Below are 144179 nucleotides of genomic sequence, written 5' to 3'. Positions count from 1 at the left end.
TTTATTATATATACATACACACACCTTATGGGTTCTAAGAAATTTTCTAGCGAAAAATACTGATTTTGATGAATTTTTTTGTACATGTAAAAAAAGGCTGAAGTTGTTAAAAAAAATAAAAAAGTATTTTTTTCCACAAATAATTGTTTGAAAAACCGCTACGCAAATACCGTGCGCAAAAAAAATAAAAAAATAAAAATAATAATAATAATAATAATAATAATAATAATAATAATAATAATAATAATAATAATAATATATATATATATATATATTTATTTATTATTATTATTTTTTTTTTTTCTTCTAGAAAATTTCTGAGAACCCCCAATAAAAAATAAATAATTTATTTATATATATATATATATATATATATATATATATATATATATATATATATATATATATATATATATATATATATATATATATATATATATATATATATATATATATAAATTATTTATTTTTTATTGGGGGTTCTCAGAAATTTTCTAGAAGAAAAAAAAAAAAAAAAAAAAAAAAAAAAAAAAAAAGCAGATTTTTACATGTAATCAAAAAGTAGCAAAAAAGGCCTGGGGGGGGGGGTCTTCAAGTGGTTAAAGCTGTACTAGAGAAAGGGCCTCACCTCTGGCTGTACCGGCTCAATTTCGGGCATGCTCGGTCCAATCACAGATTCCTCGTAGCTCATGTCCTTGTCTTCCACGACTGCCGGGACTTCTGGCACTTCCTCCTAAAGGAAGACACGGCACAGTGAGGCTCCGACAACAAAAAAAAGGGGGGGGGGGGGGTGAGCCCTCCAAACTTCAATGTAGCATTGCTTACCTCTACTTTCCGTGGTGGTGGAGGAACCGTATAGACGGTGGGGGCCGCTTGGATGACTGTGGGGTTAATTTTAGGAGATGAATGAACCACAGGACGAGCAGGAGGGGGCAGAGGGCCCATCGGTGCCGGCTGTCAATAGAAGCAAAAGAAAAGAAAACATTAAACCTGACCACCTCCAGCCTTTCCTTCGGTCTTGCAGTTGTACTGGCTCCTCTCCTGCACTGAAATGGCTTTCTCTATATAGACCGCACACTGTGAGCTTCTCCCCATGTGCATTAGAAGTCAGACAGAGCCTCATTCCCCCCCCCCCCCCCCAGCCCAACTGTCCCCAGTTTGCTCTTTTCATTCATTAGATTTCAGTTTTTAGAATCATGGAGGTTCCGCATCACATGTGGGCGTTCATCAAGGCATCTGAGAATTTGCATAACTCCTCCCTATAAGTCATCCCAATAGCCAGTCCACTGCTTCCATCAGGGCACAGGGCTATTGAGAGGAGTACTAAGGCAGGGTGTTGTGATGTACTCATGTAGCTGTGTACTGCCCCCTACTGGCCCCTCCCACCAGCCCTGATCTGCCTGAATTATATAGCACATGTCATCACTGGGTCTAAAATAAGTCATTACATTTTAAAGCTTTTAAATAACTGCCTTCCGCCCACGTCATTGTAAAAGAACGGACCCCCATATGACATCTTCCCGTGAATTCTACAGATGAAACATCAATTAATACCTGATGTTCCACCTGTAGAACTCACACAACGCCATATTGTGCTATCTTCAAGGCCCTGGCGAAGAGGCACTGTCCGCGAAACGCGTAGGCCACATTTCTATATTAATTGTTGGGGATCTGCACACCACAAATTCAAACCTAATCGTATAAACCGGAATGTACTTTTTTTCAACTGTTTTTATAGTAAATAAAATTGTCTATTTTTTCATAAGTTTATTATTGTATTTCATCTGTTCACACTCCTCCGAGGCACAATTAGATACTCTACATAATTTGTAATAAAACATATTTGCCACTCTGAAGCTTCCCTCCAACCACTTTGCATATTATTTTATATGTACACACTGTGATTCTGTACTCGCCAGATAGGCTGCAGAAATCTCCCGCCACTCAGTCTGGCTGCAGCCATTTTAACTGAATTGCTGAATGTTCACTTCCTGGATTTACACAGACACACTTCCAGCTCTGCAGCTCTCATTGCCCTCTTATGACTCATCCACCCTTCCTGGAGGAAGGAAGGAAAGAGAGAGGCAGAGGGCGAGAGAGGCAGAGGGCGAGAGAGGCAGAGGGCGAGAGAGGCAGAGGGCGAGAGCAAGAAAGAAAAAAAGAAAGAAAGAAAAAGAAAAAAAGAAAGAAAGAAAAAAGGAAAGAAAGAAAAAAAAAAGAAAAAAAAAAAAAAGAAAGAAAAAAAGAAAGAAAGAGCGTGCGCTGTGCATGATGTCATAAGCCTAGGCCAATGACCAGATAAGAAACAGGAAGTGGGCTGTATAAGGTATTTACTAGCAGAATAAAAAAAAGTTTTTTCTAAGTTAAAAACAACAAGGGCAGAAGATTTAATAGATTTAAAAAAAAAAAAAAAAAACAGAATTTCTGCTTTAAATGCAGAGCAAATTTTCGATGTAGTTTTAGTCTTGGGACTAAAATGGCATTTTTGTTTTAGTCCCATTTTAGTCTTTTGCAATTGTTTTAGTCATATTTAGTTGACTAAAATCTCCAGGCCATTTTAGTGGACTAAAATCATTTTAGTCATCCAAAATTAAATAGGTGTTGTTAAATTGTAACGCATTATTTAAGCATTTCTCTACAAATTCCCATACCCATACACTGCTGGAGTGAAAAATGGAATATGTTATTATTTATGGTATTGAGGTATGAACATGCACTACAGACGTGTTAATTTTTAAGTCAAATTTCAATTTTAGTCTTAATCCTGACTAAAATTTCATTTTAGTTTTAGTCGTATTTTAGTCATCTCAATTGTTTTAGTTGACTAAAATGTTATTAAGTTATTCATTTTTATATGGATTTGTCGGATGTGTGACTTTTACTGGGAAGGGCACAAACTTTTAAAAGATTTTTGATCAGTGTTAAATTTTGTCGACTATTAACACTGATCAAAAAATGTTTTTAAAAGTTTGTGCCCTTCCCAGTAAAAGTAACACATCGCACATCCATAGAAAAATGATTGTGAAAATTCACAGCAAATAGCAGTGAGAACATGAGGGGCAGATAAAGAGGACTCAGAACTGACCGGTGGTCCGGGACGCATTGCCATCGGGGGAGGCGGGATCATCGGAGGAGGGCCGTGCATCGGGTGAGACATCAGGGGCTGAGGAGGAAGCATGCCTGGATGCCGAGGACCCACTGTCATGGAAAGATGATAATCATGGGAGTATTAAATAGAAAAGAAAAAAAAAAAAAAAGAAGGAGTACCAAATTTGGTTGTAGGACTCCACTAATAATAAATGGCTTTTCTTTTTTTTCTTACTTCCTTTTAGAGGGTGGCTACCATCCATGTTCCCACTGTAGGCATCAACATAGCCGCCCTGCTCACTTCTGGACTCTGTAGTGTGCAGGGCACATGACTGCAACTAACATGCCTTGCTCACACCAAATAGAAGTGAGAAGGAAAAGGAGGGCTTTGGGAGCTCATGATGGATGTTATAAAGGAGGCAGAAAAAAAAAAAACACAAGAAAATGTAATACAATACAGATTACAGGGCCATTAAAGCTGAATTCCACAAATTCAGTAACTTTGTAAAAAGTGCAGGCACACCAAGTCCTAATAGCCTGCTACATGTGGACTTACCTCTCATATTTATATAATGACAGGTTTATAGCTTTGTTACTGTCTGCGAGAGCAATGCCTGCCCCTCCCCTCTGCTGTCCGTTCACCGAAGCCTTCTGCGATTGGTCTGGAGGGGAGAGGTGGGGCATAGAAGCTGCACTGAATCTACATTTGAAGGGACTGAGATCAGCGTATGAGCTACTGAAGCACAATAAACCTGTCAGATAGAACTAATACAGATAAGCCCAGGAGGTGGCAGGCACCTTGTTGGAATTTGTTAATATCTTGACTCATTTGGTCTCAGCCCCTTCAAGTGTACAGCGAGTGAAGCTATTAATGCCAGCCTCTCCTCCTTCCCAATCACAGAAGCTTTTGTATTATTTTAGGTCATTAACAAAATACAAAGGCTTCTGTGAATGGGCAGCAGAGGGGTAAGGCGGGCATCACGACTTAAGGCGCTTCTTTCCTCTTTCACAAGATTGGTGTGTGGAGTAAACCCCTCCAGAAGAGCCATAAAAAGCAGACAAAAATAAGAGAGGTAAGCTCGGTATGTGGCAGGCACATCGTTTGACTTTAGGAGTTAATATCTGGACTCATCTGGTCTGATCCCTTCAAGGGTGTATTCTGTGCAGCTACTATGCCCGCTTCACCCCTCCTACTTCCCAATCACGGAAGCCTTTGTATTATTGTAGGTCATTACAGGATGGATATAAATCAAAGATTAGAAAATAAATAATAATTTCTCTCTCTCTCTCTCTATATATATATACATCTCTCTCTCTCTCTCTCTCTCTCTCGATTTTTTTTTAATAAAATGCTTTTGGAGTAAAAATCTATCTAACCATAGTTTTCTATTTAAGATACATTAATGTTTTAGTGTATTCAGCATGAAATGGAGCTTAGTTTTGTAGCATGAGGCTGATCTTAGCCCCTTCAGGTGTACAGTCAAAGCAGCTACTATGTCCCCCTCCTCCTGCCCAATCACAGAAGCCTTTGTATTATTTTGTGTCATTCACAAAATGCAAAGGCTTCTGTGAATGGGCAGCAGCAGGACGGGAATCGCTGCTTTCTGTGCTTCTTTCCTCTTTCAGACTCAAATGTAGAGTGTATCCTCCAGCAGAGCCATAAACCTGTCAGATATAAAATAACAGAGATAAGCCCAGGAGGTGGCAGGCAGCAATTAAGACTTAACACATGGTGTGCCTGCGCTTTTTTTTTTTTACAAAGTTGCTGAATCAAGTAGTGGATGTGTATGGATTATTTTTGGAGAATAAAGATTTCAAGTAACTTTTTGTACAACTTTTTTTTTTTTTTTTTTGAGTTCTAAGGCAAAGCATATGCTGCAAAAAACAGTCAAACGCAGGTGAGTGGTATCCAACTAACGAATGAGGTTACTGCACTCAGTCATGCGATGAAGATAGGCAGGATGAATACCTACATGCCCGTTGCTGCTGCAGGACGTGCGGGATGAAGGACGGTCGGGGGTCCATCGGCCGCTGTAACGCATGTGGGATAAAGCTGGGCCTCATCACCGGGGGCCTCATAACCGGAGGCCTCGGCGGCGGGATCGCTGCAGGTGGGTGAAGAAAGAAAGACTGAGCCTGGAATAACAATTTTACCTTGAAGCAGTATTAAACTCTCACTGTATAAACGCATTTTCCCCTTTAGCTCTATTTTACTATAAACTCTCAGGCTATTTAGCAGTATTTTGCCCCAAAACTTACATTTGCCCGAATCAAAAAATTTGTACAGCCTGTTCTATTTTTGTGCCATTTTCTGAACTTCCAGATCAAGGAGCACAAGTGGTTGAATCACTCCTACTATGGGAATACACATTCCACGATTTCTCAGGCCTAGCCGATAATGCGCCCACTCTAATAGTATCAGATGGCCTTCAACAATGGGACTACATTTCCCATGATTCCTCAGACCTATCCCATAATGCGCATGCATGCCCACTCTAATAGTATCAGACAGCCTTCTACAATGGGACCACTTTTCACACAATTCCTCGTGCCTAGCCCATAATGCCAGTAAGTGCCCATTCCAACAGCATCAGGTAGGCTTCTGTATCAGGACTAAGTGTCCCATGATTCCTTGTTCCCAGCTCATAACATTTAGGAGTGCCCACTCCTCTGCATTAGGACTACATATCCCAAGGTTCCTCACTCTAAGCCTATAATTCACATGGTGCCCACTCCAATTATTTGAGCTGGCCTTCCACAACGCGACATTTCCTACATGCCTTGCCCATAATGCCCATTAGCGCCCACTCTAATAGCATTAGGTAGCCTTTCTGCCTCAGGACTACATGCCCCACGATTCCTTGTGCCCAGCTGATAACGTGCATGTGTGCCCACTCTTCTGTATTAGGACTACATTTCCCATGATTCTTCATTCTAAGCCCATAATGTGCATGGGTGCCCACTCCAATTGTGTCAGCTGCCTTCTAAAATGGGACCACATTTCCCATGATTCCTCATGCCTAGCCCATAATGCCTTCTAATAGCATTATGTAGCCTTCATGTGACCTTCTAATAGCATTAGGCAACGTGCATGTGTGCCCACCCTCCTGCATTAGGACTACATTTCCCATGATTCTTCACTCTAAGCCCATAATGTGCATGGGTGCCCACTCAAATTGTGTCAGCTGCCTTCTAAAATGGGACCACATTTCCTCAAGCCTAGCCCATAACGCCCATGAGTGCCCACTCTAATAACATTATGTAGCCTTCTGCATCAGGATTACGCGTCCCACGATTCCTTGTGCCCAGCTGATAATGTGCACATGTGCCCATGTTCCGTCAGATTAGGCGACCCGTCGCTTTTTGTAACAGAAGCGACGTTCCCAGCACGGCCATCTTGGTACACCCGCACTTGGCCACAGTGAGGATACGAAGTCAGCAAGCGGACATCTTTTTGCAACCACCGGAGTTAAGCATTTTTACCAGTAAACTGAGCTTATATAGTGAAATGTAGTACTTAGAAATCCGTTGATGTTGCATGTTAAAAGCAGCAGCAAGGCAGTTGATCTCACAGGTTTGCTGATATGAAAGAACCCCCGCTGCTTTTAAAAATTCTAGATCAAAAACAGTGTCACGGATTTCTAAATACTGTATTACGCTATATAAGCTCAGTTTAGTGGTAAAAACAAGAGTGAAATGCAAAACTCCGGTGGGTGTACAAAGATGTCTGCTTGCCGCCTTCTTACTATCCTTACTGCGGCCAAGTGCGGGTGTACCAAGATGGCCGTGCCAGGACATCACTTCTGTTACAAAAAGTTACGGGTCGCCTAATCATTGTTTTTCTTTTTTATCTCATGCTTCCCAGAGGAGAGCACTGGGGTCGAGGTCTCCATAAAGAGGGACCCGTCAGTCCTAATTTCTATAACAAAAGGATGTTTACATTTCTTGCGATAGGAATAAAAGTGATAAAAATAAATAAATAAATTAAAGAGACAGTGTGATTATTACTTTTTTAAAGTGCCCCCGTTTCCCTCGTTCTCGCATGCAAAAGTAAAACACATACGTAGGTCGTGCCTGCATATGTAAACATTGTTTGCGCCACACACATGAGGCATCGCCGCAAACGTTATAGCGAGAGCACTAATGCTAGACCTCCTCTGTAACTCTAAACTGTTAACCTGTATAAAAAATAAAAAAAATGTAAAAAATAAAATAAAAATAAAAATGTAAACAACGCCTATGGAGATTTTTAAAGTACCGTTGTTTGGCGCCATTCCACGAGTGAGCGCAATTTTAAAGCATGGCAGGTTTGGTATCCATTTATTCGCCGTAACATCATCTTTTAGATCTAACAGAAAAATTGGGTTATATAGTTACATAGTTATATAGTTACATAGTAGGTGAGGTTGAAAAAAAAAAAAAAGACACAAGTCCAACCTATGTGTGTGATTATATGTCAGTATTACATTGTATATACCTGTATGTTGCAGTCCTTCAGGTGCTTATCTAATAGGCCACCGCCTGTGGAAGGGAATTCCACATCCTTGCCGCTCTTACAGTAAAGAACCCTCTCCATAATTAAAGCTTAAATCTCTTTTCTAATTTTAATGGAGTGGCCACGAGTCTTGTTAAACTCCCTTCCGTGAAAACGTTTTCTCCCTATTGTGGGGTCACCAGTCCGGTATTTGTATATTAAAATCATATCCCCTCTCAAGTGTCTTCTCCAGAGAGAATAAGTTCAGAGCTCACAACCTTTCCTCATAACTAATATCCTCCAGACCCTTTATCAGCTTTGTTGCCCTTCTTTGTAGTCGCTCCATTTCCAGTACATCCTTCCTGAGGACTGGTGCCCAGAACTGGATAGTATACTCCAGGTGCGGCCGGACCAGAGTCTTGTAGAGCGGGAGAATTATCTTTTTATCTCTGGAGTTGATCCCCTTTTTAATGCCAATATTCTGTTTGCTTTGTTGGCAGCAGCTTGGCATTGCTGAGCCCATCATCTACTAGGACCCCCAGGTCCTTTTCCATCCTAGATCCCCCCAGAGGTTCTCCCCCCAGTGTATAGATTGCATTCAGATTTTTGCCACCCAAATGCATTATTTTACATTTTTCTACATTGAACCTCATTGGCCATGTAGTTGCCCCTCCCCCCGTTCATTTGTTAAGCTCTTCTTGCAAGGTTTCCACATCCTGCGGAGAAGTCATTGCCCTGCTTAGCTTTGTATCGTCTGCAAATACAGAGATTGAGCTGTTTCCCCCATCCCCCTCCTCCAGGTCATTTATTAACAAAAGTAAACAGGATTGGTCCCAGAACAGAACCCTGGGGGGACCCCACTACCGACCATTCCGAGTACTCCCCATTTAGCACCACCCTCTGAACTCGCCCTTGTAGGCAGTTTTCAATCCATGTACTCACCCCTATGGTCCATGCCAATGCACCTTATTTTGTACAGTAAACGTTTATGGGGAATTGTGTCAAATGCTTTTGCTAAATCCAGATGCACCACGTCTACGGGCCTTCCTTTATCCAGATACACCACGTCTACGGGCCTTCCTTTATCCAGATACACCACGTCTACGGGCCCTCCTTTATCTAGATACACCACATCTACGGGCCTTCCTTTATCCAGATACACCACGCCTACGGGCCTTCCTTTATCCAGATACACCACGTCTACGGGCCTTCCTTTATCCAGATACACCACGTCTACGGGCCTTCCTTTATCCAGATACACCACGTCTACGGGCCTTCCTTTATCCAGATACACCACGTCTACGGGCCTTCCTTTATCTAAATACACCACGTCTACGGGCCTTCCTTTATCCAGATACACCACGTCTACGGGCCTTCCTTTATCCAGATACACCACGTCTACAGGCCTTCCTTTATTTAGATGGCAACTCACCTCCTCATAGAAGGTTAATAGATTGGTTTGGCAATATATTGTATTTTTTGCATTGCATTGAAAAATTGCTTTTGAAAAAACAAGTGTGCAAACAGTTAACTTGTTAAAAAAATAAAAAAAATATATAAACATCGCCTATGGAGATTATGAAAGTACCGTAGTTTGGCGCCATTCCACGAGTGAGCGCAATTTTAAAGCGTGGCATGTTTGGTATCCATTTACTCGCCTCAACATCATCTTTTAGATCTAACAAAAAAATTGGGTTATATATTGTATTTTTTGCATTGATATTCAGTGTATATTTATTCCCAAAAAAAAAAAAAATTGCATTAGAAAAAAATAAAATATCAGTGTACACATAACATGTGACACAAAAAATTGCAACAACTGCCTTTTTATTCTATAGGGCCTCTGCTAAAAAAAAAAAAAAAAAATTATTATAAAGAGAAGAGCATCTCCAAAAAAAAAAAAAAAAAAAAATGCAAAAATACAGTGTGAGATTAAAAAAAAAAAAAAAATTGCCAAACCCACCAATTCATTCTAGAGCCTATAATATATATATATGTTTTTTTTTTTTTTTAAGCTGCATAGAGATAGATATATATCTATCTCTATGCAGCTAAAAAAATAAATAAAAAAAAAATATTATATATATATATCTCTCTCCCTCTATATACATCTATCTATATCTATATCTATATCTAGCTCTCTCTCTATCTATCTATATATCTATATCTATATCTATATCTATATCTATATCTATATCTATATCTATATCTATATCTATATCTATATCTATCTATCTATCTATCTATCTATCTATCTATCTATCTATCTATCTCTATATATATATATATATATATATATATATATACATACACACACGTTTGGGGGTTCTGAGTAATTTACTAGCAATAAAAACAGATGTAGGAAAGAAACGTCAGAATTGGCCCCTGGGTGGCATTTGGATATCCTCTCAAACTGGAGTCAGCTTGATATCCTGAACCTGACAAAGACCCCCTTACCTGGTCCGACAAATGGTAAGGGAGGAACCATCAGGGGCCCCACAACGCTGGCTGCCGCAGCCGCTCTAGCATCCAGACTTTGCTGCACCTGCGTATGAGAAACAGATGCACTTAGTACAATAAAAAAGACTGAGGCTGGGGGCCGGCCTGACCCAGGTCACTCCAATCTCCCCCACCACATACACACACATACACACACACACACACACACACTCACCTGGCTATAAGTGTTTGTGGCTATCACAGGGCGTCCAACAGGAACAGGAACAGCCGGCACGGTGGGAACACCCGGTAGGGTGGGAACACCAGGCAAGGTGGGAACACCAGGCAAGGTGGGAACACCCGGTACAGCTGCTACTGCCGGCACAGCCGGTATGGCCAACGGAACGGGAAGCGGGACGGCGTCTCCTGGGGGCAAGGCGACTGGCGCTCCCAGGACTTCTTGCTCAAACCTAAAAAGGAAAAAAGACAAAAAAAAACAAATGAAAGCTCGAGTGACCCTTTATCAAAGCTCGACAAATCCCAGGCGCCAGGTTGCCATTGGCGACAAGAAGTTTTGTCCTGGCGCCTCCCCACCACTACATATCCTCGGGGCTCCCAGATGGGTTTGCCCATTTGCAGGCCCGTAACTGGCATAGCGGGTGCCACGGGGTAGAGGGAAGGGAGGAGAGCGCATAAAGGTCCACTCTCCCCTTCCAGTTGCTGACCCTGACATGGCATGCAACGCCACTTCCGGGTTCCATCGACAGTTTCCCCGGCCGGGAAAGAATGTAATTATTAATTAGAAGTACGATGCGCATTGCACTACATTCAGTGGAGCACAGAGGAGACATCACACCCAAGCATATAAAAATCCCCCCCCCCCCCCAAAATGGAACTCCCATGCAGCAGGGGGCACCTACGCCTGAAAATGTCAAATGTGAAACACGTTATATAATCGCCGCGCGTGCCAAGAATGAGAGCAAGAATTCTAGCACCAGACCTCCTTCATAACGCTAAACTGATGACCTAAAGGGGGCTTTTGAAGCAACACCTATGGAAAAATATACAGTAATGACATGTTTAAGGTTTGACATGTTGGGTATCTATTTACTCTGCGTTTTTTTTTTTTACCCCAAAAATTGGGTAATTTAATCTGGGGCTAAAAAAAAACTGCCATGTAAGCCACATAACTGTTACATATCTTTATAGATATATTGTACAAATACATTTTCCAACCCATATTTGTGTTAAGATTATTTTGCCTGTTACCAATCGGTCCTGAAGAAGCCGCTGTCTAGCGAAACACGTTGACCGTTTATCTGTGTTTTTTTTTTTCAGCGATTAAATCGTGCAGCTCTACTGGGTCAGGACCTAAAGTCTGTCCAGGAAGTAAGGCAGGAGTAAGGGAGCAGTGTGTTTAAAAAGCTATTAAGAGAGTGAGGTAAGCCTGTTGTAGAATAAATGGAAAGCTGTTTACAAAAGAAGTACATTAAAGAGGAAGTAAACCCGGATGGATTTTATTTCCTCTCTTTTACCCAGCAAAGAAAAAACATAATGTGCTAGTATGCATCACATAAATCCCCCCCCCCCCCCCCCCCACTACAGCTCCAAAACAGAACAGGAAGTCGGGTGTCCTTGGGCTAAATGCTTCCCCATGTAAAAGATTTGTTGATAAAGCCTGTGCACAGAATAATCTCTTCCTCCGCTGAGACAGCTTTGGGGGGGGGGGGGGGGGGGGCTGGGGGTGAAACTGAAAAAAAAAAAAATCTTTAAAAACTGCTACAGCTCCAAAAGTAAAACAGGAAATAAGGCGTCTTTGCGATAAATGCCCCCCCCCCCCCCAACTGCAAAAGATGTCTTGATAAACAGGAAGCGCGTCTGCACAGAAAGGGGTGGAAACAGAGTAATACCCCCCCCACTACTACAGCTCCACAAGAGATCAGGAAGTTGGGTGTCCTTGGGATAAATGCCCCCCCCCCCCCTCAAAAGATTTGTCAGAATAATCTCTTTCTCCGCTGTCACAGCTTTGGGGGGGTGATAACAGAATAAAATCATTCCCAACTGCTACAGCTCCAAAAGTAAAGCAGGAAATAAGGCGTCCTTGCGATAAATGCTTCCCCCTCCCCTGCAAAAGATGTCTTGATAAACAGGAAGCACGTCTGCACAGAATAAACTCTTGCACCCCCCTCCCGGCTACTTTGGAAGGGGTGGAAATAAAGTTCCACACACTACAACTACAGCTCCAAAAGAGATCAGGAAGTTAGGTGTCCTTGGGATAAATGCTTCCCCTCCCCCTGCACAAGATGTCCTGATAGACAACGCCTGTGCACAGAATTATTATTATTATTATTCAGGATTTATATAGCGCCACAGAATAAACTCTTCCCCCGCTCTGACGACTTTGGAAGGGGTGGAAACAGAGTAACACAACACCCCCCCCCCCCCCCTACTACTACAGCTCCATAAGAGAACAGGAAGTTGGGTGTCCTTGGGATAAATGCCCCCCCCGCCCTCAAAAGAGTTGTTGATAAACAGACAACGCCTGTGCACAGAATAAACTCTTCCCCCGCTCTGGCGACTTTGGAAGGGGTGGAAACAGAGTAACAACAACACCCCCCCCCCCCCCCTCCAACTACTACAGCTCCATAAGAGAACAGGAAGTTGGGTGTCCTTGGGATAAGTGGTTCCCCCACCCCCTCAAAAGATTTGTTGATAGACAACGCCTGTGCACAGAATAAACTCTTCCTCCGCTCTGGCGACTTTGGAGGGGGTGTAAGCAGAGTAAACTCCCCCCACTACTACTACTACAGCTCCAAAAGAGAACAGGAAGTTGGGTGTCCCTGGGATAAATGCTTCCCCCCCCCCACTATCACAGCTTTGTGGGTGAACAGGAAGCCAGGTGCGCCCAGTAAACCCTTCCTCCTCATCCTCCCTCAGCTAAACCTTTCCTCTGAACACTCACAGCGCCATCTCCGCCTCCATCTCCTTCAGCTTATCCTCTCCGCTCTTCCCCGCCATCTTCGCTTCTTTTCGGCTCTGGCTCTCTCTCTCTCTTTCTCCCAGTCCTGTAATCGTCTCTACACAGCCCGGGCGCACAGCGATACCGTCACTTCCTGCCTTCCGTGCGTCAGGGCGTCGGAGGAGGCGGAAGGGGGCGGGGCGAACGTGCTGCTGGGACGCAGCGTCACGCCGCCATCTTTGTGTGGGGCGAGAGTGAGGGAAAATCTGCCCAGGCTGGGATGTCATCATACAGAGGTGGGGGATGACATTGTTTAGTGATAATAATTGTGTGTGCAGATTTGTGCTGTCATTGTCATCATGATGTGAATGTTTATTGATTGGAGGCTATTACTGTTTTATGTGTGTGTGTGTGTATATGGATACAATGTATAGATAACTGCAACATGATACATTGTATTGTATCTGATCTGATTATCGATATGATAGAAATATACATTCCTCGTGAGGGCTGCGTTCGGCGCGCGTTGACAAGCGTTTTCTTTACGTGTTGCGTTGATTTGTATGTTTTCTTTTTTTCAATCGCTGAAACCAAAATACTTCTTTTTTTTTTTTTGGAGAGCTGAGAATGGAAAAGCAGCTGGTAAGGAGGGATCAATATCTTCCAGAGCGTGAATACATTGATCACCGGTCATAGGGGATGATTACTATAGGAATTTATATTTATTTTTTTCGGTCATTTTCTATTTCAAATCCCCTGAAAAAGGGGAGATTAGAGGAGCACCGAGCGGGAAATTTTGGTGCCGAAAAATGCAGAACCCGAAAATTACAGTTTTAAAAAAAATACATATTTTTAAAATAATTGTATTATATTCGACTTTTTATTTTTTTAGCATTAAAAAAATAAATAAAAAAAAATTCAAACATTATCTTAAGACATAAACAAGGGGAAGATTAGAGAAGCACCGAATGGGAAATTTTGGTACCGAAAAATGCAGAACCCAAAAATGACAGTTTCAATATATATATATATATATATATATATATATATATATCTTTTATTAATATAAGTATTTATTGATATCCAATCTTATTGTTATAAGATTATATATTTTATTTTTATATATTTTTTATTATTTTATTTTAATAATAGTAAAATCATTTCATAACATTTTTTTTTTTGTTAGAAATTACCGTTGTCTCAAAGCAGACAACTAAAAAAAAAACACAGAGGTGATCAAACACCACCAAAAATAATTGTATTATATTCGACTTTTTATTTTTTTAGCATTAAAAATTTTTTTTTTTTTAAATTCAAACATTATCTTAAGACATAAACAAGGGGAAGATTAGAGGAGCACCGAATGGGAAATTTTGGTACCAAAAAATGCAGAACCCAAAAATGACAGTTTCAATATATATATATATATATATATATATATATATATATATATATATATATCTTTTATTAATATAAGTATTTATTGATATCCAATCTTATTGTTATAAGATTATATATTTTATTTTTATATATTTTTTATTATTTTATTTTAATAATAGTAAAATCATTTCATAACATTTTTTTTTTGTTAGAAATTACCGTTGTCTCAAAGCAGACAACTAAAAAAAAAACACAGAGGTGATCAAACACCACCAAAAATAATTGTATTATATTCGACTTTTTATTTTTTTAGCATTAAAAATTATTTTTTTTTTAAATTCAAACATTATCTTAAGACATAAACAAGGGGAAGATTAGAGGAGCACCGAATGGGAAATTTTGGTACCGAAAAATGCAGAACCCAAAAATGGTAGTTTCAATATATATATATATATCTTTTATTAATATAAGTATTTATTGATATCCAATCTTATTATTATAAGATTATATATTTTATTTTTATATATTTTTTATTATTATTATTTTATTTTAATAATAGTAAAATCATTTCATAACATTTTTTTTTTGTTAGAAATTACCGTTGTCTCAAAGCAGACAACTAAAAAAAAAACACAGAGGTGATCAAACACCACCAAAAATAATTGTATTATATTCGACTTTTTATTTTTTTAGCATTAAAAATTTTTTTTAAAAAAAATTCAAACATTATCTTAAGACATAAACAAGGGGAAGATTAGAGGAGCAGCGAATGGGAAATTTTGGTACCGAAAAATGCAGAACCCAAAAATGACAGTTTCAATATATATATATATATATATATATATATATATATATATATATATATATATATATATATATTTTATTAATATAAGTATTTATTGATATCCAATCTTATTGTTATAAGATTATATATTTTATTTTTATATATTTTTTATTATTTTATTTTAATAATAGTAAAATCATTTCATAACATTTTTTTTTTGTTAGAAATTACCGTTGTCTCAAAGCAGACAACTAAAAAAAAACACAGAGGTGATCAAACACCACCAAAAATAATTGTATTATATTCGACTTTTTATTTTTTTTGCATTAAAAATTTTTTTTTTTTTTAATTCAAACATTATCTTAAGACATAAACAAGAGGAAGATTAGAGGAGCACCGAATGGGAAATTTTGGTACCGAAAAATGCAGAACCCAAAAATGACAGTTTAAAAAAAAAAAAAAAAATATATATATATATATATATCTTTTATTAATATAAGTATTTATTGATATCCAATCTTATTGCTATAAGATTATATATTTTATTTTTATATATTTTTTATTATTATTATTTTATTTTAATAATAGTAAAATCATTTCATAACATTTTTTTTTTGTTAGAAATTACAGTTGTCTCAAAGCAGACAACTAAAAAAAAAACACAGAGGTGATCAAACACCACCAAAAATAATTGTAATATATTCGACTTTTTATTTTTTTAGCATTAAAAAAAAAAAAAAAAAAAAATTCAAACATTATCTTAAGACATAAACAAGGGGAAGTTTAGAGGAGCACCGAATGGGAAATTTTGGTACCGAAAAATGCAGAACCCAAAAATGACAGTTTCAATATATATATATATATATATATATATATATATATATATATATATATATATATCTTTTATTAATATAAGTATTTATTGATATACAATCTTATTGCTATAAGATTATATATTTTATTTTTATATATTTTTTATTATTATTATTTTATTTTAATAATAGTAAAATCATTTCATAACATTTTTTTTTTTGTTAGAAATTACCGTTGTCTCAAAGCAGACAACAAAAAAAAAAAACCACAGAGGCGATCAAACACCACCAAAAGAAAGCTCTATTTGTGGGGAAAAAAAATTATATTTGTATTTTATGTATTTATTATTTATTGTATTAAATTGTTTTATTAATAATAATATATCTTTTATTGATATAAGTATTTATTGATATCCAATCTTATTGTTATAAGATTATATATTTTATTTTTATATATTTTTTATTATTTTATTTTAATAATAGTAAAATCATTTAATAACATTTTTTTTTTGTTAGAAATTCCTGTATCCCCCCCCCCCCCCCAAAAATTATTTATTTTCTCAAAGCAGACAAAAAAAATCACAGAGGTGATCAAAAACCACCAAAATAAAGCTCAATTTGTGGGTAAAAAATGATATATGTATTTTATGTATTTATTATTTATTTATTACATTGTTTTATTAATAATAAAATATATTTTATTGATATAAGTATTTATTGATATTCGATCTTATTGCTATAAGATTCTATATTTTATTTTTATATATTTTTATTATTATTATTTTATTTTAATAATAGTAAAATCATTTAATAACATATTTTTTTTGTTAGAGATTACCGTTGTCTCAAAGCAGACAAATAAAACCGCAGAGGTGATCAAATACCACCAAAAGAAATCTCTATTTGTGAGAGGAAAAAAAATGATATTTGTATTGTATGTATTTATTATTTATTGTATTAAATTGTTTTATTAATAATAATATATCTTTTATTGATATAAGTATTTATTGATATAAAATCTTATTGCTATAAGATTAAATATTTTTTTATTTTATTTTTTTGTTATTATTATTTTATTTTAATAATAGTAAAATCATTTAATAACCATTTTTTTTGTTAGAAATTATTGTATCTCCCCCCCCCCCCCCAAAGTATTTATATTCTTAAAGCAGACACAAAAAAAAAGCAGAGGTGATCAAATACCACCAGAAAGCTCTATTTGTGGGGACATTTTTGTTAGAAATTACTGTATTCCCCCCCCCCCCCAACTTTCCACAAAGTATTTATTTACTCAAATACTCAAAGCAGACAAAAACAGAAAACCCCCAGTGGTGATCAAATACCACCAAAAGATAGCTCTATTTGTGTGTGTGTGTGTGTGGGGGGGGGGGGGGGGGGAGGTGATATTTGTACTTGTATTTATTATTTATTGTATTAAATTGTTGTATTATTAATAATATATCTTTTATTGATATAAGTATTTGTTGATATCCAATCTTATTGCTATTGCCAAAATTATAGATTTTTATTTTTATATATTTGTAATTATTATTATTTTATTTTAATAATTGCAAAATCATTTAATGACCATTTTTTTTGTTAGAATTTACTGTATGCCCCCCCCCCTCCCCTTTCCTACAAAGTATTTATTTTCTCAAAGCAGACAACACAAAAAAAAAGGCAGAGGTGATTAAATACCACCAAAAGAAAGTTCTATTTGTGGGGAATAAAATTCTATTTGTATTTTATGTATTTATTATTTATTGTATTGTTTTATTAATAATAATAATAATATATATATATTATTGATATAAGTATTTATTGATATCCAATCTCAATGCTATAAGATTATATATTTTATTTTAATATATTTTTTTATTATTATTTTATTTTAATAATAGTAAAATCATTTAATAATTTTTAAATTTTTATAAATTACTGTATCTCCCCCCCCCCCCCCTCCTTTCCACTAAGTATTTCTTTTCTCAAAGCAGATAATAAAATGGTATATTGTGCAGTTATTTATCGAACGCATATTTTTAGGAAAAAAATACACTAAAATTAATATTAGTGCAAACAAGCAGACAAAAAAAAAAAAAGCAGAGGTGATCAAATACCACCTAAGGAAACCTCTATTTGTGGGGAAGGAGTATTTATTGATATCTAATCTTATTGCTATAAGATTATATATTTTATTAGTATATATTTTTTATTATAATTTATTTTATTTTAATAATTAGTAAAAGCATTTAATAAACATTTTTTTTGTTAGAAATTACTGTATCCCCCCAGTTCCACAAAGTATTTATTTTCTCAAATCTCAAAGCAGATAATAAAATGGTGGTAAAATTATTTTTAGTGCAAACAAACACAATATAATTTACAACATGAAACAACAAAAAAGAAAATGAATAAAGTGTGTTCAAATTTCAGTCTTAAACAAATCTCTAATAAAGTGCAGTGTAATCCCAACTCTAACCAGAATATAAGACGATATAAAGATACTAATACTGCACATAAACTATAACTACTAGTGCTGGGGATAAAATAGTACCAGAAAATAAAATATAAACAACTCAGTATCGATATCAGTATAATCAATGCATATGTGCAAAAAAATATATAAATTCACATAAAAATAAAGTCTTGACTGTCTTTTGGTGCTTCCTTCAAAATATCTTTGTTCCATGAAATCTTGCTTCCAAATCAACCCAATCCACCACGGTGAGCCACCCGGCCACCACCACATCACAATGTGGCCACCTACCTCAGCATTTGGCCCACACAAAGGTAAAGTCTAAAGCGCTTGTCCCAGCAACCTGAGTGATGTGCTCCACAGATACACTATATTACCAAAAGTATTGGGACACCTGCCTTTACACACACGCACACATGAACTTTGATGGCATCCCAGTCTTAGTCCGTAGGGTTCAATATTGAGTTGGCCCCCGCCCTTTGCAGCTATAACAGCTTCACCTCTTCTGGGAAAGCCCATTAGTGTCCATCAGTGCCCATCAGTGCCATTTACCAGTGCTCATCAGTGGCAGTTATCAGTGTTTATCAGAGCCAATTATCAGTGCCCATCAGTGCCATTTACCGGTGCTCATCAGTGCCAGTTATCAGTGCTCGTTAGTGTCCATCAGTGCCAGTTATCAGTGCCCTTCAATGTCCATCAGTGCCATTTACCAGTGCTCATCAGTGCCAGTTATCAGTGCCAGTTAGTAGTGCCCATCAGTGGCAGTTATCAGTGCTCAGTAGTGTCCATCAGTGCCAATTATGAATGTCCATCAGTGCCAGTTACCAGTGCCCATCAGTGCCAGTTACCAGTGTCCATCAGTGCCAGTTAACAGTGCCAATCAGTGTCAGTTATCAGTGCCCATCAGTGCCAATTATCAGTGCCCATTAGTGTTAGTTATCAGTCTCCATCAGTGCCAGTTACCAGTGCCCATCAGTGCCAGTTACTAGTGCCCATCAGTGCCAGTTATCAGTGCCCAATAGTGTCCATCAGTGCCAATTATGAGTGCCCATCAGTGCCAGTTACCAGTGCCCATCAGTGCCAGTTACCAGTGCCCATCAGTGTCCATCAGTGCCAGTTACTAGTGTCCATCAGTGCCAGTTACCAGTGCCCATCAGTCTCAGTTATCTGTGGCCATCAGTGCCAATTATCAGTGCCCATCAGTGTCAGTTATCAGTGCCAGTTACCATCAGTGCCACTTATCAGTGCCCATCAGTGGCAGTTACTAGTGCCCATCAGTGCCAGTTATCAGTGCCCATTAGTGTCCATCAGTGCCAATTATCAGTGCCAGTTATAAGTGCCCATCAGTGTCTACCACTACCACTGTCGAGAAGAATATACATCTTTATATCACTATGACACAAAGAACACACGAGATCTTGTTATGAGTGTAAATGATTTGAATGTGAAACTCTTGTAAATGATGATAAGCTGTGAACTTTTTATTTTTGAAGTCTATCGTCATTTATATTGAGCATAAAGAGGAACCAAAATTCCGGCCACCGAAAATAGGGTTATCTGCGTTTTGCCGATAAAGAACAAAAGGCGCTGATAATGGCACCAAAAATGCAATTTTTGCCATGATTTTACCTCCATTTTACGGTGCTTAGGGTGTGCTTTTCATAGATCATGTGACCCAAAAAAAACATCAAAAACATAACCCGGGTACGTTATTAATGCGTTCTTGCTGCGTTTTCATGGTATTTCAGCTTGGCTTTTCAGCTGACCAAAAGTGCAGCAAGAAGGATTCTTAACCACTTCAAGACCAAGACCTATTTCTGACATTTGTTGCTTACAAGTCAAAATTTGTATTTTTTGCTAGAAAATGACTTAGAACCCCCAAACATTATATATCTTTTTTTTTTTTTTTTTTTTTTAGCAGAGACTCTGGAGAATAAAATGGCGATCGTTGCAATATTTAATGTCACACTGTATTTGCGCAGCTGTCTTTCAAATGCAACTTTTTGTGAAAAAATACACTTCAATGAATTAGAAAAAAATCTAAACAAAGTTAGCCCAACAAAGTAAAGTAAAGTTTTTAGTTTTTTTTGTGTATCGTGAAAGATGATGTTACGCCAAGTAAATAGATACCTAAAAAGTCACACTTTAAAATTGCGCACACTTGTGGAATGGCGACAAACTATGGTAAAAAAAAATAAAAAATCTCCTTAGGTGACGCTTTAAAAAAAAATTGAATGGTTACCTCTTTAGAGTTACGGAGGAGGTCTGGTGCTAGAATTATTGCTCTCGCTCTAACGATCATTGTGATAACACAGATGTATGGTTGGAAGAGTGTTTACATTCGTGGGCGTGACTTATATATGCGTTTTCTTTGGTGCACGAGCTCGGAGGGATGGGGCGCTTTAAATATATATATATATATATATAATATATATATATATATATATATATATATATATATATATATATATATATATATATATATATATATATATATATATATATATATATATATATATATATATATATATATATAATGTATGTATACAATTAATTTTTTTATATTTATTTTTATTTAATTTTTTTACTATAAATTATTACATTTTTATTATTATTTTATTTTATTTTTATTTTATTTGTTTTACATTGTCCCGTTAAAAAAAAGGTTTCCTTGATCACTCTTATTGCTGTCACAAGGTGACAGCATAAGGAGTGATCAAGGAAAACTTTTTTTAATGGGACAGTGTAAAAAAAATAAAAATAAATAAAAAAAATGTAAAATAAATAAAAATTTAATAATTTATAACTAAAAAAGTAAATAAATAATAATAATTTTTTTTTAATTTTTTTTTTTTATGTGAAGCCTGCAGCTGCATATCATCCCAGTACAACCTCTTTAAAACCAACCAACAAAATTACGTACAGACACATGATTTTGCGGGAAGTGGTTAACAGCACAACAGAAGTGCGACGGACCAGTGTGAAGACATACATAAAATTTAAAGGGATGCATTTTTCTCGAGCTTTTCTTGAGTTGCAGATAATGGTCAACAAAAAAAATGAATATTCATTTAAATTCATGATATTAATTAAAAAGTTGCATAAAATACAATTATATATAAAAACAACGGAAAATTTATATCAAATACTTACCGTAATTTTCCTTTCCTGATGGACTCCATGGCAGAATTATTGCTCTCACTCTAACGATCGCTGCGATAACACAGATGTGTGGTTGGAACAATGTTTACATTCGTGGGCGTGACTTACATATGCGTTTTCTTTGGTGCACGAGCTCGGAGGGATGGGATGCTTTAAATATATATATATACAATTCATTTTTTATATATTTTTTTTATTTTTTACTATAAATTATTACATTTTTATTATTTATTTTATTTTATTTTTATTTTATTTGTTTTACATTGTCCCATTAAAAAAAGTTTTCCTTGATCAATCACTCTTATTGCTGTCACAAGGTGGCAGCATAAGGAGTGATCAAGGAAAACTTTTTTTAATGGGACAGTGTAAAAAAAATAAAAATAAAATTAAAAAAAATGTAAAATAAATAAAAATTAAATAATTCATAACTAAAAAAGTAAATAAATAATAATAATATATATATTTTTTTTAATGTGAAGCCTGCAGCTGCATATCACCACAGTACAACCACTTTAAAACCAACCAACAAAATTACGTACAGACAGATTTTGCGGGAAGTGGTTAACACCACAACAGAAGTGCGACGGACCAGTGTGAAGACATACATAAAATTTAAAGGGATGCATTTTTCTCGAGCTTTTCTTGAGTTGCAGATAATGGTCAACAAAAAAAAAAAGAATATTCATTTAAATTCATGATATTAATTAAAAAGTTGCATAAAATACAATTATATATAAAAATAACGGAAAATTTATATCAAATACTTACCGTAATTTTCCTTTCCTGATGGACTCCATGGCAGAATTATTGCTCTCACTCTAACGATCGCTGCAATAACACAGATGTGTGGTTGGAACAATGTTTACATTCGTGGGCGTGACTTACATATGCGTTTTCTTTGGTGCACGAGCTCGGAGGGATGGGATGCTTTAAATATATATATATACAATTCATTTTTTATATATTTTTTTTATTTTTTACTATAAATTATTACATTTTTATTATTTATTTTATTTTATTTTTATTTTATTTGTTTTACATTGTCCCATTAAAAAAAGTTTTCCTTGATCACTCTTATTGCTGTCACAAGGTGGCAGCATAAGGAGTGATCAAGGAAAACTTTTTTTAATGGGACAGTGTAAAAAAAAAAAAAATGTAAAATAAATAAAAATTAAATAATTCATAACTAAAAAAGTAAATAAATAATAATATATATATATATTTTTTTAATGTGAAGCCTGCAGCTGCATATCACCACAGTACAACCACTTTAAAACCAACCAACAAAATTACGTACAGACACATGATTTTGCGGGAAGTGGTTAACAGCACAACAGAAGTGCGACGGACCAGTGTGAAGACATACATAAAATTTAAAGGGATGCATTTTTCTCGAGCTTTTCTTGAGTTGCAGATAATGGTCAACAAAAAAAATGAATATTCATTTAAATTCATGATATTAATTAAAAAGTTGCATAAAATACAATTATATATAAAAATAACGGAAAATGTATATCAAATACTTACCGTAATTTTCCTTTCCTGATGGACTCCATGGCAGCCTACGTGTGGGTTAATCTCACCTCTCATACCTCATAGGACCCCACTCCCATAAATCTTTGCCTCTAGTCAGAGACCATGTTCCGTAACTTAGCCAACTCCAGCAAATGAGGAGGGAACTCCTGCTGCCATGGGGTCCATCAGGAAAGGAAAATTACGGTAAGTATTTGATATCAATTTTCAGTTTTCCTGACAGGCTCCATGGCAGCCTACGTGTGGGAAATAACTAGCCATACACTCCCTGGTGGGAAAATTGCTGGTTAAAGAAAAAAAGGTTTAACCACTTCCCGACCAGCGCACGGCAATGTACGTCGGCAGAATGGCACGGGCAGGCATATTGGCGTACAGGTACGTCCAATATTCGATGCCGCCCTGCCATCGGGAGTGCGCCGCCGGCGGCGCGCTCCCGCGCTGGTCGGGACCCCCGTGAGTCCGGTCGCGGGACCCGCGGACTCGATCGCCGCGGGCATCCCCGCGATCGTCTTACGGAGCGGCCGAATGGAGGAAATGCTGTGTAAACAACATTTTTCCATTCTGCCTAGCAACTAGTGACGCTGATCTCTGCTCCATGTGATTGGAGCAGAGATCAGTGTTCACTAAATGAAAGCCCAACCCCCCCACAGTTAGTAACACACCCCTAGGAACACTTAACCCCTACACTGCCACCCACTGGTTAACCCCTTCACTGCCAGTGTCATTTACACAGGAATCAGTGCATTTATATAGCAGTGATTACTGTATAAATGACAATGGTCCCAAAAATATGTCAAAAATGTCCGATGGGTCCCCCACAATGTCGCAGTTACAATAAAAATCGCTGATCGCCGCCATTACTAGTAAAAAAAAAAATAATAAAAAATTATTAATAAAAGTGCTATAAAACTATCCCTATTTTGTAAACGCTATAACTTTTGCGCAAACCAATCAATAATCGCTTATTGCGATTTTTTTTACCAAAAATATGTAGAAGAATACGTATCGGCCTAAACTGAGGGAAAAAAATGTTTTTTTTATATATTTTTGGGGGATATTTATTATAACAAAAAGTAAAAAATAATGCGTTTTTTTCAAAATTGTCGCTCTATTTTTGTTTATAGCGCAAAAAATAAAAACCGCAGGGGTGATCAAATACCACCAAAAGAAAGCTCTATTTGTGGGAAAAAAAGGACGTCAATGTTGTTTGGGAGCCACGTCGCACGACCGCGCAATTGTCAGTTAAAGCGACGCAGTGCCGAATCGCAAAAAGTGGTCTGGTCTTTGACCAGCAAATTGGTCCGGTCTGAAAGTGGTTAATTGGCACCGCCAACAGATAAGACATGCAAACCAAAATTAACTAAAGACAAAGAAGCTGGCTCAGGGGTCTCAAACTGGCGGCCCTCCAGCTGTTGTGAAACTACAAGTCCCATCATGCCTCTGCCTGTGGGAGTCATGCTTGTAACTGTCAGCCTTGCAATGCCTCATGGGACTTGTAGTTTTGCAACAGCTGCAGGGCCGCCAGTTTGAGACCCCCCTGCTCTACGCAATAGCGCGCCAAAAATATGTTAATCTACGACCATGAGGCCGCTTTACAAATCACTTCCGGGGATACATGACTTTGTTTTTGTCCATGGAAGTAAATGAACAAATGATCCGACTGCCGAAAAAGAAGCTGTGGCTTCCCAATATTGATTTAAAACTTCTCCAACATCTAAAGGATGAATATTCGAGGTTTCAGTCGTCCGGAAAGTTGGAAGAACAATCACTTGATTCTCGTGGAATACAGATGTTAATTTAGGATTTGATCCTAGCATGGGAATCAAGACTACTCGATCAGGGAAGAAAGTAAGGAATGGCTCCTTGAATCCTAGAGAGCTAATCTTCGGAGACCCTTTTAGCAGATGTTATGGCTACCAAGGTCTTTAATAGATAACTGCTCCACATGTTGAATTTTTTCCTCTTGAGAAGAAATCTAGGACAAGAGGAAGAACCCACTTGGAAAATCTTGGTTTTCTTTGCGGTCTGAGCCTCATTGCTCCTTTGAAAAACTGTCTAGTAAGAGGGTGTCTGGCCCAGGATACACCTGTGAAGGTAGAGATTGCGGAAACCTGAACCCGTAAAGAACTCACTGATAAGGACAAATCCAGGCCTGTTTGTAGAAAGCCCAAAATATCCTGTATCCAGGGCTGGACTGGGACAGAAATTTGGCCCTGGACTTCATCCAGACCGGCCCCACTTACATTTTGAGTGTCCCATCACCAGCCCCCTTACATCAGAGTGTCCCATCGCCAGCCCCCTTACATCAGAGTGTCCCATCGCCAGCCCCCTTACATCAGAGTGTCCCATCAGCAGCCCCCTTACATCAGAGTGTCCCATCAGCAGCCCCCTTACATCAGAGTGTCCCATCAGCACCCACTTACATCAGAGTGTCCCATCAGCACCCACTTACATCAGAGTGTCCCATCAGCACCCCTTACATCAGAGTGTCCCATCAGCACCCCCTTACATCAGAGTGTCCCATTACCAGCCCCCTTACATCAGAGTGTCCCATTACCAGCCCCCTTACATCAGAGTGTCCCATCACCAGCCCCCTTACATCAGAGTGTCCCATCACCAGCCCCCTTACATCAGAGTGTCCCATCACCAGCCCCCTTACATCAGAGTGTCCCATCACCAGCCCCCTTACATCAGAGTGGCCCATCACCAGCCCCCTTACATCAGAGTGGCCCATCACCAGCCCCCTTACATCAGAGTGGCCCACTGAGCCATCGGCCCACCGGGAAACTCCCGGTAGTCCCAATGGCCAGTACATGCCTGCCTGTATCTTTGGATCATTACAGGAACCATCAGTGGTGGAGACATAATCTGCAAACTTTGACCAAATTCTTTGATAAGCTCTGTTGGTGCCCGCTCTTCTGGCATTCAGTAGTGTAGCAATGGCTGAACATGGACATCCTAGCGCTTCCAGCCTTCCCCTCTCAACCACCAAACCATCAGGTGGAGATGGGATGGGCATGGGTGAAGAGACGTTCCCTGCAACAGGAGATCTGGTCTGGAAGGGAGAGGAACTGGATGCCGGTAACTGAGCTGCATCAGTAGTGGAAACCATGGTCTGTTGGGCCAATACAGAACAATTGCCACTACTTTGGCTTCTTCCCACCTGAGTCTCGATAGAAATCAGAGAGTGACCGGAACTGGGGGAAAGGTATAAGCCCTGTGGAATCACGGCTGGTCCATCAGGGCATCCACTCCGAAGGCCAGGGGACAACGACATCTCGTGTAATATTTCTTTGAAGTTGCAAGGGGATGCAAACAAGTCCACCTCCAGCATCATTCCCAGAGACAGAACCCAGTTGAAAACCTCGTTGTGGAGAGACCATTCGTTGTTGTCTAGATCCAGACCTTGACCTTTCTGTGCGGTGTCTGGAGGACGACCTAGGACGTCTAGAACTTGACGTTGAATGGTGACGTTGTGACCTAGACCGGTCATTATCTTCACTTGCCGACAATTGAAGTCCAGACCTTGAAGGGCTGAGGGGAAAGAAAAAAAAACGGCTCAAAATCCTAACCCAAGCAAACAGGCAGAAGGAAAAGAAATTCCATCCTACTTGCGGCGTAAGGGTTGAACACTGGGGGGCCAGTGATACATTCATAGCGGCAGAATCAAAAGACTGCAAACAATCAAAAGCAATGAGCAAGCAGATCTGAAGCAAAATAACCTAACCCAGTAAATGGGTAAGCAGCATAAACCTCTACCTTAAAGCGGAGGTCCACCCTAAAATGGACCTCCGCTCATCGGAATCCCCCCCCCCCCCCGGCGCCACAATTGGCACCTTTCAGGGGGGAGGGGGGTGCAGTTACCTGGATAATCCAGGTAACTGCACCCACTTCCGGGATAGCTGTCTGCGGAAAGGGGCGTAGATTACGCCCCTTTCCGCAACTGCCCGCCCCTTTGCGCAAGTTCCCCGCTGCCTGCTGGGAAACACACAGTTCCCAGAGGCAGCGGGGACCGTCCGGATTGCGCCGCGCGGCTCGCGCATGCGCAGTAGGGAACCGGGAAATGAAGCCGAAAGGCTCCATTTCCTGATTCCCTTACCCAAGATGGCGGCGGCAGGACCCGACAGACGACCTAGCGATCGGCTTCGGGTGCCGACATCGCGGGCGCGCTGGACAGGTAAGTGTCACTATTTTAAAAGTCAGCAGCTGCAGTATTTGTAGCTGCTGGCTTTTAAAAAAAAAAAAAAAAACGCGGAGTCCCGGTGGACTCCCGCTTTAAATGTCCAGAGATACAGAGATACAGAGATGAAAGAAACCCAAAGAATATCTGTTTCTGACAGCTATTTGAATCTGCCGCCTGTTGATGATGTCATCAAGCCTGCAGCGCTGTCTTACTAGATGCAAAGATTTATGGTAGTGGGGTCCAATGAGGTATAAGGATTCACCCATACGTAGGCTGCCATGGAGTCTGTCAGGAAATATATATTTTTTTTAAACCGTTGGCTTCGGATTGGGCCAAGTGCACCCCGGTATCCTCTTCTTCAGCGGGCGGTCCACTTCAAGATAAAAGTGGTCTCTGCAGCGGATTCGCCGTGAGCAGGTCTTTAAGGCAGGGCAAAAGGGGCATCTGCCCTGGGCCCTGTCATTGTTGTGGGGCCCAAAACAGCTTCCTCATACTTGCCAACTATCCAGGTTTAAATTCCCCTGTCCCTTGAAGTTTTATTCCTGTGCTGTGTCCCGATATCTCAGTGTGAAGTGCTGCTACTAATGCTGCCCAGCTCTGCCCTATTGTTGTGTGCAGGTGACTCACCGCAGACCCTGTGTTTACATATAAATAGCCAGCATTCATATGTAAATAGCGGTGACAATACTAAGTAAATAGCTGCGGCCAGCAGCATTGATATGTAAATAAAGGTGGCATTCCTATGTATATCATGCTCCCCTACTGTGAGGAGGTGATGTGCTGTAACCTCTAGCAACCAATCAGTGAGCAGTAATGTGTGCTGTAACCTCTAGCAACTAGTCAGTAAGCAGTAATGATATGCTGTAACTGCTGGCAACCAATCGCAATTGCTGCCTGATCTGATACAGAAAACTGATTTTAGGTCTAGCTGCTATTTATTGTATGTCTCAGAGTAGGTGGAGAGCGAAATTGCATGGTGGGGGGCCCAAGAAAATTTTTGCCCAGGGCCCAATCTATATTAAAGATGGCCCTGGCCGTGAGATCACTTTTATCGGTGCCCTCCACCTCTTACTGGAGCCGTTGGCAGCGGCGGAGGCGATCGGATCCTTCTCCTGGCCTGACATGGAGACGAGTGAGGGCAAGATGCAGGGCGGACGTGACTTCAAAACTTTACTTCCGTCCATAGCTCTTAAAGGGACAATTTTTTGGGGGGGGGATTTTTTTAAATCTTTTTATTGCATTTTAGTGTAAATATAAGATCGGAAGTCTTTTTGACCCCCCCCAGATCTTATATTTAAGAGGTCCTGTCATGCATTTTTTTCTATTACAAGGGACATTTACATTCCTTGTTAGTGATGGCCGAACGGTTCGCCCGGCGGTCGTTTCGCGGCGAATTTCCGACATTCGCGGTCCGCACGTTCGAACGCCTTTTTCCGTCGTTCGCCGCGGCGGACTTACGTGTTTAATGTATACAAGAACTTTAACCTTTGGTGACACGTTTATCATGTGATACAGGACAGCCAATTGAGACATGACAGCACATGGACACTTGTACATTCCCCCTAACCTATAAATACACCCGATCCGGTGGCCATTTTACATTCTTTCTTCTGTCACTGTAGGGAAAGGATCCTGTGTGGAGTAGGGACAGAGAAAACGCTAGCTATTTGGTACACAAAAGTTCTTTTCAGGACTGGTATAGGTGTTAGGTGTTGATAGGTTTGCTGTGCTGCTGATTCTTGCAGCAGCCTGAGTGTCTTTTGTTAGTTTAGAGAAAGGGAAAGGACGGTGTATGCTACAGGGACAGCCAGATTAGTCTTTCATCATCATCATCATCATCATCATCATTAGCTGTTACTATCAAGGTCCACAAAAGAGCTGTTCCAGTAACCACTAATCGTTCTCTTTTTTTGCCAATTTGTATAGGGACAGGAAGGAAGCAGTGTTGTCAGGCAGTGAGGGTAATTTTAAAGACTTGCTGTTATTATTAGTTCCACAAAGGTTCTTTTCAGGACTGGTATCAGTGGTACAGTAATAGGCTTGTACATGTATAATATTCTTTCTTCCAAATATAGAAAGGATATTATACTTGACTGCTGCCCTTCTGCTGCAGTCTGCTAAACATTCACAACTCACTTGTTCCACAAAAGTTCTTATAAGGACTGGTAACTTGGTATAGGGTGCTACGGTACATAGGCTTGAGTGCGGTACAGTCTGCTGTTCTGTAAGGACCGCTATCGGTCCACAATAGATAGGGTTGACGTGCACCACTGCTGACCGCTGCCCTATACTGCAGCAGTCCTTCAGCGGTATAGGGACTGACGTACAGTCTGCTAATCACTAACACACAACCTGCTTGTTCCACAAAAGTTCTTATAAGGACTGGTAACTTGGTATAGGGTGCTACGGTACATAGGCTTGAGTGCGGTACAGTCTGCTGTTCTGTAAGGACCGCTATCGGTCCACAATAGATAGGGTTGACGTGCACCACTGCTGACCGCTGCCCTATACTGCAGCAGTCCTTCAGCGGTATAGGGACTGACGTACAGTCTGCTAAACACTAATACACAACCTGCTTGGTCCACAAAAGTTCTTATAAGGACTGGTAACTTGGTATAGGGTGCTACGGTACATAGGCTTGAGTGCGGTACAGTCTGCTGTTCTGTAAGGACCGCTATCGGTCCACAATAGATAGGGTTGACGTGCACCACTGCTGACCGCTGCCCTATACTGCAGCAGTCCTTCAGCGGTATAGGGACTGACGTACAGTCTGCTAAACACTAATACACAACCTGCTTGGTCCACAAAAGTTCTTATAAGGACTGGTAACTTGGTATAGGGTGCTACGGTACATAGGCTTGAGTGCGGTACAGTCTGCTGTTCTGTAAGGACCGCTATCGGTCCACAATAGATAGGGTTGACGTGCACCACTGCTGACCGCTCACCTATACTGCAGCAGTCCTTCAGCGGTATAGGGACTGACATACAGTCTGCTAATCACTAACACACAACCTGCTTGTTCCACAAAAGTTCTTATAAGGACTGGTAACTTGGTATAGGGTGCTACGGTACATAGGCTTGAGTGCGGTACAGTCTGCTGTTCTGTAAGGACCGCTATCGGTCCACAATAGATAGGGTTGACGTGCACCACTGCTGACCGCTCACCTATACTGCAGCAGTCCTTCAGCGGTATAGGGACTGACGTACAGTCTGCTAAACACTAACACACAACCTGCTTGTTCCACAAAAGTTCTTATAAGGACTGGTAACTTGGTATAGGGTGCTACGGTACATAGGCTTGAGTGCGGTACAGTCTGCTGTTCTGTAAGGACCGCTATCGGTCCACAATAGATAGGGTTGACGTGCACCACTGCTGACCGCTGCCCTATACTGCAGCAGTCCTTCAGCGGTATAGGGACTGACGTACAGTCTGCTAATCACTAACACACAACCTGCTTGTTCCACAAAAGTTCTTATAAGGACTGGTAACTTGGTATAGGGTGCTACGGTACATAGGCTTGAGTGCGGTACAGTCTGCTGTTCTGTAAGGACCGCTATCGGTCCACAATAGATAGGGTTGACGTGCACCACTGCTGACCGCTGCCCTATACTGCAGCAGTCCTTCAGCGGTATAGGGACTGACGTACAGTCTGCTAAACACTAACACACAACCTGCTTGTTCCACAAAAGTTCTTATAAGGACTGGTAACTTGGTATAGGGTGCTACGGTACATAGGCTTGAGTGCGGTACAGTCTGCTGTTCTGTAAGGACCGCTATCGGTCCACAATAGATAGGGTTGACGTGCACCACTGCTGACCGCTGCCCTATACTGCAGCAGTCCTTCAGCGGTATAGGGACTGACGTACAGTCTGCTAAACACTAATACACAACCTGCTTGGTCCACAAAAGTTCTTATAAGGACTGGTAACTTGGTATAGGGTGCTACGGTACATAGGCTTGAGTGCGGTACAGTCTGCTGTTCTGTAAGGACCGCTATCGGTCCACAATAGATAGGGTTGACGTGCACCACTGCTGACCGCTGCCCTATACTGCAGCAGTCCTTCAGCGGTATAGGGACTGACGTACAGTCTGCTAAACACTAATACACAACCTGCTTGGTCCACAAAAGTTCTTATAAGGACTGGTAACTTGGTATAGGGTGCTACGGTACATAGGCTTGAGTGCGGTACAGTCTGCTGTTCTGTAAGGACCGCTATCGGTCCACAATAGATAGGGTTGACGTGCACCACTGCTGACCGCTGCCCTATACTGCAGCAGTCCTTCAGCGGTATAGGGACTGACGTACAGTCTGCTAAACACTAATACACAACCTGCTTGGTCCACAAAAGTTCTTATAAGGACTGGTAACTTGGTATAGGGTGCTACGGTACATAGGCTTGAGTGCGGTACAGTCTGCTGTTCTGTAAGGACCGCTATCGGTCCACAATAGATAGGGTTGACGTGCACCACTGCTGACCGCTGCCCTATACTGCAGCAGTCCTTCAGCGGTATAGGGACTGACGTACAGTCTGCTAAACACTAATACACAACCTGCTTGGTCCACAAAAGTTCTTATAAGGACTGGTAACTTGGTATAGGGTGCTACGGTACATAGGCTTGAGTGCGGTACAGTCTGCTGTTCTGTAAGGACCGCTATCGGTCCACAATAGATAGGGTTGACGTGCACCACTGCTGACCGCTCACCTATACTGCAGCAGTCCTTCAGCGGTATAGGGACTGACGTACAGTCTGCTAAACACTAACACACAACCTGCTTGTTCCACAAAAGTTCTTATAAGGACTGGTAACTTGGTATAGGGTGCTACGGTACATAGGCTTGAGTGCGGTACAGTCTGCTGTTCTGTAAGGACCGCTATCGGTCCACAATAGATAGGGTTGACGTGCACCACTGCTGACCGCTGCCCTATACTGCAGCAGTCCTTCAGCGGTATAGGGACTGACGTACAGTCTGCTAAACACTAATACACAACCTGCTTGGTCCACAAAAGTTCTTATAAGGACTGGTAACTTGGTATAGGGTGCTACGGTACATAGGCTTGAGTGCGGTACAGTCTGCTGTTCTGTAAGGACCGCTATCGGTCCACAATAGATAGGGTTGACGTGCACCACTGCTGACCGCTGCCCTATACTGCAGCAGTCCTTCAGCGGTATAGGGACTGACGTACAGTCTGCTAAACACTAATACACAACCTGCTTGGTCCACAAAAGTTCTTATAAGGACTGGTAACTTGGTATAGGGTGCTACGGTACATAGGCTTGAGTGCGGTACAGTCTGCTGTTCTGTAAGGACCGCTATCGGTCCACAATAGATAGGGTTGACGTGCACCACTGCTGACCGCTCACCTATACTGCAGCAGTCCTTCAGCGGTATAGGGACTGACGTACAGTCTGCTAATCACTAACACACAACCTGCTTGTTCCACAAAAGTTCTTATAAGGACTGGTAACTTGGTATAGGGTGCTACGGTACATAGGCTTGAGTGCGGTACAGTCTGCTGTTCTGTAAGGACCGCTATAGGTCCACAATAGATAGGGTTGACGTGCACCACTGCTGACCGCTCACCTATACTGCAGCAGTCCTTCAGCGGTATAGGGACTAAGAGTTTTGTCACAGGGTCATTTAAAAAATGACATGCAGAGGAAGAGGCAGGCCCTTCCGCAGGGGTGGTAGGGGTAGGGCAGGAGCAACAGGCTTGAGCCAAAGTGGGAAGTTGCAGAAGGTGCGTTCAATTACTTTAAAGGATGCACCAGACTTGGTTGAGTGGCTCGCTCAGCCTTACTCTTCTGCACCCTCCTCATCCTCTCGATCTGCACCCTCTTCTTCACTCTCTGCTATGTGCACCCCCAAAGACACTACCACCAACAACACGACCACCACCACCACCACCACATACCTTCCGCTTGAGTCACTGGAATTATTTTCCGATCCATATCAAGAGGACATTTCTGATGCGCAGCCACTCTTGGTATTGGATCAGGAAGAGGAGGTAGCAACAAGCGCTACTCAGCAGTCTGACGCCAGTACCCAGATCAGCCCAAGGAGGAGGTTGGTCCCCGGTGTTGCTGCCTACTCTACTTATAGCGGTGGGGAAGGTGACGTTGATGATGACGTGTCTAGTGATGTCACGTGGGTGCCCACAAGAGAGGAAGAGGAGGGGAGTTCAGAGGGAGATATGGACCAGCAGATAGGGAGGAGAAGCAGCAATGACTTACATTGCACAGCAGGGACAAAGCAGACTGCAAATGTATCAGGAGCGAGTCATCGACCATGTACGGTCACATCTGGCGCTCCCAGGACACCGGCACATGGCTCCGCAGTGTGGGCTTTTTTTAACGTGTCCGCTGCTGACAATAGCGTTGCCATCTGCAATCTTTGCAGTCAACGCGTTAGTCGCGGTAAGCCCAATACTCACCTAGGGACGACCGCCTTAAGAAGGCACATGAGCAGCCATCACCGAGCCCAGTGGGAGCAACGGAACACACAAAGCCACACTGCAGGCTCTCACCGTCCAGCCTCGTCTTCTACTTCTCCTTCTCCTCTCTCCTCACAATTGTCCTCCACTCCACCTTCCATCACGCCAAGCTCACATTTTTCTGCAAAAAGGCAGGCTTCCGTGGGCCTAATGTTTGAGCGTAAAAAAATGATGACGCCGGATAACCCTCTTGCCCAACGGTTGGCGGCTGGCTTGTCAGAACTCATAGCCCGCCAACTACTGCCATATAAACTGGTGGACTCGGAGGCCTTTCGCAAATTTGTGGCCATTGGAACACCACAATGGAAGGTCCCAGGAAGGAAGTATTTCTCAGAGAAGGGCATCCCAGAGCTATATGGCCATGTTCAGCGGCAAGTGAATGTATCTCTGGCACACAGTGTCGGTGCCAAGATACATCTGACCACAGACACGTGGTCTAGCAAACACGGGCAGGGAAGGTATATCAGTTTTACTGCCCACTGGGTGAACCTTCTGACGGCCGTCAAGCATGTAACCCGTGGCACCCGTGTAGATTTGGTTTTACCGCCACGGATTGCATGCAGGCCTGACTCTTCTTCTCCTCCTCCTACTCCATCCTCCTCCCTCTCCTCCTCAGCTGCCTCCTCCTTTTCCGCTGCTAGCGTCTCTTCCACTGCACCGCCCAAGCTCCCCAGAACCTATTCCACATGCCAGGTGAGACGTTGCCATGCCGTGCTGCGTCTGTTGTGCCTGGAAGCAAAGAGCCACACTGGCCCGGCACTCCTTTCAGCTTTGCGTTCACAGGCAGATGAGTGGCTAACACCGCTCAATTTGACAGTTGGTAAAGTGGTGTGTGACAACGGTGCCAATCTGCTTAGCGCATTGAAACAGGGCAAAATCACGCACGTGCCGTGCATGGCACACGTCTTAAACTTGGTCGTGCAGCGATTCCTTGTCAAATACCCTGGGGTCCAGGACATCTTGCGGCAGGCAAGGAAAATCTCGGCCCATTTCAGAAGATCTTACACGGCCATGGCTCGCCTTGCTGACATTCAGCGGCGACACCATCTGCCGGTCAGACGTCTTATTTGCGATTGCCCGACGCGATGGAACTCAACCTTCTATATGCTTGATAGGCTGCTCCAGCAGAAACGTGCAGTTAACGTCTACCTGTATGAACTCTGCGAAAGAAACGGTTCTGGGGAGCTGGGTTTTTTTTCACCGCGCCAGTGGCTGCTCATGCGCGACACATGCAGACTTCTGCGGCCATTTGAGGAGATCACCAAACTGGTCAGTCGCAGCCATGGCGCCATCAGTGACATGGTACCTTATGCCTTCTTTCTGGAGCGTGCATTGCGTCGTGTCATTGATCAGGCTGTGGAGGAGCAGGAGCGGGAAGATGAGGAAGTCGCAATGCTGGATGAATTCCCAGGGGGGGCTACTCTATCTGAGACAAGTCAACAACAGGAGTCTGATGAGGAGTCAGAGGAGGATGGTGCCGGGGCGGATGAGCAGGAGCAAGAAGAGCATGCTTTAAACCTTTCTGGGATCCCTGTTGTGCGAGGATGGGGAGAGGAGAATGAAGAGGACGACATTATCCTGGATGATGAGCAGGAGCCAGGCCACCACACCGCTTCCACTTTAGTGCAAATGGGGGCCTTCATGCTCCAGTGTTTTAATAGGGACCCCCGTATAAAAAGCATGAGGGTCAAGGACCAGTACTGGGTGGCAACGTACTTAGACCCCCGGTACAAACACAAAATGGCGGAAATGTTACCGCCGTCGCAGAGGGCTGTCAGAATGCAGCACTTCCAGGCCTTGCTTCGAGAAATGCTGCATTCTGCTTTTGCGTGCGCTGGCAGAGGAGCAATTCCCACTCCCAGAGAAGGATTTGCGGGTACCAATCCAACAGCGCCTGCAAGAAGAGGCCGGTTTGAAGATGTGTTGGTGACTTCGGATATGAGGTCATTCTTTCAGCCGACCCATCGACAGGTGTCATCCGGATCCAGCATCAGGGAACGCCTAGACCGTCAGGTGTCCGACTACATTGGGTTAACGGCCGATGTGGACGCTCTGAGGAGTGATGAACCCCTAGACTACTGGGTGGGCAGGCTTGACCTCTGGCCAGAGCTTGCCCAATTTGCAATCGAACTGTTGGCTTGCCCCTCATCCAGTGTCCTGTCCGAAAGGACGTTCAGCGCAGCAGGGGGGATTGTGACCGATAAGCGTACTCGCCTAGCTCACCACAGTGTTAACTACCTCACATTTCTAAAAATGAATGAGGCATGGATCTCGGAGGAATTCAACACATGTGATCAGTAGACCATGTATATGTCTATAAACAATTTTTGGAATCAAGCACACAGACCTTCTTAATTCATTTGGCTCACTTCCCTGACCCAAAAAAGCACACCGTACTATATGCCCCTACCCTCCTCTTTGAAGAGGTTGAGCGGTGTCATATTTCTACTGGGGCTGCTTATTATGAGGGGTTCCCACCATCCCTGTGCTGTGCTGACTTCCTCCTGGGTGTTCTTATTATGAGGGGCTCCCACCATCCCTGTGCTGTGCTGACTTCCTCCTGGGGGTTCTTATTATGAGGGGATCACACCATCCCTGTGCTGTGCTGACTTCCTCCTGGGGCTGCTTACGGTGCTGCTGTCAGCGCTGTATGTCACGGAGCTGCTGTCAGCGCTGTATGTCACGGAGCTGCTGTCAGCGCTGTATGTCACGGAGCTGCTGTCAGCGCTGTATGTCACGGAGCTGCTGTCAGCGCTGTATGTCACGGAGCTGCTGTCAGCGCTGTATGTCACGGAGCTGCTGTCAGCGCTGTATGTCACGGAGCTGCTGTCAGCGCTGTATGTCACGGAGCTGCTGTCAGCGCTGTATGTCACGGTGCTGCTGTCAGCGCTGTATGTCACGGAGCTGCTGTCAGCGCTGTATGTCACGGAGCTGCTGTCAGCGCTGTATGTCACGGAGCTGCTGTCAGCGCTGTATGTCACGGAGCTGCTGTCAGCGCTGTATGTCACGGTGCTGCTGTCAGCGCTGTATGTCACGGAGCTGCTGTCAGCGCTGTATGTCACGGAGCTGCTGTCAGCGCTGTATGTCACGGAGCTGCTGTCAGCGCTGTATGTCACGGAGCTGCTGTCAGCGCTGTATGTCACGGAGCTGCTGTCAGCGCTGTATGTCACGGTGCTGCTGTCAGCGCTGTATGTCACGGAGCTGCTGTCAGCGCTGTATGTCACGGAGCTGCTGTCAGCGCTGTATGTCACGGAGCTGCTGTCAGCGCTGTATGTCACGGAGCTGCTGTCAGCGCTGTATGTCACGGAGCTGCTGTCAGCGCTGTATGTCACGGTGCTGATGTCAGTGCTCTGTATTACGGTGCTGCTGTCAGTGCTCTGTATCTCCTGCACCCTCTTGTTTGCCTACCCTGGTCCCTGACCTTCCCTCTCCTCCATTGCCTTCATTAGCTCCATAGTCCTGAATTGTCAGAACAATTTCCCAAATAAAAAAAAAATGCTTGTAGTTATCGATCCCAAATTCACCTCATACATGTATTATGCTATTGTCCAGGTGGTGGGACTACGTGCTACCCCCTAATAATTACCCCGTGGCCGCAAATTCGACCTAAAGGTTTGCGAAATTCGCCTCCCATTGAAGTCAATGGAGCCCGCGGCGAACGGTCGTTTTCGCGAACGTTTGTGTCCGTTCGCGTTTCGCGTTCGCGAAACGTCCCGTCGGAAGTTCGTCCATCACTATTCCTTGTCATAGGAATAAAAGTGACACCATTTTTTTTAAAAAGAACAGTGTAAAAATAAAAAATAAAAGGTAAAATAAATAAGAAAAAAAATGTTTTAAACGTGCCCGATCCTGCCGAGCTTGCGCGCAGAAGCGAACGTATACGTGAGTAGCTCCCGCATATGAAAAACGGTGTTCAAACCACACATGTGAGGTATCGCCGCGATCGGTAGAGCGAGAGCAATAATTCTAGCCCTAGACCTCCTCTGCAACTCAAAACATGCAACCTGTAGAATTTTTTAAACATCGCCTATGGAGATTTTAAAGGGTAAAAGTTTGTCGCCATTCCACGAGCGGGTGAAATTTTGAAGCGTAACATGTTGAGTATCGATTTACTCGGCGTAACATTATCTTTCACAATATAAAAAAAAAAATGGGCTAACTTTACTGTTGTCTAATTTAAAAAAGTGTATTTTTTCCCAAAAATGTGCTTGTAAGACCGCTGCGCAAATACGGTGTGACATAAATTATTGTGACGACCGCCATTTTATTCTCTAGGGTGTTGTAAAAAATATATATATAATGTTTGGGGGTTCTAAGTAAGTTTCTAGCAAAAAAAAAAAAAAAAAACAGTTTTTAACTTATAAACAACAAATCTTAGAAAGAGGCTCGGTCTTTAAGTGGTTATAGTAACGCAGTGCCGTATCGCAAAAAAAAAATTCCCTGGTCACGAAAGGCGATCAAATCTTCCAGAGGTTAAAGTCCCAACAAGCTGTTCTCAAGTTTTGATATTTAACACAACTCTCTGAAATCAGGGGATAAGCAGAAGGAGACCAAGTTTGTAAAAGGCAGGCGTCCCAATACTTTTGGTAATATAGTATATTTCTAAAGGCGCTATTGACATGAAATTTTCCCTACATGTCGGTAACAACCCGTGCCATCCATACATACAAAGTACACCGAAACAAATAAGTTCAGAAATTAAGTTCTGTGTAATAAAATAGAAGGACACGGGGAAAAAGTTTTGAGCTACCTGAAATGTATTTAATACTTGGTACAAAATCCTTTGTTGGTAATGACAGCTTCAAGACGCTGGCTCCTGTATGGAGAAACGAGTCGCATGCGTTGCTCGGGTGTGATTTTGGCCCATTCTTCCAGGCAAACGGTCCAGGAATTTTTCTTTTTCACTGTAATAAGCAATTGCTAAGACTGTCGCAAAAAGGTTTAATTCATGAAACCTTGTTTACTCCTGCGATGATGTGATTGGTCACAGATATCACATGGTAACAGACGAAAAACAAGCTCTGGACTGCAGCACTCTTCAGAAGACCACTTTCTTTTATTGGAAAATCACATCACAGCTCAACAAACACAGCGAACGAGGAAAAATTGCTGACGTTTTGCACTAGCTGTAGTGCTTAATAAGCACTACAGCTAGTATGAAACGTCAGCAATTTTTCCTCGTTCGCCGTGTTTGTTGAGCTGTGATGTGATTTTCCAATAAAAGAAAGTGGTCTTCTGAAGAGTGCGGCAGTCCAGAGCTTGTTTTTCGTCTGTTACTAGTGGTAATAGCCGGCACCTGTGGCTTCCCATCTGAAGAGAACAGTTTACAGCCTGCATGTGTGCTCCTGGAGCTGTGAGATCCCTTTTCCTTCAGATATCACATGGTACAGGGCCGCTGTGATTGGCCCTGGTACCATGTGATCACTGTGACCAATCGTAGAGATCACACCGTAAGTAAGCAAGGCATAAAGAATGTGTATATATATATATATATATATATATATATATATATATATATATATATATATATATATCCATTTCAAGTGTATACAAAAACACATTAGTCTACAGTGCTGTTTATAGACCTACCTTGGTAGACAAGTGGGTAATTGCAATCAGGAAAATACTGCATGACAGCCACTAGATGGTGCTAACGATCATAGCAAACACAAGCAAAATGACATCTCACACATATTACAAACATTATGGGGATGGTTTATGAGATTTGTGTAAGTGCAGAAATCCAGTCCAGTAACCTCTAGAAACCAATCAGTGAGCAGTACTGATGTGCAGTAATCTCTAGAAACCAATCAACAAGCAGGAGCCCTGTGCTTTAACCTTTAGCAACTAACCAGTGAGCCCTAATGTGTGCTATAGGTTATATATAGCACACATTACGGCTCACTGGTTAGTTGCTAAAGGTTACAGCACACGGCTCCTGCTTGTTGCTTGGTTTCTAGAGAACCAATTAGTGAGTGGTAAGGATGCCCAGTAACCTATAGCAACCAATCAGTGTGCAGTAATCTGTATAAACCAATCAACAAGCAGGAGTCATGTGCTGTAACCTTTAGCAACTAACCAGTGAGCCGTAATGTGTGCTGTAACCTCTAGCAACCAACTAGTGAGTGGTAAGGATGCCCAGTAACCTCTAGCAACCAATCAGTGAGCACTATTGATGTGCAGTAATCTGTAGAAACCAATCAACAAGCAGGAGTCATGTGCTTTAACCTTTAGCAACTAATCAGTGAACTGTAATGTGTGCTATAGCATTCTAGCAGCCAAGTAAGTGAGCAGTAATGATACGTTGTAACCTCTGCCAACTAATCGGGGCCCAAAAAAGTGTTTGCCCAGGGTCCAATCAATATTAAAGACAGCCCTGACCGGAGCCCCCGCACCCATAGCTCCCAACTGTCCCTGATTTGGAGCAATGTCCCTCTGTCCCTCTTTCCCCCTCATTTGTCCCTCTTTCCCCCTCATTTGTCCCTCGTTTTTGGTCTGATCTATAAAGTTGTATATAAAATGGTCTTTTTAATCTTTCAAAAAGTGTTTTCCAGCGCTAAAACTTTCATCCCAATTATAAATTGCTGCATTTGTAAATTTTAAAAGGAATAGCAGTGGTTAAAAAAAAAAAAAAAGTGAATTTAATCAACCTTTTTTGGGGTTAATTCCCCTTTAAGGGGGTGTGGCGGGGGGCGTGTCCTATGCCTACATATATTTGCTAGTAGGTGTCCCTCATTCCCATCTCAAAATATTGGGAGGTGTGTAGCCGCACCTTCTAAAAATCGGATTGACTTTCTTCAACCGCGAACTAGCGATCGGATGGATCCAGCGCCTCCGGTAACTTGTTTCAGGTTTTTATTGCTGTCTTTTTATCTTCTGTCTGTAGGGGGCAGCAATAAATGGGCGGTCCTCAAGTCCATCATGCCACCATGCTGGGATCTGGAGGGGGGTGCCGAGCAAATCATCGCTGCGATGGAGAAGGATGCGACCGACCCCGGGAACATGTAGAACGGCAACATTTGTAAGTTTCAGATTTCTTTTTTTTTTTATTTGTGTATATTTATATACAGTGCCTGGAAAAAGTATTCATACCCCCTTGAAATCTTCCACATTTTGTCATGTTACCACCAAAAAACATAAATGTATTTCAAGGCCTGAAATGAGGAAAACACCAGAAAAAAAAGTAAAAAAAAAAAAAAAAAAGGTTTAAAACAACAAGTAAATATAGCGGCTGAATTACTAAGCCACTTTTAATATATATTTTTTTAATATTTTATTTTATTTATATAATATTTATTTATTTATTAATATGTATTTATTAATATTTATAATATTTATTTATTTATTTTATAATATAATATTCTATTAATATTGATTAATAACATTAATATTTTAATATTTCAATAACATTTTTAATATGCAAAGCAATCCCCCCATATTAATTAATAAAATATTCATATTTTAAAATTGTAATAACATTTTTAATATGAAATTAGGAAAACACCAGAAAAAAAAGTAAAAATAAAAAAAAAGGTTTAAAACAAGCAAGTAAATATAGAGTCTGAATTACTAAACCACTTTTAATATTTTTTATTAATATTTTATTTTATTTTTATATTTATTTATTAATATTCATATTTATTAATATTTATATATTTTTATACTATAATATTTTATTATTATTATTATTATTATTATTATTATTATTAATAAATTATTAATATTTTTATATTTCAATAAAAAAATTATTATGCAAAGCAATCCCCCCCAATATGAATTAATAAAATATTAATATTTCCATGTATCCATGCTTTATTTTATTGTGAAATCACTTTAAAAAAAACACCCCCTCTTCCAAGATTTCTGTTCTTGGTCATCTTGAGTAATGGCAAATGATTCCTGTCGCATTTACTTCCTGGAATCCATCTGCTCTTAGCTCAGGCATGCAGACAGGAGAGTGTGCTTAGCTGAGAAAGCCCCTCTTCCTTCAAAGGCCCTAGCGTGTGTGACATCATTTGCCTAGGCCTGAAAACACCAGAAAAAAAAAAAATTAAATAAAAAAAAGGTTTAAAAAAAGCAAGTAAATATAGAGGCTGATTTACTAAAGAGTGCAAAATCTGGTGCAGCTGTGCATGGGAGCCAATCAGCTTCTAACTTCAGCTTGTTCAATTAAGCTTTGAAAAAAAATTAAATTAAACTGGAAGCCGATTGGTTTCTATGCAGACCTGTACCAGATATTGTACTTTTCAGTTTTAATAAATCAACTCCATAATAAAACTTCCTCTCTATTTACTAATCTTAGCAGCAGAAGGATTAAAAATAGTTAATGCTGATTGAGAGAGAGAAGTTCCGTTTTAATAGACTTTTTCCCGGCTTCAGTTGGGTTATTTCTTCTCTGGATAATGGCGTGAAGGATAACACTTTTTTTCCATTCTTTCAATATCTATATCACAATACTATGATCGCTGTTCTTCTCATTGTAAGTTGAGTAAGAGTAATATATAATAAATACATATTAATAATAATTATAATAATAATTATTATAATGATTCATTATTATTATAATAATTATTATAATGATTCATTATTATTATAATAATAATTATTATTTTATTATTATAATTATTATTAATATTATGTATTATTATTAATTAGTATCATAATAATTAATAATTATTATTCATAATAATATGAATACTAATTATTATTATTAATATTATTATTAATAATATTAATACTAATTATTAATTATTATAATAGTAATTAAAATTAATATTTTTAATAATAATAGGTATAATATATCATGTTTTAGAGTAATAAATAAGAGTTGTGGAGGTTTTTTTTGACATTACCGCTGTATACTTTTTTTTTTTTTTACATTTCTGCGTATATATAAAAAAGAAGGAATGGATTTGAATGCGTTTATTATATTTATATTATATAGTCTTTAGTTATAGTTTCAGTGTTCATAGAATAGTGAAACCAATTGATATTAACAACCGACTAGTTTGTGTATTCCTATTGGTACTTATTTCCTTTAGATCAGCGGTCGCCAACCTTTCAGATCTCACGGACCACTAAAATCACAATGTTGAACAACATGAATTTTACACGCCTTCTACACACAATGCTATGACTCTCTGCCTCCCCCCCCCCCTGGATCACACTGCTTCCTTCTACACACAATGCTACGACTCTCTGCCCCCCTCCATGGATCACACTGCTGCCTTATACAGACAATGCTCCGGCTCTCTGCCCCCCCTCTCCCTGGATCAAACTGCTGCCTTATACACACAATGCTCCGGCTCTCTGCCCCCCTCTCCCTGGATCAAACTGCTGCCTTATACAGAAAATGCTTCGGTTCTCTTCTTCCCTCTCCATGGATCACAATGCTTCCTTCTACATTCAATGCTCCGACTCTCTGCCCCCCTCTCCATGGATCACACTGATGCTTTATACAGACAATGATCCGGCTTTCTGCCCCCTCCCCCTGGATCACACTGCTGCCTTATACACACAATGCTCTGTCTCTCTGCCTCCCCTCCCCCTAGATCACACTGCTGCCTTCTAAACACAATGCTCCGTCTCTCTGCCCCCCTCCCCCTGGATCACACTGCTGCCTTCTACACACAATGCTCCATCTCTCTGCCTCCCCTCCCTCTAGATCACACTGCTGCCTTCTACACACAATGCTCCGTCTCTCTGCCCCCCTCCCCCTGGATCACACTGCTGCCTTCTACACACAATGCTCCATCTCTCTGCCTCCCCTCCCTCTAGATCACACTGCTGCCTTCTAAACACAATGCTCCCTCTCTCTGCCCCCCCCTCCCCCCTGGATCACACTGCAGCCTTATACACACAATGCTCTGGCTCGCTGCCCCCCCATATCACACTGCTGCCTTTTACACACAATGCTCCTGCTTTCTGCCACCCTCCCCCTGGATCACACTGCTGCCTTATGCATACCATGCTCCTGCTTTCTGCCCCCGTCTCCCCCACATCACACTACTGCCTTATACACACAATGCTCTGGCTCTCTGCCCCCCATATCACACTGCTGCCTTTTACACACAATGCTCCTGCTTTCTGCCACCCTCCCCCTGGATCACACTGCTGCCTTATGCACACATTTCTTGGGCTCTCTAGACCCCTCTTCCTGGATCACACTGCTGCCTTATACAGACAATGCTCTGGTTCTCTTCTCCCCTCTCCATGGATCACACTGCTTCCTTCTACACACAATGCTCCGGCTCTCTGCCCCCCTCTCCATGGATCACACTGCTGCCTTATACAGACAATGCTCCAGCTTTCTGCCCCCTCCCCCTGGATCACACTGCTGCCTTATACACACAATGGTCCGTCTCTCTGCCCACTCTTTATGGATCACACTGCTGCCTTATACATACTATGCTCCAGCTTTCTGCCCCCGTCTCCCCCCACATCACACTACTGCCTTATACACACACAATGCTCCGGCTCTTTGCCCCCTCCCCCTGCATGACACTGCTGCCTTATACATATAATGCTCTGTTTTTTTCTATCAATGCATTGAGAAAAACACCGGAGACATCATTGGTCGGTATACATCCACCACAATTTTGATTTGCAGCAGCAACCCCTGGGAACCACCAAAATGTTCTTGTGGACAACTGGTTGGCGACCTTTTAAACCAACCTTTCTGAACAGGGGTTTAGTTGAATTCTGGGGTTTCTCTAGAAGCTAATAGGAGTTCCCTGCATAATGAGTGACTTCTACCTCTCAGACAAGTAAATACTGACACCAATTATCTTTTCAGCTATCTGTAGGTAGGCATTGTTCCCAGTGACCACCAATGTATGGGAGCAATCTTCACACTGACTACCTTTCCTTTTTATAATTTTTTTTTTTTTTAAGGTACGCAACAAAACACAATAGTGTGGCATCACATGATGAAAACACCCATTGGTATAAACATACTGAATAAGTATAGACAAAAATGCACATTACACTATAAATTTAATGTAATAAAAATAAAATCCCATATTGTTATGATAACTCCAGTCTAAGGGCCATCACAGCCTAAGCCCCTGTACACACGATCGGAGAATCCGTCGGAATGTGTCCTATCGGACCGTGTTGTCGGATAATCCGACTGTGTGTGGTATGCATCGGACTGATTCCGTCGGAAAATATCCGTCGGACCCAATTTTCCAACATGTTGGAAATATTTTCCGACCAACTGGTTCGATCGGACATACTCCGATCATGTGTAGAGGATTTTGATCGGACCAAGTGGCACGCATGCTCAGATCAAATTCCTACATCAAAGCTATTGGCTACTAGCCTGAACGTAGTCCCATCGTAACGAAATTACGCCATCGCGTTCAGAATGATCGGATTTTTCGACAACTTAGTCCGACCGTGTGTATGCAACAGTTTCGGACAAGATCCGACAGGCAAAATCCGATGGACAAAATCCGACGGATTTGGTTGGCAGAATGTCCGACCGTGTGTACAGGGGCTTAGAAAAACTATGTTGGACGATAACCTAATGGTAGACAGTAATAACACGTGAAAACTCCGAAGGTGGTACAGTCAATCATAAGTGCTATAAGACAGGGGTAGTCCTACTAGTCCGTGACCCCTCTATATTACGGGGGAACATTCTTTAAACTCATAGCAACAGTACCTTGCAATCAGAGCATACCGGGCAGATTTTCCAGGAGAATGTAGGGGTAGAAAAATAGACCCCAATAGAGTCTAGAAGGGGAAGAGGAAAAGAAAGGAAAAAGACAGAAAAAAGGAAAAAGTGGAGGGGGGGGGGGGGGGTTGGGTGCAAAGGAGGGTAGAGGTTCGGAGCGGTAGGCAGCACCAGGAGGCAAACTCAGAGGGTTGACGGCCTTGAATTAAGAATAAGTCAAATATTCATCCGAAAAAGTAAAACATGTCCCAATATAGCCAGCGTGTATTATGTTCTTCAGTCTTGTCCCTGATAACAGTCATCAGACGTTCCATCTGTTGGATGTCATTCACCCTGGCAAACCATTGCGAGGCGGGGATGCTAGGGATGCATGCCCTAGTGGCATTCAAGAGATGTTTCGGTATCTCTTACTGGACATAGGAGTCAAGTTAAGGAGCACTGCCACTGGGTTGTCAAAAAGAGGGAAGTCTGTAAGTTTCTGTACAATCCCTAGAACCTGATGCCAAAAGGGTTGGATTTTTGGCCGGTCCCAGAAGATGTGGAACAGCGTACCAGGTTCAGTGTTTCATCTCCAACACAACGGATTGCGTCCGGGGAACATTGACGCTAATACGGACAGTGTCCAGTACCAGCGTGTTAGGCCGCGTACACACGCGCGGACTGTTCGCCCAACCTTGTTCGTCAAACAGTTTCGGCAAACAGTCCGCTCAAAATTAGCATGGACGGACATGGCCACACACGACAAACGAACAGTTTGCTGAAACCGTGCGCGATGACGTGAACGGCACGTACGACGGGACGAAAAATACGACGTCCTATACACTGCATTATAACTTTCGGCGTGTAAATCCTTTCTGAGCATGCGCGGAACTTAGTTTGACGAACAAGCCTACACACGGGCGGACTGTTCGCTGAAACAAGGTTTCAGCGGACAGTTTTTCGGAAATTCCGTAAAACCTTGTTCGTCAAACTGTCCGCTGAAACTGTCCGCTGAAAGCCCACACACGAGCGGACTGTCTGCCCAAACACTGTTCAGCGGACAAAGTTGGGCGAACAGTCCGCCCGTGTGTACGCGGCCTCAGAGTTTTATAGGAGGTCTCCTGGTATCTGCTGCAAATCGACCCCTTATGAGCAAAGAAAAGGTCCTGATTCTTTTGATCTTCAGAGCAAGTGATATTAAGGTCTCTTTCCCATTTTCCCAAGTAGAGAGGGTCTTGTTGAGATGTAACTGCAGCAAGATACTATAAGAGGAGGAAAGAGATTTCCGTATGGATCCTTCCCCTAGGCAGAGGTCCTCCAATGGAGTAGAAGTTCTGCGAAAGAAGTTATGATCCGGAAGGGACCGAAGAAAATAGGAGAGTTGCAAGAGCTTCCAGCAGCCAAGAACAAAGGCGGTAAAATGGCCAAACAAGACCGATGGGCGAACCCACCCAATGGGCCCAAAGAAGGTGGAGGCTCTAAGTTTTGGTCTGGTTGAAGTTGGAAGGCTTTATCAATACAACCTGGAGTGAAGTCTGGGTGGCCGATAATCAGCGTCATTGGAGAAGGGAAGCTGGAGATTGTGGCCAGCTTGTAGTACTTTCGGATTTCGGATAAGGTGGTTCCAATCAGTGGGTGTGGAAAAAAGAGTCGACTAATGGGGCCTCTGTCCATTGGGAGGCTGGCTAAGGGAACTGGTACTGACTCCTGCTCCAAGGAAACCCACAATTTATATGGGGAGTGTCTGCACCAGTCGATCACGCTAGCCCTATGGCTTGCCCTACAATATAAAATGGGATCTGGAAGGCCAATCCCTCCACTTAGCTTGGGTCTTCGCAGGAGCGATCTTTGGAGATGGGAAAGTTTGCCTTGCCAACCATATTTGTTGAAGGCTGTCCGGTGCTTCAGAAAAAACACCTGAGGTATATTAATTGGTAATGCCTGTAGAAGATACAGGAGGCACGGCATAACATTCATCTTCAAAACATTGCATCTTCTGCCACCTTTCTCCCCCTGATCACCAATCTAAGGTGGACTTTCTCCCCTAACAACCAATGTATGGGGACCTTCATCACTGACCACCAATCTAAGGGGGCTCTTCTCAACTGACCATCGATGTCAGCAGGCCTTCTTCACTGGCCACCAATATAAGGGGTCCTTTATAACTTGACCACCAATCTATGGGGGCCATTCCAAAAAAATCCATAAATGATGAACAAAGAGTACCACAAGTGAAATCCAAAAAAGCATATGAAATAAAAAAAGAAAGTTCAGAAATTGGTGCAAAAAAATGTAGATAACAGATGATGTGCATGATCCAACTCTCACCAACGTGCTCCACCACCCAGTGTAATATGGACTCTTACCAAAGTTGAAGGACTCAGATGGACTCAGATAAGTGTAGCATCAGCAATATATATATTGTTTGGGTGCAACTGCCATTTAAAGTGACACAGAGCCGAATCGCAAAAAGTGCTGTGGTCTTCGTCCAGCCAAATGCTCCGGGGGCTGAAGTGGTTAAACGTTGCTTATGGAGATTTTTAAGGGTGAGCGTTTGTCGCCATTCTACGAGCAGGGACGCAATTTCGAAGCGTGACATGTTGGGTATCAATTTACTTGGCGTAACTTTTGTCTTTCACAGTATAAAAACAATTGAGCTAAGAGTCGGTTCAGACTGAGGCAGCACGACTTGCAGCGCGACTGCCTCAGGCAACTGTGGTGAAGATATTTGCCAGCACACCATGGAACGACACAAATAGCGTCCAAACGGGTGATTTATTGCAAGATCACAACACAAGGATATCCTTGTGTTGTGATCATGCAATAAATCACCGTTTGAATGCTATTTGTGTTGTTCCATGGTGTGCTGGCAAATATCTTCCTTGTGTTGTGATCATGCAATAAAACACCCGTTTGGACGCTATTTGTGCCGTTCCATGGTGTGCTGGCAAATATCTTCACCGTGACTTGAACCAGTATCTAGCTCTCCAAATTTGAGAGCGCATCTAGGAATGTGTGTGTGCGATGGGAATATGAAGTACTGCCTCAGGCAACCGTCATCCGACTTCAGCGGCGGCTTGCAAAATGACTTCTGTATAGAAGTCGACGCAAGTCGCCCTGAAGTCGCCCCCAAAAGTAGTACAGGAATCTTTTTCTAAGTCGGAGCGACTTGAGTCGCTCCTATTAGAACGGTTCCACAGTACAGAACGGGACGCGACTTGTCAGGCGGCTAAGTCGCCTGAGGAGTCGCCCCATGTGTGAACCGGTGTTCTGGCAGATAGTGTCCTGCCATCATATAGTGTCCGCCCCGTACTGCGCATGCGCAGTACGGAGCGGACGAAGCTTCGGAAGATCTCCGAAGATGAACGGCGCCTGCGCCGAGTGGAGGTGGTAGCCCCACCATCCAAGCGGACATAGGGTTGGGAAAATTAAAGGGCCCCTCGCGGGCTCGCTTCGCTCGCCACGCTTCGGGCTCGGCCTTGCTTCGCTCGCCACTCTTCAGGCTTGGCCTCGCTGTGCTCGGCTCTTTTATGTTCCAACTCTATGTCCACTTGGATGGTGGGGATGGAACCTGGACTCTGCTATTTTCGGAATCTGTGTGTGCTGTGTACTGCGCATGCGCAGTACACAGCGGACACTATCCGATGGGGGACAGTATATGATAGGAAACCGGCTCTAACTTTACTGTTGTCTTATTTTTTAAGTCAAAAAAGGTGTTTTTTTCCCCAAAAAAGTGCGCTCGTAAGACCACTGCGCAAATACGGTGTGACAGAAAGTATTGCAACGACCACCATTTTGTTCTCTAGGGTGTTAGAAAAAAAATGGCTAATTTTCGAGGGTTCTAAGTGATTTTCTAGCAAAAAACAATTATTTTTAACTTGTAAACAAATCTCAGAAAGAGGCCCGGGCCTTAAGTGGTTAATTATAGGTAATAAATGTGATTTTATATAAAATTATATAGTAAAGGTATACATAACGTTTTATATTCTGTTTGTACATATATTTTATTTCAGATAATAAATGATTGTTAGTATAAAATGATATAGCAATGGTTTCAATCTTTATTTGATATACTTTTATGTATATATTTTTGCTGTATTGTACATATAGAAGGCCAGTGTTGTGTCAGTGTTGTACTGTATGGGGGTTTTCTCCTCAGGATTTGGGTTAATGGTGTGTTGCACTCTCTGTATGGAAGTTTTCTCCTCAGTTACATAAGATGGTTCTTGTGGAAGAGGCGGGAAACTCCCCCTCAGCAGCCCCTGTCAGTCAGGGGGCCGCAGTGCATGTCGGGATTGGTGGTGGAGGTGGGGAGGGGTCCTCAGATGCCCTGTAGTTGTCTGTCCAATAGGCGTGCCCGAGCTCTAAGTCTTGACAGCTGCGCATGCTCCGCCCCCCCTCGCTGTTCCCGACCTGTCTATTCTGGGCCAATGCCTCCTCCCTCGCTCTATCCTAAAAGCCGCGCGGTGGCTGATGGGAAATGTTGTTCAGCCGTACATTGACAACACTGTCACTTGTCTCCTCAAGAACTACTGGCCCATAAAGACTTGCGTCTCTGGACGCATGGCATGCCGGGATACGTAGTTCCTTGTCTTGCGCTGTAGCATGCTCTGTCCTTGTTCCAGAACTACGATCCCTTGATGCATCGCGGCTCTGCCACCCAAGAGTAGGCCTGTGCGCGGTGGCTGCCGGGAATTGTAGTCTGCCCGTCAGCTAGGCTCCGCGCTACGGCGCTGCTTGTGAACTACATCCCCCATGGCGCCCCTCGCCGCTGAACTAGCGGGCCTGCGCCGCGGTGGCGGCCGGGAAGCGTAGTCCGCGCTCTCGCACGGCGTCGCTCTGCTCCCTGTCCCGAGGACTGCAATCCCGTGGTGCCCCGCGGGCCAAGGGGCGGGGCGAGGGAAAAAAGCGGAGCGCTCGGCGCAGGCGTAGTGCGGAGCGAGCGGCCTGTAGTTCGCAGAGCGGATGAAGATGGCGGCTGCGGCCTCGGCGGGTCCCGGAGCCTCGGGCTCGGTTCGGGGCCGCTTTCCGGGCCGGCCGTGGGGGGGTAGAAGCGGAAACCGGGCTGATCGGGCCCGGGTGGCGTTCCAGAGGGCAGGGGTCCCGGAGGAGGCGGAGCCGGCCAAGCCTCGGATACCCGGCGTACCCAGCAACGCCAAGCGCCCGGCGGTGGCCTGTGACCGGGACAAGCACAGCGCTCAGGTGGGCGGAGGAGGGTGAGGGGAACCGGGAGTGGGGGAGGGGGCAGACCCCCATAGAACATCACCTGCTGGGGGGAGGGGGGAGGAGGCGCGGGCACGTGAAGGGGGCGCGCTTTATTATTATTATCATAACACCGGATACAATGTATCCTCATCTATGTATTATTATCTTATTACCGGAAACATTGTATCATCATCAGCCATATCTATTATTATTATTACTACACATTGTATCCTCATCACTATATATAATGTTATTGCTGGATACAATGTATCCTCATCATCATCACTATAATGTTATTACTACTACATAATGTATCCTCATCTATATATTATGTTATTACCGGATACACATCATCATCAGCTATATTATTATTACAACACTTTTTATCATCATCACTATATATGATGTTACTACTGGATACATTGTATCCTCATCATCACTATATATTATATCCTTACACCGGATACAATGTATTCTCATCTATGTATTATGTTATTACCGGATACATTGTATCATCATCATCATCTATTATTATTACTACACATTGTATCATCATCACTATAATCTTATCATTACACTGCATACATTGTATCATCATCAATATATATAATGTTACTACTGGATACATTGTATCATCATCTATTCTATATATTATACCTTCATTTATCAACACTGGATACATTGTATCATCATCATATATTATTACTACTACACATTGTATCCTCATCTATATATAATGTTATTACCAGATACATTGTATCATCATCTTCTATATCTATTATTATTACACATTGTATCATCATCTCTATAATGTTATTATTGTATCATCTATTTTCTCTCTCTTTCTATATATATATATATATATATATATATATATATATATATATATATATATATATATATATATATATATATATTCATTACACATTGTATCCTCATCATCTATGTTTACTTATCATTACACCGGATACATTGCATCATCACTATATATAATATTATATATATAGTGATATATATATATATATATATATATATATATCTCCATTATCAACAGTGGATATATTGTATCATCTGTTGTTATTATTATTATTACTACTACACATTGTATCCTCATCTATATATAATGTTATTATTACACCAGATACATTGTATCATCATCTATTCTATATATTATACCTTCATTATCAACACTGGATACATTGTATCATTATCTATATTTTTATTATTACACATTGTCTCCTCACCATCATCTATAGTTATTATCATAACAGATACATTGTATTCTTATATATTGTGATAACACTGGTCACATTATATATAATATAACATTATTACACTGGATACATTATATCATCTATTCTATATATTATTCCTTCATTATCAGCACCAGGTATCTGTTATTACACATTATATCCTCATCTATATATAATGTTGTTATTACACCAGATACATTGTATCATCTATTCTATATATTATACATTCATCATCAACACTAGATACATTATATCATTACCTATATATAATAGTATTAAACATTGTATTATCATCTATATTTATTATCATTACACGGATACATTGTATTCTTATACTGATAAAACTGGTTACATTATCTATAATATAACATTATTATTACTATACTGGATACATTGTATCATCATCATCTATTTTTTTGTTATACCTTCATTGTCAACACTGGATACATTGTATCATCTATATATAATATTACACATTTTATCCTCATCATCCTATATTTTATATACTATTTTATTATTATACTGGATACATTGCATCATTATCATCAATATACTCTATATTAGGGATGCACCAATACCATTTTATTTATTTTTCTACAAGTACCAATACCGTTTTATTTTTATTTTTTTTTAGTACTTGCCGATACCTACCGCAACTGTTTTGTTTTCACTTCAGCTGTCAGCAATGTACAAAGCATTGAAAAGTAAAGTTATTTTACAAATGACATGAATAGATTATTTTATTTTTTTTAATTTTGTGCTTTTTCAATGTGAAATGTGTAAATATGTTAATGTATATGTGTAAAAATATTCACTAACAAAGCAAACAAAAAAAGTTGTAGTTGTTTAAAAAAAAAAAAAAAAAAATGTGAAAAAAATAAATAAAAATAATAAAAAGCAAAATAATTAAGGAGTTACGGCTGATTAGAGTTAATTGAGGGTTTATAAGGGGTTAAACAGAAGAACATTTTGTTCATCCGTTTGATCTGCAGATGAAGAAACATTCAAAAGGAAACTTTATTTTTATCATAGTGTTGCAGCGGCTGAGAAATGTTGTTAATAAACATTGCCGACTGCTTTTTTTTTTTTTCTTCTCTGACCGCTCCAATTACCGGACTTGTTTAACACAGGGGAGACCCGCTGACAGCTCAAAGAGCCGAGCCTGAAAGTATTGGGGTATAGGTGTGTGTATGTATATGTGTGTGTGTGTGTGTGTATATATATATATATATATATATATATATAATTTTTACAAATCCCCCCCCCCATCTCATGACCCCGGATACATTGTGTGTGTGTGTGTGTATATATATATATATATATATATTATTCAGTGCTGCATACAATGCTATCATCACCAGTGTAGACATTATTGTAATGCTATTCTACATCCTTTGGTGTGTGGATTTGATTTAAATCACTCGTAAAATAGCTTGATTTTAATCATCATTTTTAAAGAGCAACTGTCACCTCTATCCTGCATTGGCTGCTCCTCCGACCCGCTGTTGGCTCACCGACCATCCCATTCACTTTAGTGGGACGGCTGGTGATGCGGCGGTGACACAACAAGGTGAGGGACGTGGCGGCAGCGGGTGACTGCACGCCTGCTAACAGGCTCTGCCATGATGGATCTGAAATGACAGGTGCTCTTTAAATGTAAGGACTTCTGGCTGATAGTTAGAATCTTTTAATATTTGCAAATGAAGGTTTCCTATGTAGAATAATAATCTGTCAGGTTAGTAAAACGGCGACATCAAAACCGATTCACTCATACAGTTTGTAGTGTACATAGGTTTGCAAAACAATGGGATAAAGGAATATTCCTGAACTTTGTTTTATCTCATGGTTACTGTAAAATTGTGTGAATGCACCAATGCAGTGCATGTTATCTCAGCTTGCAGAGCCTGGATTCATTGAATGAGTTTACCAAAAAAAAGTAAATATTGCAGAATATACAGCCTCATGCTACATAACTAAGCTCCTTTCATGTGCTGAATAAACAGTTAATGTATCTTAAAAAGCTATCTTTAGGTAGATTTTTACTCCAAAAGCATTTTTATTAAAATACTTTTTTTTTTTTTTTTTTTTTATATATATATATCATTGATTTATTTCGCTATATATAATTTATCTATATCTGTTACATGGGGGGGGGGTTATTTACGAAAGGCAAATTCATTTTGCACTACAAGTGCATTTCAAAGTAAAGTCACCGTAGATATGAGGGGGACGTGCAAGGAAAATAAAAAAACTGAATTTTAAGGCTTGCACATGATTGGATGTGAAAATCAGCAGAGCTTCCCCTCATTTCAGATCTACCCCTCAGATTTACAGCGACTGCACTTGCAGTGCAAAGTGGATTTGCCTTTCGTAAATAAGCCCCAATGTGTCGGAATCTACTTATTATTATAAGTAGTATTATTGCACTGCATCTATTGTATGATCACCACCATTTTTTAATATAATGTATCCAATGCCATGATGATGAAATGCGTTTGTCTTCATTATCACAGTGCTGGTCATATTACATCATCAGCAATGTATATATTTGTATAGTATTATTTCTTCATCAGCATCCCTTTCACAACGCTGAATACTATGTATCATCATTTATATGTACCGTAATATATAGTGCCTTTATTGCAGTGCTGGCTACTTTGTATCAACAGTGTATACATGTTGTTATTCATCATTGCTATCACAATGCTGGATATGTTCTACCAATAGTGTATACCTAATAATATAGTATTATGTCACTGGATACATGACATCATCGCCAGGATATTGTGTCATTATCACTGTGCTGGGTGCTTTGTTTTATTAGCAGCATATGTACATTATATCATTATTAGCATCACTATTACAGTGCTGGATACATTGTATCATCACCACTGTGTTTATATTGTGTCACTGGATACATTGTATCATCACCACTGTGTTTATATTGTGTCACTGGATACATTGTATCATCACCACTGTGTTTATATTGTGTCACTGGATACATTGTATCATCACCACTGTGTTTATATTGTGTCACTGGATACATTGTATCATCATCAGGGTTTGACAAATTTGCTTTAAATTTAGGAGCCAGTTAAAAAAGTTAGGAGCCAGTTTATTTATTTATTTTTTTATTTTTTTTGGTATGGATTGTCAGCTCCCGGGGTAAGGCCACTCATTTTCACCCCCTATACCTAACTCGCTGTTGTATCAGGGTTATGGGCTGACCAGAAAGAGTAAAGCTTGCAACAGATGGAACTGGCAGGTGGCACTGATTGGCAGGTGGCCCTGGTTGGTGATGGCAGGGAGCCGTGGTTGGCGGTGGCCCTGGTTGGTGGCACTAGTTGCAACTGATAGGTGGTGGCACTGGCAGATGGCACTGAGTGGTGGTGGCACGTTGCACTGATTGGTAGTGGCAGGTGGCACTGATTGGCAGTGGCACTGGCAGGTGGCACTGGTTGCCACTGGCAGGCACGTGGAACTGCCAGATGGCACTGGCAGGTGGCACTATTGGCACTGGCAGGTGGAACTGGTTTGGAAGTGGCAGGGGGCCCTGGTTGGCGGTGGCACTGGTTGGCGGTGGCAGGTGGCACTGGCAGGTGGCACTGATTGGCCGTGGCATTGGCAGGTGGCACTGGTTTGTGGTGGCACTGATTGGCGGTGGCATTGGCAGGTGGCACTGATTGGCGGTGACACTCGGCATTGGCAGGTGGCACTGATTGGCGGTGACACTCGGCACTGGCAGGTGGCACTGGTTGGTGGTGGCAGGTGGTATTGATCGGCGGCACTGGTTGGCGCTGACAGGTTTCACACAGAGCACTCTGTTACTGAAATGTAACAGAGGAGCTGTCAGAATTGAGCTTAATGTCGGAATGGGTGGGACCCAGCTGGATGGGCGGGACTCAGCAGCTATCAAACGCCAGACAACGATTGGACTGCTTAAGAAAAGGGGCGGGCCACATACACGTAGCGGCCCGCCCAGATTACATTGGCTGGTGTTTGATAGCGGCTAGGTCCCGCCCACCCTGACATCAAGCTGAAATCTGACAGATCCTCCTCTCTCAGCTGCTTGTCAGTTTCACACACAGCCCCGCTGAGTAGGGAGGAGGACGGCAGTCAGTGTTAATGCTCTGCATGTCCTGGGGCATCAATAGTGAGTGAGTTGGTGGTAGCTTAGGCGCCAGGTTGCGATTTCTGGTCGCATTGGCGACCTGGCGCCTGGGGTTTGTCGTGCCCTGATCATCATTACCATTGTGTTTTATATGGTACCACTGGATACATTTGTATCATCATCGCCACTGTGTTTATAATATTTTTATGATATCACTAACACAATGTTTCCAGCATTGTATCATCACCGGAGCATGCGTATGTCGCTGGATGCTGTGTCATCACCAGTGATATACAAATGATGTCATTTACATCTCTATCACGTTTCTGGCTACACTTTATCATTACCACTTTGTTTATATTGTGTCACTGAGTACAACATGATGTCATCACCAGAAATCTACTTATGTTATCTTTGGCATCGCTTTCCCTGTGCCGGATACATTGTATTATCACCAGCAGTATGCAAATGATGTCATTAACATCTCCATCACAGTACTGGATACATTGTGTCATTATGACCACTGTGTTTATATCATCACCAGCAATACACATTATATGTCATCAGCGTCACTATCACAGTGCTGAATGTTTTGCATCACAACCACTTTGTTTATATTTTGTGATTGAATACATTGTATCATCATTAGCAGTATATACATTATTGGGTCATCGGTACAATCACAGCATGTATCATCAGCATTGACAGTTGTCATCGGGATCTCCCGTCACTGTGCTGAGTACATTGTGTCATTGTGTGCCTCATTGTTTGATTTATTAGCACCCCCTCCCACAAGGACTTGACACCTTCATGGGAGCTCCCTCGCATGGTGTGGAGTGCTTGCGGGCACGCTCCCGTGATGCAGCCGGCGGACATAGCCGCTTACTGTATCACTCGGCCCTGCACCACCCCCCCCCCCTGCATCATTGAATGTGATTGACAGCAGCACGAGCCAATGGCTGTGCTGCTTTCAATCCATCCACTGTAACCAATGAACGGCCAGGCTGAGCGGCGAAGATGATGTCGTGGGGGCGAGCGCGGAACTTTCGAGGGGTCAAGTAAGTAAAACGGAGGGGCTGATATTGTCAGATGTTTTTTTTTCACCTTAATGCATAGGATCATTAAAGTGGAAAAAAAAAAACACGAACCTTTACAATCTTCTTCTTCTTTTTTTTTTTTTTAACTTCTCTTAAAGTGGTTGTATACCCACATTTTTAACTTTTACCTACAGGAAAGCCTATAATAAGGCTTACCTGTAGGTAAAAAAAAATCTCCTATTCCCCTCGGTATGCGCCGCTGACTGCAGCGGCGCATGCGCACAAGGGGTTTTTCGCCGTCAAAATCCGGCAGCGGCCGGACTGAAATCTCCCGCGCGCATGCGCGGGAGTGACGATATCGCGGCTCCGGCCACTCACAGCGCCGGAGCCGCGATACCCGGAAGAAACGCAGAGGGAGCATGTCAGCTCCCTCGGCGTGGATCGGGCCAGATGTTGGGGCCTCGTTCTAAGGTAAGTATTTCATAATGAGCTAGTATGCGGTGCATACTAGCTCATTATGCCTTTTGCTTTGCAGGTTTAAAAAAAAAAATAAAATGTGCGGGTTTACTACCGCTTTAAATGAAGTTGCTAGCTGCAATGAAATTGAAGGTCCGGATCGTAATGATTTGCAGCTTTGAAATCAATCTGAAGTATTGTGATTTCAAAGCCGCACTAGTGTGAACCAGGACTTAGTCCTTGATCACACCGGTGCGACTTCGGTTCCAAATCGCATGACAAGTCACTCCCCATCGCCAGCAATGGATCTGCTCAAATTGCAACAAACCAGAAAAGGGTTCCTGCACTACTGATTGCCGATATTTTTTATTTTATTTTTTTTCGAAGCTGCGCTGGCAGGAACCAGAGCTTAAAAGGGAACTTCACCTTTTCAGAAAAGATGAACTATTACCCTAACCCCCCCTCCCCCCCCCACCCCCCACTGAGAGAATGTACTATGCCCGGAGTGGACACAGAATCATCACAATCATTTTGCTGGAGGGTACAGGGCTTCATCATCAGTGCAGACCCAGGGTGGCGCTTTGCTGGGGGGCGGCGGCGAAAAAGCCCCCAATCCCCTGACTCGGCTCCCATGGCAATCTCCCGCACAAATGCAGCCCCCGGCAGCCAGCTTGCTGTAGAAGTACTTGTAAAGTAGTATGGTGTATTGCGCCCCTATAAGTGGCCATTAGCTGGCTGCATGTAATTGGTATGGTGGAGGTGGAGCCAAAAGCTCCGGAACTCTGCTTTTAAGGGTTTCGGAGTAAAAGGGGACTGGATACAAATGCCCCACACACACACACACACACACACACACACACTTTTCACATATTTATTCGTAGAAAAAAATCTGAAAACTATTTATCATTTTCTTTCCACTTCACAATTATGTGCCACTTTGTGTTGGTCTATCACATAAAATCCCAATAAAAGACATTTACGTTTTTTTTGATTGTAACATGACAAAACGTGAAAAATGTCAAGGGGTATGAATACTTTTTCCAGGCTCTCTATATGTATTGCAGCCAACCATTGGCTATTTTGCATTGTGAGACTTTATGTGTAAGTTTCCGTGTGCCAAATATTTGCTGCACCAACAATACTTTGTCTATGATATCAGTAAGGACAGAAAACATGGCATGCTTGGTAGACATTCTTGGCCCCCTTATTTATTGAGTGGCCGTAAGCACTCGAGGGATCAATCCCTATAATGCCCCCGAGGAAAGGTGTGCTCCGGCCTCCACTCCTCCTCGGCTCATGCAGTAAAGCAGGGGAGGCATCACCCCAGCACCGTTTTTTATTATAGAGTGGATGGTCGTTTTTCATGTGAGAATAACCAATGTTGCGCCTCCCCAGGTCTCCTGTTCCGCCGGCTGGCTGGAGTCCCGAACTAAGCTGGAATTGGCTTGGATCGGGGCTCCGATGTAGTAACCTGGAAGCAAAGTCACTTCTGGTTACGGCTGGGTTCACACTGAAGTGATGCGGGAACGCCGCGAATCCGCGTCGGGTTCCCGCATCGCATGCCTCCCGCCAGCAGTTCACACTGCCCTATGCGGACTGCTGGGAGTGTCAGTGAAATGTTAATGACACCCCCAGATCAGTTCGCATATCGCAGTGCGATCTGCAAACTCGGACAGGAATCGGATCGCATGGTGTGAACACCCATGCGATCCGATTCTGCTGCGGACCAAAAAAAGGGTCCCGTGCGAGTTTGCGGCGGGTGCGATGCGAATTCAGCCATACTATCTGTATGGCCGAACTCGCATCGCTACGGAGATCGGATGTGATTTGCACTGCAGTGCGGTGCGAATCGCATCCGGTTCTCGTAGCCGCTCCAGTGTGAACCCAGCCTAACTCGGCAAATGGCGCCAGTTTAAAAAAAAAAAATGCTGAATTATTTTTTTTTAAATTAAAGTGCAGAGGAGGGGTTTGGGGTCTTTTGGACCCCCAGATCGTTTCAAAAAGAGTACCTGTTACTGTCACAAGGGATATTTACAATCCTTGTGACAGCAAAAATAGTGGTCAGAATTAAAAAAATGTAATAATAAAAATATATAAACTTATTTTTTTTTATTTTTTTTTGTAGGGTTGCACCTACTTCGGTGGCAATGCCGATTATTTGCACACGTATCGGCACTCGTGTAAATGCACCGATACCTGAAACTGATAATTTCAGGCTCAGTTCTTTGAGCTGTTGGTGGGTCTCCCCAGTTTTAGAGGTCTGGTAATTGGAGCTGCTAAAAAAAGAAAAAAAAAAAGCAGCCGGTGTCCTATCACATAGTGTCCACTGTGTACTGCGCATGCGCAGTACACAGCACACACAGACTCCGAAAATGGCCGAAGATGAACGGCGCCTGCGCCGTGAGTCCAGGTTCTAGCCCCACCATCCAAGTGGACATAGAGTTGGACTATAAAAGAGCCGAGCGCAGTGAGCCTGCGAGGGGCCCTCTAATTTTTGCCAGCCCTATGTCCGCTTGGATGGTGGGACTACCACCTTCACTCACGGCGCAGGCGCCGTTCATCTTCGGAGATTTTCCAACGCTTCTTCTGCTCCGTACTGCACAAGCGCAGTACGGGGCAGACAGTATATGATGGCAGGACACTATATGCCAGAACACCGGCAATGTTTATTAACAACATTGCTCAGCCCTGAAACACTAAAATAAAAAGAAACATTGTTTTTGTATATTTCTGTTTCTTCATCTGCAGATCAAAGGGATGAACAAATGTTCCTCTTTTTTAACCCTTTTTTATAAACACTTATTTCATTTGTAAATAACTTTTCAATGCTTTGTACCATTGCTGACGTTAAAAAAAAAAAAAAAAAAAAAAAAAAAAAAACAGTTGTGCTAGGTATCGGTGAGTACTAAAAAATAAAACTAGATATTGTATGTGTGTGTGTATATGTGTGTGTGTGTGTGTGTGTGTGTGTGTATATATGTATGTGTATGTGTGTGTATGTATATATATATATATATATATATATATATATATATATATATATATATATATATATATATATATATATATATATATATATATATATATATATATATATATATATATTTTTTTTTTTTTCAGTGAAGTTTATTTAATAAAATAAAGAATTTTTGAAAGACCGCTGCGCTAATGCCGTGTGACATATAAAATATCGCTATGGCCGCCATTTTTTCTATGGTCTTTGCTAAAAGTTTATATGTTTGGGAGTTCTAAGTAATTTTCTAGGAAAAAAATCCGGGTTTTTAGTTTTGTAAACAAGTGTCAGAAATAGGCCTGGTCTTGAAGTGGTTAAAAATATTAGCAGTGCAGTCACATCAAATAAATCAGTATAGGCTTATCGCCGTAAGCTGCAGTGTAAATCGATCCCATATACCGGTCATGGCAAGCCTTGGCACCCCAGATGTTTTGGAACTGAGTTTCCCATGATGCTCAGCTGCACTGCAGAGTGCATGAGATGTGGGAAATGTAGTTCCAAAACATCTGGGGGTGCCAAGGTTCACCATCACTGCCATATACGTTCCTTTCAGCCCGGTGGCTGCTACGCATGATGGCATCACATTAGGCTCCATCCTACGCGTTTCGTCATACTTTTTTTTTTTTTGACATTGCCATTATCCCAGTGTTGAATATACGCACTGATATCAACAAGCTTGCAATCGGCATGTCATCATATGTACCTGTTGGAAATGGCTGCATGTTTTTGGGTGCAAGGGGGTGACATTTTTGTCCTGCTGGGAGTGTCCATATGAAACCTGTTCTCAGTAGAGCTGAGCGTCCTCCCACACAGTGCAGTGGCTAATGTTTTATAGCTGGCTGGGCGGAGCCTGATGGGGATCTAGTTTCTCTGAATCCCAATCAGGTCCTCTCCCTTTTGAGATTTGCAGTGGGCAGCTGCCAAAGCCAATAGACAGCCTGCTATTGGCTGAATTAATTCACCACCTGCTGCCCATCCCAAGACGGGAGCAGACCTGATTGGGTCACCCGTCTCTCAGCTTCCCCCATCAGACTCTACCAACTGTGTCATTTGGTAGGAACCTGTGCGCTGGGAAGCTGATGGTGCCAGTGGCAACCAGCGAGCGGTGGGGAGGGGATGGAGGTAGCGGTGGTAAACGCACCATCCTGCTACATGGCATACAGAGGATTTCTTTCACTTAAAGTGGAACTAAACCCTCTTATCCTTGACGGGCAAGGGAGCCGCCATCTTATCCGGTCGGTTGGTTCCGCTTTAAGTCGTAGTTTCTTAACTGAGCTTCATGTCATTTGATAGTCTGAGGGCGTGAAAACCTGTGTGGATGAATTATTAATACTCTGCCCGCCGGGTGACTCAGTCAGTCTACTTATAGGAAAGGTGTGGCATTTACTTGTTCACAGCTGTCCCTAAAGAAAAGTCCTGCCGGTCTTCCATGCCATTGTTTGTTTGCCAGAGTCTTAAGCTGGTGTCCCATCATATAAGGTCCCCCATCAGATAGCGTCCGCTGTGTACTGTGCATGCGCAGTACGGGGCGGACACTATATGATGGCGGGACACTATCTGCCAGAACACCGGCACTATTTTGGAGAGGCGGTCTCTTGTGGCGTGATTTCTACATGTCTTCTGTGGTCATTACGAGAGGCTCCTAGTCTGCCACTGCCTTTCTAAAATATTTTGTATAATGCAGAATGCAGTCGGATGCATTAGAGTTAGGAAAACTCGGAGGAATGGTTGAAACCTCATAATGGGCACAGCAAGTGTACAGACCCGGGAACTCAGCACAGGAATGGTGGGAACCCTTCATAATGGGCACAGCGGGTGTACAGACCCGGGAACTCGGCACAGGGATGGTGGGAACCCTTCATAATGGGCACAGTAAGTGTACAGACCCGGGAACTCAGCACAGGGATGGTGGGAACCCTTCATAATGGGCACAGCGGGTGTACAGACCTGGGAACTCGGCACAGGGATGGTGGGAACCCTTCATAATGGGCACAGTAAGTGTACAGACCCGGGAACTCAGCACAGGGATGGTGGGAACCCCTCATAATGGGCACAGTAAGTGTACAGACCCGGGAACTCAGCACAGGGATGGTGGGAACCCTTCATAATGGGCACAGCGGGTGTACAGACCCAGGAACTTAGCACAGGGATGGTGGGAACCCCTCATAATGGGCACAGCGGATGTACAGACCCGGGAACTCTGCACAGGGATGGTGGGAACCCCTCATAATGGGCACAGCGGGTGTACAGACCCGGGAACTCTGCACAGGGATTGTGGGAACTCCTCATAATGGGCACAGCGGGTGTACAGACCCGGGAACTCTGCACAGGGATGGTGGGAACCCCTCATAATGGGCACAGCGGGTGTACAGACCCAGGAACTTGGCACAGGGATGGTGGAAACCCCTCATAATGGGCACAGCGGGTGTACAGACCCGGGAACTCAGCACAAGGATGGTGGGAACCCCTCATAATGGGCACAGCGGGTGTATAGACCTGGGAACTCAGCACAGGGATGGTGGGAACCCCTCATAATGGGCACAGCGGGTGTACAGACCCGGGAACTCAGCACAGGGATGGTGGTAACCCCTCATAATGGGCACAGCGGGTGTACAGACCCGGGAACTCAGCACAAGGATGGTGGGAACCCCTCATAATGGGCACAGCGGGTGTATAGACCTGGGAACTCAGCACAGGGATGGTGGGAACCCCTCATAATGGGCACAGCGGGTGTACAGACCCGGGAACTCAGCACAGGGATGGTGGTAACCCCTCATAATGGGCACAGCGGGTGTACAGACCCGGGAACTCAGCACAAGGATGGTGGGAACCCCTCATAATGGGCACAGCAGGTGTACAGACCCGGGAACTCAGCACAGGGATGGTGGGAACTCCTCATAATGGGCACAGCGGGTGTATAGACCTGGGAACTCAGCACAGGGATGGTGGGAACCCCTCATAATGGGCACAGCGGGTGTACAGACCCGGGAACTCAGCACAGGGATGGTGGGAACTCCTCATAATATTATTGTTTCATCTGTTTGGATATTATGATATACTTTTGTTTTTCTGACATAGTTATTAGATCTACAAGCTCCTGAAGAAGCGCAGCTATACACGTAACACGTAGAGCGAATTTTGTGTGACCTCATATTATTCCTCAACCACTCCACGCACTTTACTTCCATTGGATGCTGCTACTGGTTAATCCTTCCTTCCTTTTTTTGCACCAATCTGGATTAATATGCATCTTGGAGGTGTTATTTGAGTCTTTTGGGGTTGATTACTATTATGTTTCTTTTTTAATATGTATTTGCATTACTATGCTTTTTAACTTTATCCAATAAAAAACTTCAATTATTTTTATTTACGCGTGTGCCTACAAAGTCAATTTTTTCTAATTTCTATAGTCGTCTCTTTCGCAACCCCATATAATGGGCACAGCGGGTTTACAGACCCAGGAACTCGGCACAAGGATGGTGGAAACCCCTCATAATGGGCATAGCGGGTGTACAGACCAGGGAATTCTGCACAGGGATAATGGGAACCCCTTATAATGGGCACAGCGGGTGTACAGACCCGGGAACTCAGCACAGGGATGGTGGGAACCCCTCATAATGGGCACAGCTGGTGTACAGACCCAGGAACTAACCACAGGGATGATGGGAACCCCATATGGGCACCGTAGGTGTACAGACCTGGGAACTTGGCACAGGGATGGTGGGAACCCCTCATAATGGGCACATCGGGTGTACAGACCCGGGAACTCAGCACAGGGATGGTGGGAACCCCTCATAATGGGCACAGCTGGTGTACAGACCCAGGAACTAACCACAGGGATGATGGGAACCCCATATGGGCACCGTAGGTGTACAGACCTGGGAACTTGGCACAGGGATGGTGGGAACCCCTCATAATGGGCACATCGGGTGTACAGACCCGGGAACTCAGCACAGGGATAGTGGGAACCCCTTATAATGGGCACAGCAGGTGTACAGACCCGGGAACTCGGCACAGGGATGGTGGGAACCTCTCATAATGGGCACAGCGGGTGTACAGACCCGGGAACTCAGCACAGGGATGTCACCAGTAGATTTGCCAAGTTATCACTGTGGAGTGTACCAACTCTTTAAGCCCGGCTCACCTATGCAAATTAAAGCCGATCATAAAAAAATCGAAATTCCAAAGTGATCCCTTTGCCTAGTCCAGATGAAGCAGATTTGATCCCACCTCTTACAGTGGGTGAAGGAAAGGTACACTGAACCATGCTGAGGTACGGTACACAGCGATCGTAATGCTGGCCAATCACGGTTGGAATTTTCGAAAATCGTATCTAAGAATTTTCGTATGAATGTCGCACCATTAGTGGGGCTGCAGCAACGGCTGATTTTCGTGCAGCAATCAAATTTGAGGAATCGGACAAACGATTTTCTAATCAATGATGGGAGAATCGTGCGAGAAATGTAATCGGAAATAAAAAAAAAATGCACATGAAAAGAAAATTTACAGAAAGAAAAGAAAATTCCCCGGCCAGGAAAATTATTTTCTGTAGCAACAGGTGAAATTGAAGGCTTGGTTGGCCGAATTTCGGAAATCAATGGTGGCGCCATCGGATCACAAAGAGAACGAACTTTCTGATTTTTGAAAAGAAAATTAGCTCGAAATTCGACCGTGTATGGCCAAACTACACTTTACTACTGTAAACTACAGGATTTACAGAGCGCCAACAGTTTGCGCAGTGCTTTACAATGTGAGGGAGGACAGTATGTTACAATACAGAAGGAATTCGAGGGCCCCGAAAGTTCTGGTTTTGCGTCTGTCAGAGAAGCTTGTAAGGTTGCTTCTATATTAATGTGGATTATGGCGTCGCCTGGCTGAGTGTCGGGATCAGGAAAATCCCCTTCTAGTGACGTCTGAAGGGGGAACTCTCCTCCTGCTTGCTGTGTAATGAGTAATGGATGAACCGAAGCCTCCAGTACTCCCCCCTAGTGGTGTGCTGGGGTGTTCACATGCAGATACACATGATTAAACGTTTGATTAATCCAATAACAAGTAGGGGTGCGCCGAATGGGAAATTTTGGTGGTAAAACCGAAAATGCAGGATGCGCGTAGCCGAAGACCGAAAATATATATATATATTTTTTTTTTAAAGTCATTTTTTTGTGTGTAGTAAAAAAAAAAAAAATAAATAAAAAAAAAAAAAATATATATTTATATTTTAGGGCCGAAACAACTAATCGATTATGAAATTAATTGATTTACTATTTTCATAATTGATCGGGGTCACTAACATAATGGGGTTAAAAAAAATAAAAAATTAACCCTTTATAGTATAAAGAGCAAATCGCTACTGTAAATATTACTTTCACTGTGTCATAGTAAAAAAAAAAACCCTTACAGTAGCGATTATTTGCTCTTTTTGTACTAATTTTAGTTTTTTTTTTTTTAACCCCATTATGTTACTAACCTCTCACACCTCCTGTTTTTTATTTTTATTTGTGCTTTTTTTTTTTCATTAACACGCTACAGTTCATTTACATGGTTTCCTATGGGACACATTCACATCCATGATTTATTTATTTATTTTCAGCTGCTGCGTATTTTAAAAAGACAAGGACTTTTTATTTATTTTTTTTATGCAAAAACCGTTTTTTTTTTTTTTTTGTTTTTTTTTTTGGTTCAATATACTTCAATAGAGAAGCTGCAGAAAAGCATGCAATAATGCGTTTTTGCAGCAATTTGGGTTTATTTGTGTTTTTTAATCTACCCAACAAAAAATTACTTACCGTATAAGCCGAGATTTTCAGCCTCTTTTTTGAGGCTGAAAGTGCCCCCCTCGGCTTATACTCGAGTCACCGCCGTCTGTCTACCCGATCAGCGTGTCGTGCAGACAGACGGCGGCCATTCAACTATTCAAAAGCCGCGCCTCCCTGTCTGTGATAGGCGGAACACTCAATTTCCCAGCAGTCAGTGGTCCGCCTATCACGGACATCCGCTCATCCTCATACTACGGACGAGGATGAGAGGATGTCCGTGATAGGCGGAACACAGACTGCTGGGAAATTGAGTGTTCCGCCTATCACAGACGGAGGCGCGGCTTTTGAACAGTGGAATGGCCGCCGTCCGTCAGACGAGAAGAGGTGCGGCGATCCTGGCATGGCCGCCGTATGTGCAGAAGGACACAGGCGCTGGACACACAGGGATGGACGGACACACAGGGCTGGACGGGCATGTCTCACCCTCGGCTTATACACGAGTCAATAAGTTTTCCATTTTTTTTGTGGTAAATTAGGGGCCTCGGCTTATATTCGGATCGACCTATACTCGAGTATATACGGTAATAACCTTAAAAGAAAAAAAATCAGCCGAATAATCGATTATGAAAATTATCGTTAGTTGCAGCCCTAATATATGTATGTATGTATGTATGTATGTGTGTATATATATCTTAATTATTTTTTAATTTTTTGTGCATAAAAAGCTCAAGAAAAATGCAGTCTCTGACCATCTCTTGTATCATGTCTGTGATCTCTTACTTGGGCTCCGTTCATATCTCCCACATATGGGATCAAGTATCGCGGGACGCCCGTCGCCAAAAATAAGCTCCTGTATTTTTACTTGGATTGTCGCACAAACCGTGGGAAAATCGCGCCGCGTTTTGGGGCGCTATTAAAATCAACAGGCAACGCATGGACGTCCCGTAATTTGCCGCTATTGCAGATACCTCCCTGCAGTTCGGAATGCGGAGATGTGAACGGAGCCTTTATTTAAACTTGGGGCCCCTTTTCACACTGCCACAACTTGAAAGTCGCGCAGTTTTTAGGGAAAGCCTGGGTAAACTTGAGGTCTGTGGACCTCAACTCGCTACAGTCGGACCAAAATAGAACAGGGACTACTTTTGAAGACGCACAGATACGAATGGTACTCATTGGATATCTTGGGGTACGACTTGTCCTACCTCCTACCGCAAGATAGGGTTAACGAACACAGTTGAACAGATGTACCTAAATAAAGTGGCCAGTGAGTGTAAATAGCTTGGTATGGCCCTTGTTTGTTAATAAACCCTAAAGCTGAACTACAGGCTCAAACTTTAATTTAACCACTAGAGACCCACGCTATAGCCAAATGACGGCTACAGCGCGGACCTCCTTTGCCGGGACTACGTCTATTGACGTCGTCCCGTGCACAAGCGGCCTGCGCGCTCCCTGAGGGGCACGCACGGCGCGCTCTGTGATAGGCGAGTCTGAGACTCGCCTGATCACGGATCCGAGCAAGGGGTCGATCCGGACCCCTTACCACGTGATCAGCTGTCAGCCAATGACAGCTGATCATGTGATGCAACGGAGCCGGTAATCGGCTATTTGCGCGAGGAGAAAAAAAAAAGAGCCGATCACCGGCGGCCGTGATCGGGACATAAAAAGTAATCAGAGCCACCTGTCAGAGCCACCTATCAGTGCCCATCAGTCCCATCTATCAGTGGTACCTATCAGTGCACCTTAGTGCCACCCATCCATGCCACCCATCCATGCCACCCATCTGTGCCACCTTATCTGTGCCCATCAGTACTGCCTTATCTGTGCCCATCTTTGCCGCCTTATCTGTGCCTATCGATGCCCACCAGTGCCGCCTCATCAGCGCACTTCAATGAAGGAGAAAAATGACCTGTTTGCAAAATTTTATAACAAACTATATTAAATGTTTTTTATTTTTTGCTAAACAAAAAAAAACAAAAAACTCCGAGCTGTAATTAAATACCACCAAAAGAAAGCTCTATTTGTGGGGAAAAAAATGATAAAAATTTCATTTGGGTACAGTGTTGTATGACCGCGTAATTGTCATTCAAAGTGCATCAGCGCTGAAAGCTGAAAATTGGTCTGGGCAGGAGGGGGGGTATAAGTGCCCAGTAAGCAAGAGGTTAAATATAGGAATATAAATTTACTTTGTGTGCCAAATCCATTTTGCAAACACAGAGATATGTTCTTGTAAATTTTTTTTTTTTTTTTTTTTTTTTTTTTTTAGCAGTAACATCATTGGGGTGTGCATAGTTGTGGGAGGGACCCAGCAGGCCACACCCACTACAGGAAGGGGCGGAGACGAGACTAGTCACCCTGCGCTAGAAAAACGACATTAGTGACCGGTCTTTATTGCAGCAAGTAAAGTTTCACACTGAATTACCGCACCAGTGTGAAAGAAACACACAAAGATGTAACAAAAAATACTCCTAACTCTATTTAAATAATATTTGCTTATCCCGGAGTTCGGCTTTGAAAACCTTCAGACTGTCATGGCTGTGATCAGCTTAGAATATCTTGCAGTCCCTGGTGGTAGGTTTGCTTTAGCAAACATATGGACTTGGATTTTCCAGATTTACTATACTTTGTTTCCATTGGGGGGGGGGATAAAGCTTGAATCTCAAAAAGAGATTAGAAATGTTTATATACAAAAGACACAAACTGTAACAATCATTTTAAACAATATATAAAGTGTTTGTTACAGTTTGTCTCTTGTATGTACGCTAACATTTTATATATTGTTTAAATGATTGTTAGTTTGTGTCTTTTGTATGTACACTAACAATCATTTAAACAATATATAAAGTGTTAGTCTACATATAAAAGACACAAACTAGAAATTAAAGAGGAGCTGCACCTAAAAAAAAAAAAAAAAATATTAAAAGCCAGCAGCTACTAATATTGCAGCTGCTGACTTTTAATAATATCACACTTACCTGTTCCAGCGATGTCGGCGGCAGATAACGAGCACTCGCTCGTCTCGCTGCAGCCACCGCCGCCATCCTCTGTCAGGGAATCGGGAAGTGAAGCATGAGGGCTTCACTGCCCGGTTCCCTACTGCGCATGCGCGAGTTGCGCTGTCTCTGGGAACTGTGTGTTTCCCAGAACACAACGGGGGGCGGAGCCATGCGGGGGTGGGCGGAGCCATGCGGCGGTCTGGCCGGAAGTGGGTGCAGATACCTGGATTATCCAGGTAACTGCACCCCCCCTCCCCCCCGAAAGGTGCCGATTGTGGCACCGGAGGGGGGGAGGGATAATACTAGCGGAACTTCCCCTTTAGGGTGAAGAACCGCTTTAAATTATTCTAGAAAAAGCCATAACGTGAATTCAAATGACAAAATAACACAAATCTTAATGCATAATAATTATCCAACAGGAAAATTAGACACCTAATATAGATTTATTAGGTGGCAATGTTTCAAGCACTGTGATAAAACCCCTCCATTTATTATGTCCTTTTGTAACTCATCCCAGGAGCTTGCTGTATTACTGACACCTATGCTTTTTTTTTTCCTGCAGGAAGAGTCTGTGGGATTCAAAGAAGAAAAACCCGAAAGCACTCCACTCCGCCTGGCTTTGAGATCTAATAAAGGTGAAGCAGTTTTGTTTTTCGCCTAAGAAAATGCAGATTTCTTGCAGCATGTGGGTGTATAGCAAAAAGGCACCAAACAAGTGTGTGTGTGTGTGTGTGTGTGTGTGTGTGTGTGTGTGTGTGTGTTATGGTGATCTATATGCTCCTGAGCAGCCTGTTGTCTATTCACATTGTATTTTTAGCCTTGCCTTACTTTAATGAATTGAGCTGAGCCTAACCATGGCAAGGGCAAGGTGGGGGGGGGGTTGCGGGCGAGTGGGCACACCTACCCTGGTACCCCTGTGTAGAGATGGGGCGCTTCTGAGTTGTCCGTCCCACTGCTTAAACCGCCCAACATCTCAGTGTACGCCAGCCGGTCCAACAGAAGCTTGCCTGTTAGCAGGAACAGCATGTCTCCGGTCAAGGGGAGGCGGGCAAGCATGTCTCTGGTCAAGGGGAGGCGGGCAAGCGTGTCTCTGGTCAAGGGGAGGCGGGCAAGCGTGTCTCCGGTCAAGGGGAGGCGGGCAAGCCTGTCTCTGGTCAAGGGGAGGCGGGCAAGCGTGTCTCCGGTCAAAAACAGCGGACCAAAAGCGGCTGCTGAAGTTCATTTTTCGGCTTTCTCCTGAACAACATCTGGCCTGAGTGTACGCCAGCCGGTCCAACAGAAGCTGGCCTGTTAGCAGGAACAGAGTCTCTCCGGTCAAGGGCAGGCAGGCAAGCCTCTCTCCGGTCAAAAACAGCTGGCCAAAAGCTGCTGCTGGAGTTCGTTTTTGGCTTTCTCCTGCCTGCATGGGGCAGAAACTAACTGGTGCTGAGACAGAACTGTTCTCAGTCCCCCTCACTGCTGCTGAGGAAAAGAGGGCGGACTGTGTCCTCCCCCCCCCCCCTGTCATTAGACTTGTCACATGAGCAGAGAGATGGAGACGCTGAGAGTACTTATCAGGGGGGAGCAAAACCCCACAGCATGGGGGACGCCTGATGTAGAAGGGAGACTCCACCTGGTGGGGGCATCGCTAGTCACCATCCTTTGCCCTTGGTGCTGGACAACCTTGTCCCACCACTGTTCCCTGGCCATTTAGAAGTCCAGTGGTGTTTACAGTGTTGTGTTTTTTTTTTTTTCTCAATTTCAGTCCTTGAGGTGCACCAACAGGTCATGTTTTCAGGCTTTGCATTATTTTGCACAGGTGATTTGTAATTACCACAGCCGTTTCATCTGAGGGAAATCCTGAAAACATGACCTGTTGGTGCGCCTTGAGGACTGAAATTGAGAAACGCTGTTTTTTTTTTTTTATTATTATTATTTTTAACCTTTTTCCGGCCATAAGGCTGCCACATTGGGCTATTGAATTTGTAGAGGCAAGAACTGTCCTAATGACCTGCTTTCTCATCTCTTTCCATAGAGTAGGCCTGGAATGCCAGGGACTTTCTTTTATGCCAAATTGTTCAATTTTCATACCAGTAATGTTATCGTCATCAATTTTGATAATTAGAGGTACATGCTTTTGTGATTCTCATTCTTTTTAAACCTATTTTTTTTTTGTTTTAAACAGGTCCGAAATCCCCTCCGACTTCTCCATCTGTGGTTTCTCCTTGTAAAGAAGAAAGCCCGCCCATGTCCAAGGCCAAGCAAGTGAGCCCTACGGCAGTTAAGCAAGAGCCCCTGACTCCTACATCTATGCATGGTTTCACACCGGACAAAATCGTTCGAGTTCACCTCACACAACTGGACCCTTCTTTGTACGGCATAAATACTTCATTTTTACTTTCTCCAAAAGAGTCGGAGGTAGCCTCCCACAACCACCACACTGACCTCTCGACTCCTGTAAAGGTACAGACCAGCTCTAACGGTGCTTCAAAAAAAAATAAACGTCGGAGGGGGAAAGAGAAATGGTTGTCCTATAGAAGAGGTTTGAACCGCAAGCCAAAAGCCAAATCTGAGGTTTTCGGCCCTAGTGACCCGGACGTCCCAACAAAAGACAGTACAGTCCAGACTCTTGTTGAAGAGCATCCTGCTAATGTTGATAACAGAGTGGATATAGGAAGTTATGAAAGGGAAGTTTTCAAGGCAGCCGATGCCAACCTAGTTCTTGAAGATTCCTCGAAACCTTCCACTTCTAATGCTGACCGACCAACTGGACAGGGTTCTCCTAGAGCCGAAGGGAAGGTTGAAGAACAAGCCACCAAAATGGAGGCTGAGCAAGATAAGTCACGTCTTCCTCTTAAGAGAAAGGGGCAACGAGATAGGCAAGTTCGGAAGGTGAAATGGAAACTAAGAGCTGAGCATTGGCAGGGGTGTATAGAAGAACCCAGAGACGACGACGATGATGACAGCGAAGAGAATCCTGAAGCTAATTTTAGCCAGAAGGTTCATGTTGGAAGAACACCGGTCGATGCAGAACCTTTAGAAGGCAATGGACAGCCTACGGAACGCAGGCCAGAGCCATTGCCTGCTAAAGATGAAACATCTGAACAGACTGTTGAAGATGGTCCGGATTTAACCCCGCCACCTGTTGAAGGACATGAGGAAGGAGTTAAATTTGAGAACAGCTCATTGGTGGAGATGCCTTTGGAGGAGGCGAAATTGACTGGCCCTTTGAAACCAACAGAACCTCTACCGGAAACGGAGTCTGCTCCTATTCGGTTAGCAGCAGTAAGCGAGCCTGTTAATCCAATTAATGACTCCTCGTCCATGGCTGAACAGCAGCCTTCGCTGAAACCCCTTGGGCTTTTGAAAAAGAACAAGAAAGCAAAGCGGACTAGTTCTCTGCACACTGACCGGGCGGCCGTTCAAAAGCTTGTGGCCAGGGTGAAGGAGGCCCAGAGCAAAGCCCAGTCGCATTTCCTGGCTCAACCTTCCAAAGCTGTTGCTGCCGACACCGCAGAGTCTGTCAAGCCTGCTGTGAATGCACGCCCTTCCCGCGTGATTAAAATTCCTCGAAGGCTAATTGAAGAAGACCTGCCAAACGTCGCGGACACGCAGCCCAAGAAGAGCTTGTCGGAGCCAATGGCTGCTTTGGGCGAGATGGAGAAGCAGGTCCTTTCCGACACCCCTTTGACTCCTGCTAATCCATGTTTTAGTCTTTTTAATGAAGATGATCACCTCAACACGCTACCTCCAGCATCTCCTGAAACGGACTCCTCGCCGTCGTCCTCCGCGTCTTCGTCCGCGGCTTCATCGCCGACTCTGGAGTCCGCTCCCGTTCCCCCCACTCCTGAAAGCTTGCGCAAGAACATTCTGCGAGCGCCTACGTTTCGCTGGAACTCGTTCAATATTTCTGCTCCCGAGACGCAAGAAACGCCGAGTTCTTCTCAGCCTCCTGTACGCCTGTCCTCCCCTGAATCTTCAGAGGATCCTGTGAAGCCCAGCACCCCTCCGTCAGCCCCAACCTCCCCGCTTCCTTCTGACCCACTTCCCAAGCCCGAATCTGTTAAGCGCTCTCCGCTCCTCCGCGCGCCGCAGTTCACCCCCAGCGCAGCGCACTTGAAAATCTACCAGTCCGTCTCTCTTCAGGAGAACGAGGCCAAAAAGGCTTCTGTGACCACAAGTCGGATTCACTTGACGGACCACGGTTCGGCCGCTGTGGCTGGTTCCCCGCCAGATCTCTCGACCACTGTCGTCAAACAAGAACCGCAGCCTGTGGGAAGAAGGGCAAACCATTTGGCATTACCTCTGTTTGTAGACCCCGTTTCTCCAAACTCCCAACAAACTGTAAAGCTTCCTGAGCCAGTACAGTCCCTAAGCTTGAAGACTGAGAGTAAATTCCGACCCAACGAGGTGCACGATGCTTCCGCGAGACCTCTCAAAATCGAGGCCATGGCTCTGTTTCCTGGAGAAAACCCCATCTGTAAAGTTGCAGTGAAGTCCAAGTTCCAGTCTCCGGAGAGCTCACAAGGTGTCTTGACTTTCCCTCCTACGGAACTATCCCTGTCCGGCACAGACAAGAAAGTCATCAGCCTGTTGGAGAAGGCCAAAATACAGCTTTTCAAGATCGACAAACAGAAGAATGCTGATCAGGTAAGACCAAAAGGACACCTTTTTAGTGTATTTCCAGTAATTTGGGGGGGGGGGCTAAAAAGAAGGGGGATGGCAACCAAGTGTAGCATTAAAGCGGGAGTCCGCCGGGAGTTCCGCCGTTTTATTTATTTATTTATTTTTTTCTTTTTAAAAGCCAGCAGCTACAAATACTGCAGCTGCTGACTTTCAAAATAAGCACACTTACCCGCCCAGCACGCCCGCGATGTCAGCACCCGAAGCCGATCTCTCGATCGTCTCTCGGGTGCTGCCTCCGCCATCTTGGGTATGGGAATCAGGAAGTGGAGCCTTTCGGCTTCATTTCCCTGTTCCCTACTGCGCATGCGCGAGTCGCGCTGCGCAATAAGGATGGTCCCGCTGCCTCTGGGATCTGTGTGTTTCCCAGCAGGCAGCGGGGGGACTTTCGCAAAGGGGCGTAGATTCTGCAGAATCTACGCCCCCTTTCCGCAGATAGCTATGCCGGAGGTGGGTGCAGGTACTGCGATGTCGGCACCCAAAGCCGATCTCTCGATCGTCTCTCGGGTGCTGCCTTCGCCATCTTGGGTATGGGAATCAGGAAGTGAAGCCTTGTGGCTTCACTTCCCGATTCCCTACTGCGCAGTCGCGCGAGTCACGCTGCGCAATGACGATGGTCCCTGCTGTCTCTGGGATTCGTGTGTTTCCCAGCAGACAGCGGGGGCGGGGCACCGCAGGAAGCGGCGTAAATACCCGCAGAATCTACGGCTATCTATGCCGGAAGTGGGTGCAAATACCTGTATTATACAGGTATCTGCACCCCCCCTCCCCCCTGAAAGGTGCCAATTGTGGCGCCGGAGGGGGTGGAGGATTCCAATGAGCGGAAGCTCCACTTTAGGGTGGACCTCCGCTTTAAAATTTCCTTTATTAAAATACAACTGCCAATTCACTGAGTTACCAGATCAAAGGCATATCTCCATAAGAAGAGCACTGTCTGTCCCACTGATGTTTCTTCCAGCTTGTGTAAGACCAAAAGGACACATTTTTAGTGCATTTTCAGTAATGTAATGAAAGGCGGGGTGCCAAATAAGTGTAGCGTTTAAAATTGCTCACTTTATTAAAATACAATTGGCAAAACACGGAGTTACCAGATCAAAGGCATAACACCACTGGCTGTCCCACTTGTGTGTCTTCCTGCTTGTGTAGGACCCAGATGTTGCCCATTTATGTGCATTTCCAGTAATGGAACAAAAAGAAAGGGGGCACCAACTAAGTGTAGCATTAAAATCATCCACTTTATTAAAATGCAATTAGCAACTTGCTGGGTTAACCGATCAAAGGCTCATCTCTACAAGTATACTGCTGTCTGTCCCACTGATGTTTTTTCCAGCTTGTGTAAGACCAAAAGGACACCTTTTTTTTAGTGCATTTTCAGTAATGTAATAAAAGGAGAAAGGGGGGTGCCAAATAAGTGTAGCGTTTAAAATTGCTCACTTTATTAAAATACAATTGGCAAAACACAGTTACCAGATCAAAGGCATATCTCCACAAGAACACCACTGTCTGGCCCACTTGTCTCTTCCTGCTGGTGTAGGACCCAGATGTTACCTTTTTAAGTGTATTTCCAGTCGTGGAACAAAAAGGAGGGGGCGCCAACCAAGCGTATCATTAAAATCATCCACTTTATTAAAGTGCAATTAGCAACTCACTCGGTTACCAGATCAAGGGCATATCTCCTCCATGTGAACACAGCTGTCTGCCCCACTCGCCTTGTGCAACCACCAGGTTCTGTGTAGAAGGCTCAGGACCTCTAGAAAAGGATATTATAAGTGTCATTAACCACCCTGGGGGGCGCACGTGCGGAAGTGACGTCGCGTGGATTGTTCTGTTGGCATGGCTATGCGTTTTTAGAGCTTCCTGCTCTTTCTTCAGGCCAATGGTTTGGCCTGAGGAAAGAGAAGGAAGCTCTCTGTGAAATGCGTAGCTACACCCACGTGACGTCACTTCCGCACGTGCGCCCCCCAGGGTGGCTAACGGCACTTATAATATCCTTTTCTAGAGGTCCTGAGCCTTCTATACAGAGCCTGGTGGTTGCACAAAGCAGGAAGGGACACAAGTGGGACAGACAGCTGTGTTCTTGTAGAGCAGAGATATGCAATTAGCGGACCCCCAGCTGTTGCAAAACTACAAGTCCCATCATGCCTCTGCCTCTGCGTTTCATGCTTGTGGCTGTCAGTCTTGCTATGCCTCATGGGACTTGTAGTTCTGCAACAGCTAGAGGTCCGCTAATTGCATATCCCTGTTGTGGAGATATGCCCTTGATCTATTAAAGAGGAGGAAGTAAACCCTTTCAGACCACTTTGACCTACAGGTAAGCCTAGATTAGGGCTTACCTGTAGGTCCAAGCAATATCTCCTAAACCTATATGGTTTAGGAGATATTTGCCCGAAAATGGGCACCGCTGTCTACGGCGCATGCGCACTAAATGCGGCAAGTCCAAGAATGGATTTGCCTAATTTGTCGACTCCCGTGCGCATGCGCGGGAGTGACGTCATCGCGGCTTCGCCGAATGGCAGCGGCGGAGCTGCGAGACGCGACTCCCGTGCTCATGCGCGGGAGTGACGTCATCGCGGCTTCGCGGCTGTCATTCGTCGGAGCTGCGAGACGCCACCAGCAAGATGGATGCGGCGGACTACAGGGGACAGCGGCGACTTCGCTGGCTCCTGTGTCAGGTAAGTGACACATAATGAGCTACTATACGATGCATAGTAGTCCATTATGCTTTACCTTTGCAGGGAAAAAAAGAGGAAGTAAACCCATTAGGGTTTACTTCCTCTTTAAAGCGGAAGTAAAACGTTACGTTCCTGGCATGCCGTCCAATGCTAGCTGTCACATTGGTTGTGCGCTCAACCAAACTGTCGAACCATCCAATGGCTGGAGTCATAACTGATCACATGTGCAGCATCATGGCAGTTGGCAAGGCCAAGATGGCAGCTTCCTTGGCTAAAAATAATAGGAGGGTTTACTTCCGCTTTAACCCAGTGAGTTGCCAATTGTATTTTTTAATGAAGGGAATGATTTTAATGCTACGCTTATTTTTGCGCCCCCTTTCTCCTTTTTTTTTTTTTTTTTTTTTTTTCAAACTACAGAGGATGCTTTCTACTCTGGCTTGGCGGTCTTAACCTCTTGCAGACCGCCCCATTTACGTTTTACTGTGGGGCAGTGGCTCCCGTGCGCAGAATCCCATACCGGTACGTGATTCTGCACTTCCGGGTCTGCGACACGCCGCCAGCATCTGTAATTGGACACGGAGCCAATCGGCGGGTCCGGCAGACCCAATATCCACCGGGACCCGCCAATCATTCCCTACAGAGGCAGAATGACGGTCTGCCTATGTAAACAAGGAAGATCGCCATTCTGTTAAGGAAGAGTGAGATCTTGTGTTTCTGCTAAGCAGGAACACAGATCTCTGTCTTCCCACAGATAAAGCACCTCCCCCACACAGTGACAGTGCATATTGTTTAGCACCGATCCCTGTTTTGGTGTCACTGGTCCCCAAAAAAGTATGAAAGGTGTCTAATTTGTCCGCCGCAATATCGCAGTCCTGCTAGAAGTCGCTGATCCCCCCCCCATTACTAGTAATTAAAAATTCCATAACTATATGCTATAACTTTTGTGCAAACTAGAGCTGCAACTAACGATTAATTTGTCTGTCGACTAATCTATCGATTATTTTTTCGATTAGTCAACGACTATTTAAATTAATCTAGTGTTTTTTTTTGTTTTGATTAGCTAATTAATACTTTGGATAACCTTACAAATAATAAGTACATAAGGGGGAGGGTGTGTGGGGACAGTGTCAGTGTGTGGTTTTTTTTTTTTTTTTTTTTTTTTTTTTTTTTATTATTATTCTTTAAAAAAAAAAAAAAAAATTATATTTATTGCAATTTTTTTTATCAGCCCTGTTGGGGGGGGGGGGGGGGGGCGGCTATGGTGAGATATCAGGGGTCTTAACAGACCTCTCCCATTTGAGACAGGGAAAGGGACTGGAGACATATATTTGGCAGGGTATGGGCTGGCAGGGTATTGCTGGATATGAAGGGTATGAAGGGATGGCTGCTTCCATCCGATCTCTCCCCTCCACTGTACAGATTAGTACAGAGAGGGGAGAGAGGAACTGGCGTCATGACATCGGCGCGATCACAGTGTAAACAGCCTGGGTGTAGAAAGATGGCCGCCGCTTCGGAGCTAGGCCGAAGCCGTGGCCTTTCCTAAGGCCGAGGCCGTGGAGAGCTCCGCGGCATGTGCCGATCCGAGCGGGGTGACCCGTTCGGATCGCGGATCGGTAACGATCCGTTGCACCCCTAGGGACGGCGGCAGGGAGGGGCTGAAGAGAGGGGGACGGCGGCACGGAGGGGGAGAGGAGAGGGGGACGGCGGCACGGAGGGGGAGAGGAGAGGGGGACGGCGGCACGGAGGGGGAGAGGAGAGGGGGACGGCGGCACGGCGGGGGAGAGGAGAGGGGGACGGCGGGGGAGAGGAGAGGGGGACGGAGGGGGAGAGGAGAGGGGGACGGAGGGGGAGAGGAGAGGGGGACGGCGGCACGGAGGGGGAGAGGGGGACGGCGGCACGGAGGGGGAGAGGAGAGGGGGACGGCGGCACGGAGGGGGGAGAGGAGAGGGGGACGGCGGCACGGAGGGGGGAGAGGAGAGGGGGACGGCGGCACGGAGGGGGGAGAGGAGAGGGGGACGGCGGCACGGAGGGGGGTGAGGAGAGGGGGACGGCGGCACGGAGGGGGCATAGGAGAGGGGGACGGCGGCACGGAGGGAGGAGAGGAGAGGGGGACGGCGGCACGGAGGGGGGAGAGGAGAGGGGGACGGCGGCGGCACGGAGGGGGGAGAGGAGAGGGGGGCGGCGGCGGCACGGAGGGGGGAGAGGAGAGGGGGACGGCGGCGGCACGGAGGGGGGAGAGGAGAGGGGAGCGGCGGCACGGAGCGGGGAGAGGAGAGGGGGGCGGCGGCACGGAGGGGGGAGAGGAGAGGGGGGCGGCGGCAAGGAGGGGGGAGAGGAGAGGGGGGCAGCGGCACGGAGGAGAGCGGTAGATAATGAGAGATACTGACGCATCGACGCCCTGCATGCATGCCGACGTATTTTTGTAGTCGACGTAATCGATTATGTCGACTCGTCGTGGCAGCTCTAGTGCAAACCAATCCATATACGTTGTATTTGTATATTTTTTTTTTTTTTTTTTTACCCAAAATATGTAGCATCGGCCTAAATTGATGAAGAAATTTGATTTATTTATTTTTTTTCTCAATTGTTTTGGTCTTTTTTTGCTTAGAGCACAAAAAAATATAAACCGCAGAGGTGATCAAATACCACCAAAAGAAAGCTCTATTTGTTTGAAAGGACATCAATTTTGTTTGGGTGCAGCGTCGCACGACCACGCAATTGTCAGTTAAAGCGACGCAGCGCCAAATCGCAAAAATTGGCCCGGTCATTCAGCGGCCATATCTTTCCCGGGGGCTTAAGTGGTTAACCACTTCCCGCCTGGCCTATAGCAGAATGGCGGCTGGGTAGTGGTTCCGTTGTCCTGACTGGAACGTCATATGATATCTTTAAGGATTACAGCTGGCACGCGCCTGCGAGGGTGCGTGGCCATCGGTGGTGCAGCGTGTCAGTCTGACACACCGCAACACCTATCTAGATAAAAGAGCCTCTCACGGTGTAAACCGGAAAAGCCCTGTATCGGCATTTCCTCACTTGCGTCTGACAGACGTGAGTAGAGGAGAGCTGATTGGCTGCTCTCCTGACGAGGGCTCTGCGCTGATGATCAGTGCAGCCCCTCCCCCCTTCGAGGAGGTCCACCAGGGATGCCCTTCACTAACCACCAGTTATGTCACCCATCGCCACCAGGGGTGCCAGTGCACACAAATTATGCCAGTCAGTGCCCATCACTAATGCCTGCCAGTGCCGCCTTAGTGCCCGTCAATGCAGCCTCATCAGTGCCCATCAGTAAAGGAGAAAACGTATTTACAAAACTTTATAACAAAAACGTTATTTACATTTTTTTATTTTTTTGTATTTTTTTTTTTTTTTTTTTTTGCGCAATAAATAACCCCAGCAGTGATCTAACACCACCAAAAGTAAGCTCTATTTGTGGTAATAAAATGCTAAAAATTTGATATGGTTACAGTGTAGCATGTCTGCGCAATTATAATCTAGATATAAAAACTTGCGCTGATGGTGTGAAAAAATAAATAAAAAAATGGGCGATTAAAAAAAAAAAATGACTGAAGCTGCATAACACAAAGTGCTAGACACCTGGATATAGTAATAAAAAATATAAATACAGCGTTCACAAACAAAAACATAAAGTCCATATAAAACTGGGACTGTGTTTTCACAGTTTTTTTTATATGGACTTTTATGTTTTTGTCATCACTTATTAAGGGTTTTTGTTTGTGAGCGCTGTATTTATAGTTTACTACTATGGGAAAAGTACCCGGTATGGGTTAAGCGGTTAAACTTTGTCTTTTTTTTTTTTTTTTTTTTTTTTAAAGGGTGCAAATGCTAATTCTTCAAAAGACTTAACCCAGCAAGAAAATGGCCCTACAACTTTGGCTGTGCAGGTAATACTCAGTTCTGACAGCAGGGGGAGCCCAGCTCGGGGTGTGGGGCAGATGTGACTTATATATATATATATATTTATTTTTTCTTTCGTCAGGGGCAGGATTCCCCAGTGCAAGGACCCCGGATCAAACACGTGTGCCGCCATCCCGCCGTCGCTCTTGGGCAGCCACGAGCTATGATCCCAGAGGACATCCCCAGGCTGAGTGCCTTGCCGCTGTGCGAGAGAGAGACCGTAGTGCCAGCAGCAGCAGCACCTCGAGAAGGTGAGAGATTATTATTATTATTATTATTATTCAGGATTTATATAGCGCCAACAGTTTGCGCAGCGCTTTACAAAATGAGGGCAGACAGTACACTTACAATACAAATCAATACAGGAGGGATCAGAGGGCCCAGCTCGTTAGAGCTTACAATCTAGAAGTGGTCAGATCTGTAAAGTTTCAGGCTCTAAGTAATGCTTGTCCCCCCCAACCCAACCCACCCATCGCCGCCCCTTACCCTTCCTCCCCCCGCGCCTCCGCCTCCTGCTTTTTTTTTTTTTTTTTTTTTTTCCGCTGTGCCATATATAGCAAAGAATAGTTGGAAGATCACACAGGAGTTTGCGCGTGACTTGACATCGTTTTTGGTAGTCCCCTACTGTGTCGTTATCCCTTTTTGTCTGGATTCCCCCTTGAATTACATTTTTTTTTTTTTTCTGCATTTCAGATTCGTCTGCCTCGGAGCCGGAGCCCACCACCGTCACCAGGCCGAGACCCATCAGGCAGCCGCCGGCGCCTCCTATGCGCCGGCCGCGGCCCGCCTCCAGGGTGAGGCTACGAATGGCCAGATGCGGCAAGTGCAAAGGCTGCAACGTGATGGAAGACTGCGGCAAATGCGTAAACTGCAAGGACAAGACAAAGTTTGGCGGGCCCAACACCAAAAAACAGTGCTGCGTGTAAGCATGGTCGATTTTCCTACACGGAGGTAGATTTTTTTTTTTTGCAGGTTTTAGGAAGGAGAATTGGGATCACACATAAAGGAATGAACCTCCGTAGTGCAGTTATTATCAAAAGCTTTATTAAAAGCAACCAATATACTCACAAAAATAGAAACGGCCAGGCATTAACAGGCAAACTTTTGCAGTCCAGCTGGCATGATGACGTCACTGCTTGGCTCCGCCCTTACATGTTTCGTTACACAGAACGTAGTCAGAGGGGTGCCAGAATACCGATTTGGCTTGCCCGGGGCAGAGGTCTTATACTGGCCAATGGAGAGGGCAGTGTTTTGCAGTTTCTCTAGTACTGTCAATATGAGAATGAAGGATGCCATTGCACACTGGACGTTAGGATAGTCACCTCAGTGTGCACACACCATGGGGTGGGAGGGATGGTGAATAATTGTGGACTTGAGAATATAGGCCCACATCGATGATGGGAAGGAAATGTATGGTGGTGGTCAATTCAGGAATCAATGATGCAGACTGGTCTACACTAATCATTGAAGATGAGAGGGGTGGTGGTGATGAGTCCTAGACTCTGTGGCAGAGAGCTTGGTGTACACCTCATTGATGAGGGGGAGGGAAGGTATGGTGGTGATGAATTCAGGACTTTAGGGTACAGACCTCAGTCTACACACCTCATCGAAGGCAGGAGGGGGAGGCATGGATGTGATTAATTCAGGACTCAAGGGTACAGATGACAGTCTACAACAGGGGTCTCCAACCTTTCTAAACAAAGGGCCAGTTTACTGTCCTTTGACTTTAGGGGGGGCTAGACTGTTGGTAGTAGAAAATGGTGTCAGTGAAAATGGTGCCCCATGGGTGTTGTCAGTATGATAAATAGTGCTCCAACGTTGGTATCGGTGGGAGGACTAGTGCCCCTCATTGGTGTCAGTGAGAGGAATAGTGTCTTGGTGTCAGTGAAAGTAAACAATGCCATCGCTGATGCCATTGGGAGGGATGGCGGCCCCTCGGGTGCTATTGGGAGGGATGGCGGCCCCTCGGGTGCTATTGGGAGGAATAGCGGCCCCTTGTTGGGGGCCCAGTGGGAGGAGAATGGCGGCCCCTCGTGGGGGGGGGCCAGTGGGAGGAGAATGGCGGCCCCTCGTTGGGGGGGGGGGGGGGCCAGTGGGAGGAGAATTGCGGCCCCTCGTTGGGGGGGGGGCAGTGGGAGGAGAATGGCGGCCCCTCGATGGGGGGGGGGCAGTGGGAGGAGAATGGCGGCCCCTCGTTGGGGGGGGGGGGCAGTGGGAGGAGAATGGCGGCCCCTCGTTGGGGGGGCCAGTGGGAGGAGAATGGCAGCCCCTCATAGGGGGGGCAGTGGCGGCCCCTCGGGGGGGGGGGGGGCAGTGGGAGGAGAGTGGCAGCCCCTCGTTAGGTGCCAGGGGGAGGAATGGCGGCCCCTCGGGTGCCAGTGGGGGAGGGGGAATAGTTCCCCAAGGAGCAGATAAAGGCAAGCAAAGGGACATTTCCGGGCAGGGGGCTGCAGTTTGGAGACCGCTGGTCTACAGCAATGTTTGTCAACTCCTGTCCTCAAGTACCCCCCCAACAGGTCATGTTTTCATGATTTCCCTCAGATTAAACGGCTGTGGTAATTACTAAGGCAGTGAAACTGATCAAATCACCTGTGAAAAATAATGGAAAGCCTGAAAACATGACCTGCTGGTGGGGGTACATGAAGACTGGAGTAGAGAAACATTGGTCTACAGCAATTATGGAAAAGGAGAGGGATGGTGGTGATGAGGTCTGGACTTTGGGATACAGATTTAAGCTTGTGTTTTTTTTTTTTTTTTTTTTTTTTTTTTTGTCTCTCTCCAGGTACCGGAGATGTGAGCGAATAGAAGCCAGAAGACAGCAGAGGCAGGCACAGAAAGGTGAGCCCAATTCTCAGTTGGTCACAAGAGTTTCAGCCCCCCCCCCCCCCCTCAAAAAATTCTCTTCTACTGTGAGGATATTTAGACTCTCGCTGTACTTGAATGTAACCTTCAGAATCCCGCTCAAAGGGGGCTATAAAGAGCAATAACTGTAGACTTTTATATTTTAAAAATATATAAATTTCTCTCTCCTAACCCACCTACAGGCCGAAAACCAATCCGGCACCTCCAGGCACGAGAGAGCAGCTCTGACTCCAACCATTCCTTTGTTGAAATCAGTCGAAACGATGACACGGAAGCTTCCGACCGCCTAGAGCCCGGCGTCCAGTCCCAGCGAAAATCCAGCCGACGCTGCGTGAGGCAACGCCCTTGCTACGACCTATTCCCCGACTCAGAGGATTCAGACTTCGAACCGAGTCCGAGCGCCCCCCGCAGGAAACAGCGGCGAGAGTCCGGTAAGAGTCGTTAACTCTTTCGTTTTTAAGCTAAAGGTTCGACGTCTCCGTGCGTAATGTTCTCTCTCTTTCTAAAGTCCGGAGATCTCCCTAGCCCTGTTTGCTGTTTCTGATCTGTACGTATAGTTCTTAGCGACGTGTTTTCTAGGGGGAGAAAAAAATCTGTTTCTTGTCATGTCACAGATTTACTTCCTCAGGACTCGGAGGAGCAGAATAAGCCACGCAGAGTTCCCCAGCAGCCCGTGATCCTCCGTGCCAGATCGGGCCAGGAGCAGGTGGGTCTACTATAGCCGGGTAGTCCTCTGCAGCTTTGTCCTCTATCCTTCTTTTTTTTCCTCCTGTTTTTCACGGTCTTTTTTTTTTCTCTTCCATTCCCAAAGGACTCAACCTTGAACGGCGCCTCAACCAAAATCAAATCTTCCGATGGAACCCACCGACTGCGCGTAGATTTCAAGGTGAGATATTTTTTTTTTCTTTTACTGCAATCTTTAAAGAACACTGAAATGTTAGAGATGTATGGAACAAAAGAAATAGCAATCCACCAACCCCATGGACTATAAAAATGCCAGAGTGAAGGGGAGACCACAAAACGCAGGAGACGTAGTTGTGCCGAAATCGACATACACATCGCATCAACTAAAGTCTTTATTACACTATTTAACGCCACATTAAAAAAAAAGTCTATATTTGACTACGCCATCAGCCATATCCAAATTGTTATCAAAAACCTATAAGAAATATTGTGTCAAGGATCAACACGTTTCACCTAATTTGCTTCCTCAAGATCCACGCTTGTACATGAAAACGGTGATAAAGCTCAAACAGGACATGTTTCATGACCAAGTGGAAAGACCATAGGATGATTGGCCCACTTTGGTGGTGATATGTGGAGTATATCATGATGCATGCAGTGTAGTGGAGGAGTGCCTTCACTGTTGGGCATCAGTGGGGAGGAGGAGTGCCTTCACTGTTGGGCATCAGTGGGGAGGAGGAGTGCCTTCACTGTTGGGCATCAGTGGGGAGGAGGAGTGCCTTCACTGTTGGGCATCAGTGGGGAGGAGGAGTGCCTTCACTGTTGGGCATCAGTGGGGAGGAGGAGTGCCTTCACTGTTGGGCATCAGTGGGGAGGAGGAGTGCCTTCACTGTTGGGCATCAGTGGGGAGAAGGAGGAGTGCCTCCACCGTTGGGCATCAGTGGGGAGGAGGAGGAGTGCCTCCACCGTTGGGCATCAGTGTGGAGGAGGAGGAGTGCCTCCACCGTTGGGCATCAGTGGGGAGGAGGAAGAGTGCCTCCACCGTTGGGCATCAGTGGGGAGGAGGAGGAGTGCCTCCACCGTTGGGCATCAGTGGGGAGGAGGAGGAGTGCCTCCACCGTTGGGCATCAGTGGGGAGGAGGAGGAGTGCCTCCACCGTTGGGCATCAGTGGGGAGGAGGAGGAGTGCCTCCACCGTTGGGCATCAGTGGGGAGGAGGAGGAGTGCCTCCACCGTTGGGCATCAGTGGGGAGGAGGAGGAGTGCCTCCACCGTTGGGCATCAGTGGGGAGGAGGAGGAGTGCCTCCACCGTTGGGCATCAGTGGGGAGGAGGAGGAGTGCCTCCACCGTTGGGCATCAGTGGGGAGGAGGAGGAGTGCCTCCACCTTTGGGCGTAAGAGGGGGGCCCGTTTGAGTGCCTCCACCGTTGGGCGTCAGTGGGGGGGAGGAGTGGTGCCTCCACCGTTGGGCGTCAGTGGGGGGGAGGAGTGGTGCCTCCACCGTTGGGCATCAGTGGGGGGGAGGAGTGGTGCCTCCACCGTTGGGCGGGGGAGAAGGGGGGCTAGGACGATTGCCTCAAAGACCTCGGATAATGGCAAGCCAAGGGCCACATTTGGCCCTTGGGATCTTGGATTTGTGTGTGTATGTATAGATCTAGATATATATATAATTTTCTCCTATTTTGGCACAACTAAAAGTCCCGTGTTTTGGGTTTCGGATGCTTATGCATACCCTTCCTCCTTACTAGTTGACATTTTTACTATCATGACTGTCGGAGGATACTGTGTGTTTATAGAAATGGACGGCACCATCTAAATTTAGGGTCCGTCATCAGTCCCATTCCATACATCCTGTTGTGTAGTTTTGTATGACTGTAGGACGTACCCTCAAGCAGTTGTTCTGCTAATTTTCTTGTGTTTAGCATAATCTGTTTGTTTTTGTTCTGTGCAAAAAACTGCAATAAACAAATAAAAAAAAAAAAGGAAAAAAGTCCTGCGTTTTATGTGGTTTCCCCTTCACCGTGTGTTCTAATCCATGGGGTTGGTGGATTCCGTTTTTTCTCATGTTCTATAGTACTTTGATGGGGTTGGTGTCTGAAATAATTTGATAGAGCAGGATGGAGAGCCGGCAACTTGTTCTTCTGAATAAATAACTTTTTTTATTATGGTGTGCAGAGTACACAAATTACAGCATCTTGCGTGTCTCAGCAATAAGTCTTGGTCATAGCCAAGAGCACTTTTATTTTATTTATTTTTTTATTTTTTATGTCTACCTTCTAGACCTAGAAGAATTCATCTGAGCATTGCTTTCCTCCTCTCTTTTGGTGCCTGAAATGGGGTTAATGTGTGCAGCTTACTTAAAGCGGGAGTCCACCGGGAGTTCCGCCTTTTTTTTTAAAAGCCAGCAGCTACAAATACTGCAGCTGCTGACTTTTAAAATAAGGACACTTACCCGCCCAGCGCGCCCGCGATGTCGGCACCCGAAGACGATCTCTTGATTGTCTCTCGGGTGCTGCCGCCGCCATCTTGGGTATGGGAGTCAGGAAGTGGAGCCTTGCGGCTTCATTTCCCGGGTTCCCTACTGCGCATGCGCAAGTCCCGCTGCGCAATAACGATGGTCCCCGCTGTCCCTGGGATCCGTGTGTTTCCCAGCAGGCAGCGGGGGACTTTCGGAAAGGGGCGTAAATCTACGCCCTTTTCCGCTGATAGCTGTGCCGGAAGTGGGTGCAGATACCTCTACTGTACAGGTACCTGCACCCCCCCTGAAAGGTGCCAATTGTGGCGCCGGAGGGGGGGAGGATTCCAATGAGCGGAAGGTCCACTTTAGGGTGGACCTCCGCTTTAACTTTCTGTGGTGTTGACGTCCCTTTTATTTAAAGCATCCTTTACTTCTTTGGTATACTTACTCTTTCTGTGGAAATATGTCTTTCAGGAGGACTGCGACCTGCAGAACGTGTGGATGATGGGAGGACTCAGTATATTGACATCGTTCCCTATAACACCGACTCACGTGTGCCTGCTCTGCGCCAGCCGCGGACATCATGAGGTAAAGCCGCTTTACGATTTGCTGTGGTGGGGGGGTGTTTCTCTCCGACTTCCTCCGACTCACGCTTTTTCCCCCCTCTCTCTCTCTCTTTCTAGTTCTTGTACTGTCGGGTGTGCTGCGAGCCCTTCCACACGTTCTGTTTGGAGGAGTCCGAGAGGCCGCTGCCTGAGCAGGAGGACATTTGGTGCTGCCAGCGCTGCAAATTCTGCAACGTCTGTGGGCACAAGGGGAAAGCTAAAAAGGTAGCGGTGTGTCCTTTTTTTTTTTTTTTTTTTTTTTTTTTTTTCTTTACGTCATTGCTCAGAGTTGGTCTTTAAATAAAATTGACATCCTGGGTGAGTTACTTGGTGTATGAATCCTTTTTTATCCTTTTGTGTATTGCAGCCTCTGCTGGAGTGTGAACTTTGCCAGACAAATTATCACATTTATTGCCTCGGACCAAATTATCCCAATAAGCCGCCACGTAGTGGCAAAGGCTGGGTGAGTGGAAACAATTTTAATTTCAGACTTGTTTTGCTAACCCGAATCGCTGGCTTGCACCGTACAGCCGGCCCCTGTGTGCCGATTTTTACCCACTCAGACCTATCCTGTCGTTTTTTGCAGATGTGCTCATCCTGCGTTCGCTGTAAAAGCTGCGGAGCCAGCCCCGCAGTGGACGCTGACCTGGAGCTGACGGAAGGAGGGAACCTGTGTACACCTTGCTTTGCCCTGTATAATAAAGGTGGGATTTCTGTTCTACGGTATATCATTTTTTCGCTTTACCTCGCATGTCCTTTTTTATGTCTCTAAGCGTCGTCTTTTTTCTGTTGGACAGGGAGCTTTTGTCCCATGTGCAGTCGCTGCTATGAAGAAAACGACTACGACAGCAAGATGATCCTGTGCGCCAAGTGTGATAAGTGGGTGCACGCCAAGTGCGAGGGGCTCACTGGTGAGTGCAAGGCATGGAAAATTAGCCACATGCGAATGGAGGATGTGCAGGACTGTTGGGTATATAGTGTAGCACAAAACAAACTATACTATACCCAGTGCCATGGGGGGCAATCTACCCAGCATAAGTGGGTGCACACCAAGTGTAAAGGGCTCCTTGATGAGGGCAAGGCCTGGAAAATAAGCGAGTGGGTGGTGTGCAGCACTGTTGGGCATAGTGTGGCACCAAACAAACCACGGTATACCCAACACAGCGCACCGTACCCAACACGGGATGTGCGTGCCCACCAAGTGTGAGCGGGCTCACTGAGTGCAAGGTGTGAAAAAAGCAAGCGCATGAATGGTGTGCAGCACTGTTGGGCATAGTGTGGCACCGAACAAACGACAGTATACCCAACACGGGAAGTGCGTGCCCACCAAGTGTGAGGGGGCTCACTGAGTGCAAGGTGTCAAAAATTAGCAGCAAGCGCATGGGTAGTGTGCAGCACTGTTGGGCATAGTGTAGTGCAAAGCAAACCACACAATGGGTGAACGATAAGTGGGTGCGCACCAAGTGTGAAGGGCTCCTTTTTGTGAGTGCAAGGCCTGGAAAATTAGCAAGCAAGTGGGTGGTGTTCAGCACTGTTGGACATAGTGTGGAGCAAAACAAACCACAGTATACCCAACGCAGTAAGCGCACTGTACCCAACACTGGAAGTGCGTGCCCACCAAGTGTGAGGGACTCACTGGTGAGTACAAGGCATGAAAACAAACCACACTATACCCAGTGTAGCGCAAAGCAAACCACACATTAAGTGCACTATACCCAGCACAATGGGTGAACGATAAGTGGGTGCGCACCTAGTGTGAGTCCAAGGTCTGGCAAATTAGTGAGTGGGTGGTGTGGAGCACTGTTGGGCATAGTGTGGCGCCAAACAAGCCACAGTATACCCAACACAGTAAGCGCACTGTACCCAACACGAGAAGTGCGTGCCACCAAGTGTGAGGGGGTGCTCACTGGTGAGTGCAAGGTGTGAAAAATTAGCAGCAAGGGAATGGGTGGTGTGCAGCACTGTTGGGTGTTGTGCAAAGCAAACCACACAATACCCAGTACGATAAGTGGTGCACACCAAGTGCTAAGGGTTCTTTGGTGAGTGCAAGGCATGGAAAATTAGCAAGCGAATGGGTGGTGTGCAGCACTGTTGTGCATAGTGTGGCGCAAAACAAACCACAGTATACCCAACACAGTAAGAGCACTGTACCCAACACAAGTGCGTGCCCACCGGTGAGTACAAGGCATAGAAAATTGGCCACAAGCGAATGGAGGACTGTTGGGTATAGTGTAGCACAAAACAAACGACACTATACCCAGCACAATGGGTGCACTGTACACAGCACGATAAGTGAGCGCACACCAAGTGCGAAGAGTTCCTTGGTGAGTGCAAGGGCCTGGAAAATGAGCAAGCGAATGGGTGGTGTGCAGCACTGTTGGGCATAGTGTGGCACAAAACAAACCACAGTATAGCCAACACAGTATAGTGTAGCGCAAAAAAAAAAAACCCCATACTATACGTAGCACGATAAGTGGGTACACACCAAGTGCAAAGGGTTCCTTGGTGAGTGCAAGACATGGAAAATTAGCAAGCGAATGGGTGGTGTGCAGCACTGTTGGGCATAATATAGCGCAAAACAAACCACAGTATACCCAACACAGTAAGCATACTGTACCCAACACGATAAGTGCGTGCCCACCAAGTGTGAGGGACTCGCTGGGGTAATCTCTAAAATAAAAGATAAAAACGTAGGTTGGAAACCTCACTGCATCCAAAAAATCTTGACGTGTTTCGTGGATTCGCTTCACTTTCTCAGGAACAAATTGGAACCTTCAACGCTGTCCCTCTCCCCTTGTTTGTTTTCATGAGTCATGCCCCCTAACCCTGTCCCTGTCCCTCCTCCTCATCCTCCTCATCCTCCTCCTCCTCCTCATTCTTCTTCTTACTCTTCTTCTCTTTTTTTTTTTTTTTTTTGTGGGTCCCCCAACCCTGTCCCTCTCCCCTTCTTGTTTTTGTGGGTCTCCTCTTCCTCTTTTCCTCTTTTCCTCTTCCTTTGCTCCTTCTTTTTTATTTATTTTTTTTTTTTTTTTAAATGGGTCCCCCCAACCCTGTCCCTCTTCCCCTTTTTTTATTTTATTTTTATTTTTTTAATGGGTCCCCCCAACCCTGTCCCTCTTCCCCTTTTTTTTTTTTTTTTGTCTTCATGGGTTTTGCACTAACTTTGACCCCCTCCTTCTTCCTTCTTCTTCTTTTTTTTTTTCTTTTTTTTTTTTTTTCTCCTTCTTTCAGATGAGGGGTACGAGACCCTCTCCAACTTACCCGACAGTGTGGTGTATACATGCCCGCCGTGTCTGGGTGAAGGTGGTGCAATATGGAGAGAGGCCATGCTCTCAGAACTGACTGCCGGTTTTCATGAAATCCTGCAAAGTCTCCTGACCTCCGAACTTTCCTCTCCTCTCCTGCACTGCTCACAGGTAATACAGCAGCTCATGAGTTACAACCCACAATCATCTCTTCACCCACTTTACCCACATGAGGGTTTGACCAAATCCAGGGGCAGGAAATTTAACTAGATGGCGACATGCACAAGAACGCTGATCCTTCCACTGAAAGGTGCTCCGACTCTTTCTAATCCCCCCCCTCCCCCCACCCACATTTGTAACCTTCTCCCCCTTTTTTTTTTCCTAGTGTTCGGGTGTACAGTCCGAAACAAAGTGTCTCTACACTCCCTGTGATTTGGAGTCTCTTGGGCAAATTTTGGAGGAAGGTCACTACAACTCCATAGTGAGTATTGCCTCCCGCCCTCCTATAATCTCCCCCCCCCCCTTCCGTCCTATCGGGGCTTTTAATATATATATCTTTGCCCTTTTCTCTCCAGGCCTCCTTCAATGACGACATGGTGCGGATCATTCAGAAACATTTGGAGGACGGGTCATTGCACGAAGATGGTGAAGCTCTGAAGACATTGTATGTTAAGGTAACTCGTGTTATGTTTTGGTCAATACGACAAAGTCATTTTCTTCAATGTGTGTATATATATATATATAGGGAGAGCTGGAGGTCCAGTGCAACGGCTATAATCAAATTCTCTTTGTTGAAATGTGTAATAATCATGTAAAAAATCAAACGCGTTTCGGGCGCCAGGCCTTAATCATGGCTAACAAATGAATTGGGGCTCTTATAAATAGTTCAAACATGTTGATCAACCCCGCCTCCCCCAGGGTCACAACTCCTCCAGGGGGGAGAGGGAAAAAAATCAAGCCCTATAAAATGTGTCCTAAGAAAACATTTTTAGATATTTGATTTATTAGCCCCCCGGCCCCCGGAGTCGTGACCCTGGGAGGCGGTCCGGCGGAGTTGATGGAGCCTCTTTTTGGGATTTGTTGTTTTACAAATTAAAAAACCTTTTTTTTTTTTTTTTGCTAGAAAATTACTTAGAATACATTACTTTTTTTTTTTTTTTTTTTTTTTTTTAAACCTTTTTTATTTTTTTAATTCTAGAGAATAACATGGTGGTCATTGCAATACTTTCTGTCACACCATATTTGGCAAAGCGGTCTAACAAGCGCACTGTTTTTGGGGGAAAAAAAATACACTTTTTTGAATTAAAAAAATAAGACAACAGTAAAGTTAGGCCAAGTTTTTTTTTTTTTTTTTTTTTTTTTTTTTTATATTGTGAAAAATGGTATTTAAAGGGGTTGTAAAGGTAAATGTTTTTTCACCTTAAGGCTGGGTTCACACCGCTGCGGGGGGAGAACCGGATGTGATTCGCACAGCAAATCACATCCGATCTCCGTAGCGATGCGAGTTCAGCCATACAGATAGTATGGCTGAACTCGCAGCGGTCCCGCAGCAAACTCGCACGGGACCCTTTTTTGGGTCCGCAACGGAATCGGATCGCATGGGGGTTCACACCATGCGATCCGATTCCTGTGCGAGTCGGCAGATCGCACTGCGATATGCCGATGGATCTGGGGGTGTCATTAACATAACATTGACATCCCCAGCCGTCCGCATAGGGCAGTGTGAACTGCCGGCGGGAGGTATGCGATGCGGGAAAACGCTGCGGATTCGCGGCGTTCCCGCATCGCAGCAATGTGAACCTAGCCTAATGCATTCTATGCATTAAGGTGAAAAAACATCTCACACTGCTGGCGCCCCCAGTCCCCCCGTTTTTACTTACCTGACCCCTTGAAAATCCCGCGCTCGCCCCCGCCGTCCTCTTCGCCGCTCAGCCTGGCCGCTGATTGGTTGGAGTGGATGGATTGAAAGCAGCGCAGCCATTGGCTCGCGCTGCTGTCAATCACATCCAATGACGCAGCGCGCCGGGGGGCGGGGCCTTGTGATACAGCGAGCGGCTATAGCCGCCGGCTGTATCACGGGAGCGCGCCCGCAGTGCTTCTCACCAATGCGAGGGAGCTCGCATTAACGTGAGAAGCACCTGCGGGAGGAAGCAGAGACAGCCGCCGAGGGACCCCAGAAGAGCAGGTTTGGGGCCACTCTGTGCAAAACGAGCTGCACAGTGGAGGTAAGTATGACATGTTTGTTATTTTAAAAAATAAAAATTTTTACTTTACAACCCCTTTAACCCCTTCCGTGCCAGTGTCATTTACACAGTAATTGGTGCATTTTTACTGTATAAATGACAGTGGTCCCAAAATAGTGTCAAGTGTCCGATCTGTCCACTGTAATGTCACAGTCCCAATAAAAATCGCAGACTATTTTTTTTTTTTTTTTAAATGCTATAAAATTAAGCCCTATTTTGTAGACGCTATAACTTTTGCACAAAACCAATCAATTTACACTTATTGCGAGGTGTTGTTTTTTTTTTTTTTTTTATATTTATTTTTTTACATTTTTTTTGAGAGTTGATTTTATTTTATTTTTTTACCAAAAATATATAAAAATACATATTGGCCTAAATTGAGGAAAAAAAATTGTTAAATTTTTGGCGGCTATTTATTATAGAAAAAGGTAAAAAATGCATTTGTTTTTTTCGAAATTGTCGCTTTTTTTATTTTTGTTTATAGCGCCAAAAAAACAAAAAACAAATGCAGCAAATCCCACCAAAAGAAACCTTTTATTTGTGGGCGGGGGAAGGACATGAGTTTTTGTTTGAATGCAACGTTGCATGACCGCGCAATTGTCAAAGCGAAGCGGCGCCTTATCGCAAAAAGTGCTCTGGTCGGGGGGGGGGGGTAAATTATTTCGGGGCTGAAGCGGTTAATTAGGATGGCTCAAAAAGTCAGAATCTATATTTGAAACCAGACTCCGGCTCTGTTTCACCGTCCGGTGTGAATTGCATTCTTGTCATTTTATATACGGAAGGGCAGAGAATTTTATTCAGTGAAGTATAAACCCCGTCCAGTCACTAGGAACTTCTTAGCTGGACTTGCTTTTGGTCATTTTGAGCATTTGTTGTGTCTTTTTGATTTGCAGCTTCTGGAGAAATCCTTTAGCTGGTTTAGTGTTGAAGACTCAAAATACTGGAAGAAGAATGACAAGTCTATGGACAGGTAAGTGTACCACGCCTCTGTGGCTGCCCTTGTATACAATCATATGAAGCTCCTATTAATGCGCTTTGTAGGGATTGGCTCTTCTACTACGGGAGGGAAGGACATCCTTAACCTTTCCTATAAAAGTTTCCATATTTGAAATGGGGTGGAACCCCCTCCCAGAGAGCTTTCCCAATCCTCCTTTGTGGAGCAATCCGAAGTTACCTAAACTTCATAAGATTCCAGGGAGGACTCGTTGGGCAACCTATGGAATTAAATATCAATTGTTCTGTGACCAGATCTCTTAAAACATTTTGACCCTACGACTGGAATATAGCATCCCCCCAATACGTGGCAATTGCACCATGCTGTGTGGCTGCACAGTTTGGGTTGGTCTCGCTTCATCTGAAAGGGTATATATTTTTTTTTTTTTTTGTATTTTGACTGGAATATATATATATATATATATATATATATATATATATATATATATATATGTGTATATGTGTATATATATATGTGTGTATATATATGTGTGTATATATATGTGTGTATATATATATATATATATATAATATAATATAATATAATTTGCATTGTGTTTTTATTGCGTTAACATTTTTGAAAAAAAAGCCCCCCCCCCCCCCCCCCCCAATAAAAGCTGCGAGATAAAAAAAAAGACAAACCCAATTTATTCTCTAGAGCCTCTATAATCTTAATAATTTTTTTTTTTTTTTTTTTTTTTTTTTAAATCTCGCACTATTTTTGCAGTTTTTTTTTTTTTTGGGGGGGGGGGGGGATGCTCTTTTTCTGCTCCTTCTGCTTCTTTTAAATATTACGACATGAAATAAGAGCAATGGATGCAAAAAAAAGTAAAAATACAAAAAAAATATATAATTTTGTTTGCATTAACGTAAAAAAAAAAAATAAAAGAAAAGAGAAAACCCACCCATAATACATAATCCTTCCTTTTTATTTTACAAAAAAGGGTTATGTATTGTGTGTGGGTTTTTTTTATTTAGTTCTTTTTTTGCATTAACATTTTTTAAAGTGTTTTTTGTTTTGTATTTTGACTGGATTTTTACTTTAACCATTTGTTGACCGTGCTGTATCTGAAAGCTATATATAGAGCAGGGTTGTCCAGTTCTGGGAGGGCGTCCATTGCTCTTATTTTATGTCCATAATCTTGCCTCATGATTGGCACGTGACCATTTAGTCATATGGGGCAGAGAGAGTCCTTAGCCTTGTGGATCCGTGACGTAGGTTTGATCTCAGATGGTGCTATTTTATTTTATTCTCCCTACCTGCATCTAATCAGAGCTGGGGAGGTAAGTGACCCTGTTACCTAAGGAAAATAAAGGGTTAACAATGTAGTACTTGAATCAGAAAAGGGCTGGCGACTCGGATGCTCTTGAATAAAAGTCCTTTATTTGGTTACATGGGTACAGGCTAAACTGACGCGTTTCGTCAAAGCCTTCAACAGTGTACCCTATAACTGGTTCACAGACATTCATTAACTTGCTGGATTTCTGCTCTGTTCTCACCAACTGAGGTCCCCATTCAGTCCAGCCCTGAATTCCGTTCTTATTATTCTGTGTTGCAGCGTTCTCCCTAATGCCGTTCTGCCGCCATATTCCGATCACTCGTATGCCCTGTGGAAGGATAGAGAAGATGGCCATCATCCGAGCAATGGTGATATCCTGCACCCTACACCGCCACTGAAAAGTAATTTTGTGTCTTGTATGACATTGACAGCTGCAAGTGTGATATTGTTTTCATACACTTATCTTTAAAAAAAAAAAAAAAATTATTTAAATTATTTTTTTTTTTTTCAGTCAAGAAAGAGGAGGGGGAATTTGGGGGTCTTCCGGAGAAGGACAATCGGCAATGTGTGCTTTGTCTAAAATACGGAGATGATGACCCAAAGGTAAACAAAGCCAAGCATAGTTTTTGTAGAATTTTACTTTTTTTATTGTTTTTTTTTTTTTTTTTTTTTTTCTTGCCTCAGCGCTGTCGTTGACTTGGTTTTCTTTTCTCAAGGACGCCGGGAGACTGCTGTATATTGGACAAAACGAGTGGACTCACATCAATTGCGCTATCTGGTCGGCAGAGGTGTTTGAGGAGAACGACGGCTCCCTCAAAAACGTGCATGCGGCGGTAGCTCGAGGCCGACAAATGGTAAGTGTCAATGGTATACCCTCCTTGCAGCTCTGTAAGGTGGTCGGTCTGTTTTTGGCATTCCTTTTTGTCTTGGCTAAGTAACTTTATGGAAAGTTGGCCTCAGAGGGGGGGGGGGGGTGGATAGCGGGAGAGGGGAATCGGCTAAAAGTAGTTGGATCTGTATGTGCGTTATAAATTTGGAATTAGTCGATTTAAAAAAAAATATATATATATTTTAATTGGCAACAGCCCTAATAAAAATGAATAAATAATAATAAAAAAATATATATACATTCATTCATTCATACATACACACACACTGCCTTGCGAAAGTATTCGGCCCCCTTGAACTTTTCAACCTTTTTCAAATAAAAAACTGAAAAGTGGTGCGTGCAAAATTATTCGGCCCCTTTACTTTCAGTGCAGCAAACTCACTCCAGAAGTTCAGCGAGGATCTCTGAATGATCCAATGTTGTCCTAAAGGACTGATGGTGATAAATAGAATCCACCTGTGTGTCATCAAGTCTCTGTATAAATGCACCTGCTCTGTGATAGTCTCAGGGTTCTGTTGAAAGCGCAGAGAGCATCATGAAGACCAAGGAACACACCAGGCAGGTCCGTAATACTGTTGTGGAGAAGTTTAAAGCCGGATTTGGATACAAAAAGATTTTCCCAAGCTTTAAACATCCCAAGGAGCACTGTGCAAGCGATCATTTTGAAATGGAAGGAGTATCAGACCACTGCAAATCTACCAAGACCTGGCCGTCCCTCTAAACTTTCAGCTCAGACAAGGAGAAGACTGATCAGAGATGCAGCCAAGAGGCCCATGATCACTCTGGATGAACTGCAGAGGACTACAGCTGAGGTGGGAGAGTCTGTCCATAGGACAACAATCAGTCGTACACTGCACAAATCTGCCCTTTATGGAAGAGTGGCAAGAAGAAAGCCATTTCTCAAAGATATCCATAAAAAGTCTCGTCTAAAGTTTGCCACAAGCCACCTGGGAGACACACCAAACATGTGGAAGAAGGTGCTCTGGTCAGATGAAACCAAAATCCAACTTTTTGCCCACAATGCAAAACGATATGTTTGGCGTAAAAGCAACACAGCTCATCACCCTCAACACACCACCCCCACTGTCACACATGGTGGTGGCAGCATCATGGTTTGGGCCTGCTTTTCTTCAGCAGGGACAGGGAAGATGGTTAAAATTGAGGGGAAGATGGATGCAGCCAAATACAGGACCATTCTGGATGAAAACCTGTTGGAGTCTGCAAAAGACCTGAAACTGGGACGGAGATTTATCTTCCAACAAGACAATGATCCCAAACATACAGCAAAATCTACAAAGGAATGGTTCACAAATAAACGTATCCAGGTGTTAGAATGGCCAAGTCAAAGTCCAGACCTGAATCCAATCGAGAATCTGTGGAAAGAGCTGAAAACTGCTGTTCACAAACGCTCTCCATCCAACCTCACTGAGCTCCAGCTGTTTTGCAAGGAAGAATGGGCAAGAATTTCAGTCTCTCGATGTGCAAAACTGATAGAGACACCCCAAGCGACTTGCAGCTGTAATCACAGCAAAAGGTGGCTCTACAAAGTATTAACGCAAGGGGGCCGAATCATTTTCCACGCCCCACTTTTCATTTTTTTTATTAGTTAAAAAAGTTTCAAAAATCCAATAGATATCGTTCCACTTCACAATTGTGTCCCACTTGTTGGTGATTCTTCACAAAAAATAAAATTTTTATATCTTTATGTTTTGAAGCCTGAAATGTGGCAAAAGGATGAAAAGTTCAAGGGGGCCGAATACTTTCTCAAGGCCACTGTGTGTGTGTGTGTGTGTGTGTGTATATATGTATGTATGTATGTGTGTGTGTGTGTGTGTATATATATATATATATAATATATATATATATATATATATATATATATATATAATATTTTTTTTTTTCTTTAAAAAAAAAAGGGCTAATAAAGGCCATCATTTGGCACAAGAGCAGGTCCAGAATAGGTAAAAGGCCGGTATTGAGGTGGTTAAACACTTTTTAAAGAATTAAAAAAAAAAAAAATGAACAAAGTTAGCCAGCCCAATTTTATTGTATAATGTGAAAGATGTTACACCGTGAGAATCATGATCTTTATTCTAGGCAAAAAAAATAAATTGTGATTCCCATGCTAGCCAAAATCGTGCAGCTCTCCTGTGAGATGGACGTGGCTCACCAGCGCTGACTGTGTCTATGAATGCACACAGGCCCGGGTCCAGAGCCTGTGTGCAGAGTGCCTGCTTGCTAAGGAGGCACCCGGAGGAGTGTTGCTGACTGCCAGATGAGGCGATAAGCAACCTCTGTACGATATTGTTGCACAGAGCAGTTTATTTAACCAAAAAAATAAATAAAAATCAGCCTTTTGTATCACTAACACTTCTTCTCAGGCTCATGACAAGCCGTCTTACTCCTGTAACCTCGTTCTATAGTTGCATAGTAACTTGTGAGTGCAATGTTACCATCTTACCAAAGTCTACTGCATAAAGGTTGCTTGTGCACCCACCTTGTCCTTTTTTTTTTTTTTTTTTTTTTTTTTTTATACGGATGTCCTCCAGTGGGAGTTGATGATGCCGCACTGATGTCTAACTTTTTGTGTTCCCTGAACAGCGCTGTGAGTTCTGTTTGAAGTCTGGAGCCACCGTGGGCTGCTGCTTGTCCACATGCCAGAGCAACTTCCATTTCATGTGTGCCCGGGCCCGAAATTGTACCTTCCAAGAAGACAAGAAGGTCTTCTGCCAGAAACACGGCAAACTCTTGGACGGCACGGTGAGGATCTCATGTTGGAGGGAGATGAGTCTGCCGGGGCTTAACGTTTAACGCCCAACGCTACATTTTAGCAGAGTAGATTTTTATGTTTATTTTTTTTTGTACTACTCTACTGTGTAATAAATCTGATAATGTGGAGGAGGGTAAAGGAGGTAAGTGACGTACTTGGTGATGGTTGTACAGCTGAGCCCAGGCTCCATTCGCACCAAAGTCGCACGATTTCTTATGCGACTTTGATCCAATTTTACACTCCTATGCATCAAAGTCTCATTAACCAGTTGCTGACCAGGCGCCGTCGTTTTTCGGCGGCAGGATGGCTCCCCTAGACGAATCGGCGGATGTTTTTAAGGGGGTGCATCGCCACGCCACTTAGGAGCCGTCGCGCGTCCTACTAAAAATTTGCAGATCACTAGTAAAAAAAAAAATAAAAAATGTGTAAAAACGCCATAATTATATCCCCTATTTTATAGATGCTATAAGTGTTTTTATTTTTTTTTTTTTTTGAGCACAACAATCAATATACGCTTAATGTGATTTATAAATTTTTTTCCAAAATAGTTTTTTTTGTTTTTATAGTGCACAAAATAACCATAGAGGTGATCACATGCCACCAAAAGAGAGCTCTATTTGTGGGGGGGGGACAAATTTTTTTTTTTTGGTACCGCATTGCATGACTGCGCAATTGTCAGTTCATTTGGATGGGGCGGAAGTAGTGCAGGCACCTTTTTCAAAGTAGCTATGACTTTAAGTCGTACCAAAAACGGTTGCCCTTGAAAAGCATAGGCTGCGACTTTGATCCCCGAAGTCGCATCCGCAAGTCGCACATGTGTGAAGGAATCGGGTCCCCAGTCCCGGCGATTTGAATCGGGTCCCGGCGCCGCCATTTGAACTAAGGGAAATTCATGTCTATTTTATAAACTATGAACCATTTTATATATATATATATATATATATATATATATATATATATATATATATATATACATACATATATACATTTTTTTTTTTTTTACACATTTCACATGAAAAAGCGCTAAATTAAAAAAAAAAAAAAATCAATTTAATTTTGTAAATAACCTTTCAATGCTTTGTACCATTGCTGACAGCTGAAGTTAAAAGCAACAGTTGCGGTAGGTATTGGTAATTGGTATCGGCAAGTAATAAAAAAAAAAAAAAAAAAACTATAGGTACTCGTAAAAAAAAAAAAAAAAAAAAAATGGTATTGGTACTCCCTACTACAAAGTCCTTTATTCCCAATTGCATTATTTACAGACTTGAGGTCTTCAGTCTGCTGCTGCTTCTTCATTTTTTACTGGCTGGGGGAGGGGAAAAGACCTGTCAGTGTTGCCAAACTGTAGAAGAGTAAAACCACGTCTCCTGCCTCACAGGGGGATGTGCTGTGTGGCAGAGCTGAGTAAATCTCAGGCACGAATGGGCAGAAATACAAATCCTTTGACCAGTGAAACGGCTCTTTATAGGTATTTCATCTGTATTTAGGGTGTTTCCCGGAGTCCAGCTTGCCTCAGACCTGCTCTAGTCTCCCGAGCTGTGACCACCTTCTACAAGTTCATGACTTGACTTGAGTATTCAAAGCCCAGTACTTGGTGTAAAGACCCAGAACAAGGATAACAGATCTCCAGCTCCACTCCCCCTGGCCACTGGCTATTATCAGTACTCTATTATCCTGTTAATGCATGTTTATTGAATGCAGTGATGAGACTACTGACCTGTTGTTTTTTTTTCTCTTAATGTGTATCTATGTACAGAAGGTGGACACGGACTCTTTTGACGTGCTTCGTAGGGTCTACGTGGACTTTGAGGGGATCAGCTTCAGACGGAAATTTCTGCAGGGCCTGGAGCCGGAGAACATCAACATGATGATCGGTAAGAAAGCCGGCCAGCCATCTAATTTTGTAGCCATTTGGCTGAACCTCATTTAATCAGTTACTCCCATTATACAGACTGTCCCACGAAGCTAGGGGTTGTCCCACAAAATGTAGTAAACTTTCGGGGACTTCAAGCTGTCCTAAACCACCAGATTACTTAAATTGGAGGGCCGCCCTAACAAAACGCTTCACAAAAAATATTTTTTTTTAACTTACCAGAAACCCCTGTTGCTAGGCAGTCTTTCTAATCTGTCTCTTCCTATTCCACGGCACTTCCTCCTCTTCAGCGAGCTGCTCCGTTTTTCTTCTGCAATGTGTGTGTCCGTGAAAAAAAAGGGGGCCATTCACAAAGTGCTGCACGACTCGCACATGCACAGTAGGAAACGACAGTGAAGCCGCAAGGCTTAACTGCCTGTTTTCCTTCGTTAAGATGGTGGCGCCGGCACTCGATCCGATGGACGGATCGGCCTCGTGCGGCTAAAATCGCAGGCTCGCTGGACAGGTAAGTGTCCTTATTAAAAGTCAGCAGCTACAGTGTTTGTAGCTGACTTTTAACCATATGCCACCCGCCATATAGCAGAATGGCGGCGGCAAAGTGGTTTCAAACCCTGACTGGGGCGTCATATGACGTCCTCGGGATATAAAGCCGCTGCACGCATCGCGGCGACCGGTGGTGCGTCAGTCTGACACATCACAACTACAATAGCCTGATTCACTCCCATGTCATCTCTCGCCTTGATTATTGCAACTCCCTTCTCATTGGCCTGCCTCTCCATAGGCTCCTCCCCTCTTCAGTCAATCATGAATTCTGCTGCCAGACTTTCTCACTTTACCAACCACTCAGCATCTGCCAACCCTCTCCTCCAACCCCTACACTGGCTCCCGATCAGTGTCCACCACCCCTCTCCTCCAGTCCCTACACTGGCTCCCGATCAGTGTCCACCACCCCTCTCCTCCAACCCCTACACTGGCTCCCGATCAGTGTCCACCACCCCTCTCCTCCAATCCCTACACTGGCTCCCGATCAGTGTCCACCACCCCTCTCCTCCAATCCCTACACTGACTCCGGATCAGTGTCCACCACCCCTCTCCTCCAATCCCTTCCCTGGCTCCCGATCAGTGTCCACCACCCCTCTCCTCCAATCCCTACACTGACTCCCGATCGGTGTCCACCACCCCTCTCCTCCAGTCCCTACACTGGCTCCCGATCAGTGTCCACCACCCCTCTCCTCCAACCCCTACACTGGCTCCCGATCAGTGTCCACCACCCCTCTCCTCCAACCCCTACACTGGCTCCCGATCAGTGTCCACCACCCCTCTCCTCCAATCCCTACACTGGCTCCCGATCAGTGTCCACCACCCCTCTCCTCCAACCCCTACACTGGCTCCCGATCAGTGTCCACCACCCCTCTCCTCCAATCCCTTCCCTGGCTCCCGATCAGTGTCCACCACCCCTCTCCTCCAATCCCTACACTGACTCCCGATCGGTGTCCACCACCCCTCTCCTCCAGTCCCTACACTGGCTCCCGATCAGTGTCCACCACCCCTCTCCTCCAGTCCCTACACTGGCTCCCGATCAGTGTCCACCACCCCTCTCCTCCAATCCCTACACTGACTCCCGATCAGTGTCCACCACCCCTCTCCTCCAATCCCTACACTGACTCCCGATCAGTGTCCACCACCCCTCTCCTCCAGTCCCTACACTGGCTCCCGATCAGTGTCTGCCAATCCTCTCCTCCAATCCCTACACTGGCTCCCGATCACCCAGCGAATTAAATTCAAAATGCTAACCACAACATACAAAGCCATTCACAACTCTGCCCCCCGGAGCTACCAATCTTGTCTCCACATATCACCCAAACCGTCCTCTCCACTCTTCTCAAGACCTCCTACTCTCAAGCTCCCTCGTCTCCACCTCCCATGCTCATCTCCAGGATTTCTCCAGAGCCTCTCCCATCCTCTGGCATTCGCTACCTCCACTGGTCCAGCTATCCCCTACTCTTGCTACGTTCAGGCGATCCCTGAAAACTCATCTCTTCATGTCTCCAACTAATCTTCTTCTACCACTTTCATCAGCTCATTCCCCACATTTACAACCTTTTGTACCACCTGCCCCACCCTATTAGATTGTAAACTCTTCTGAACAGGGCCTTCTTAATCCTATTGCATTATAACTGTGTTGTCTCCTTTTTTTATATTGTGAAGCGCTGCATAAACTGTTGGCGCTATGTACATCCTGTATTATAATAATGAATAATAATTACGGATCATTTTTAAATTCGTTTTCCCTACATTCACTAACAGCCAAATTTTAACGGAAATGCCAATACCTATAATAAAAAAAAAAAAGTGATATATATATATATATATATATATATATATATATATATATATATATATATATATATATTTTTTTTTTTTTATTAGAGATACATAGATATTAGATATAGAGATATGATAGAGATATATAGATTTTTTTTTTATTATTATAATACCTATAATTGTTAAGTTATTCAGATTTTAGAATTTTTGGATTTCCGAATTTAACTAATTTTGTCTACATTTGTTAAATGAATTCGGAACTAAACAAATTGCGCATGTCTAGCGTAAGCGTATATTTAAATGCAATACAATTAAGATTAAAAAAATTAAATAAATAAAAAGCTGTCCATGGTTGCATTGTAGAGGGTGCAGAGATTTGTGAATATGACACTAATTATCAGAGGGAGCTCTTGTTTGAGTCTTCTGTTTGGATTGAAATGACCTTATTATTATATTTTATGTTGCCTGTAATGAACTGGAAAGAGATTTTGCTGCACTGGATGTTTTTTTTCTGTTCAAAAGTAACATTTCTCAGTTTATAATATTTCAAAGCAAATCAAACTATCAATTTTATTTTTTAGGTGCTATGAAGATAGACTGTATGGGTATGCTGACGGATCTCTCCGTATCTGAGGGGAAGATATATCCTGTTGGGTATCAGTAAGTGTCTAAAGGGATTCCATTTTAGTTGGTTATTAACCACTTCTGGACCAAGCCTCTTTTTTTTTGATTTGTTACTTACAGGTTAAAATTAGTTTTTCTTGCTGTAAAATTACTTCGAACTCCCAAACATTATATATCAATAAATATTTTATATATATATATATATATATATCAATAAATATAATATATATATATATATATATATATATATATATATATATATATATATATATATATATATATATATATATAGCGGTCATTGCAATACTTTGAAGGAGAAGGGATCTCACCGCTCCAGGAGCACACATGCAGGCTGTAAACTGTCTCTTCGGCTGGGAAGCCACAAGTGCTGGCTGTTACCACTAGCAACAGACGAAAAACAAGCTCTGGACTGCCGCACTCTTCAGAAGACCACTTTCTTTTATTGGAAAATCACATCACAGCTCAACAAACACAGCGAACAAGGAAAAATTGCTGATGAATAAGCACTACAGCTAGTGCGAAACGTCAGCAATTTTTCTTTGTTCGCTGTATTGAGCTGTGATTTTCCAGTAAAAGAAAGTGGTCTTCTGAAGAGTGCGGCAGTCCAGAGCTTGTTTTTCGTCTGTTGCATTACAATACTTTGTCACACCGTATTCGTGCAGTGATCTTGCAAGCGCAGTGTTTTTTTGGCAGAAGGATACTTTTTTTTTGCATTTAAAAAAAGTTAGCAAATTTTTTTAATTATATATATATATATATATATATATATATATATATATATATATATATATATATATATATATATATATATATATATATATATATATTGTGAGGGGTTAGCTCGGCAGCGGGTGTGTGTGACCCCCCTGGATGGGTTCACAACACAAAATCAGGCACAGCAGACCGCGTTGTAGGTGCAAAAAACAAAAGAAGCGGTTTATTTATGCTACATGCAGTGATACATATAACAGCCAAACAAAAATAAAACATGAAAATAAATCCTGGTCAGCTCGACCTCTAACTACACACTTAGATTCCCTGTCTAACAACTGAGTGCAGCCTTGTGCTGCACCAGTCCCTGTCTCTGTTGTAGAGGTTTGCCACACAGGCGTTGTCTCACCGCACAGAACAGGTGTCGCACTCCCCAGTCTATACAACACAAAACTGGTTCCAGGATGGAGCATCTCCCTAAGCATGCTGGTTTTTTTTTTGTAGAGGTCTTAATGAGCCCACTTACTTCAGCTGGGCTCATTAACTTTTCCCCTCTAGTTGTACAAGTCTGCATAAAGCCTGAATCTAGGGCACACATATTTCCCATCCTGGATACAACCAGGTGACTTTACCTTCCTGCTGCCACAATATATAGTGAAAGACAATGTTACGCCAAGTAAATTGATACCCAACATGTCATGCTTCAAAATTGCGCCTGCTCGTGGAATGGCAACAAACTTTGGCACTTAAAGCGTGCGTCCATCCCCCAAAAAATATGGATCCTGCTCCTTTAAAGCATTTTATACAGCACAGTGCTTGTGCTATGTAATTTGGACCCCTGTAACACACAAAAAAAAACCACAGGCTTATCTTTGCAGCTTCTCCCCTCCCTTAGGCCCCTTTCACACTTTGCAGGCACTACAACGCTAAAAATAGTGCTTACAAAGCGCCCTGAAACAGCCGCTGCTGTCAGGCTTTCACACTGGAGCTGTGCTCTTGCAGGAAGGTCAAAAAAGTCCTGCAAGTCGCATCTTTGGAGCGCTGTAGGAGCAGTGTATTTACCGCTGCTAAAGCTCCCCTTCCCATAGAAAACAATGGGGCAGCGCTGCAACTTTCCCGTTAGCGATCACATAACGTGGCTAAAATTACGGTAAAGCGCCACTTTACCGCCAGCGTCCGCAACGTATTATGTAAACGGACCACAATAATCATGACCGCTGAGCCCTGACATCGAGGTCTTAAGTGCCTCTGTTATCCGCGGCTCTGCTCTCCCTGTGTCTGTCCTCTCTGCGCCCCCCCCCTTACCCTTTCTGCGTGTCACCTAGTGACCGTGCCGCCCCACCCCCCTCCTGTTACAGGAATAACTAATGTATGCCAATAATATCTGTTTTGTTTCCTATTACAGCGCTCCGCTGTCTGTTTTTTATTTTTTTTTATTTAAAAAAAAAAATCACCTTTTACCATATCTCAAGGCAGCTCCCGGCGATCGCATGACCGGCCCGTCTCCCCTCGCCTCCTCGTGTCCCACTGACGTCAGCGGGGCAAATCTCAGCCACACCCGCTGCTTCTATTAGATGGGCAGAGAGGAGATTCGGCCGGGTACATGAGCGCCGGGAGCCGACGTGAAATCGGGTAAAGGAGGTATTTTTATTTTTTTAAGAAAACAGACAGTGGAGCTCTTTATTAGGAGGCATTTTGATATTTGCATAACTCCAAGGATCCCTCCCATGGCTACATGACAAAGGGCATTAGCATGTTGAACCGGGTGGGGGGGAGGGGCTTGGGTGTGATGAGTAACCAGGTAAGGTAAAATATGAGCAGTTTAGATGTCCACTTTAAAAAGATGGCTATACCATGCTACCACTAGGTGTCACCTGTGTACCACAGAGGAATAGGCATAAACGGAAAGGTTGTAAGTAAGCAATGTCCCTATCCATGAGTTTGTCTCCAGGTAGCTGATTTTTTTTTATTTATTTTTTTTCATTTGCAGTCTTGAGAAATCGGTTTGTGATTACAGGGTCTGTGCTGAGACTTTTTGCTCTTACAGCGCTGGGAATGTCTTTCAGGTGTTCACGTTTATACTGGAGCACCCTGGATGCTCGCCGCCGCTGCTGGTACAAATGCAGGGTCGTCGAACATCGCCCAAAAGAAGGTGAAATCTTATCTGACGGAGAGGAAGCTCAGTGCATTAACAGGACCATCGTCCATAGTCCTGGACATGCCCAAGGTAAGGTGACGGAACCAACACAAGTGTATAGGAGATTTATAGATCCAGAAGACACGGGGTGGTGTAAAGAGCCAGTTACCTTTTATCTAAACGCGCACACGGGTCCCAGAGACGATGCAGACCATTCTCATTGTGCTGCGCGACTCGCGCATGCGCAGTAAGGAACCGCGAAGTGAAGCCGCAAGGAATCAATTCCTCATTCCCGTATCGAAGGTGGCGGCGGCAGCATCCGTGGATCAAGTGACGGTTCAGGCACCCGAGGCTGAACCGTTCCTTGGTCCTCGGATGCTGCCGACATCCCTGGGCCCTGTGACAGGTGAGTGTCCGTATTAAAAAAAAAAAAAAAAATAGACATTAACCTTCACCAAAAAAAAATAAAAAAAAAACTTTTGAAAAATCATAATTTTTTTATTTATTTTTTTTACTTACCAGAAACCCCTGTTGCTAGGCAGTCTTCCTAATCTGCCTTTTCCTATTCCGTGGTGCTTCCTCCTCTTCGGCGAGCTGCCCTGTTGTCTTTCTGGGACGTGTGCGTCCCAGAAAACAACGGGCCATCTGCCAAGCGCTGCTTGACTCGCACATGCACAGTAGGAAACGGCAGTGAAGCTACAAGGCTCCACTGCCTGTTTTCCTTCGTTTAGATGGCAGCACCTGCACCCGATTCGATGGACGGATCGGCCTCGTGCGGCTGACATTGCGGGCTCGCTGGACAGGTAAGTGTCTTTATTAAAAGTCAGCAGCTGCAGTATTTGTAGCTGCTGCCTTTTTTTTTTTTTTTGCAGGACTTTTAATTAATAAAAAGTTGGATGAGAGTGGTGGTGGGATATAATATTGGCAAATTGTGTTGGTGTTTGATAAATATATATCCAAGAATAAAAAAATAAATTGTTTATAAGAAAAATTTAATAAGGAAATAAAGAAAAAAAAAATGCTGCATTTTTTCTCCCTCCGCACTGGAATGTAGCAAAATGCATTACAGGAAAAAAAAAAAGCAAAAATGTCCATGCAGAAACGCATCCGGACTGCATTTTCTGCTTTGTGAACTGGCCCTCAAAGGACAAAAAAAACTGTTCAGCAAATAATAAATTCACATCTTTTTGCAAGTTTAAAAAAAAAGCGTGTGTATCTTTTTATTTTTTATTTTTTTTTTGTTATTCTGCAGCCTGTAATGCTCTGTACACACTGTCAGAAATTCCGACGGAAAAGGTCCGATCGGATTATATTGTTAGAGAAAAACACACAGATTTTCCATCAGACCTTTTCCGTTGGAAATTCCGCCGGAAAAAATTTAAGAGCAAGATCTAAAATTTTCCAGACAAAAAAAATCAGATCGGAATTTTTCCAATCATTTTTAGAGAATTCCGACGGACAAAGTGCCACGCATGCTCAGATTAAATTACGAGACCAAAGCTATTGGTTACTAGCCTCTACGTAGTCCTGTCGTACGCAACGAACGTCAGCCCTGTTCTGAATGATTGGATTTTCTGACAACTTTGTCCGACCGTGTGTATGCAACACCAGTTTCTGCTAAAATCCGTTGGAAAAAGTCTGGCGGCTTTTGTGGTCGCAATGTCCGATCGTGTGTACAAGGCATAAGGCATTGCACCCCCCCCCCCCCCCCGTTCAACATATTGAGGGTGCAGTGCCAGGCTCCTGCAGACTGTCAGCTGTCTGATCGTACCTCCCGGTATGGGCAGGCAGTTACTGCACTGCAGGAAGACTCCATTAACTACGAGAACATTCACTCCGTTCACTGAGAAACCACAAACAGTCTGCTGTATTGGATGATGGTACTTGTAGTTCATTTATTCGAATGGCTGCTTTTAAATGGTGACAGTGGGTGCGGGGAGTAGAACCCCTGCTGTCTCTGGACGGGTGATCAGGTGCTTTATTGTAACATGTTGCATCCTAAATATGGGTGTAAGTAACCTGTTAGAGGTGAACCTACCCTTTAATCCAGCTGATGGGTTTCCTGTTTTTGTGAGTTATCTTCTACTGAAGGAATATTTTAGAAGAGCGACCATGTTGGTGACAGGATCGCAAAGACCCCTTTCACACTGGGGCGCTACGGCGCTAAAAATAGCGCCCTGAAAGAGCCGCTCCAGTGTGAAAGCCCCAAACACTTTCACCCTGGAGCGGTGCGCTGGCAGGACTATAAAAAAGTCCTGCTAGCAGCATCTTTGGAGCGGTGTATACACCTCTCCTGCCCATTGAAATCAATGTGGCACCGCGGCTATACCGCCGCCATATCACTTTGCGGTGGTTTTAACCCTTTAGCGGGGGGTAAAAATGTCCGAATACCGCAGCGATATTGGTGGTAAAGCGCCGCCCCAGTGTGAAAGGGGTCTAAAATCCACTTACCTCCTGCAATTGCTTTCTCAGCCTTCTGGGCTGGTGATGGGTCGGCTCTTGGGAGTATTACCTCATCTAGGTGGTTCTGGCACTGGTGGCATGTGACCAGCGGCACAATCTCTTATGAGACATGGTCCTGAAGGCACTATTTTTATTTTATTTTTCCCCCCCCAGAAATTGCAGAAGCCGTTCCTGCCTCCACCCCTTCAACTCCAGAAACCCCTTCACTCTCCCACTGGCCGCCTCCTGAGCCCATCACTACTGCAGCAGCTCCCCGCTCATTCTCGGGTGCCAGGATAAAAATGCCAAACTACTCTCCTTCCCGAAAACCCCTTGGTGGCTTTTCTCGCCCGCTTCCTTCTCCAGGTGAGTTATAGTGAACAAACATGACCTCTCGATCTTTTTTTTTTTCATTGGATTCTTTCTGATTGCGCTCGTCTGTTTCCTTTTTCAGGGAGTCCATCATCGTCTTCTCTATCCCATCATATCCTGACAGTCAGCGATCCTGAAGTTACACCCCTTCGGAGAACCCGGAGACCGCCGGCGCCAGCGCCACCACCATATCCTCCTCGGGTCACCCGTCAGACTTCAGCTCGGGTTTCCCGGGATTCAGCAAGCCCTCCGCCTTCCGCAACGTCGTCGCCTCTCTCAAAGCATTCTTCCTCTGAGGCGCCGTCGCAGCTCTTGACCGACATGGAGGTGATGTCGTCTCTGGACAGCGAACTGGTCACTGGAGCTCTGCAGTGCGGCGCTCAGCTTTTGGTTGGTACAGCTTTGCCGGCCGATGAACAGGATGGGGCGAGCAGTTCGGAGGAGGAGCCCGGAGAGCAGTATTATGGGTTGACACGGACGGTGGTATCTAACGAACCTTTCAGTCCCCTCTTGTCCACACCGCCCGGTCGCATCGAACAGCTGGACGGTATTCACGACAGCACGGACAGCGAGGACCCGCCGCAGAGCCACAACGGCTCTCTGAGCAGCGGCAAAACGCCATCCCACCTGCCTTCTGAAATTGTTGACTTTGTCTTAAAAAGCGGCGATGGCACCAACGCGGACCACGCCACCCAACAGCAGGAGAGGGTGCCGTCTCCGATGGCGTCCACCTCTCCCATCACGCAGAATGGGAGCGCCGCTGTCTCGCTGTCCAACGGCACAGATTGTGTAAGCTACCAGTCCTCTCAAGGACCTCCTCCGCTCAGGGACCCGCCTCAAGTGCAAAGGGTGTGCCGCCCTCTCCTTCCCATAACCCCTAATGGACCTGTGAGCAAACCCGCCTCCAAGTTTTTATTGGTGAACAAGAACACTGGTCAGATCATTGCTGTTCAAGATGACAGCTTGGACCATATGGGGCAGTTTAGGCAGCTTCAAGAAGGGACAAATACCGACTCTCATGCGGTCATCAAGCACCCCATTTTGAGGGCTAATAGGTTCGCCCAAAAACCCACTCAGAAAACTCAGTTCGCTTGTCTTCCTCAGACTACTGCCCCTGTTTTGTCTACTACGTCCTCTGCCCCTACCCAGAACATAGGCACTGTTTTCCTGCAAGCAACTCCCTCCGGCAGCCCAGCCATTACACTACGTGTGCTCCCAATGCTGAACATGGTACATGGCACTGGGCAGCTGAACTTTGGGGCGCCGACAATGATGGCCCCCACCCTCACTGGTCTCCCCCAAACCTGTCTCCTGCAGGGTGTTCCCGTCAACACAGGACTCCTAAGCGTTGCTCCCTCCCCAGTCCAGACCCAGGTGCAGCCACACATACAACCCCCAGTGCAGCTACCCCTCATACAGCCCGCTCCCCCTAAGAACCTACCCATCCAGCAAGCCCCTAAGAGACCCTGTCCTGTGCTCAACAACGTCTCCCACAGAAAGAAACCCAAATTGGATATGTTGGATAAACTGGAAGACCTCGACCCGGACGCCATTATACAGCCCATCGCTATCAACTGTGTTTCTGAGACGGTGACCACCACAAGGTACGGGCCAAAGGGTTTGTTTTTTGTTTTAAAGTTGACTTTTGGGGGTGGACAGGATGGGCAGGATTTACTTCCAGAGATTTAGTGTCCGACTTGAGAAGGAGATGGTGGGCTGTTGCCTCGGGCATGGCCTAGTGGTCGATTCCGCATGTTAAGGAAGGTGGAAGTAAAGGAGCACACAGTAGATGCAGGTTTACCATACGTTTTTGTTTGGAGTAACCAACGATAAAATAAAGCCAACGCATTTCAGAGGAACAAGGCTGCTGTTGAAAGCCATTGAAGAATAATCCTGTTGGGGTCTGCCTGTGGCGTAATGATCGGACGGGTAGGTGTCCGTAAGCTGCCTGTAATTTCAGTTTTTAGGGCTGCTGTTGATGGGCAGTTGCTGGGTACTTTTGATTTTGAGACACTCCTGACGACCTTCATTGACCGGCGCTTCCGACCCTTGCTGCTGCTTTTCTGTTTCCATAGACTTGAACTGGGGGAGGAGGAGGAGGGCTGATGGAAACAAATGCCTTTTGACAGGGCCCAAGAAATACTGAAATACTTCAACGCCCTTTCTTATTTTTTTTTTTTCTCGCGCTCTCGGTCTTTCTGGCTCGCTCTCTCTGGCTCGCTCTCTCTGGCTCGCTCTCTCTGGCTCGCTCTCGCTCTCTCTCTCTGTCTGGCTCTCTCTCTGTCTGGCTCTCTCTCTGTCTGGCTCTCTCTCTGTCTGGCTCTCTCTCTGTCTGGCTCTCTCTCTGTCTGGCTCTCTCTCTGTCTGGCTCTCTCTCTGTCTGGCTCTCTCTCTGTCTGGCTCTCTCTCTGTCTGGCTCTCTCTCTGTCTGGCTCTCTCTCTGTCTGGCTCTCTCTCTGTCTGGCTCTCTCTCTGTCTGGCTCTCTCTCTGTCTGGCTCTCTCTCTGTCTGGCTCTCTCTCTGTCTGTCTCTCTCTCTGTCTGTCTGTCTCTCTGTCTGTCTGTCTCTCTGTCTGTCTGTCTCTCTGTCTGTCTGTCTCTCTGTCTGTCTGTCTCTCTGTGTGTCTGTCTCTCGGTCTCGGTCTCTCTCTCGGTCTCGGTCTCTCTCTCGGTCTCGGTCTCTCTCTCGGTCTCGGTCTCTCTCTCGGTCTCGGTCTCTCTCTCGGTCTCGGTCTCTCTCTCGGTCTCGGTCTCTCTCTCGGTCTCGGTCTCTCTCTCGGTCTCGGTCTCTCTCTCGGTCTCGGTCTCTCTCTCGGTCTCTCTCGGTCTCTCTCTCTGTCTCGGTCTCTCTCTCTGTCTCGGTCTCTCTCTCTGTCTCGGTCTCTCTCTCTGTCTCGGTCTCTCTCTCTGTCTCGGTCTCTCTCTCTGTCTCGGTCTCTCTCTCTGTCTCGGTCTCTGTCTCTCTGTCTCGGTCTCTGTCTCTCTGTCTCGGTCTCTGTCTCTCTGTCTCGGTCTCTGTCTCTCTGTCTCGGTCTCTGTCTCTCTGTCTCGGTCTCTGTCTCTCTGTCTCGGTCTCTGTCTCTCGGTCTCTGTCTCGGTCTCTGTCTCTCTGTCTCGGTCTCTGTCTCGGTCTCTGTCTCTCTGTCTCGGTCTCTGTCTCTCTGTCTCGGTCTCTGTCTCGGTCTCTGTCTCTCTGTCTCGGTCTCTGTCTCTCTGTCTCGGTCTCTGTCTCTCTGTCTCGGTCTCTGTCTCTCTGTCTCTCTCTCTGTCTCGGTCTGTCTTTTTCTCGCTCTCTGGCTCTGCCTCTTGCTGTCGCGCTCTCGGTCTTTTATTTATTTTCATTCTCTCGCTCTACCCTCTCTCCACCTCTGCCTTCTCTATAAAGAGATTTTTAGTTTTGGCTGTTGGATTTCAGCTTCTCGTTTTTCCTCTGTGTGTTAGGTCCAGACGGAATCGCATCAAAACGTCAATGTTCAAAGAGTTTGTGGACCCCGACTCCATGGATGAAGACGAGCTAAGTTTGGATAGCGAGTGAGTGTTTACTTTGAAGCTTTGTATTGCCACCACGACCCCCTTATTGCGGGTGCAATGCTCTGCATTCTTAATTACAGCAACACTGATCTTATGACCAATTTGCGTTTTGCAAATTTTTTGCCTATACTACTAATTAATTTATTTTTTTATTTTTATTTTTTATGTGATTATTCCTCAAAGTGGACTGTTACTCTTTAACTGTGTTTGTTTTTATTTTGGCCTACCAGGATTTTTGTAGATCTGACGGTGGATGTGAAAACAGAAGACACTTCTCTAGATTTGCCCAAAGAATCTCCGTGCTCCGAGCCCTCTGCTGGTACTGATAAGAACTGCACTCCTGCACTCTATCTTGCCGAGGTAGCCATTCGCGCATCATGACATTTCTTGTTCCTTCTGTTTTCTAGCAGATTTCTCTCCCAGCTTCGAGGACTTTGAAGAACGTTTTCTTGAGGAGAAGGAGAACTTGTTACCCAAGAAAGGCAGGCCGCATCTGCGATTTGAGATCATCAGTGAAGATGGCTTCTATACGCAGTCTGATAGCGCTGAAGGTAAGTGCCTTTCCTGCCACACTGGGCATGCTGGCTTCTTCATGCTTTCGCCATATAACTAAATATTCATAATAACCGCCTTCAGTCATTTGTTACAGTGTAATCTAAGTGTGCTCTTGTTGTACAGGTGCGTGGAAGACTGTAGTGGAAAAGGTACAAGAGGCTCGAAGTTTGGCAAGACTTAGACATCTCTCCTTCTCTGGTAAGCACAGGATCCTTTCCATAGGACTGTACTCATCCACTTGCTGGCGGCATCACGAGGATGTACGGCGGCAAAGCGGCCCCCCTGCTCTGGGTCGCATACTTAGTGCTTGATCCGCACGCCTGGCTATGCTGTGATTCGTCGCACCACATGCTAGTCCCCGGGCCAATGATTGGCCCACCTGGTGAACGGCTCTGAGCTGCCCTGAACGCAGCTCTGTGAATGTAAACAAAGAGCATGCGTGCGATGACGAGCGATCTTCTTTGTTCATTCCCTGCTAAGCACAACTAGATCCCTGTTAAAAGCAGCAAACTGTACGCACGAAACGCTGGTTAGGCACATATTTATCCCCTTGATCATCCCTTAACCGGTTCCAGACCAGCGCACGCCGATGTACGTCGGCAGAATGGCACGGGCAGGCATATTGGCGTACAGGTACGTCCAATCTTCAATGCCGCTCCCGCCATCGCGAGCGCGCCGGTCGGGACCTCCGTGAGTCCGGGCGCGGGTCCCGCGGACTCGATCGCCACGGGCATACCCGCGATCGTCTCACGGGGACGGCTGAATGGAGGAAATGGCGTGTAAACAGCATTTCTCCATTCTGCCTAGCAACTAGTGACGCTGATCTCTGCTCCATGTGATTGGAGCAGAGATCGGTGTTCACTAAATGAAAGCCCAACCCCCCCACAGTTAGTAACACACCCCTAGGAACACTTAACCCCTACACTGCCACCCACTGGTTAACCCTTTCACTGCCAGTGTCATTTACACAGGAATCACTGCATTTGTATAGCACCGATTATTGTATAAATGTCCCAAAAATGTCCGATGTGTCCGCCAAAATGTCGCAGTCACAATAAAAATCGCTGATCGCCGCCATTACTAGTGAAAAAAAAAAATAATAAAAAATTATTAATAAAAATGCCATAAAACTATCCCTATTTTGTAAACGCTATAACTTTTGCGCAAACCAATCAATAATCGCTTATTGCGATTTTTTTTTTTAATTTTTTTTTTTACCAAAAATATGTAGAAGAATACGTATCGGCCTAAACTGAGGGGAAAAAAAATGTTTTTTTTATATATTTTTGGGGGATATTTATTATAACAAAAAGTAAAAAATAATGCCTTTTTTTTTTTCAAAATTGTCGCTCTATTTTTGTTTATAGCGCAAAAAATAAAAACCGCAGGGGTGATCAAATACCACCAAAAGAAAGCTCTATTTGTGGGAAAAAAAGGACGTCAATTTTGTTTGGGAGCCACGCCGCCACGACCGCGCAATTGTCAGTTAAAGCGACGCAGTGCCGAATCACAAAAAGTGGTCTGGTCTTAGACCAGCAAAATGGTCCGGTCTGTAAGTGGTTAACCACCTAAGGACCGAGCCTCTTTTTGACCCTGGAAATGGCAGTCATTGCAATGCTTTGTCTCCGCATATTTGTGCAGCTGTCTTACAAGTGCATTTTTTTTTTTTTTTTTTTTTTTTTTTTTTTTTTTTTTTTTTAGGAAAAACACTTTTTTGACAAAAAAAAGTTGTTAGCCCAATTTTTTTTTTTTTTTCTTTATTGTGAAAGATGTTATCCCGAGTAAATTGATACCCAACATGTCGCGCTTCAAAATTGCTACCGCTCGTGGAATAACGACAAACTTTGACCCCTAAAAATCTCCATAGGCAACATTTAAAAATTTCTACAAGTTACCGGTTTTCAGTTACAGTGGCGTTCTAGGGCTAGAATTATTGCTCTCGCTCTACCGATCATGGCGATACCTCACATGTGTGGTTTGAGCACCGTTTTCATATGCGGCCCCGACTTGCGTATGCGTTCGCTTCTGCGGGCGAGCTCGGCGGGACAGGGCGCTTCAATTTTATTTATTTTTTTTCTAATTTCTTTTAATTTTATTTTTACACTGTTCTTTTAACCACTTACAGACCGGACCATTTTGCTGGTCAAAGACCAGACCACTTTTTGCGATTCGGCACTGCGTCGCTTTAACTGACAATTGCGCGGTCGTGCGACGTGGCTCCCAAACAAAATTGACGTCCTTTTTTTCCCACAAATAGAGCTTTCTTTTGCTGGTATTTTATCACCCCTGCGGTTTTTATTTTTTGCGCTATAAACAAAAATAGAGCGACAATTTTGAAAAAACACATTATTTTTTTCTTTGTTATAATAAATATCCCCTAAAAATATATTAAAAAACATTTTTTTCCCTCAGTTTAGGCCGATACGTATTCTTCTATATATTTTTGGTAAAAAAAAAATCGCAATTAGTGATTTGGTTTGCGCAAAAGTTATAGCGTTTACAAAATAAGGGATAGTTTTATGGCATTTTTATTATTATTTTTTTTTTACTAGTAATGGCGGCGATCAGCGATTTTTATTGTGACTGCGACATTGTGGCGGACACATCGGACATTTTTGACACATTTTTGGGACCATTGTCATTTATACAGCAATCAGTGCTATATAAATGCAGTGATTCCTGTGTAAATGACACTGGCAGTGAAGGGGTTAACCAGGGGGTAGCAGTGTAGGGGTTAAGTGTTCCTAGGGGTGTGTTACTAACTGTGGGGGGGTTGGGCTTTCATTTAGTGAACACTGATCTCTGCTCCAATCACATGGAGCAGAGATCAGCGTCACTAGTTGCTAGGCAGAATGGAGAAATGCTGTTTACAACGGCATTTCTTCATTCGGCCGCTCCGTGAGACGATCGCGGGTATGCCCGCGGCGATCGAGTCCGCGGGTCCCGCGACCGGACTCACGGGGGTCCCGACCAGCGCGGGAGCGTGCTCCCAAAGGCAGGGCGACAAATTTTAAAGGGACGTACATGTACGCCCATTTGCCTGCCCGTGCCATTCTGCCGACGTACATCGGAGTGCGCTGGTCGGCAACTGGTTAAAAAAAAAACATTTTTGGGTCACTTTTATTCCTGTTACAGGGAATGTAAACATCCCTTGTAATAGACAAAAAGCGTGACAGGACCTCTTTAAGAGCCGAGGGGTCAAAAAGTCCTCAGATCTCATATTTACACTTAAATACAAAAAAAAAAAAAAAATTCTCCTTTTAAGACCATTGGGCGTTAGTGACGCTTGACGTCACTTTCGTCATCCAATGTTATGGAGCCGATTGGAGGGGCCGTCTTTCCCTCGCTCGGTTCCAGGCCTGTCAGGAAAAGGACGCAATCGTCTCGGCCTCTACGATGGCTCCGGTAAGCAGCAGAGACGGCCAGAGCGCGGTGGGAGGGCCCTCTCCCGCCCTGATAAAGGTCTTCTTACGGCGAATACGCCGCAGAGACCGTGAAAAATCTGAGGGGAAAGTATTTCAAGAGACACAACTGTACGGATCATTCTACAGCAGAGTGAAGTATTCCTTTTAAGTACAATTCTGTGCGATTTAACGCTAGTATTTATATTTTCCCTGCAGCCGGTCTGAGTGGGGCGCGGATGTTGGGGGTTCAGCACGACGCCGTGCTTTTCCTGCTGGAACAGCTGACCGGCGCTGAGCGCTGCCGGGGTTACAAATTCCATTTCCACCACCAGGAGGTGGATGAGGAAGAGTTATTGGTGAACGCGACGGGCTGCGCTCGCAGCGAGTTCTACGTCAGGTGGGTGTAGCATTCTGTCCTGTGAGGTATCCACCTAGTGGGCTGTTTGGGTGTTGCGGCTTTTCTCACCGGCCATGTCGTTTTGTTTTTATTTTTATTTTGTAGGAAGAGTACATTTGACATGTTCAATTTCCTGGCCTCTCAGCACCGCACGCTGCCGGAGTTGTGTGCGTATGAGGAGGAGGAAGAGGAAGTGCAGCTGAAGTCCACCAGGTAACACGACTTGCACTTCTGCCTATCATTCACAGATATGTCAGAAGTTGTGCACAGATATTACAGGACCTGCACCGTGGAAGGCAAGCAGAGGGCATATGACTAGTGACCATGCCTATAGGCTCCCTGCTGGTCTGTTAACCCGTTACTGACTTGCTTATACCTTGTCCGGCGCTAGATCTTTTGTATGTTGAGATGATTATCTTGGTAGAGACAGAGCTTTGCTTCCTCATGTCAGTCATGCCCCCTGGTGACTGGTTGGGGGATAATCAAGCAGCAGGTGAGGTTTTAGGGAGCACATATCCACAGAATGGATGAAGCAGGGAGATACTTGCACTGCAGGTTGTTGGGTACATCTCCCTCTCCGGTAAGGGAGTCTGTAATTCTGTGTTTTTATAGACACAAATGCTGGACTCGGGAGCGCCGCCCGCAAGGTAACCCCCTCGGAAGTGCTTCTCCTAGTGGGTTATCTGATGTGGGGAGGAGCTGCGAGAGCTGCCGGGGACCCCAGAAGAGCAGGTTCAGGGCCACTCTGTGCAAAACGAGCTGCGCGGTGGAGGTAACTGATATTTAACCACTTGCCGCCCGCCCTATAGCAAATGGACGGAGGCAAAGTGGTTTCATAATCCTGACCGGACGTCATATGACGTGATCAGGATTATGAGCCGCTGCGCGCCCCCGGGGGCGCGCATCGCGGCGATCGTTGTTGCGGGGTGTCAGTCTGACACCCGGCAACTACGATCTCGGTAAAGAGTCTCCGACGGAGACTCTTTACCACGTGATCAGCCGTGTCCAATCACGGCTGATCACAGTGTAAATGGGAAAAGCCGGTGATCGGCTTTTCCTCACTCGCGTCTGTCAGACGCGAGTAGAGGAGAGCCGATCGGCTGCTCCTCTGACAGGGGGGGTCTGTGCTGATCGATAATCAGCACAGCCCCCCCGAGGATGCCCACACTGGACCACCAGGGACGCCACCAGACCACCAGGGATGCCAAGGACAAGGCATGCCACCCTAGACCACCAGGGATTCTAGTCAGTGCCACAATGGATGCCAATCAGTGCCCATAATGGATGCCAATCAGTGCCCACAATGGGCATCACTGATTGGCATGCATTATTGATTGGCATCCATTAGTGCAATATATTATAATACAATGCCGCCTATCAGTTCCCATCTGTGCCGCCTATCAGTGCCTACCCATGCCCACCTGTGCCGCCTACCCATGCCCACCTGTGCCGCCTACCCATGCCCATCCGTGCCAATTTGTGCCACCTATCAGTGCCCATCCGTGTCGCCCATCAGTGCCGCCTATCAGTGTCACATATCGGTGTCCATCAATGCCACCTCATCAGTGCCACATATCGGTGTCCATCAATGCCACCTCATCGGTGCCCATCAGTGCCGCCCTATCATTGCCCATCAGTGTAACCCCATCAGTGCCCATCAGTGAAGGAGAAAACTTACTTATTTGCAAATTTTTTTTTTTAAATTTTCGGTATTTTTTTATTTGTTTAGCAAAAAATAAAAACCGTAGAGGTGATCAAATACCACCAAAAGAAATCTCTATTTGTGGGAAAAAAATGATACAAATTTCATTTGGGTACAGTGTAGCAGGACCGCGCAATTGTCATTCAAAGTGCGACAGCGCTGAAAGCTCAAAATTGGTCTGGGCAGGAAGGTGTTTAAGTGCCCCCCGGTATTGAAGTGGTTAAAAAAAAACAAAAAATTACCCTAAGGCTACTTTCACACTGAAGACGCTTTACAGGTGCTACAGCGCTAAAAATGGCGCCTGCATAGCGGCTGTAAAGAGCCTCTCCAGTGTGAAAGCCCGAGTGCTTACACACTGGAGCGGTGCACTTGCAGGACGGTAAAAAAAAAAAAGTCCTGCAAGCCGCATCTTTGCAGCACTGTAGGAGCGTATACACCGCTCCTAAAGCGCCCCCTGCCCATTGAGATTAGTGGGGCAGCGCTGGCAAACTGCTGCCGCAGTGGCGCTTTGCGGGGGCGGTTTTAACACTTTTTCAGCCACTAGCGGGGGTTTAAAGCGGAGTTCCAGCGAAAAGTGAAACTTCTGCTCATTTGATTCCCCCTCCCCCCCTCCGGTGCCACAATTGGCACCTTTCAGGGGGCAGGGGGTTGCAGATACCTGCCTAATACAGGAGCAGCTGCAGTATTTGTAGCTGCTGGCTTTTAATAATTTTTTGTTTTTATGTGCACTCCCGCTTTAAAGCTCCCCGCTAGCGGCCGAATAGGGATGCTAAAAAATAGTGACGCGTTACAGCCAAAGCCCAATTTTATATCTATCTATCTATATATCTATCTATCTATATATATATATATATATATATATATATATATATCTATATATATATATATCTATATATATATATATATATGTGTGTATATACATATATATTTCTCTTTCTTTTACATGCTGTGACCAGAGCAAAACTTTATATATAAAAAATGTCCTAATGTGTCCCTGGTCATCTCCACACCACTTATAGGATGCACTTTTTACAGTATTTTAAAGATGATTTTTTTTTTACTTAACTTTCCCAAAAAATTGTGACAAATTACAGCTTCAAAAAACTTGCCATGCCTCTTGCTAAATACCTTGGACTGTCTGTCCAATAAGGGGTCATTTGGGGGGTACTTGTACTGTCCTGACTTGTTTGGGACTCAAGAAATGAGATCGGCCGTCAGTACATCAGTGTCACATAGTTTGTGGACTCCATCTTTTTATTTTTTTTTTTTTTTTTTTTTTTTTACAGATTAAATGATGTACACTGATTTGGGTTATTTTCAAGAAATGGAGCAGAATACATTTTGGCCTAAATTTATGAAGAAAGATTATATGCAACATTTTATAACAAATATTTTGTCTTTTTTTTTTTTTTTTTTCCACCAGTGGTGGTTAACACCAAAAGAAAGCTCTATTTGTGTGAAAAAAAAAAATTCTAAAAATTATGCATGACCGCACAATTGTCATTTAAAATGTGACAGCGCTGAAAATTTGGCCTGGGCAGGAAGGGGATGAAAGTGCCTGGGATCGAAGTGGTTAAAATCGCTCTTCTTTTTTTTTTTTTTTTTTTTTCTTAGGCGAGCGACCAGCTTGGACCTTCCAATGGCAATGAGGTTCCGCCACCTGAAGAAAACATCCAAAGAGGCTGTGGGCGTGTACAGGTAAGTGACGTGCTGGGAGAGGTTGGTTGGCATCAGTTTTCTTTTGACCCGTCCATCACCACCTGTCCTTCTCTGCAGGTCATCTATCCACGGCAGGGGCCTGTTCTGTAAGAGGAACATTGACGCTGGCGAGATGGTCATCGAGTACTCGGGCATTGTCATCCGAGCTGTGCTGACTGACAAGAGGGAGAAATTCTATGACAGCAAGGTAACGCCCTCTTCCCAGAAGCCCTTGTGCTGCTTTCAATATGTGGCCATCTTCTCAGCCTTCACTGTACACAGAGACATTTAACATTTAGGACAGGTACCGCCTCTTGAAGAGGTCAGTAGACGGTCGCTGTTATTGGGTCACTTGAATCTTGTAGGCCAGAGGTCTCCAAACTGCGGCCCATGGGCTGAATATGGCCTTTTTGCTCACTTTAATTCAGCCCTTGGGGCACCAACGCCATCTGCCGACGCCAGCGACGGGGCCCTGTTGCTCCCTCTGACGCCAGCGACGGGGGGCCCTGTTGCTCCCTCTGACGCCAGCGACGGGGGGCCCTGTTGCTCCCTCTGACGCCAGCGACGGGGGGCCCTGTTGCTCCCTCTGACGCCAGCGACGGGGGGCCCTGTTGCTCCCTCTGACGCCAGCGACGGGGGGCCCTGTTGCTCCCTCTGACGCCAGCGACGGGGGGCCCTGTTGCTCCCTCTGACGCCAGCGACGGGGGGCCCTGTTGCTCCCTCTGACGCCAGCGACGGGGGGCCCTGTTGCTCCCTCTGACGCCAGCGACGGGGGGCCCTGTTGCTCCCTCTGACGCCAGCGACGGGGGGCCCTGTTGCTCCCTCTGACGCCAGCGACGGGGGGCCCTGTTGCTCCCTCTGACGCCAGCGACGGGGGGCCCTGTTGCTCCCTCTGACGCCAGCGACGGGGGGGCCCTGTTGCTCCCTCTGACGCCAGCGACGGGGGGCCCTGTTGCTCCCTCTGACGCCAGCGACGGGGGGCCCTGTTGCTCCCTCTGACGCCAGCGACGGGGGGCCCTGTTGCTCCCTCTGACGCCAGCGACGGGGGGCCCTGTTGCTCCCTCTGACGCCAGCGACGGGGGGCCCTGTTGCTCCCTCTGACGCCAGCGACGGGGGGCCCTGTTGCTCCCTCTGACGCCAGCGACGGGGGGCCCTGTTGCTCCCTCTGACGCCAGCGACGGGGGGCCCTGTTGCTCCCTCTGACGCCAGCGACGGGGGGCCCTGTTGCTCCCTCTGACGCCAGCGACGGGGGGCCCTGTTGCTCCCTCTGACGCCAGCGACGGGGGGCCCTGTTGCTCCCTCTGACGCCAGCGACGGGGGGCCCTGTTGCTCCCTCTGACGCCAGCGACGGGGGGCCCTGTTGCTCCCTCTGACGCCAGCGACGGGGGGCCCTGTTGCTCCCTCTGACGCCAGCGACGGGGGGCCCTGTTGCTCCCTCTGACGCCAGCGACGGGGGGCCCTGTTGCTCCCTCTGACGCCAGCGACGGGGGGCCCTGTTGCTCCCTCTGACGCCAGCGACGGGGGGCCCTGTTGCTCCCTCTGACGCCAGCGACGGGGGGCCCTGTTGCTCCCTCTGACGCCAGCGACGGGGGGCCCTGTTGCTCCCTCTGACGCCAGCGACGGGGGGCCCTGTTGCTCCCTCTGACGCCAGCGACGGGGGGCCCTGTTGCTCCCTCTGACGCCAGCGACGGGGGGCCCTGTTGCTCCCTCTGACGCCAGCGACGGGGGGCCCTGTTGCTCCCTCTGACGCCAGCGACGGGGGGCCCTGTTGCTCCCTCTGACGCCAGCGACGGGGGGCCCTGTTGCTCCCTCTGACGCCAGCGACGGGGGGCCCTGTTGCTCCCTCTGACGCCAGCGACGGGGGGCCCTGTTGCTCCCTCTGACGCCAGCGACGGGGGGCCCTGTTGCTCCCTCTGACGCCAGCGACGGGGGGCCCTGTTGCTCCCTCTGACGCCAGCGACGGGGGGCCCTGTTGCTCCCTCTGACGCCAGCGACGGGGGGCCCTGTTGCTCCCTCTGACGCCAGCGACGGGGGGCCCTGTTGCTCCCTCTGACGCCAGCGACGGGGGGCCCTGTTGCTCCCTCTGACGCCAGCGACGGGGGGCCCTGTTGCTCCCTCTGACGCCAGCGACGGGGGGCCCTGTTGCTCCCTCTGACGCCAGCGACGGGGGGCCCTGTTGCTCCCTCTGACGCCAGCGACGGGGGGCCCTGTTGCTCCCTCTGACGCCAGCGACGGGGGGCCCTGTTGCTCCCTCTGACGCCAGCGACGGGGGGCCCTGTTGCTCCCTCTGACGCCAGCGACGGGGGGCCCTGTTGCTCCCTCTGACGCCAGCGACGGGGGGCCCTGTTGCTCCCTCTGACGCCAGCGACGGGGGGCCCTGTTGCTCCCTCTGACGCCAGCGACGGGGGGCCCTGTTGCTCCCTCTGACGCCAGCGACGGGGGGCCCTGTTGCTCCCTCTGACGCCAGCGACGGGGGGCCCTGTTGCTCCCTCTGACGCCAGCGACGGGGGGCCCTGTTGCTCCCTCTGACGCCAGCGACGGGGGGCCCTGTTGCTCCCTCTGACGCCAGCGACGGGGGGCCCTGTTGCTCCCTCTGACGCCAGCGACGGGGGCCCTGTTGCTCCCACTGACGCCAGCGACGGGGGCCCTGTTGCTCCCACTGACGCCAGCGACGGGGGCCCTGTTGCTCCCACTGACGCCAGCGACGGGGGCCCTGTTGCTCCCACTGACGCCAGCGACGGGGGCCCTGTTGCTCCCACTGACGCCAGCGACGGGGGCCCTGTTGCTCCCACTGACGCCAGCGACGGGGGCCCTGTTGCTCCCACTGACGCCAGCGACGGGGGCCCTGTTGCTCCCACTGACGCCAGCGACGGGGGCCCTGTTGCTCCCACTGACGCCAGCGACGGGGGCCCTGTTGCTCCCACTGACGCCAGCGACGGGGGCCCTGTTGCTCCCACTGACGCCAGCGACGGGGGCCCTGTTGCTCCCACTGACGCCAGCGACGGGGGCCCTGTTGCTCCCACTGACGCCAGCGACGGGGGCCCTGTTGCTCCGACTGACGCCAGCGACGGGGGCCCTGTTGCTCCGACTGACGCCAGCGACGGGGGCCCTGTTGCTCCGACTGACGCCAGCGACGGGGGCCCTGTTGCTCCGACTGACGCCAGCGACGGGGGCCCTGTTGCTCCGACTGACGCCAGCGACGGGGGCCCTGTTGCTCCGACTGACGCCAGCGACGGGGGCCCTGTTGCTCCGACTGACGCCAGCGACGGGGGCCCTGTTGCTCCGACTGACGCCAGCGACGGGGGCCCTGTTGCTCCGACTGACGCCAGCGACGGGGGCCCTGTTGCTCCGACTGACGCCAGCGACGGGGGCCCTGTTGCTCCGACTGACGCCAGCGACGGGGGCCCTGTTGCTCCGACTGACGCCAGCGACGGGGGCCCTGTTGCTCCGACTGACGCCAGCGACGGGGGCCCTGTTGCTCCGACTGACGCCAGCGACGGGGGCCCTGTTGCTCCGACTGACGCCAGCGACGGGGGCCCTGTTGCTCCCACTGACGCCAGCGAGATTTCTACTCCTAATGGCCACAGTCCGGCCCCCTTAAAGCCTAAAGGTTATTAAACTGTCCCTTTTTGTTTAAAAAGACCTCTGCTTTAGGCATTCAGGGGACTACAAGCTTCAGAATGCCTGTGGTCTATTATAAGATAAGTTCACCTGGTTTTACAGTGTACTTATCCTTTAACATGGAGATAATGCCGTCATCTCTGATATCATTCAGACGAGTATGCGTTGGGTTACAGCGCAGGTACGCGAATAGCTGGTTGTTTAGGACGCTGTCAGGGGCCGGCTCCTTAACAACTAGCTATTTATTGGTTGCTAGGACGCTGGTGGGTGTTTTTGTTAAAGAGCCTGAATCTACCAGCTTCCTTAACCAGTGATAATGGCTCCCCGCAGCGGTCAGCATGTTCCAGCTCCTCTTGTGCAGGAGCGATGCCATCGCTAGAGGGGGAGGAGGCGGAGAGACAGCGGGCCGCACAGCAGGGAACAATCGACTCCCAGAATCTACAGGGGGAGGGAGGCAGGGAAAGGCCAGACAGGCTCCTACACAGGATGGAGCATTGAACATCAGCTCTCTTGGTGACCACCGAAGTGGGGCCTGAGCAGAAGGGCATCCTTTACCCACTGAGAAGGAAGCCGGAATATACCGGGTCCTTAACAATCAGCTGTTCACTGGTTGTTAGGGAAGAGGCGGGTGCCCACTACTTAGCAACCAGCATGTTTTTGCCATCTGACCGTAAAATCGAACCTTGTGTGCGTGTTTGGTGTGTTTCCCATTGACCTCAATGGAAGGCGCTTCTTTTGTACGCTTTTAGAGGGCTGTGTTTTACCTGCATAGGGATGCTCAGGTGGTGTTTGCATCCCCGTGCCAGCAGTACCATTGGTGTCAGTTGGCACGCATTGGCTGCACAGACACAACCGCTGATTCTAATTCTAATTTAAAGTGGTATTATAGGTTTTGCTTTAAAAAAAAAAAAACTGTCATACTTCCGTGCTCTGTGTAATAGTTTTGCACAGAGCAGCCCCGATCCTCCTTTTCTCAGGTCCCCCGTCGGTGCTTCTGGGTCGTCCTCCCCTTGACCAGTGCCCCCAATAGCAAGCAGCTTGCTGTAGGGGCCCTGGTGGGTACTTGCTTCCGAGCCTCGCTCTATGCATTCATAAGACACGGCCCTGCTCTCTCATTATTGGCTCACTGGTTGTGATTGACCACAGTGGGAGCCAATGAGGAGAGGGAGTCCTGGGATATGCACATTGCTGGATTGAGAGGGGGCTTAGGTAAGTATTGGGGGGCGGGGGGGAAGCAGCACACAGAAGGTTTTTTTACCTTCATGCATAGAATGTACCTTCAGGCCTTACAACCACTTTTTAACATGCATGAGGCTGCATTCAAGGCCTTGCACCCACGCAGAACACCTGTGCATCCCTTTGTGGGTAAACATGAGTGTAAGCTTTATTCTGCCCCTATGTAAACAAGGCCTCAAAGGTGTAAAAAAAAAAAAAAAATATTTAAAATGGGTGTTTATCGTTGGAACTGCCACTGATTCCTAATTTTGTGGGTTCGTTGTCTCCAGAACTGCCACTGTTCCTAATTTTGTGGGTTCGTTATCTCCAGTACTGCCACTGATTTCTAATTTTGTGGGTTTGTTGTCTCAAGAACTGCCACTGATCCTAATTTTGTGGGTTCCTTGTCTCAAGAACTGCCACTGATAATATTGTGGGTTTATCTCCAGTACTGCCACTGATTTCTAATTTTGTGGGTTCGTTGTCTCCAGAACTGCCACTGATTTCTAATTTTGTGGGTTCGTTGTTACCAGAACTGCCACTGATTCCTAATTTTTGTCTCCATTCTAGGGAATCGGATGTTACATGTTCCGCATTGACGATTTCGACGTGGTCGACGCCACCATGCACGGCAACGCGGCGCGTTTCATCAATCACTCCTGCGAGCCCAACTGCTACTCCCGCGTCATCCACGTGGAAGGCCAGAAGCATATAGTCATCTTTGCCCTTCGCAGCATTTACCGCGGCGAGGAACTGACGTACGACTACAAGTTCCCCATCGAGGACGCCAGCAGCAAGCTGCACTGTAACTGTGGTGCCAAAAAGTGCCGCCGTTTCCTGAACTGAGCGAGGCACATCAAAAAAAAATAAAAAAAATTAAAAAATATTGAACAAAAAATTTAAAAGAATAAAAAAATAAAATTACAAAAAAATAAATAAAAATCCACGGCCGCAAGTGCTGGTCTGGAAGTGCTGGCACTTCCACGGCGGACGCAAGATTTCGGGTGATGGCGCTGCTCGGCAGAGAGGGGTCAACATTACAAGAAGTCGCACTTTACCCTCTGTCCTGGCTTGCCCGTCATTTAGAGTACAGGGCAGACCTCTCCTTCCTCTCAGGGTCTTCAAGAATTGTCTCCTCTCTGGACACCTCCCCCTCCCCCCCTCTTCCCTTGCTGCTAACTGCTAGCGCTCGCCCCCCCGTAAGCTCACGTGTTTTTCTCGCAACGGCTGTGGAAAACGAGGAGCGGCGCTCATAATACGCAACAAGCAATGGGCACCCCCGCCCCCCCCCCCTCCCCTTGCTGTTTTAACTCATTGATCTCCTGCCGTCTATATTCACTCCCATTCAGAGAGCGTATCCAAAATCGGGGAGCAAAAAACGGAAACGTACTGTTTTGGGGGTGACAATCATTTTTAATCCTTTTTGCTGCTAACCACCTGCTCAGCCCTGCAAAGGGGGTACAAAAATAAAAAAATACTCCCCTGCTTCCGTCAGCTTTGTACCATTTTTATTAAACCAATAACCCACCGGGAATACATGGAGCTTCTTGAAATGTGGAGCTTGACCAGACAGACTCCATCTTTTTGATATATATTTTTTTTTTTTTTGTTCTCTATTATTATTATTTTTATTATTATTATTTTATTTTATTATTTTTTTTGCAATGCAGCGAGTGGTGAGAGCAATTGAAGTTTTGAAAATCGCGTCTGTTAAAGAGACAAGCATCTTGAGGAGAGAGTGTAAATAAATGTACAAAGAATTTGTAAGAACATTGTTTTCTATGCACTTTTTTTATTTAAGGACTTGCTGGGGGGGAGAAAAAATGTTTCATTGTTTCACCTTCTGTTTAGAATTTTAAATAAAACAAACATTTTGTCACGTGTAGGTGCTGTGCTTTTCAACCACAGGCTTCCGAAGGAGAAGGGTGCTGGCTTGCAATCAGAGCCAGGGGTAAAGTCAAGCCAAGTAACCAATCAACGTTAAGGCTTCATTCATAATTGCTCAACTCCAAAGTCGCCCCCCCCCCCCTTTCCTAGCCTGACAGGCTGCATGCTCAGTTAAGGGTCTGGTATGAATTTTTGGGGGGGATCCCAAACTGGTTTTTAATTGTGGCGTTTCCCTTAGCCACTTGCCTACGGTGTAATTTCACCCCCTCCATACCCAGACCAATTTTCAGTGCCGCCACACTTTCAATGACAATTGCGGTCATGTAACAAGGTACCCATATGACATTTTTATCAAATTTTATTTTTATTTTTTCACACAAATAGTTTTCTTTTGGTGGTTTTTAATCACTGTTGGGTTTTTTTTTTTTGCCAAAAAATGAAAAAATTTAAATAAATTTCTTAGCTTTTGTCCGGTAAATTTTTTTAAATAAGTAATCTCCTTCACTGATGTGCGCTGATGAGGGAGCACTGTAGGTGGCACTGACTGGCATCACTAATGGGCACTGCTGGGAGGGCTGTACTGTAATCAGTGCCCTGATTACCTGTTCAGATGTCCCCTGGGAGGAGATGCTGCTGATCTGCTCTCCTCTCCTTCCCTCTCCTCGCACTCTGTCAGTGTGAGGAGAGGATAGCCGATAAAGGGCACTTGTTTACATGTGACCGGCTGTGATTGGACACGGCCGATCACATGGGTTAAGAGCCACCTCTTCGGCCTAGGGCAGTGATGGCGAACCTTGGCACCCCAGATGTTTTGGAACTACATTTCCCATGATGCTCATGCACTCTGCAGTGTAGTTGAGCATCATGGAAAATGTAGTTCCAAAACATCTGGGGTGCCAAGGTTCGCCATCACTGGCCTAGGGGCGCGGCTGCACTGCGTGCCGGTTCTGGGGCACCATCATATGACGTTGTCCCACAACGAGAGCGCCACCCCGCCACTGTCATTTTACTATATGGTGGGTGACAAGTGGTAAAATCTATACCAGACCTATAGGCCCTGGTATGGACTAGGCACACCCAACCCCCCCACCCAAACCTCAACACCCCCCTCAGGGATAACCCACTGACAGCTAATGCCTTATCAGTAGCTAAGCTTGCAGTTCACATAGAGGGACCTTTTTTTTTTCCTTTTTGGCTATCGGGCGCTCCTCTCCAATCGCCCAAGTGTTCACTTCGGTAACACCTCCAGTGTCGTTATCAAAAAGGTAGCAGCCCTAGACCCCAACGGCGTAATTCACTTATCGCCTACAATTGGGATACAACCCATTGGAAGTAATTCTTTCTTTCTATATCTTCCACGCAGTAACTTACCACTAGACAGCCTTAACCGGTGTTCTGCCATCATATAGTGTTCGTGTTGTACTGCGCATGCGCAGTACGGAGCAGACGAAGCTTTGGAAAATCTCCGAAGCTGAACGGCGCCTGCGCCGTGAGTGGAGGTGGTAGCCCCACCATCCAAGTGGACATAGGGTTGTGAATATTAGAGGGCCCCTCGCGGGCGAGGTTCGCTCGCCACGCTTCGGGCTCGGCCTCGCTGCATTCTGCTCTTTTATATTCCTGCTCTATGTCCACTTGGATGGTGGGGATAGAACCTGGACTCCCGGCACAGGCGCCGTTCATCCTCGGCAATTTTCGGAATCTGTGTTGCTGTGTACTGCGCATGCGCAGTACGCAGCGGACACTATCGGATGGAGGACCTTATATGATAGGACACCGGCACCAGTCCAGCGCGGTCTTCCACTCAAACTTGATACCAGCTGCGCAAGACTGTGGCCAAATTCACCCAGTCCTTACAAATGCTGACTGTAGAGGCTCTATGTGCGCTCCCACGTCTTTCTCTGCAGACTCCTCCTCTCTTACAGAGTCCACACAGATTGTTTTTGCAGAATTGTGGTCTTCTCCCATTAACCCAAACATACAAGAGACTATTTTGGCCTTTTTGTTGATAAAGCACAAACTACTCTGCATCTGGATGATCAGCCTGCTGTCTCCAGCCCTGGGTCTTTCAGATCCCCCCTACAGTTGCAAATACCTTTTGACTCCATCCGCTATTTGAGGTTTTCCTCCTATGCAGACAAGAAGCACCCAGAAGAGTCTGGAACCACACCTCGGTGTGTTGGAACGGTTTCCCTTTGAGTGGGAATTCAATAAACAGAGGCCGTTGCCCACCGTGGATGGACCAGTTTTCTGGAGTTCTGCTGAACACAGACATGTAAGCTTCCCTCCTTATATATTGGGACTCCATAATTCGCATATCGCCTTCTTCTCTCCTTAAAGGGGTTGTAAAGGTTTGTTTTTTATTTTCTAAATTGGTTCCTTTAAGCTAGTGCATTGTTGGTTCACTTACCTTTTCCTTCGATTTCCCTTCTAAATGTTTTTTTTTTTTTCTTTGTCTTAATTTCTCACTTCCGGTTTCTCCTCAGTAAACTTCACACCATCATCCGAGCGGTGTTTAGTCAGCAAGAACACCTTACTGAGGAGGAACAGGAAGTGAGAAATTCAAAGAAAGCAAAGAAAAAAAAAAACATTTAGAAGGGAAATCGAAGGAAAAGATAAGTGAACCAACAGGGCACTAGCTTAAAGGAACCAATTTAGAAAATAAAAAACAAACCTTTACAACCCCTTTTAAGGAAACTTCATCCTATATAATGGCTGTGATATGTCATAGCAGAATGGGTTAAACTAGTAAAAAGTGATGTCCACCGCTGAGTTAGATCCACCCCTCCCCCCCCCCCCCCTTCTTGCCACAACATGTGGAGCATGTCTGGAATTCTATGCTTCAATTGTAATTGCTTGTTTTAAACTTCTGATTTGGTGTCTCTGGTATGGGTCTGTTGTGAGTACAGAGCGCTTGGCTTTGGTCGTTGAGGGATGCTGTCCCTTCAGACCTACCTTTTCATGTAATCCCCAACATTGGGGATATCACAGGAGCCCAGAGCATACAAAAAGAGAGGTTGGTGGAGGGCCCATTCTTCATCTACTTTTAGAGTAAGACTCATCGACAACCGCGTAGCCTGATTTTCTGGTTGTCCATAGGGCAGTTATTCTCAACCAGGGTTCCGAGGAACGTTAGGGTTCCTCCAGAGGTTGTAGGGGTTCCTCCAGCATTGGGCAATTTCTGCCTCTCAGATAAGTCCCCACTGACACCATTGATCTTTTTGGCTATCTGTAAGGAGGTAATTCTTCCCAATGATCACAAGTGTAAGGAGCATTCTTCTCACTGACCATCACACTAATGTATCATCAGTTGCAGATTTCCAATTTTTAGCAGGGCTTCCCCCGAGACCGGAGAACCATTTCAAGGGTTCCTCTGTGTTGAAAAGGTTGAGAACGGCTGCCATAGGGGCTGGAAGCAAGAATCCTGCTAAGCCCTTGGAAAAGCCTTTAGCATGAAGGTTCACCTCCACTTTTTCAGTGAGAGGACTATAAATTCGGTTGCAGGATCCCAAGAATCCTCTTGGATTTTGGGATAACACTTTACCTCTAGGACTCTTCAACTACTTACCCTTTTTCTTCCATGTCGGCACACAGATTGATGGACCTTTCTCTGTCCCCTTGGGGTCTCACCAACCTAGAGGCTCTGGCTCCATTTTTAGTGTCACTTTGACCTCCTATAGATGTGTCCCATCCTGACCACCACCTTCTTCCTCTTAGAAAACCCTTGAGTTATGTAAAACCATCTGTCATACCTGGTACCCCTCCCTCACCCCTCTTTCCCTGGAGGGACTCCCAGACCAGCTTGGTCTTCTGGAGCCAACTTTGGAAGTTCTCACCCTAACATGAGTCGGAATCCTTTTTTATTGTAGTCCCTGTCTACCTGCTTGGTAGATTGTGGGCTCTTATGTCTGTCTATGCTAGTGTCACGTCCTGACAACTCTATTGTGAAACACTCAAGTGACCTGTGCAAAAGCCACTGTAGACCCCGGGGGGCGGCGGCGGCAACGTCTGAGATGCTGTGTTCCTGTAATAGCCATCTGTCAGGTATCTGATTCGGAAATTTCCTGTAGGATATATTAACAAGCAAATTTCAGTGATCATGTTTACCCCCCCAGACCTGTTCTCAAACAGGGAGTTGCCCGTCCCGTCTCTTTTGCAGGAGAGTTAGATGTTGAAGGGCCTTCTGAGGGGCTGCGGTAGATATGGGGAAAAGGGAGGTAGACCTTTGTTTCTGCCTTTAACCACTTCCCACCCGACCAATGCACATATACGGCCGGGTGGGAGCCGTCTACTCCTGATAGGACGTTCAGGAACGTCCATCAGGAGGCGCGTGCCCGCGGCGCGATCCCGATGCGCCCGTGTCACCGGGACACGGCGCATCTCAGATCGGCAGGAGGGCTCTGTGATTGGCCCTCCTGATCACATGACGGCCGTGTCCAATCACGGCCGTCATGTGATGTAAACAAACAGCCGGTTGCTAGGCAATCGGCTCTCCTCTCCTCACACAGAAGTCATCGCTGAGGAGAGGAGAGCAGAACGCTGCAGCCGGCTGATGATCAGTGAGTATGAGCTGTTTTTTACAGCTTTTTACTCACTGATCTTCAGTCCAGTGTAAACACACAACACACCACACAGTGTAAACACAGTCCCCACATATGTCCCCATAACACACATGTCCCCAAAACATACATGTCCCAAAAAAAAAACACATGTCCCTAATAATAAAAACATGTCCCCCACATATGTCCCACTAAAATCACATGTCCCAATGATTATCTGCACACATATGTACGTGATCACCTGCACACATATGTACATGATCATTTGCGTACATATGTCCATGATCACACAAACCAATTATTATACACTTAACGGAATTTTTTTTACCAAAAACATGTAGCAGAATACATTTTGGCTTAAATTTATGACAAAATTTGATTTTATTGGATTTCTTTTAAAATAGAAAAAAGAAAATATTGTTTTTTTTTCCAAATTTCCGCTTTTTTGCGCTTATATCGCAAAAAATAAAAAACGGAGTCGTGAATAAATAACACCAAAATAAAGCTCTATTTATGCGAACAAAATGATAAAAATTTCATTTGGGTACAGTGTAGCACGAGCGCGCAATTGTCACTGAAAGCGCTAGAGCGATGAAAGCTGAAAATTGGGCTGGGAAGGAAGGGGGTGAAAGTGCCCGGTATTGTAGGGGTTAAGAATCAAGTAGCTCATGGCCCGATCACTCAACTTCTACATTAGTTGTCTGCAAAGGACTTTGATCACCAGCAACCTTGGGTTCCATCTCATTGCCATATGATTGTGTATGGGGATGCAGTATCTATAGGTAGGTCTTTTGCACCGTGGGATCCTAATACTAAGGTCTTTTAGTTCAGGAACTACTGAACACCATCTAGGAGGTGGTGGTATCTTCTCCATCAAGATGGAAGAGAGTATTTCCGGCGTCTGGTTCCAGCTGTGCATGGTACTATGGGTTGTAGACTTACCCGTGCTGATCCTCCTGGAGATCAATTCCGGAGCTAGGTCCCATCTTGCTTGGCTGATCTGCAGATTTTTTATTTTTTTTTTTTGTTTAAAGGCCGCCTTTTCTAGCACTGTTCTGCTTTGGATTCACTCCCCTGTCCCACAGACACTGCTTCATCATTGGATCGGGAAGAGAGTGGGGGGGGGGGCTGAAGCTTTCTTGGTCCTTTTTTGATTCTTAAAATCGGGGCTTAGGCAGAATTGTTTGTTCCACTGAAAAAAAAAAAATAAATAAATCAAACACTCCCAGCTTTCAGGCAGAGAGGTACTTAACCACCTCAATACCGGGGGGGGGGGGGGGGGGGGGCACTTAAACACCTTCCTGCGCAGACCAATTTTGAGCTTTCAGCGCTGTCGCACTTTGAATGACAATTGCGCGGTCATGCAACACTGTACCCAAATGAAATTTTTTATCATTGTTTTTTCCCCACAAACAGAGATTTCTTTTCGTGGTATTTGATCACCTCTACGGTTTTTATTTTTTGCTAAACAAAGACCGAACATTTTGAATTTTTTTTTTTTTTTCCAGTTTCAAAACTTTGTAAATAAGTAAGTTTTCTCCTTCACTGATGGGGCTGCACTGACGGGCACTGATGAATGAATAAAATACTTGTATAGCGCACAATGCAAACTGAATCGCCTCTAGGCGCTGTGGCGAGCTTTGATCATCTGCTAAAAGGTGCTGCTAAGGTGGCACTGATGAGGTGGCACCAATGAAGTGGCATTGATGGGCGACATGCATGGACACTAATAGGTGGCACAAATTGGCACTGTTAGCTGGCATGGATGGGCACTGATAGGCGGCACGGATGGGAACTGATAGGTGGCACGGATGGGAACTGATAGGCGACATTGTATTGTTTTGTACTGATGGATGCCCATTGTGGGCACTGATTGGCATCCATTGTGGTCTAGGGTGGCATACCTTGTGCTGGGCATCCCTAGTGGTCCGGTGGCATCCCCGGTAGTCCAGTCTGGGCATCCTGGGGGGGGGGGATGTGCTGCTAATCGACCAGCACAGACCCCCCCCCCTATCAGAGGAGCAGCCGATCGGCTCTCCTCTACTCATGTCTGACAGACACGAGTGAGGAAAAGCTGATCACCGGCTCTTCCTATTTACACTGTGATCAGCCGTGATTGGACACGGCTGATCACATGGTAAAGAGTCTCAGGAGACTCTTTACCGAGGTCGTAGTTGCGGGGTGACACAACTACGATCGCCACGATGCACACCCACCCGGGGGCGCACAGCGGCTCAAAATCCTGAGGACGTCCTATGACGTCCGGTCAGGATTTTGAAACCACTTTGCGGCCGTCGTTTGCCTATCGTGCGGGCGGTAAGTGGTTAAAATGGTGCGCTAACAATGCGCCACTCCTCAGATCAGGAATCTTCTTATTAAATCCCAGAAATGATTGTGTTCTCACAAACCTTATCACATCAATGCCAACCTTAGGCAAGGTCACCTGGCCATAGACTACATGGTTGGAAGGCAGATGCAAAAGAAAGCTCTGTCTAAAAAAGAGAAAAAAAATCTAAAAATCACATGGGTACAGTGTTGCATGACCGTGCAATTGTCATTCAAAATGCGACTGTGCTGAAAATTTGCCTGGGCAGGAAGGGGGTGAAGATGCCCGGTATTGAAGTGGTTAAAAAAAAAAGCTACCCTCTGCAAATTGCTTTTTAGAGAGGGGGGGAGGGGGGGGGGGAGGGGCTGCCGCAAGTGTAACTGAACCTTAATAAAGTGTTACTAAACCCGGAACCTGCAGTCACTGTCTCTGGTCTCCCACAGAACGTGGAAATGCAATTATTTTAGTAAATATAATCTGCTACAGTGCCTTGAAAAAGTATTCATACCCCTTGACATTTTCCAAATTTTGTCATGTTACAACCAAAAATGTATTTTATGCAATATCCCAACACAAAGTGGCACATAATTGTGATGTGGAAGAAAAGTGATTTGTTAATTACATATCCTTGATGTAAACCATTCCATTGTAGCTCTGGCTGGATGTTTCGGGTCGTTGTCCTGCTGGAAGGTGAACCTCCTCCCCGGTCTCAAGTCTTTTGCCGACTCTAACAGGTTTTCTTCTAAGATTGTCCTGTATTTGTCTCCATCCATCTTCCCATCAACTCTGACCAGCTTCCCTGTCCCTGCTGAAGAAAACCATCCCCACCACATGATGCTGCCACCACCATGTGTCACGGTGGGGATGGTGTGTTCAGGGGGATGGGCAGTGTTAGTTTTCCACCACTCATAGATTTTTGCTTTTAGGCCAAAAAGTAGAATTTTGGTCTCATCTGACCAGATCACCTTCTTCCCCATGTTTGCTGCCCCCTCCCCCACATGGCTTCTCACAAACTACAAACAGGACTTCTTATGACTTTCTTTCTCCAATGTCTTTCTTCTTGTCACTCTTCCATAAAGGGCAGATTTGTGGAGAGACGACTAATAGTTGTCCTGTGGACAGATTCTCCCCCCTGAGCTGTGGATCTCTGCAGCTCCTCCAGAGTTACCATGGACCTCTTGGCTCTTTTCTGATGAATGCTCTCCTTGCCCGGCCCGGTCAGTTTAGGTGGACGGCCGTGTCTTGGTAGGTTTGCAGTTGTGCCATACTCTTTCCATTCTCCGATGATGGATTGAACAGAGCTCCGTGAGATGTTCAAAGCTTGGGAGATTTTTTTATAACCTAACCCTGCTTTATACTTCTCCACAACTTTATCCCTGACCTGTCTGGTGTGTTCCTTGGCCTTCATGATGCTGTTTGTTCACTAAAGTTTTCTAACAAACCTCTGAGGGCTTCACAGAACAGCTGTATTTATACTGAGATTCAATTTACAATTGCAACATCAAATTATATGCCCCGATAATACAGAGCACATTGATGGGGAAAAATAATTAAAAAGTCCCCCCTCGTCAAAATGTCATCTAACAAACATTTGCCTGTCGTGTTAAATTTATTTACTAATTAGGTGACTCAGCCGGGACAGAGGCTTTTGGAGGGCACTGAATGGGCCCATAGTCAGTATAATAGAGGTTGGCATTCTGTCCCCTTCAATAGCCTCTGTCCCGGGTGAGTCTATCGCACGTTCCACTAGATTTTAGTTTGGGGTATCGGAGTAAAGGGGGCTGAATACTCACACTTTTCACATATTTATTTGTAAAAAATTCAGAAAACCAGAGAAGACAAAATGCAGAGGATTAACCCCTTAGGTTCCGCGGTGAGTATAACAAGCGTGCTTTACTACATATACAGACTGTTTTTACTGTTGTGGGTTTAGTGATACTTTTTAGCTCTCTTAGTAGCAACAAAGTCTCTTTAATATCTTTTATAATTTATAAAAAATATACTGTTATACAATTATAAACATGATGAAAGGTGTTTTATTTTTATTTTTTTTTAAGTTTTCAATAATTTTTATTACGTTTTTCAGCAATACAAAATAGAGATTTGGCATTGAAATTAACAGTGCATAGCTTATATATACACACTAAGAAACATACATTGTAATCACGAGCCATCCACCCCTTGTTAACTGGGGTCGGGTATTGGTTTCTTTATTATCAACCTTTATATAGTTTGGAACTTTTTATTATTTTTTTTGTTTATTTTTTTTATTTTTTTGGTGTGTTGTTTTTTTGGGTGTATTTTTTTTTGTGTTTTTGTTTGTTTTCGGTGTGTTTTATTTTTTGTGTTGTTTTTTTGGGTGTTTTTGTTTGTTTTTTTATTTATTTTTTTATTTTGTTTATGTTTTTTTTTTTGGTGATTTTTTTTTTTTTTGGTGTGTTTTTTTGGGTGTATTTTTTTTTTTTGTGTTTTTGTTTGTTTTCGGTGTGTTTTATTTTTTGTGTGGTTTTTTTTGGGTGTTTTTGTTTGTTATTTATTTATTTATTTTTTTGTTTATTTTTTTTATTTTTTTGGTGTGTTGTTTTTTTGGGTGTATTTTTTTTTTTTGTGTTTTTTGTTTGTTTTCGGTGTGTTTTATTTTTTGTGTTGTTTTTATTTTGTGTTTTTTTGTTTGTTTTTTATTTATTTTTTGGGGGGTTTTTTTTGTGTTTTTTTTTTTGTTTGTTTTTTTATTTTTTGGTTTGTTTTTAATTTAATATATTAAAAGTCACTGAAATGACTGCTTAAAAGGCAGAAAGGGGTCACAGAAAACCTCCGCTTTAAAAAAAAAAAAAAAATTTAAATGGCGGTTTTAATTTACGACTACTTTGCTGACTGGGTAAGTGAAGATTCATCGGCTGCGCCCAATATCCGAAAACGCAGAACAAAAAACAAAAAAATTAACAGTGTATAGCTTATATATACACTAAGAAACATACATTGTAATCACGAGCCATCCACCCCTTGTTAACTGGGGCCGGGTATTGGTTTCTTTATTATCAACCTTTATATAGTTTGGAACTTTTTTTATTTATTATTATTATTATTTTTGTTTGTTTTTTTTTTTTTTTTTTGGTGTATTTTTTTTTTTTTTTGTGTTTTTGGTGTGTGTGTGTGTGTGTGTGTGTGTGTGTGTGTGTTTTTTGTGGTGTTTTTTTATTTTATTTTTTGTGTGTGTTTTTGTTTGTTTTTGGTGGGTATTTTATTTTTATTTTTTTTGGTTTGTTTTTAATTTAATATATTAAAAGTCACTGAAATGACTGCTTAAAAGGCAGAAAGGGGTCACAGAAAACCTCCGCTTTAAAAAAAAAAAAAATTTAAATGGTGGTTTTAATTTACGACTACTTTGCTGACTGGGTAAGTGAAGATTCATCGGCTGCGCCCTATATCAGAAAACGCAGAACAAAAAACAAAAAAATTAATAGTGCATAGCTTATATATACACTAAGAAACATACATTGTAATCACGAGCCATCCACCCCTTGTTAACTGGGGCCGGGTATTGGTTTCTTTATTATCAACCTTTATATAGTTTGGAACTTTTTTTATTTCTTATTATTATAATTTTTTTTGTTTGTTTGTTTTTTTTTTTTTTGGTGTATTTTTTTTTTGTGTTTTTGGTGTGTGTGTGTGTGTGTTTTTTTTGTGGTGTTTTTTTATTTTATTTTTTGTGTGTGTTTTTTTGGGTGTATTTTTTTTTTTGTGTTTTTGTTTGTTTTTGGTGTGTTTTATTTTTTGCATTTGGTTTTTTTTTGTGTTTTTTTGTTTGTTTTTTATTTATTTTTTGGGGGGTTTTTTTTGTGTTTTTTTTTTTTGTTTGTTTTTTATTTTTTGGTTTGTTTTTAATTTAATATATTAAAAGTCACTGAAATGACCACTTAAAAGGCAGAAAGGAGTCACAGAAAACCTCCGCTTTAAAAAAAAAAAAAATAAAAAAAAAATTTAAATGGCGGTTTTAATTACGACTACTTTGCTGGCTGGGTAAGTGAAGATTCATCGGCTGCGCCCTATATCAGAAAACGCAGAACAAAAAACAAAAAAAAAAAAATCTCTGAATCCGGTCGCATGAAGACTGGAGGTGGCCAAAGCCGCGGGTGTCGTAGCGCGGATCACACGCCCCACAAGCAGGCTTATTATAGCTGCTCTTAATCAGCATTAGGAAAATGAGGATTTGACACGGAGATCTGGGGCAGACTAGACCGAGGAGCCACCGAGGACACACTCAGGTAATGTGGACCCCCCCAACGCTTCACACCCCCCCCCCAATTACAAGACGCACAGTTTAGTAGCGCATGCATAGGCACAGCGGAGTACATAGATCTAAAAATGAATAATATAAAACATAAACGACAATTATTAGGAATCACACGAGAGTGTCACCGGCAGTCACTTCTAGACGCCTCGATCATCTTACATGTCCGTCTAGAGAGAAGATTTAAGCGTAATTTTTTTTTTTTTTTTTTTTTTAAGTTGTTTATTTTGATTTTGTAACATTGAAACACAAAAAACAACAAAAGAAGGACAGTAATTACAAAAGTGTAAAGTGCACTTAGTAGAACCTTTACATAGTAAAGAGAATGGAACAAGTTTAGCGTAAATTTATATTTTAATAATCTATTCTTATTGCAACATCAAATGATACACCCCGATAATACGGAGAACATCGACGGGGGAAAAATACCCCCCCTCCCCCCCCCCCCCTCAAAATGTCATCAAACAAACCTTTGACTGTCGTGTTGAATTCAGGATCGCCAACATTCTCTCTTTTTTTTTTTTTTTTTTACTCATTTAGCTGCTAGTGGCGTTCGCGCCCCCCCCAAGCTAAACCAACTCGGTAAAGCCCGAGCCCCCGGCTTAAATTTACGCCAGGCTGGCCGAAAAAAAAAAGGACTATTTAACCACTTGCTTACCGGGCGCTTTCACCCCCCTTTTCCTGCCCAGGACAATTTTCAGCTTCTTTCAGCGCTGTCGCACTTTGAATGACAATTGCGCGGCCGCTCGCTACGCTGTACCCAAATGACGGTTTTAGCATTTTTTTTTTTCACACAGATAGAGCTTTCCTTTGGTGTTATTTAATTACTGCTGGGTTTTTAAATTTTTGCTAAAAAAAAAAAAAAATAAAAAAAACCGAAAATTCTGAAAGAAAAAAAAAAAAATCAGTTTTCATAGTTTGTAAGATGAGGCTGCATTGATGGGCATTGATAGGTGCTACTGATGGGCACTGAGAGATGGCACTGATGGGTGGCACTAAAGGGAACTGATAGGTGGCACTGATAGGCAGCACTGAGAGATGGCGCTAAAGGGAACTGATAGGTGGTACTGATAGGCAGCACTGAGAGATGGCACTGATGGGTGGCACTAAAGGGAACTGATAGGTGGCACTGATAGGCAGCACTGAGAGATGGCGCTAAAGGGAACTGATAGGTGGTACTGATAGGCAGCACTGAGAGATGGCACTGATGGGTAGCACTAAAGGGGACTGATAGGTGGCACTGATGGGTACTGATGAGGCTGCACTGATAGGCAGCACTGAGAGATGGCACTAAAGGGAACTGATAGGTGGTACTGATAGGCGGCACTGAGAGATGGCACTGATGGGTGGCACTAAAGGGAACTGATAGGTGGCACTGATAGGCAGCACTGAGAGATGGCACTAAAGGGAACTGATGGGTGGCACGGATAGGCAGCACTGAGAGATAGCACTAAAGGGAACTGATAGGTGGTACTAATGAGGCTGCACTGATAGGCAGCACTGAGAGATGGCAATAAAGGGAACTGATAGGTGGTACTGATAGACGGCACTGAGAGATGGCACTGATGGGTAGCACTAAAGGGAACTGATAGGTGGCACTGATGGGTACTGATGAGGCTGCACTGATAGGCAGCACTGAGAGATGGCACTGATGGGTGGTACTGATGAGGCTGCACTGATAGGAAGCACTAAGAGATGGCACTAAAGGGAACTGATAGGTGGCACTGAGAGATGGCACTGATGGGTGGCACTAAAGGGAACTGATAGGTGGCACTGATGGGTACTAGGCGGCACTGAGAGATGGCACTGATGGGTGGTACTGATGGGTGCAACTGATGGGTACTGAGAGATGGCAGTGATGGGTGGCACTAAAGGGAACTGATAGGTGGCACTGAGAGATGGCACTAAAGGGAACTGATAGGTGGCACTGATTGGCACTGGTAGGTGACACTGATGAGGCACTGTTGGACATTGATTGGCAGTACTGGTGGGCATTGATATATGGCACTGGGCATTGGTATGTGGCACTGTAGGTGGCACTGATGGGCACAGATGAGGCAGCCACGGCTCTCTATGTGAGGGACTGATGTCCCTCTGACAGAAGCCGGTGATTTTTTTCCCCAAACGCTGTCAGCGTGAGGGAAAACCAAGTACTGATCTTCTGTTTGCATCACGTGATCAACTGTCATTGGCTGACAGCTGATCACATGGTAAGGTGCCAGGATCGACCCCTTACTCAGATCTGCGTGGAACCGCAACAAACTACGGTACTAAAAAATCTCCATAGGTGATGCTTTAAAAATGTTTACAGGTTACCTGTGTAGAGTCACAGAGGAGGTCCAGCGCTAGAATTATTGCTCTCACTCTAACCATCGTGGCGATACCCCACATGTGTGGTTTGAACACCGTTTACATATGTGGGCGTGGCTTACGTATGCGTTCGCTTCTGCACGCGAGCTTGGAGGGACGGGGCGCTTGAAAAAAAATGTTTTATTTATTTTTGCACTGTCCCTGAATGTAATAGAAATAAGCATGACAGGCAGTGGCGGCTGGGGGTTAATTTTTTTTTCATGTGCTTCAAAAAAAAAATTAAATCACATCATTGGTGTCAGCAGGAGGCGTAGTGCCCCATCATTGGTGTCAGTGAGAGGAATAGTGCCCCATCATTGGTGTCAGTGAGAGGAATAGTGCCCCATCATTGGTGTCAGTGAGAGGAATAGTGCCCCATCATTGGTTTCAGTTGGAGGTATAGTGCCCCATCATTGGTGTCAGTGAGAGGAATAGTGCCCCACCATTGGTGTCAGTGAGAGGAATAGTGCCCCATCATTGCTGTCAGTGGGAGGAATAGTGCCCCATCATTGGTTTCAGTTGGAGGTATAGTGCCCCATCATTGGTTTCAGTGGGAGGTATAGTGCCCCATCATTGGTTTCAGTTGGAGGTATAGTACCCCATCATTGGTGTCAGTGGGAGGAAAAGTGCCCCATCATTGGTTTCAGTTGGAGGTATAGTGCCCCATCATTGGTTTCAGTGGGAGGTATAGTGCCCCATCATTGGTGTTGGTGGGAGGAATAGTGCCCCATAATTGGTGTCAGTGGGAGGAGTAGTGCCCCATCATTGGTTTCAGTGGGAGGGAATAGTGCCCCATCATTGGTGTTGGTGGGAGGAATAGTGCCCCATCATTGGTGTTGGTGTGAGGAATAGTGCCCCATAATTGGTGTCAGTGGGAGGAGTAGTGCCCCATCATTGGTTTCAGTGGGAGGGAATAGTGCCTCATCATTGGTTTCAGTGGGAGGAATAGTGCCCCATCATTGGTTTCAGTGGGAGGAATAGTGCCCCATCATTGGTGTCGGTGGGAGGAATAGTGCCCCATCATTGGTATCGGTGGGAGGAATAGTGCCCCATCATTGGTGTCGGTGGGAGGAATAGTGCCCCATCATTGGTGTCGGTGGGAGGAATTGTGCTCCATCATTGGCGTCGGTGGGAGGAATAGTGCCCCATTATTGGTGTCAGTGGGAGGAATAGTGCCCCATCATTGGTATCAGTGGGAGGAATAGTGCCCCATCATTGGTGTCGGTGGGAAGAATAGTGCCCCATCATTGGTATCGGTGGGAGGAATAGTGCCCCATCATTGGTGTCGGTGGGAGGAATAGTGCCCCATCATTGGTGTCGGTGGGAGGAATAGTGCCCCATCATTGGTGTCGGTGGGAGGAATTGTGCTCCATCATTGGCGTCGGTGGGAGGAATAGTGCCCCATTATTGGTGTCAGTGGGAGGAATAGTGCCCCATCATTGGTATCAGTGGGAGGAATAGTGCCCCATCATTGGTGTCGGTGGGAAGAATAGTGCCCCATCATTGGTGTCGGTGGGAAGAATAGTGCCCCATCATTGGTGTCGGTGGGAGGAATAGTGCCCCATCATTGGTGTCGGTGGGAGGAATAGTGCCCCATCATTGGTGTCGGTGGGAGGAATAGTGCCCCATCATTGGTGTCGGTGGGAGGAATAGTGCCCCATCATTGGTGTCGGTGGGAGGAATATTGCCCCATTATTGGTGTCATTTGAAGGAATAGTGCCCCATTGTTAATGTCAAGGGAAGGAAAGGTGCCCCGAGGGCCAGATAAAGTCAAGCATAGGGCCACATCTGGCCCTTGGGCCACAGTTTGGAGACCACAGACCTAAACAGAAGAGGATGGATCCCCTTCCATTTTTTTAGCAGACCGTATCAGACCCGGATGTAGGAAGATGTAAACAAACACAAGTCCGTTTACACCCGCCTGTCCATAGGGATGCATGGAGCTTCTGATAAAGTCTGCCTGAAAAACTGACAGGTGGATCTGATGAGATCTCCAGTGTGAAAATGCCTTCAGCTTTATTTTTAAAGGCCATTTCACACCAGAACTCGGTGCAGGAAAGGCCCATTCCGTGCTCCTTTCCAACTCCGCACTCAAAACGCGCTGTCTGTGCAATCTGCTACAAATGCCAGTACATTGCTAACGGTACCCCAAATGCAGATCACAAACGCAGTGCAATTGCAGGCATCAGATCAATCAACCAAACTTCTTATGGGCCCAGGCCATCCTGCCCCTAACCTTAGACTGGACAGAGAAAGGAGAATCAGCACAGTGCTGAAGTCATCTAAGTTTGGGGGCAGGTCCAGGATGACCTGGGCTCATAAGAAGTGGGTTGAATTATACTGGCCATTAGACCAAGGACATTTAGTGGCAGAAAAACAGTCAATGTGCTGATGACAAACTTGATGATGGGAGAGAGCAGAGTGAAAGAGAAACAAGCTCATCACTGTGCTGCTTCTCTATTCCCTGTCCAGTCACAGGCTTTGGATGGATCCAGGATGACCTGGGTTCATAGAAAGTGGGATTAAGAGTATAATGGACCCTGGGGGTGGGGCCTGGGGGGTGGCTGCCCCCAACCTTAGACTGGACAGTGAAAGGAGAAGCAGCACAGTGATGAAGTAATCAAAGTTTGGGGGGCAGGTCCAGGATGACCTTGACTCATAAGAAGTGGGTTGAATTATACTGGTCATGAGACCGAGGACATCTAGTGTCAGATAAACAGTTCATGTGCTGATGAGAAACTTGCTGATAGGAAGAGAGAGCAAAGTGAAAGAGTGATGAGTAGTGATGGACGAACGTTTCGCCCGGCGGTCGTTTCGTGGCGAATTTCCGACATTCGCGGTCCGCACGTTCGAACGCCTTTTTCCGTCGTTCGCCGCGGCGGACTTACGTGTTTAATGTATACAAGAACTTTAACCTTTGGTGACACGTTTATCATGTGATACAGGACAGCCAATTGAGACATGACAGCACATGGACACTTGGACATTCCCCCTAACCTATAAATACACCCGATCCGGTGGCCATTTTACATTCTTTCTTCTGTTACGATAGGGACAGGTTCCTGTGTGGAGTAGGGAGAGATAAACCACTAGCTATTTGGTACACAAAAGTTCTTTTCAGGACTGGTATAGGTGTTAGGTGTTGATAGGTTTGCTGTGCTGCTGATTCTTGCAGCAGCCTGAGTGTCTTTTGTTAGTTTAGAGAAAGGGAAAGGACGGTGTATGCTACAGGGACAGCCAGATTAGTCTTTCATCATCATCATCATCATCATCATCATTAGCTGTTACTATCAAGGTCCACAAAAGAGCTGTTCCAGTAACCACTAATCGTTCTCTTTTTTTGCCAATTTGTATAGGGACAGGAAGGAAGCAGTGTTGTCAGGCAGTGAGGGTAATTTTAAAGACTTGCTGTTATTATTAGTTCCACAAAGGTTCTTTTCAGGACTGGTATCAGTGGTACAGTAATAGGCTTGTACATGTATAATATTCTTTCTTCCAAATATAGAAAGGATATTATACTTGACTGCTGCCCTTCTGCTGCAGTCTGCTAAACATTCACAACTCACTTGTTCCACAAAAGTTCTTATAAGGACTGGTAACTTG

The 144179-nt window shown here is 44.9% G+C and overlaps 2 protein-coding genes across 5 annotated transcripts in view; one reads left to right on the top strand and one right to left on the bottom strand.

The window, feature by feature from the left end:
* Positions 1-13099, bottom strand: part of RBM42 (RNA binding motif protein 42) — an 18916-nt gene extending 5817 nt beyond the window's left edge. Inside the window, exons 1-9 of one of the 3 annotated variants that reach the window (XM_077456396.1) lie at positions 12963-13099; positions 10236-10470; positions 10019-10106; positions 9150-9239; positions 7346-7435; positions 5061-5192; positions 3086-3198; positions 826-954; positions 629-733 (exon numbers count right to left, since the gene is read on the bottom strand). In XM_077456396.1, coding sequence (XP_077312522.1) covers positions 629-733; positions 826-954; positions 3086-3198; positions 5061-5192; positions 7346-7435; positions 9150-9239; positions 10019-10106; positions 10236-10470; positions 12963-13018 — 1038 coding nt within the window. In that variant the 5' untranslated portion in view covers positions 13019-13099. The remainder of the gene's footprint in view (positions 1-628; positions 734-825; positions 955-3085; positions 3199-5060; positions 5193-7345; positions 7436-9149; positions 9240-10018; positions 10107-10235; positions 10471-12962) is intronic. The other 2 variants (XM_077456397.1, XM_077456398.1) reach the window with 2 other exon arrangements.
* Positions 13100-50343: 37244 nt separating this feature from the next.
* Positions 50344-127046, top strand: KMT2B (lysine methyltransferase 2B). Of its 2 annotated transcripts, none has more exons than XM_077456395.1 (37): positions 50344-50645; positions 69830-69902; positions 71432-73896; positions 80432-80500; positions 80596-80764; positions 81207-81435; positions 83296-83351; positions 83558-83806; positions 83990-84081; positions 84187-84261; positions 86990-87103; positions 87199-87345; positions 87488-87583; positions 87707-87824; positions 87918-88031; positions 90352-90536; positions 90751-90846; positions 90941-91039; positions 93502-93578; positions 95161-95282; positions 95393-95484; positions 95598-95735; positions 98372-98530; positions 100297-100414; positions 103320-103398; positions 106161-106321; positions 108848-109039; positions 109128-110649; positions 112486-112575; positions 112806-112894; positions 112986-113126; positions 113254-113328; positions 116751-116931; positions 117037-117144; positions 120248-120331; positions 120410-120539; positions 125738-127046. In XM_077456395.1, exons 1-37 carry the CDS (start codon positions 50409-50411, stop codon positions 126011-126013), a joined length of 8517 nt encoding a protein of 2838 aa, XP_077312521.1. In that variant the 5' UTR covers positions 50344-50408; the 3' UTR covers positions 126014-127046. The 2 variants fall into 2 exon arrangements, with proteins under 2 accessions (XP_077312521.1, XP_077312520.1); XM_077456394.1 differs by having other exon boundaries at positions 112983-113126.
* The last annotated feature ends 17133 nt before the right edge of the window (positions 127047-144179 follow it).

Source organism: Lithobates pipiens, unplaced genomic scaffold (assembly GCF_037356315.1).
Source record: "Lithobates pipiens isolate NorthernLeopardFrog02 unplaced genomic scaffold, aLitPip1_a1.2 Scaffold_27, whole genome shotgun sequence".
Taxonomy (NCBI): Eukaryota; Metazoa; Chordata; class Amphibia; order Anura; family Ranidae; genus Lithobates; species Lithobates pipiens.
Note: the sequence above shows the minus strand (reverse complement) of the source record. Positions and strands in the feature narration are given on the sequence as shown.

Excerpts from the sequence above, each read along its gene's own strand:
- KMT2B (XM_077456394.1), top strand. The coding sequence starts at position 50,409 with ATGAAGATGGCGGCTGCGGCCTCGGCGGGTCCCGGAGCCTCGGGCTCG. Across the intron at positions 84,082-84,186 it reads CCAGATCGGGCCAGGAGCAG|GACTCAACCTTGAACGGCGC; the intron begins GTGGGTCTACTA and ends CCATTCCCAAAG. Across the intron at positions 117,145-120,247 it reads GTGCAGCTGAAGTCCACCAG|GCGAGCGACCAGCTTGGACC; the intron begins GTAACACGACTT and ends TTTTTTTCTTAG.